Genomic DNA, 144,179 nt, shown 5'->3' on the forward strand with positions numbered 1-144,179 from the left:
TCTGAAGAATGCTTCATGTTCTTGTTACTTCCCATGTTTAATGTTTCTATTTCTTAAGAGAAAAACACCCCAAACCATGTGTGCAGTAGCTCCATGTCCATTTCTTTTCCCAGATGAAAATTTTCCCAGATTTTCCCATTATCCCTTCACAGGTTAATGAAACTTGGCCTGAGAAACAAAATATCCCAAGGCTTCCCTGTCATGACACCAAAGGGCTGAGATTAAGAAAGACTGTACCTATTCACAAAAGAAAAATGTGATGTGCTGGATCTATGAAAAAGAGCTGGGCAAAATTATAATAAATGGCAAAATATTCCTGAGATCCTGTGATACTAAAGTTATTCACTTTTTCTTTCATTTAATAATAACTCATAATAATCTATTATATATAAGGTACTGTATTAATATTACGTTGGTTCAAAAGTAACTGTGGGTTTTGCCATTACTTTTAATTGGCATTTAATGGCATTTGCCATTACTTTTAATTGGCATTTAATGGCATTTGCCATTACTTTTAATTGGTATTTCATATTGGCAATATCTTAATTGACATTAATATTACTTTGGTGCAAAAGTAATTGTGGATTTTGCCATTACTTTTAATGGCGTTGCGGGTCTTGCCATTACTTTTAATTGGCATTTAATGGCATTTGCTAGTACTTTTAATGGCAAAACCCACAATTACTTTTGCACCAACCTAATATAATTAACTAGTATTTGTTGAGCACTTACTGTGTGTGAAGCACTACACTATATATTTTACACACATTATATCAAAGATATTATGAATAATAATTATAGGTATTATTATTATTATTGTCCCCATCTTACAGAAGAAAAATAGGAAGCTGAAGAGGTTAAATAACTTGTCATATGTGGCAGTGCCGGGATTTGAATTTACATCTGACTTTATTTTTTTCTATTATACCACAAGAACCACCTAAAAGCATTTCAAGATTGAAGGAATACAGATATTGAGAGTGCCAAACAAAGCATAAATCAATAATCTGTTAAGGTAAATATAAATCATTTTTCAGTTAGCCATTTAAATTTCATTTGAGGTCAAAAGCATAAATATTAAAGTACTTTTGCTGTTGACAGCGATGTTTCCCAATCTCATCTGTAGCCCCTGCCAACAGCCAACGTCATGATAAATTTTACAGGGGGTAACAGGAAAACTATCATTGTTTTGGTCAGTGTGGAAATTTTCCTGCTGGCTCTTCAGTTGCAGCCTTTGGCAGTGAAGTTACCTCTCAAGTCTAAAAAGCCTGCAGTCTGTAAAATATCCCAAACTTGGATTTTTCCTGTGTTTGACAAACAATAGCTAAGAGTTGCAGCTACTCAGTTCTATTTTAACTTCCATGGTAGTGAACTTAACTGTGATCATTTCATAAAAACATTTGATTATTGATTTACTTATACAATAAACTCTTACTGAGTACTTATTCATGTAATCGACATGACAGGGAATTTTGTTCATTTCTTTAAATATAGTTTCATATAACCAAAGAAAATATAACCAATAGTAGTTTGCATATTTACCTGGGGCAACTATAGCATGTTTAGGACCATTTCTATGGCTCAGTTTGCATATGCTCTAAGGAAGACATGCAAAGAGTATCTGTAACTATTCCCAGGTCCTCTAGATACCTCGGACATTACCAAAATGCCTTTTTCACTATTTTTAACTCTAGTCCCATGTATATGCTTCATATATAGTTTGTGTTAAAAGAATAATAATAAATCTGTTGGATAAATGAGCTTTATATCACTTCAAACTTCTATAGGACATCTTTAATAAAAGAACAGTATTCTGTGGATCAGAGATTCTAATTCTACTACTGACAATATACCAACCCCTGCCCCCCATCTGTCTATTTAAATAAGCCATAGTAACTGACTGCTTCCATGAGGGTCAGTGGAACTGAATGGATGGTAAGAGTGTTAAGGGATAGTACCCGAAGTTCCTTAGTATAGCCCCAGTGACTTTCAGCTCATTTCTGAAAATAGAATGAACAAATAGACCGGGCCTTTCACCAGATAGCCCATGACGAAGAAGTAGGCTTTTAGAGACAGTGCTGGGAAGTGTTGGTGAATGATCCAACCCCTGTAGACCCAGGAACTATGGAGAAGATAAATAAAACTTTGGGACCCTGCTGTCAGAATGGGTTCAGAAGTTCCAGCAGGGATGACAGAGTCCAGGGACTAGATGGCCCCATCTAATGAGCAGACTGAGAGATAAAACTGACTTTGGTCAGCAAAAGAAAGTACAATAATCACAATGTACCTGGGATCCTGGGAGAATAAAGATAGATGGGCTGGATGGAGGCTTCCAAAAGAAGTAAACAGTTAAGGCCCCCCGCTTCATGAGCAGTTGAAGTGTTCTTAGAGGGAGTCTGACAGCAGTGCACTTCATAGACCTGTGCAGGCAAATAAAGTATTAGTCTGGGCTTGGGAGGAAAATGCCAGACTTTAGAGGCATAACTACAAATAGCATACAAGGTCAGGGCAGGACACAGCAAGGATAGACTAATGTTGAGTCTGATAGTCACGAAATTTCCCAAGAAGAGCTCTTAAAATCACCCTGCTGCTCACTCCTTATACCAGTCCTCAGAGTCTGTGAAACTGATGACTGCCTTTTGCTCAGAGAAAATCCATTTATTTGATTCTATTTTTAACACTTTCCTTCAACTCCTAAGCTATCTTTAGCCAATATTTTTCAAATGGTTCTACATATGAATCCTTTGAATAAGACTCAATGAACAAAATGTAAAATGGTGACAAGATCACTTAAGCCTTACCTTAGCGGTCTAGTGCTGGCACAGATCCCAATATCATCTGGCTCCCTCCTCTCATTTTACATGCAAAACACTAAGGAACAGGGAGGTTGAATGACTTCTTTGACATGGCACAACTAGTTAACATTTGGACTAGAATCTATGAGAGGAACTCATGCCTAGTAAGTACTTTCTTTTTCCCTGCACAGTGATTCCCTCATTTTGCTCTCCTTACTTACTATTTCCTATGTTGCTCAAGACTTCATGAAACAATATTCTTACAAGAGTGTGTTTCTCAAATAGCTTGCTTACTAGTTCTCTCTTACTGAAATCAATATCTTACTTGTTGGACTTCTGAATCTTGCTTGTTATTGCTAAAAACAAAACACAACACAAATGTAATATCCAGTGGGTTTATACATTTATGAGCCTATATGACTCAAAAATTGTCAAATATGATTTATGTGTGATAGACACTATTAATGACCAATGACATTCAAAAATCTTTAAGTGACTTTATCAATAAGGGATATGAAATTTGATAGGATACAGAAAAGTCAAGAAATTCAAATTAAAAGAAAGGTAGAGATGTAAAAATACAGTGAAAATGATCCAAGTAGGCATTCCAGCTCAGCCACTAATTAATTCTGGGACCTCTGTCAACTCACTTAACTTCCCTATGGCCTAGATTACACATCTGTCAAAAACAATTTTTTCAACAAGTTGAAATCATTGAATTGAATAGCCTAAAAAATTCCTGAATTTAAATGAAGCCTCCAGAACTCCATATAGACTGTACTCCAATTATTAGCAATAATAGGGTCTAAGACATAAGAATGGCTTATGGACAGAAAAGTCTGTGTGATAACAGCTAACTTAGAGAACAATAACCATATGCCACACTGTTGAAGAGCTATATGTAAACTCATACAATAACTGCCACACAAACTAAATGAGGCAAGCACCATTGTTTTCATCCCCACTTTCCAGATTAGTATACTGAGTCACAGACAGGTTAGTAACTTGTTAATGTTACACATATAGTAAATGGCAGAGCTAGGATTTGAAACCAGTCTGACTCCAGAGCTATGACCCTCTGGTGATGGGTAACCTGACAGATTTAGGTAGCTGGTCATGACAGAGATTAAGAGACCCTGCTGGTCTTTTGAGGTAAAGTGGATAACTTCTGATAACAGCATCTTTCCTAAGGCTTGTTTCCCAGTTTATAGTAGTAAGTTGCCAATATTCACCCAGGTGCTCAAGCTAAAAATCAAAGAATCATTATTGATGTTTGCCTTTCTTTCACCCCATAGCCCATTAGCAGGTCTTATTAGGTTTGCCATCAAAATAAATCCAGAATCCAACCATTTCTCACCACTCTACTGCTACCACTTAGTGCATGTCCATTTTCATCATCACCAGGAATATTGCAATTGCCTCCCTATTGGCTTTCCTGCCTTTCTACTTACTCTTCTATAGTCTCATCTCCTTATAGCATACTGAGTAATTGTTTCTAAAACATGGAGTAGATCACATCACCCCTCGCCCTACTCAAAACCTTCAGTGACTTCCCATCAAATTTGGAATAAAATACTACATGATGTAGCCTGACTACCTCTCTCATCTCATCCTTACCCACCCTTCCTAACTTACTCCACTCTCTTTCTGGCTGTTCTTCAAATATGTGAACTCACCCCCACTTCAGGTCCCGTGAACTGGCATTTCTATTTGCCTGGAATGTTCTTCCCAAAGACATTTATACATTTCACACCTTCATATCATTCAGGCCCCTGACTAAGTGTCTCTTCCACAAACAGCAATTCCTGACTACCCTCACTAAAACAACTCAGCCCTTCACTCACAATCCCCACACCTCGGACTTCATTTCTCTTCATAGCATTTGCAGTTACCTGAAATTACATTCAAAATTTATTTGATAATAACCTTAAGGATACAGGCCTAGGGTACCTTTTTAACTGCTTTACCTTCAGTGCTTGTATAGTGGCAGCTATAATAGTAAATGCTCAATAACTATTAACCAAATGAATTAATTCCTCCAATTCCAAGCTCCATCATTTTTTGATACCATGATATTTACAGGACCTGGCCCTGTCAAGATTCTGAATAGACTTCACCACTCATCTATGTTAGGGTAGATTGCCTGGAATTAGTGGCCCATAACAGCACCTTTATTATGGAGGTAAATGCCGCACCTGCAGTAGCACTCCTCTCTCGTTTTCTCTTTTCCTGGTGATGGTGTGAGGAGGCTTTGCTGTTTTCTCTTTCCTTTGAGGTAGACACATTTTTTCATTTCTCATTATTCAGTTTGTTTTTGTCATGGAATATATTTTGCTATCTAAATAAAACTTCCTGAAGTCTTTGAACTTCTGTGGTGATGTTCTGTATTCTTTTCTACCAAAATATAACTGCTATATATCTGTTAGATGAGAGTTAACTCATTAGCATTAAACACTAAGATAATTACTGCATTAAAATCCCCTGCCATGTGGAGATGTAGAAATGAAGGCTGCCCCCTGCTTCTTCTGCTCATCACAACCTCTGAAAACTTTCTAGGATTCCCTGAGAATTTCCGTTAAGTAACAAACACAACCTGTGCAGCAGTCTTTTATATTCTGTAGGTATTGACTATTCATCATTAAAAGTGAGAAGCTGCTGGCTAAGACTGAAGTTTGTTAGCTCAGATGGAAACTTTGGAATAATTACTGATACTGTGTATTGTTAAAACCTGTGCCAAATTAGGTGGCGTGCATACATAATGTATGGAAAGGTAAGGCTGCTGCTTCCACAAACCTGACTTCTTCATAAAGAAAAATCAAATAGATTAAACACAGCTAACACAGAGAAACTGAAAAACAAGCCCTTATTTCCAGTGATCATTCAGGAAAGGGCTTTAGAAGATTCTGTTCACATGCTAAAAGCATCCATTCCTCACTTAGACGTCTACAGAAATAAGGAAAATTTAGTGAGTTAAAGGACAATATAGTGGATGTAACCCATTTTTCTTTTTATTAAATATCCCACTGCAACATCTAGGATTTGACATCCATATGTACAGACAATAATAAAACTAAAATTTTCTACACTGGCTGATATCTCAGTTCAACCACAACAGTTAGCTCTCAATTTTCAAAGCAGTATGAAAAGCAATAGTCTTCTTCTTTGCTAACCAGAACTGTGAATTTAATCCTCTAGAAATAGATTGGAATTTGTGCTCTCTTGCTTACCTTCTACTGTGATTAAATCTACACATTTTAAACTGTATTTGAAGGATAGAGTAAAATTTCTGTGACTCTGTCATTAAAATAAGTAACACAAAAGTAAAATATAATCACAATGAACCAAGGAATGAAAGTGAGACACTTAGTAATTCATGCAAAGGGCAAGATAGTTTCTCTGCTGTTAGCTTCAAAGGTTATAGATAATAAACTAAAAACTATAAGCAAATTTAAAAAATTAAAGGACGAGCAAATAACTCTTGAGACTGATTTAGGTAGGTAATTTATCACTTCTTCATACCTCTCCCAGGAGATGAAATAGAGAAACTGTGGATATTGTATCAATGAGTGACATTCGAAATATTTCACAACTAACATGGCACCAGCACCAATCTAGCAGAGCAGACTCCAGCCTGAATGAGGAATTAGGTCCCCAAGAGCCTCTTCTGCAGCAGGCATCAACCATTTAGTTGCTGATTATGGGGAGCTCTGCTGGGTTCTGGGAAAGGGTCTAGGGCAGCCAAGGCGGAGGGAAGACTAGGGAGGACCCACTCAAAGATTTTGCTGCAGAAACTCTTTACCAACCAGTAATGAAAGATTTTTAGTATTTTTAACACCTGGAAGAGACATACAGTGCATTACCCTTGGTGCTGTCATGAGCTTTGAGGAACTGAGGAAGGAGGAAAGGAAGAGAAAGAAGGAGCAATGAACATGTCATTTCCTCTAGAATAACTTACCTTTCACTTCTCTTCCCTTAGTGAGATCCCACTCATCTTATGGATCTCAACTCACATGTCATATATGAAGTCAAATTCCCCACTACCAACAGAAACCTCTACCCTACTTCTTCTCACTCTCCTCTCTCTGTAAGTACACATGTATGTGTGTGGTCATTTGCTTTCTCTCTCTTTTTCACACTAGACTCTAAGGCCCTGAACACAGGGACCTTCTCTTTTTGCTCAACATTTTCTTCCTGGCAACTAGAAAAATATTTGACGCCAGCACTTTGGGAGGCTGAGGCAGGTGTATCACAAGGACAGGAGTTCAAGACCAGCCTGACCAACATGGTCAAACCCCATCTCTACTAAAAATACAAAAAAGAATTAGCTGGGTGTGGTGGCGTGTGCCTGTAATCGCAGCTACTCAGGAGGCTGAGGCAGGAGAATCGTTTGAACTCGGGAGGCAGAGGTTGCAGCAAGCCAAGATCGTGCCACTGCACTCCAACCTGGGTGACAGAGCAAGACTCCGTGAAAGAAAAGAAAAGAAAAGAAAAGAAAAGAAAAGAAAAGAAAAGAAAAGAAAAGAAAGAAAGAAGGAAAGAAGGAAAGAAGGAAAGAAAAGAAAGAAAGAAAAGAAAGAAAGAAAGAAAGAAAGAAGAAAGAAAGAAAGAAAGAAAGAAAGAAAGAAAGAAAGAAAGAAAGAAAGAAAGAAAGAAAGAAAGAAAGAAAGAAAGGGAGGGAGGGAGGGAGGGAAGGAGGGAAGGAGGGAAGGGAAGGGAAGAAAGAAAGATATTTGATGCACAATAAGTATTCTTAATAAACAAATGAATGGAAAACTTAGTTTGATTTTTTAAATTTACATGCTACATAAGGCAAAATAAAAGATCAATTAAACTGACTTCATTATTATCATTAGTCCACTCACAGTAAGGGAGAAAGTTCTGCAAGTAAAAAAAAGATACCAATAAAAATATCTAGCATTTATTGAGTTTTCCTATAGGTTCGTCACTGTGCTAAGTGTTTCAAATACTGTCTGTCAAAGAGCAGAGGCTGAGCTCTTAATCTCTACCTATTTTTCTTCTCATGTTTAATCCATTTTATGTGGGTAAGCTGGCAGATATTTTGTGCTTCTGTACAGGATTGGATTAGGTATGCATAAGAACCAAAGTAATGCATTATAAGAAAAGAGATAACTTAAGAAAAACTGCGTCAGACTTTTTCAGGTTATCTATTCCATGAGCAGATGGTGTACTTCTGAGGAAATATCAGGATATATTAAAGAAAACGTTTAGGCAACTGATGTTTATGTGGGTGCCGATTTCTGGCTACAGCAGATGCCTGTTGCTTCCTGACATCTGCCATATTCCACTCTAAGTACCAAAAAAACATACAGCTGACAAAATTGCATAGATAGTGGCTTTGCATATCAATAAGTTGTGCTAGCTAGTCCTATAAGGCATTATCTAACCAGGAACTCAAAAGCTGAAGCTGATCTCTCAGATACTGTATAACAATAGAAAGAACACAGACATTGGATTTAAACAAGCCTGAGCTCACTATCTTGGGCCTCCCACTTACATGCTATGTAATTTTGAAAAATATTTTTAACCTCACAGAACTTAAGTTTCTTTATTGGTAAAATAATTTAGTAATGTTTAACCTGCTGGTTGCCGTAAGATTCAAATAAAAATAAAGTGCCTGAAAAATCCTAGGCACTTAATAAGTGCTAGCTAATGTCTAAACTACACCAAAATTTGATGTTGTAGAAATGTGCCTTGATGGTCTGATGAAACAGAATAAAATAAATTTTAAACCTGGAGGTTTTGAGGGTAGGACTGGGCCTATGGGTGGGTGCGGCTTGAAACCGAAGGAGGAACAGAAAGAGTTGGCATCTGTTCTTGGGTCGAGATATCCATAGACCTAACGGCAATCTCACTTTGCAGCACTCCCTTGGAAAGGACTCAGAGGAGATGAACAGTAGAGTGAGAAGTGGGGCTGCCAAGAGAAAAAGCTGAAAAGGGAATTCCAGAGGATGGGCTATGAAGCTAGTTGGATTGCTGCTTCTTTTGTGGCATAAAACTTCAAAATACAAATTGTAGTATTATAATTAAGGCTCACAGGAGAAAGTGGATGCACTGAGACAATGGCCCATCCATTAAGTGGTAAAACCAAAGGAATTCTCTAAGAGGCCTCTAGTCAGAAAGGATGGAAGCTCCTCTTAGAGGTCAACCCTCAGAGACAGTATGGAAGCTCAAGTAGATTTCCTCCCCACACCGAATCCCCAGGCTCATGTGGCCAATAACCAGAGGTCTGGGAGCATCTAGAAGAAAGCAGCAAGTCCCTACTTTTGCTAGATGGACAAAGTCTGAGGTTACACCTCCTGAAGCCTGGAGGAAAGCTCGTTTTCTCCTTGTCTTCTGATCGTCAAGGAAAAAATCTCTAAGGAAATTCAGATCACTGAGTTAACGCCTCTGCTAAAATCTCTGCTTGGTTCAGAACCATATTGTTTGCTGCAACTGATTGACGGTATATGCAGCCAAGTTTTCTCTTTTATGAATTAGCATACCATGTTTTAAAAAAAAAAAATCCTTAACTAATTTTGCCCCACACCAATTGATTATTGTTGGGCTCACTGTCTTCATCCATCCCAATCATTAGACACTTATAAATAAGAGTTTTGTTTAATACTCTGGGGATCATATTTCTAGTATCTGTTAAGAAAATGTGATGGTTAATTTTGTCTGTTAACTTGGTTAGGCCATGGTACTCAGATATTTGGTCAAACACCACTCTAGATGTTGCTGTAAAGGTATTTTTTTAGATAAGATTAACATTTAAATAAGTAAAGCAGATTACCCTCCGTAATGTGAGTGTACCTCATCCAACCATTTAAAGGCCTCAAGAGGAAAAAAAGACTCATATCTCACAAGGAAGAGGGAACTCAGCCTCCCTACTGCCTTTGGACTTGAGTTGAAACATCAACTCGTCCCTGGGTGTCTCCATCTTGCCAATCTGCCCTTCAGACTTTGGACTTGCCAGCCTCCACAATCATGTGAGCCAATTCCTTAAAATAAACCTCTGTCTCCCTACACACACACACACACACACACACACACACACACACACCCTATTAGTTCTGTTTCTCTGGAAAACTCTAATACAGAAAGCTTTTAAAGTTGGGGACTGGTAGTGTTGCAAAAAGGGGGTCTTTTAAAGTGCTATAATCCAGGTCAGGGGTCAGTCAACTTTTTCTGTAAAGGGCCAGATAGTAAATATTTAAGGCTTTGCAGATCATAAGATCTTTGTAGCAACCACAAAGCTCTGCTATTGTAGCACAAAAGCAGCATAGCTAACACACAAACAAATGGGTATGGCTGTGTTACAATAAACTTTTACTTATGGACACTGAAATTTGAATTTCATATGTTTCACATGTCACAAAAAAAGCTTTCTTTTTATTTATTTTTTGACGTTTTAAAATGTGAGAATTATTCTTATCTCACAAGCCATACAGTAACAGCCCAGGGGCCTGTTATTGCTTGCTCATACAGGTCATCCTTGGTCTAAGGTGACAACTCTTAAACTATAATATTTGGCCTCCTGAGAGCTGCAAGGTTCCCTGTGGTAGGATCTGATTCAAAATTGTGAATTATTTCTTTGGTCATTAAGGATTCAATAAATGAGCCAAGTGCTATATACTTATCTTTATGTACTATAAACTACTTATTAGTAATCTAATAATGCTTAATAAAACTAAATGGTTTACTAAGCACTACTTAAATTTGACTATAACAAACTAAAACCAATTTAAAATTAGGATTTTTCTCCACCTCTGAGCCTGTTTAAACAGTACAAAGATTACATATTATATTCCCTACATTACTTCAAAGACATTATATACCATCATAACCATAACATACTATACTTTTATTCCACATCACTTACCATAGTTGTAATTAATTAACTTGTTTAAAGTCTGTTGGTCTCAGTAGACTACGCTTCATAAGGTCAGTAACCATGTCTGTTTTTTCACTAATATGGACCCAGCCCATAGCATGTCTTGTACATTATGCAAATGTATATATGTCTGTGTGCATATATATATATACATATACACGTCTATACTTGTGGGCTAAAAGAATGAATGAATGAATTACTTCTGGTGTTGACTGCTGCAATTCTTACTATTTAATTACATAGAAGTTATTATATAGAAGTTTTCATGGCTGGGCACTGTGGCTCACGCCTGTAATCCCAGCACTTTGGGAGGCCGAGGTGGGTGGATCATTTGAGGTCAGGAGTTCAAGACTGCCCTGGCCATCATGGTGAAACCCCACCTCTACTAAAAATATAAAATTAGCCAGGCGTGATGGCAGGTGCCTGTAGTCCCAGCTACTTGGGAGGCTGAGGCAGGAGAATCACTTGAGCCCGGGAGGTTGTAGTGAGCCAAGATCACACCACTGCACTCAAGCCTGGGGCACAGAGTGAGACTCTGTCTCAAAAACAAACAAACAGGCTGGGCGCGGTGGCTCACGCCTGTAATCCCAGCACTTTGGGAGGTCGAGGCAGGTGGATCGTGAGATCAGGAGATTGAGACCATCCTGGCTAACACGGTGAAACCCCATCTCTATTAAAAATACAAAAAAATTAGCCGGGCGTGGTGGTGGGTGCCTGTAATCCTAGCTCCTCAGGAGGCTGAGGCAGGAGAATCGCGTGAACCTGGGAGGTGGAGCTTGCAGTGAGCTGAGATCACACCACTTTACTCCAGCCTGGGCGAGACTGCGAGATCCCATCTCAAAAAAAATAAAATAAAATAAAAAATAAAAACAAAACAAAAATAATTTAAAAATAAAAAATAACAAAACAATTTTAAAAAGAGGTTTTCACTTAGGTTCAATATTATCAATCTAGTTTATTGGTAATTATTTGATTATCCTATTGCTTATAATGATGAATGTTTGTACCAGCAGTATTTGGGGTCTATAATTCTACACTGGTCTTTAAGAAAAGTATGAAATATGTTTCTGAGTTATTCATATTTCCATTGCTAAAACAGCCAGATAAAATTTACTCCTGGGATGTGGGAGGAGTAGGAGCAGTTAACAGAGATCTTTATTGTTACCTCCAAGTTCTTATTCCACTGGAAAATAGGCAGAAGTTTGACAGCCATTGAATTTGCAAGAAATGGTGATGACAGAGGCATATCTCACTTAGTTGATACCCTTTGATTCAGGGGTCCATGGACATTTGGTTTTTATAAATTGGTTCTTCTTTACCACAAGGCTATACTTTTGCAACATTTCTGCTAAGCCTTACCTCAGCTCACATAAGGTGATGCAACTTGTGTAGCCGTTTCTAAGGCAAAATGTGAGAAGACAGGAGTCCCAAGATAATGCTTCCAAATCATTAGGTCTCTGTGTATTTTGTTTTTACAGACATGCATGTACAAAAGGGAGCTCCAGGGGTAATGGTGCAGAACTTTGTGTCTTAAAATCTGGGCCTACTGTGAGATAGGAGAAAGGCTTCCGTGGAAAACGTCAGGACCACTGATCTGTACTCAACAGCTCCAGATACAGATTTGATCTAATTAACCTCAGTATTTCTAGCACTTAATCAAGAAAGATCCAATTCCAGCAACTCTAATTTTAAACTGTTTCACTAAGGGCAGCATTAAGGTAATTTAGGTAAAAACAAAATTTAAACAAAACAAGGAAAGGGAATGTTAATTACTTCAGGGAAATGTATTAACTCCCTGTTCATTGAATGTTCAATGGTTATTTGTTCTAATTGCTCTTTAGTGACTATTTATTGTGCACATTACACAAGCTGCTTTTTAGAACTGCTGATTTGGAGATAAGAGGAAAACTGCAAAACTACCCACAAGTTCATCAGACATAAAGATTCCTGAAACCCTTTATGTTCTTTAGTCTTTTGGCATCTTCTGCACAAAGTTATCAATGAATCTAATGACCCAGTTCTGCCAAACCCCAATCTGCTACTCTGATATGTACTCAGAATTTAATCTGCAAGTTTTGCATAGGTTGGCCCAATGTGCAGAGTAGAAAGAGGTGGCTAAATTGTTCCTGAGTCTGTAATAACTCTTTGAAAAGAGATAATCTTGTCAAGCTGTGATGTCTAGTTATTGCAAGAAAAAAACTTAAGGAAGCTTGTGTATGTGTGTGTTATAAGTGTGCAAGTGTTTGGAAAAGGAAGTGCTGCTTGAATTAAAACTGTTTTTGTATTTTCCTTATTTTAGAGGAACATTCTAGTATATCCCTTCCATCCCCCACACACCCACCCCACCACACACACACACAAAAAGCCTGCTCAAGTCTTGCCTTCTGTCTTTAGCGTAGCTTCTACAACATAACATCTCTCAGAGAAGCTTTCCGCCTCTCCACTGATCCGGAGCCTGTCTGTTTTTTCAATTCCAGATCAAACCCTCCCCCACCCAACTTCTTCCTGAGTTGCCTTCCAAATGTATCAGTCTGTATCAATTCCCCTTTTCTCTAAAGCATCATTGTCTCTGTCTCTCATATATCTTATTTCTTGGTTGTTTGCTTTTACTGAGCTGTTTCACTTCTCTACTTCTCCATAACCAGAGTATAAATTCCAGGAAGACCAGAAGAGTGCTTCCTTTCCTTTCAAACTAAGGAGAGAAGTGTTATAGGAGCTATTCATAGGGTCTTCTCAGTACACTAACACAAATGGGGGAAGTCAGGAAAACCTCCATGGGAGACACTCCAAAGCAACATTCTCTCATACATAGCTAGGCCTCTCTGTTCAACCCAATGATCTAGCAAAGGCTCTGGCTCTTTTTGTCTTCTTTCTGCCTATACTTACCTCTTTTTTTGAAAACACATTCACCTAATAATCATTTTGCTTTGCATCACTGATGAAACTTCCTTCCTTTCTTTCTTGCAAGAGCAGAAAGAACTGAGCTAAAAACAAGTCTGCTATAGGTTTAATGATCTCTGCTGTATTTTTATTTTTCTCTTATATGTCTGTATTATATGCTGTGGTACTATTACATATGGATTGGTTCCAGGTCACTGGCTGGCAAAACTGAACTCCGATTTTCAAGTGGTATTTTACTTGCAGACTTCACCGTCTGTTGAGCAAGTATGTTATTTGTGTCAGAACAGATAAATAAATAATAATGCAGCAGACCTACAACCTAGGGATTTGTGTGTTCTGCAAGCAAGCTGTAGCATTATACCTACTTTATGAGTAGGTGGCTGAGGATGTAGAAATTTTATGTATCTAAAAAGCACAGAAATGACCTTTTAGGGTTTTTTTTCTAAATTAGAAAAGGGGCTTTCTCACTCGAATAGTACATCAATGTTCACAGCATCATTATTCACAGTAGTGAAAGAGGGATGCAACCCAAGTGTCCATCAATAGATGGATAAACAAAATATTGTGCACACCTACAATGATATATTATTAGCCAGCCTTAAAAAAGAAGGAAATTCCAACACACACAACCGAGATGAACCTTGAAGACATTTTGTGAAGTGAAAATAAGTCAGCAACAAAAGGACAGATACTGTATGATTTCATTTATATGAGGTACCTAATGTTGTCAAATTCACAGAGACAGAAAGTAGACTGGTAGTTGCCAGGGGCTGGGAAAAGGGAGGAATGGGGAGTTAGTGTTTAATGGGTCTAGGGTTTCAGTTGGAGGAGATGAAAAAGTTCTGCAAATGATGGTTGTACAGCCATGTCAATATACTCAAGGCCATAAACTGTATACTTAAAATGGTTAAAATGGTAAATTTTGTTATGCACATTTTACCACAATAAAAAGGGGGGCCTTTCTTGATCAATGTCAGTAATACTTTTTTTTCCTCAAAAATAATGGAAAAATGAATGAGCAAGTAAACATAGGATCCTGCCCATCTCTTCACTTGGCTCATCCTAGCCTCGCTGTTTCACTGATTGGTTATATAAATAATTTCTACTTAAGGCATTTAATAAAAAAAAAATCCATCTAGAGAAAATGGATTTCAACACCATTTTAATACTTTAAACTTTTGTTTAAATTGGCATCACCTTCACATACCACATAGGCTTCTACTTACTCTGTTCCTCAATATTTCCCACACCATTTGTCATCTGAAATTCTATGTGCAGGGACATAAAACTCGTGTTCCAAAATGAAAAACAGGAAATAATATGCACACAATAACTTAGGAATTAGAAGAAATTTTCTCAAATTTACTATACCTGTGTTGTTCACAGTATGATCTTGCAGCATACTGCATCACAATAACTAGAGAACCTAGTAAAAAATCCTCTCCCAGACCTACTGAATTGGCATCTGTAGAACTAGGGACTTGTAACCTGCATTTTACATTAGCTCCTCCAGTTACACTTATGCATACACAAGTTTGAGGGTCAGTAAACTAAAACATAAGTGAATGATACAAGTATAAGGAATATTTCCCCTTAAAAATGCATGAAAAGATGAAAAACCATAAGAGTAATGGGAGTCTGATTGGAGGGCAGAAACATGAGACTGGGTACATCAAAATAAAAATGGTAACACATCCTTGCCCAAGCCCAGTTTTGTACTCACTGATTCTTTAACTAAGATAAATAACATCAGAATGATGTCAGAGACTTACACAACAAAGAAGCAAAAGTTTTTATTGGGAGATACACTAAAAATAACAATCTGTCTTAAGGGTTTTTGGAGAACGTGAAGGACCTGCATACTGTGTCATGCATCACTAGTATGCCATGGTAGGAACAAAAACAGGGCACACAGTCTCTTTGCATTGTCATCTCTGACCAGCCTGCCCAAACTCAAATACAACTTTGTATTATACAGTGTTTTCATTTCATTTGAATTGCCTAAGTAACTTCTATCTAAGGCTACCCAAAGACCCTTACACTTTGCTTTTTTGCAGTTTTCTGTCTCATATCTTTGAGAATTATAGAGTGCCTTGTGGCCATAACATATGAAAGGTGTCAAGCAATTAAAGAATGCATGGAGTGGTTTTTGTCTCTTCAGGAACCACTTTTCCATTAAAAAAAAAAGAAAGAAAGAAGGGAGGGAAGAGAGTTCAAAAGCCAAAGCAACAAAATAGGTAAAAATGTTGTCAGTGCCGCAAAAGCCCCAGTGGTCACATAGCCTTTCTGACAATCTCAATATGTATCCTACAATAAGAATTTCAGAATATTATGACTTCAATATGTTTCAAAGTCAATCTGGTTTGCATGATAAGGCTCATTTCTCTTCAGCTCTTCTAATGTACATACTGTGCTTTCATGCTGTTTTTTTTTTTCCTGCCTGTATATCTACATTTAACTCTTTACCTCCAAATAAAGAATGTCATCTCTGACCATAACTATATAAGAACAGCTCTTTTTTAAATCACTAGTTTCATTTATGTTCTGTCAGCAACTTCAAAATGTACTGCGAATAAATCACTTTGGAGCATTTATCTAAGGAATTGCCATTCTCACTCCCCACCCCATACCTTGGTGTTTCTTATCCATTCATATTCCCAGGTACCCTGAGTTCAGAAAGCAGCAGCTGACTATGTAGCATGTGAGGATACCTATCCATGGGACCAGAGAAAGGGAATGGATACAAGGGACATTAGGAGGGAAGAGCCTACAGGTTTTCATGACTGGAGGAATGGGAGAGGCTAGGGAGAAAGGTAAGAGTTCAACTTAAATCAGAGATTTCAAGCTGGGTGATAAAGAGAATCATGATACCACAAGCAGAGACAGAAAAGAAAAAAAAACTGGTTTTGAGAGCAAGATGATGCATTTCATTTTAGATATAGAATTTCCAAACTGATGACAGGATGTCCAAATAGAAACATCTGGCAGAAAACTGCAGATGCAATAGTGCAGCTAAAAAGAAGGGTTGAGACTGGAGATGGTAATGTGATCATTTTCATTTATGCAATGGTTATGTCATTATAATAGATGAGATATCTGAAGAGGAGGGAAGGGAAACAAAGGAGAGCATGTGGCTAGATCTCTAAGGTATGAAGAAGAAGAGAAGCCAGTGAAAGAAAGGAGAGGAAAGGTAATCAGAGAAACTGGATAGGAACTGTAGTAGCTCAGAGTTACAGAAGTCAAAGGAGGAAGATAATCAAGAAAGTAGAGATTCAGTTGCATGAAGCAGTAGGAAAAAAAGACCAGTGAAAATGAGGATCACAAAAAAATTAGGTGCTTGCTTTGTCAGCACATATACTAAAATTGGAATGATACAGAGAAGATTAGCATGGTCCCTGTGCAAGGAGAACATGCAAATTCATGAAGTGTTCCATATTTATTAGGAGGCTATTGGTATGTTTTAGTAGAGCCAGATTTTAGGGTAATGAGGCAATGGGAAGATAGGTTATGACACCACCAGCAGAAATAGAAAAGAGAAGAATTGGTTTGAGAGCAAAATGAAACATTTCATTTTAGACATGGAATTTTCAAACTGATGACAGGATATCCAAATAGAAACTGACGAATAGAAATATAATGTGAACACATATGTAATTTCAAATTTTCTATTAGCCACGTTGTTATTTTTTAAATCACTCTTCCCTTTAAAATCCTTCCACAGCTCTCCATTTATCCAGAATAAATCTAAACTCTTTAGTATACAAAGTCCTTCTAGGATAGTCTCTTATGCCTCCTCTAGCCCAGCCCCAACCTGCATTATGAAACAGCCATATTGGGTTTCTGCAGTGCCTTACATGTGCCATGCTGTCTCACATCTCTGTATTCTTTCTCCTCTACCTATAGTCCACTGTTCCCCTGACCCCTGCCCTAGTATACCTTTCTACTCCTACTAATCCTTCAAGACTCAGCTTGTGTCACCTTCTCTGTGAAGCCTCCTCTAAATGCTAAACTCATTCTTCATTTTAACACCCTGCATATCTTTCTTACAGCACTCATCACTCAGCACTGTGCTTTCTGGAAGCAACCAAGATATCCTTCAATAAGTGAATGGATAAACACACTGTGGCACATCATACAATATACTATTACTCAGTGATTTTTAAAAAGATAAATGAGCTATCAAGCCACAAAAGACATGGGGGAAACTTAACTGTATATTGCTAAGTGAAAGAAGGCAGTCTATAAAAGCTACATACTATTTGATTCCAACTATATGACATCCTGGAAAAGGTAAAACTATGAGGACAGGAAAAAGATGAGTGGTTTCCAGGCTTAGGGGAGGAATGGAGGGATGGTGAGACATTGGAGATTTGGGGGGTGATGAAACTATTTTGTATGATACCGTAATGGTGAACACATGATATTATACATTTCTCTAAACTCAGAACTTTATAATATAAAGAGTGAATCCTAATGTAAACTACAGACTTTTGTTAATAATAATGTGTCAATATTGGTTCATCAAGTGTAATCTAATTTAAGAGAAGTGAACTATTAACACAAGGCAGTATAAGAAGCCATAACATTTCAGAGGGCTGGATTACTAGAGGACTTGTGTTAATAGTTCATTTCACTGTCCTTAAAAGCAGGAATCATATTTCTTTGTGCTCTTGAATCAACAAAGGTGCCTAGCAGAATTCTACACTATAAGAATCATCTATCTATCTATTCACTGACTTATGACTCTGGAGAAAATAAAAACCCTACCATGTTTGTAAAGTTTGAGCTTTTCCTTTATTTGGAAGATGAAAATATGCTACTTATTACCACCTTTTGACTTGCATAAACTGAATCTCTAATTCCTATTACAGAACTCTTATGTAATGTTAATTATAACACTTATATTCTTAGCTGTTTTATCTATTATATTTCCCTGAAGACTGGCACATATTTTTTAAGCTTGTTGTTGAAATGGATTGAAAGGAAGCATGCTACACATATGACAGGATACACCTAGCAACATTATGGCCTAAATTTTTTTTCTTAGGTTGGGGCAATCCAAATATTTTCTTTGATTAGCAACATTAGTAGATATTGTGGTTCAGAAGAATATGGCAATCATATATTTATTACTAGTTTGAACTGTTGTCCAATATAAAATAGTACTGCAAGTGAAGAACCAGGGAAAGCCAGATGAGAAGGTTTCTTGACTGGTTTAGTAAAGTATTCTCCATTCAAAGCATAAATAATATTTTGCTTCATGTTGACTATTGAATATACTCCATAGCCTCAAGCTAATATTGAATAGACACTGCTATTAATCCATTACATATGTTCAATGTAGTTAATCTTTTAAATAGTATATCACTAAAAAAGCTCATCAGGACTCATCAATTTAGACTAATTGAAGAAAAGCCTAGCATGGTAAACAGAGTGATAAATCATCTTAAATTAATCTTAATACCTAAAATACACAGGGTAATTACATGATACCTAGTTGACTTCTTCAAAACTTGCTTCAGTGAATAAATTTGAAATTAACATACTTGTTGCTGTGTCCTTCTGAACTATAAAAGACCTATGGAAAGTTTGTTCTAATAAATCATGAGATGTAAATTCACTGAGCGTAGATTTCAGTGTGCATCTTAAAATTATTTCCTTTATTCATTTATTCACAAAAAAATCAAGCAGTCCTCTTTCTAAGACCTGGAGAAGTGAAAATATAAATTTATAAGAGCACAGTGATGCTTACCTAGAGATACTACGGATAAGAAAAATGCAGGGTTCCACCGTGGTTGCACTAAAAGGTAGTTTCTGTGAGTGGTAGTCTAGAAAATAATCTAAAATCTTAGAATAAGTCCCCACTCATGTAGATGGCAACAGCCTTCAGTTCCCTGCACCACAGACTTCCTAAAATTCCATGTATTGCAAAAATTCTAAAATCTTATCATGATACTAAATTGGGTATTCACTATCAAGCAATAAATTGTTCAAATGGCTAATATGATTTTGTCTTTTAAAAATACTGCATTTTCCATTTATTTTGAATACCAAAATGAATGGAGTATGTATCACTCTGGCTCCTGGTACAAAGAGACAGCTCACTCAAACTGTATAATTGAGAAGAATTTAATAGAGGCACTATTTGCAGAAATATGGAAGGGCTAAGGGAAACCAGTTAGGGATACTGTTTTATTCCAGAGCTTGCAACTGTGAGAAGGTATAACTCCCCTGGATCTGATGTGTACAGGGAGAAGATGGCTACTAAACTTGGAGAGGAAAGGGCAATTGACAGGATCAATAGCCTTTAAAAGAGGAACCATTCACCCTATTGTGATATAGCAGGGAGAGCCCCTAGAGTATATATGTTCTGACCTCCCTCTCTAGGGAGATTCCCACTGGCTGAACACAATCAGAAGCCAGAGGGCAAATGTGTTCTTTGATACAATCCTTATAGGTAAGTCCCCGGGCACAGAGAAGGTTGGGAAAAAAAAAAGTAGAGAGTGAATCTGGAGAGCAAGTGGGAAATATTCAAGGTAGTAGTACTCTTGCTACAGGTAACAGAAAATAAAATCAAGCTAATCCAAGCAAACAAGGGAATTCATTGACTTATGTACCTTAAAAGTACAGGAGTAGCTCTATCTTCAAGCCCAGCTCAGCTGATCCAGCATCTCAAAGGATGTTGCTGGGATTCAGTATCTTTCCATCTGTCAGCTCTGTTCTCCTCCATGTAGACTTCACTCAAAGCCTCCATGTGGTGGCAAGATATCTGATAGTAATTTCAGCTTGACATTCCAAAAAAATAATAAATAATAATTTAAATTAAACTAATAAAATTTTAAAAGGTCCTTTCAACACTTTAATCAGAGATCCTGGGCTTGACTACTGTTGTCCTAAATCAAGTCACCTGCCCATTCCTAAGCCAATCAATTTAATCGTAAGTATTAAGCAAGATGATTGGCCTGTCTTTAGATTCAGTGCTACAGGCCAACCACAGCCCAATGACAGAGAGTGGAGAAAGGGTGAGCCCTTGGGTACTATTACCAAAACTAGGAAAAATAGATACTAGGCAACCAAAAAACAACAAATAACCACTAAAGCCCCAGTACCGTATTTGGAATCTGATTCTCTTCTTAGCTGTCAAGTGTCATGATGTTCAGGAATATAAGAACCTACCAGTTTAGGCTAAGTAGCATTTAAAAATATGGTGACGACGTCTACCTTCTAATTTCCACATTTTATGCCAATAAAGACATGAAACAAATGTTTATATATATACATTTATAATATATATATATAAAAAACTTGCCATATGCAATAATTTGATTTGTGTTATTAAATATTTCTATTGCCTTTCTTGATTTCATAAGCACTTTCCACAACATAAGCATTCTGTTTAGCCTGCTAATCCCTGAAAAAAGAAAGCCATTTATATTTTTGTTGTTAGTTATATTTTCTTCCCAAACTCCTTCTATTGGCACAGGAGGGTGAATTAATGAGTCAATTTGATGTTAGTTATAAAATAAATGACAATTTGGGCTATATTACTCTGAAAAGGAAGTGTAACTTCTTTCCCAAAACAAAAGGTTATGAAAACTAAAGATCACATAGTCACAGAAATTTAAAGCTGGAAATGTACAAGTTATTTTAGGCATTAAGAACCAATGAAACCCATGGCCAGGCACTGTGGCTCACGCCTGTAATCCCAGTACTTTGGGAGGCCAAGGCAGGCGGATCACGAGGTTAGGAGCTCGAGACCAACCTGGACTGTATGGTGAAACCCCATCTCTACTAAAAATATAAAACGTTAGCCAGGTGTGGTGGCGCAGGCCTGTAGTCCCAGCTACTCAGAAGGCTGAGGCTGGAGAATCACTTGAACTCGGGAGGCAGAGGTTGCAGTGAGCCAAGATCATGCCACTGCACTCAAGCCTGGGCAACAGAGTGAGACTCTGTCAAAAAAAAAAAAAATCGAAGTGACCCTAAATTAGATAGCATTTTATAATAAAATATTGTATAAATGTAAGTTCATGTCCCAAAGAAATTATAGTATGATGAGGTAACAATGGTAGAGCTGCTATATTTTAACCAGGTATACTACTACATGAACTTGCAACTCACAGTGAATTTTTCCAAGTGAGTGGCAAGGAATTACTAGAACTGAGCTTAGATGTGTATTTTCCTTAAATCATCCTGATGTTTAGAGAAGAAAAGCTTTAACCAAGTAGACATAGTATTCTGTTCTCTCAGATCACACTGATAGGGTAGATGGAGATTTTTAATGTAGCTGCATATGTGCTGATAAGACAAAGTGAAGTATGCAAGTATTTAATCATCACGTCTTTAAAATGATAGAGAAGATCATTTCTTTTTAGCTGTCTATGATGCTTTTATTTATTTATTTATTTACTTTTCCTTTCAATAACATACCTACATATTACTTTGTAAATTGCTTACCTACACAAAGTGCATTAGCTTCGCACAAATTTGTTGACTGGTTTCATGTTTCTCTACAGAAATGAGTACATTTCTAAACTTATTCAGGAATGAATCTAAAGCTACATGTTTAGAAGAGCAATTGGGGAGCAGGATATCATTTTATTTTAGCCTGTTTAACAAGAAACAAACTGAGATGTACCAAAATGAAACAAACTGAGACGTACCAAAATAAATAGTGCACTTAGCACTATTTAAGATTGCTTTCTTTTTGCCCTCTTCCTCTTCCCTAGTTGTTGCTGAGCTGGGAGTCTTAATAAATGCCACCATGCCATCCTGATAGAAGAGTTGTGTACTTTGAATTTTAACCAGTCTCATTCTTAGGAGCTGGTGTCCTGGAGATCATGTCTCCCCACTGTGTTGATAATCTACTGAGACATGACAGCATTTTCTTCTGATCTTCTCGCATCTTCCCCAGGGGTTTCCTCATCCTGGCTAAGGAAGCGAATAAGTCTCCCCCAAGTCTGTTTAGTTCCACTTTCTCACCTATAGTCTATGCCCTTTCTTTCTTGTGGACACAGAGAAACATTCACTGCTTTTTTCCATGCCTCTTGGACTCCACAGAGTCCCAGGGTTGTCCAGCAGGTATTCACTGTTCTAAAGCATCACTTATGCATTTACTGATTCATTTTTTTCAAGTTGCCACAGCATGGTAAACCTCGGCAAGCCTACTAGAGCTCCAGGGAGAAAGTGTAAGACACAGAGACTAGACTCATCAGAGGAAGACGGGGAGAAGAAATTTACCTCTACTCTCTTCCTTCATTGTACTTGCACCAGAATTTATTCCAAGGCAGAAACCGACAGGAAAAATATAAATAAATAAATACCTAAGTTATTTTTCCTTTCTTCCATCTCCATTCCTACTCTGCTTTTTTTTTTTTAGTTTGTTTGTTTGTTTGTTTGAGACGGAGTCTTGCTCTGCTGCCAAGCTGGAGTGCAGTGGCGTGATCTCAGCTCACTGCAACCTCCCTCTCCCAGGTTCAAGTGATTCTCCTGCCTCAGCCTCCCAATTAGCTGGAACTACAGGTGTGCGCCACCACGCCCAGCTAATTTTTGTATTTTTAGTAGAGACGGGGTTTCACCATGTTAGCCAGGATGGTCTCGATGTCTTGACTTCATGATCTGCCAGCCTTGGCCTCCCAAAGTGCTGGGATTACAAGCGTGAGCCACCGTGCCCGGCCTCAATTTGCATGCATATTTAGAATAGGTCTTTAAAAGTCCAAGTCCATTAATTTTGCCTGTTTCTAGAACTGTTTTCTATCAATGGATTTTTCAAACCTGGTTATGGGTCACATTTTCATGGGTTTTTTTTTTTTTTTTTTGCATGTCTAGTAACTTTTGATATCTATATATATATATAGGACATGTTGAATTGCATTGTTTATTTTGAAACTTCCTTTTCAACCTTGTTAAGAAGGGTCTAGAATAGATTTTACTAGAAGACTAGTTTTAGCCCTTCTTCTTAGGACTAAAACCAAAAAGCGGTATGGCCTTTTGGCAATCTCTAATGAATTGTCTGAGTGTTCCACAGGGTCTTTCCACCCTAGTTGTTCAGTCCTGTGAAATTCTGATACTTGTTCAGCTTATAGCTTCCCAGTAATTATTCTTTCCCTGGTAATTGTTCTTTGGTTTTGTGGAGTCTCACCCTATATTTGTGCAGATTAGTAATCAAATACTCAAAAGGAACCTATGCAGATTTCTGGAGTTCTTTCCCTGCTTAGCTCTCTCCTCTTTGGTCTCCTGCCCACAAATTTCAGCTGTTTGAGCCTCTCCAAACTCTAATATCTGTCTCATCATCTCATCAAGGCTGCCATGCTCTGTCTGCGTTTCACCTCTCTGCACCTTGCCCAGTAATTGCCTCTAACCAGAAAACCTAGCACTAATAACAGTTATCTAGTGTATTTTTCTTCTCTCAGACAGTGCAGTCCTTCATGGCCTGTTGTCCAATATCTAAAAGCAGTTGTTTCATATAATTTTGTTGTTTCCTTTCTGTGGCAGGGGATTTGTTATGGCAGAAGGGTTAGTCTTGTACCAGTTCCTCAGTCATAGCTGCAATCAGGAGTCAAGGCTTTTGACTTTCTTCATGTATACTATTATTGACAGTCTGTGAAACAATAGTTACCCTTCTATGGTAAGTGCCCCACTGAGAAAAGCATCACCATTTAATCATGTAGACCAGGAAAAAACATCAATAATTCCTAAGTCATGCTGCCATACCTTAACCCCAGTTGCCATAGGTCTGCAAACTAGATTTATTGTCAAATTCTATTACTACTGCAATGACTATAATCCAGGTATGTGACATAGTAAGATAGGGCTAGAAGTCTGATTGACAATACAGGACAAAAGATAATTTACTGGAACAGAGGAAGAAGATGGGTACAGGAGCTAGAAATTACTTCCAGAAGAACAGTAAAGGAACTGAGTACTGTTCTTTTCTAATTAAACTGAAAAAAGTTCCTTGGGGAGCTGGTATTTCATCACTTCATGGTCTCTGGGAAAATAAAACATAGTATGTGGAAGAGAGTAAATGGATGCTAAAGTGAGGAAGAACTAAGACAATTTTCATAACTCCCTCCAAGACCTAAGATGTGACATGGTAAGGCTAGCCTTACAGAAGAAGTGTGTCATATGCCCCAAGTGAACATGGGTCTTGCATGGATCTTAGAGAAACTGAAATGAACATCCATGATAGAGTTTTAGGAAAACTGAAAGTTACATACAACCTAAATGGACAAGCATGCCAAAAATATCACATATGAGTTCTCAGAACAGATAAGGCATCAATGTTTGAAAAAGACAAAGAGGTTTGTAAAAGACAGACTTCCCAGAGATATCTCAGCAGCAATATCCTGTCAATCCACTCAGTATTACCTATACAAAACATATTTTTAAATAATTTTAATAGACTCTATCATAAGAAAATCTGTCTCCTAGTTCAACTCTCTTGCTCCATGAGAACTGGGAAAAGAGTTTATGTAAACCAAGACTGTTCCACAAAACAAATATCCTAGTAAATGATACAGAAATTTCACTGATACAGTTTGCACAACACTAGCTCCAAGGGTCCTACAGAGACTATTTTGTCATGCAATTCAGAAAATGAGTTATCTTTAATTTAGCCTGAAATAAAAGGCAATGACAATGGCTTAAAAATATCTTAATTATACAGAGATAGTCAAGGTGACGGTATTTATTATTGTCAAATTATACTATTTCATTGTGAATTTTTTTCTTCCCTATATCTTTAAATTATAAAAGACTACTAGTTATTTTATTCTGTGGAGCTGATGGAAGCTACAACAAACAGTATACTTTTCCTTTCATATCCAAGTCCATAGGTTTAGAATTAAGGAAAAGATTCCTCAAGATGAAAGTAAAACATCAGCAATAACCACTCACACGATCTTTTTTCAACTGGGATTTTCCTATGATTTGTTCATTACTGAATTCCCAGCACCTACAGCTGTTTGGAACAAAGAGATAGTCAAATAAATGTTAGGCGAATTTCTGAGTTACAATTCTCACATTCGTGCTAGTCACCACGATGCCAATGAAAATGAATACAATAAATTCTGGACTGTTGGCTAATGAAAAGTCTCCGAAAAAATAAAAATAAAAACATAGCCAAACAACTTTCCTAAGATAATGGTGTTTCTTTTGTTTGTTAGAGGTGAAATGTGGCCACAGAAACAGACATGAAATGGTTAACAGCAAAATTCTAGGCTGCTACAATTAGGAATGGCTTTGATCACTCAGAAAAGGAAGTCACCTGGAGTCAATGACCCATGCAAAATCGGTCATCACATGACCCAAAATTTTTTACTCAATGCTCGACACATAAATTATTGTTCAGAAACCACCATGGAGGAGGAGTATCTTTAAGTTCTAGACCTTGAAAGGGGCAAAATAAAAAAGCTTTATAAGCTTAGAAATTTTGTTGATAAAGGCCTTTAAATCAACTTAAATCAATTTTAGACCAAAAGACTATGAAATCTCTACCATTCATATTATAACTCTGATATGAGTAAGAAATGATGATGCAACTCAGATTGATATTGGCTGTAAGTGTGGAACCCAGTAGATTAAATGAGGCAGAATTTCTATACATTCCTAGCGACTTCAGCTGTTCCTCAAATCATGTGATTTCCAGCTGCTTCACCATCGTGGGGCTGTAATGCTTTAAATAGGCTTCATTGTCTTAAAATATGACATTGAAGTAGGACATAATTGCGATGGTTAATTATGTCAACTTGCCTGGGCCATGGTGCCCAGATAGGTAGTCGCACATTATTCAAAATGTTTCTGTGAGGGTGTTTGGGGTGAGGTTAACATTTAAATTGATGAACTCTGAGTAAAGCAGATTGCCCTCTATCATCCGAGTAAGGCCTTATCCAGCTAGCTAAAGATCTGAATAGAACAAAAGACTGACCTCCATCAAGAAAGAGGGCCATCTACCAGCAGATAGCCTTCAGACTTAAACTGCAGCATTAGCTTTTCCTTGGTCTCCAGCTTGCCAGTCTACCCTGTATACTTTCATTTGCCAGCCACCTAAATCACATGAGCCAATTCCTTAAAATAAATTTCCTTCTAAAGATACATATACCCATCTTATTGGTTCCGCTTCCCTGAAAAACCATAATATGAGAAATATGCAGATATTTGTCCCATAAGCTTGGACTACCACAGAGAGACTATCCCTAGTCTCAGATACAATGAAATAAACAATTATTAACACAAGATAAAAGACAAAATCCAAATGTAAACCTGGAGTGGCAGATAAAGGAACAAAACCAGAGGATTACATTTGTTTTTAGCCGGCACATCATTCAACTCATATTTGAGCTTATTTTAAAACAAACAAACAAAAACCTTCCATGAAGTCAAGTTAAAAAAAAAAAAAAAATCCACCTCTCTGCTTCTGAAGTATCTAATCACCATGCTGCCTGAACCTGTCTAGAAAGCACTTTTATTTCAGGTTTGACCTGCAACATGGGCTACTTTTTTGTTATATTACCCTTTGCCAGTTGCTATAATACCCAATGACATGTTTTGTTTACCATAAATACCTCCAAGCCAACAGATGGTCCCATTGCCCAGAACTGAAGTTTATTTCCAGTCCCCCACTTCCATCCAACCTGGTTAACTAAGTCTTTCTCACCCACATATATGACATACTATGACCCATCCATTACTCTGAGTGTGATTTTTACACATAAATATTTGTACATAGTCATTCATTCATTCAAACGCATTTATTTAGTATCTGCTATGTGCCAGGCACTGAGCACAGAGCCATGATGTATGGAGTACAGAGCCATGAACAAGACTGATATGGCCCTGCCTTCATGAATCTTATATTTTAGTGGGGAATACAGACAATCAATAAAGAAATAAATTATGATAAATGTATGCTAGAAATAAATGGAGTGCTGTGAGAAAGAAGAAGTACCCTTAAGTTGAGAACTGAAGATAAAGAGAAATTAAAGTGAGGGAAGAGTGTTTTAAAAAACAAGTACAAAAAATAAAATAAAATAAAATAAAAAGAGAAAAAACAAGTACAAAAGCTATGAGGTGGGGAAAATTTGGTGTATTTAGAAAATACCAGAAAATCTATGTGGTTGAATTCTGATGATTGATGAAAAGGGTTGAAAATGAAAATGAGTTAGGAAACATAGACAGAGACAAGATCATGGAGGGCTTTATAATGAGTTTACTTGGGCAAAGAATGGAGCCCTCCTGAACTTAGAAATAAAATTACTTTCTGAGAAAGTAAAACCATGAAAGATCAAAGTATAATGAATAAGAAACACCATCTGTGGAAATGACTACAGTCAGAAAAGAAAGTGTATGTGTGTAGAATTTGAGAAGTGTACAGTTCTTTTTTCTATGTCTAGGACTGCCATCTAGACATAGAGAATACTTTAGTGACTAAAGTATAGCCATAGAAAACATTGATTAGTATATTATTATAACTTAAGCTGAAACCTAATCAATTATATAGAATCCTGCCAGAAGAACTAACCTGTTAAAAAGTCTGAGATATTCCTTAAAGCAGGAGTCTCCAGCCCCGAGACCACAGACAGGTACCAGTCGATGGCCTGTTAGGAATCAGGCCACACAGCAGGGGGTAAGCAGCAGGCAAGAGAGCGAAGCTTCATATATTTTTACAGCCACTCCCCATCGCTCACATTAGCGCCTGAACTCCACCTCCTGTCAGATGAGCCGCAGCAATAGATTCTTACAGGAGTGAATACCCTACTGTGAACTGCACATGCAAGGGATCTAGGTTGCACACTCCTTATGAGTATCTAATGCTTGATAATCTGTCACTGTCTCCCATCATCCCCAGATGGGACCATCTAGCTGCAGGAAAATAAGCTCAGGGCTCCTATTGATTCCACATTATGGTGAGTTGTATAATTATTTCATCGTATATTACAATGTAATAGTAACAGAAAAAAGAGCACAATAAATGCAACGCACTTGAATCATCCCAAAACCATCCCCACTGCCCCAGTCCATAGAAAAATTGTCTTCAATGAAATCGGTCCCTGGTGCCAAAAAGGTTGGGGATCGAGGATCGCTGACTTAAAGGTAACCTCTCCAGCCATCATTTGCTGTGTGTGAGGGAGAGGGGGTTGGAGACAAAAAGGAAAATATATTACTCGGCTGAGTTCTCAGTATCTTACTGTCTATTTTATATATTGGGCTTCCATTTTAAGAAAGTTAAAACAAAATTGAAAGCAGTTTTCAAATATAGACATAGTAGCAGTCATATTCCCAATATATTTGCTATTAATCAGTTATATATATAGCATATGTATACATTTATATTTTATATATTATATACAAGTGTGTGTGTGTGTGTGTGTGTGTGTAAAAGATTAAAGAGAGAAAGAAAAGGATGCCAGGCAACCACAGTTTTTGATTGTCTTAGAAGAAATACACATGCAGAGGAAACGAATGCATAAGATTACATAGTTTGATGAAATCAGTCATTAAAAACACCCAACAGGCTGCTTTTGTTCTTATTTTGGGCTCACAAACAAGCTTCTGACTGAAGTTGGCTTTCCACAGGAGAATATATTGATACTCAATATGAGTTTCTGATTCACGTAACATTTATAGTTCACCCTTAATACATTGTCAATGTGATTTGTAAGTCAGTGTTTAGTTTGGTTAGTGTGTATCAGTATGTCGAGCCTTACTTGAATTTCTGCACTTGAAAAACTTATGATCAGTATCCAAAACTCAATCTACCTCATGGAACTGCCACACTGAGACTTCCAAACAGTGATTAGCCAGTCTCTGCCTGTGACTTCCGTGGCTGGTCCCTTTTCTAACTACAACTAAAGGAACTGTAAAGAATTTGATTCATTTAAAGAGACCAGCCACAGTAGGAATCCACACTTACCAGTACTGCAATACAATAGGAAAATAACTTCATACTGATTTCATAGAAAAAGAAGCACACTGGCTTAAAGGGAGACATGCAGTTTTAGCACCTGAACTGTTTTCATCATAGAACAGTGAATGTTAAGGGTTAGATCTCAAAGTTCATCTCATCCAACCCCTTAGTTTTAAAGGTGGCAAGAGAGGCATGGAAGATTAGATTATTTACCCAAAATACAGCTGGGACTTCTGGGCTAAGCTCTTTCCACTGTGATAACTCCCTATTTCACAATAGTTGCTCACACTCTTTATTTATTTATTTATTTTTTGAGACAGAGTCTCACTGTGGTTTCCCAGGCTGGAGTGCAACGGTGCCATCTTGGCTCACTGAAATCTCCACCTCCTGGGTTCAAGCGATTCTTCCTGCGTTCAAGCGATTCTCCTGCCTCAGCTTTCTGAGTAGCTGGGATTACACGCATGCGCCATCATGCCCAGCTAATTTTGCATTTTTATTAGTGACGGGGTTTCTTCATGTTGGTCAGTCTGGTCTCAAACTCCTGATCTCAAGTGATCCGCCCACTTCAGCCTCCCAAAGTGCTGGGATGACAGGCATGAGCCAATGTGCCCGGCCCTAAACTCTTAATCTTCTTGTAGCTTTTAAAGCTTCATATTCTTATTCTATGCATTGACAGGTAAATTTTAAAATGAAATTATGTTTCCTAAGAAATAAAAAGACATCCTATAAAACTTTCTCCATTTTATTATGAGCAATAGGTATTTAATCAATTCCTGCCTAGATAACAGCCAAAGTGATACTCTTATAATGAAAGGCATAATACGCCCTCCTCCTTAAAACCCTGAAGCTGCTCCCAACCACTAGCAGTAAAAGCCAAGTTCTTGCAATGGCCTACAATGCCCCACACCTCCATCCTCCATGCTCATTCTGTTCCTGCCACATTGTCTTCCTTGCTCTTTCTCAAATACATCAAATACCTTCCTGTCTCACGACACTTGCATTGGCTGTTCCCTCTGCCTGGAACTCTTTTCCCTCAAACAAGTTGAATGACTGACTCCTCATCTACTTCAAATCTTTGCTCAAATGTCACCTTCTTAATTAGATCTGCTATAACTAATCAAAACTACTACACCCATCCCCCTGTACTTCCAATGCCCCTTACCCTGACTTACTTCTTTCTCTATAGGATCTATCACCTTCTAATACATGCACTATATCATTTACTTACTTATTATGTTTGTTACTCATTATATGTCTCCCTCCAGAATATAAACTCCAGAGAGGAAGCAAGGTTGGTATATTTTTTTCACTATTATATCCCTAACATCTAAAATACAGCCTAAGCCTCAAATATTTATTAAATGAATAAATTAATGCATTTGGCAATTTGACCATTATGTCTACAGATAATCAAAGGCTATATCTAAATGTGGCCCAGATTAAGGTTAAATCATTGCCCTGATATCCTGGATCTTCCAATGAATTCCATTAAGAAGGGCAATATACTAAGCCAGTAATATATCTCTACTCCCTGAAATTCTCCTTTAGTGCTGCCATCAATAAAATAAAAAAGAATTAGTATTTAAAAATTAGAAGATGACCAATTGCTTTCATTTAAAGGAATATCTAAATTGCATTTTAAAAATCAAAGCAATCCAGAATGTATTGACAAAGAATACTATTTATTTAGCATTAAACTTTCAATTCTTTTGATGATAATCCTGACATGTTCTCTGACATAGCATTCTGAGAAATTGCTACAAGAATCTAAGAATCTAAGAGGGGTGTGTGTGTGTGTGTGTATGTGTGTGTGTCTTTAGGAGCAGTCATGACCAAGAACCTGATGATAAGCATCTTAACCTATTCCTTATCAGTATTACATACATCTTTCGACTTTTTTTCTAACAATCATGATAGATTTAATCTGAAATACCTTCATTCTATTTCCTCATCCTTTTTGTAAACAAAGACAAACATGAAAGAAATGCTAGCTGAGACTAGCACTGCAGATGGTCACTACAGCTGGTCTAAAGTTGCACATCTCCAGGAATGCCCCATACATTGAACATGGATTATAATGTAACTGTATCACTACTCTGGCCCCTTGTCCGGGATTTGTGCAATATTCACCTCTGGGTCTGTTTAGAACCATGTTGAATTGAAATTGAAATCAGTAATCTTTCTTCTTAGAAAAAAATAACTCAAGATTACTAAGTTAATCAATTCTAATGAGATATGAACTGATTTAAATTAAAATAATATCCTCAAAACATTTATCAGTCACTAAAAGGTGGAGACAGTGTTAGAGATACAATTATCTCAAAATGACTGTATATAATAGGGTCACAGTTCCCCATCCCTAAATCCTTGTTTAGTTAGCAGGTTTTCTGGTGGAGGATATAAAACTGGATACCATGATGATCTTATAGCACCCTCAAGTGGATTAGACTGACAATGTTTTTCTTCTTGAAGAAAGGTGTTGGCCTGTGATATGAAAAAGAAATAAAAGCTGGGAGAATCTTTTCAAGCATAAACTACTGGAATGAATGAAGATGTACCAACATTTATCAGAAGGGCTTGCAGTTTGAATTATTCCTCTAACAATGGGGATAGATATTTGGCTGAGTTAGCCATATCTTCCATTTAGTATTCCTCATTCTTTCTTGAGTCACTTAAGGACAGCTTTGAATAGTGTTGAACATAGATAGCTACCTTATATGGTAGCAAATCTGTAATCTAAACCTTTTACACCATGTGCTTAGAAATGAAATCAAGTGGCCCCATCATGGAAATGAAAGAGTTCATGGTGATCTTTAGATAATAACATAACGATGGATATTTGTATTAGAGTTCACCAGAGAAACAGACAACAGGAGATACACACACACACACACACAATGAAGACTTAGCTCATACAATTATAGAGGATTATGGAGGCTGAGAAGTCTTGTGATCAGTCATCTGCAAGCTGGAGACCCAGGAAGACTGCTGGCATAATTTAGTCTGAGTCCAAAGGTCAACGAGAACCAATGATATAAATCCTACTCTGAGGGCAAAAGAAGATGAAATGAGATGTCCCAGCTCAAACAGTGAGGCCAAAAAGGGGCAAGTTTTCCCTACTTTTGCCTTTTGTTCTACTCAGGCCCTGAATTTTTTTTTTTTTTTTTTTTTTTTTTTTTTTTTTTTTTTTTTTTTTTGAGACACTCTCACTCTGTCGCCCAGGCTGGGAAAGGTTCAGTGCAGCCTCAACTTCCCAGGCTCAGATGATCCTCCCACCTCAGCCTCCTGGGTAGCTGGAACTACAGGCATGTGACACCGCACCTGGCTAATTTTTGTATTTTTGGTGGAGGCAGGGTTTTGCCATGTTGCCAAGGCTGGTCTCAAACTCCTGGGTTCAAGCAATCTGCCCTCCTGGCCCTCCCGAAGTGCTGGGATTACAGGATGAGCCACTGATCCTAGCCCCTCAATGGATATGCTGATGACCAACTACACTGCAGAGGACAATCTACATTACTGAGTCCACCAATTCAAATGCTAATGTCATCTAAAAACACTGTCACAGACACACCCAAAAACAGTCTTTAACCAACTATCTGGACATCCCCTGATTCCGTGAAGATGACACATAAAATTAACTACAGGTTGAGCATCCCTACTCCAAAAATCCAAAATGCTCCACAGTTGGAAACTTTTTGAGCACTCACATGATGCCACAAGCGGAAAATTCCACACCTGACCTTATGTGGTAGATCCCAGTCAAAATGTAGGAACACGACACCATGTTTACTCAGCGTCCCAAGGGGAAAATAAAATTACCTTCAAGTTATGGGTATAAGGTGCATATAAAACATAAACGAATTTTTTGTCTAGACTTGAGTCCCCAAGGTATCTCATTATATATATGCAATTATTCTAAAATCTCAAATTCAAAACACTCTGGTCCCAACCAGTTCAGATAAGGGATACCTGACCTATGTCATAATTTTTTTTAATAAAATAAGTTCCATACAATATTTTAAAGCTACATCCTTAAAGAGCATGGTTTCACTGACCTTCTAAATGGCATGGTATGGTAGAAAGAGTACTAGAAACACAGCTAGACAACATGTATTCTAAAGTTAGTTTTTGAAAAATGAAAGCATTTATTAACCTCTCCATATTTGTTTCTTCATTTTTAAAATGGCAGAGTAGAAAAAGCAAAGGCTACTAGTTGGTCGTTTCTTAGTGTATTAGTCAACAAACTTGGTTCCAAACTACAAATTTCCTCATCTTGCTTAAGCAACAAAAAGGGACTATTTTCAGGAAAATAAAGAGAGTAATTGGAGAAGAACAAAGTTGGAGAACTGGCACCACTTGACTTCAAGACTTACTATAAAGCTATAGTACTTAAGACAGTATGGTATTGGCAAAAGAATAGATAAATAGATCAATGGAACGGAATAAAGAGCCCAGAAATAGACCTACATAATACATAAGTACCGTCAACTGATCTTTAACAAAAGTAAAAAGGCACTACAATGGAGAAAAGAGATACTCTTTTCAGCCAGTAGTGCTGGAACAACTGGACATCCATATGCAAAAAATGAATCTATAAACAGGTCTTACATCCTTCACAAAATTAAATCAAAATGGATTATAGATCTAAATGTAAAATGCAAAACTGTAAAACTCTTAGAAGATAACATAGAAGAAAATCTAGATGACTTTGGATTTGGTGATGACTTTTTAGATACAATACCAAAGTCATGATCCATAAAAGAAAAAAAAAACTGATAAGCTGGATTTCACTAAAATTAAAACTTTCTACTCTGCAAAAGATACCACTGGGAGAATATAAAGACAATTCACAGGCCAAGAGAAAATATTTTCAAATATATATATATATACACACACACATACAAAAAATCTCTTAAAACTCAACAATAAGAAAACATACAACCCAATTAAAAAATGGGCCAAAGACCTTAACAGACACCACACCAAAGAAGATATACAGATGGCAAATAAGCATATAAAAAGATGTTCCACATCATATATCATCAGGGGAATGCAAATGGAAATAACAATGAGATACCACTACACATCTATTAGAATGGCCAAATTTCAGCATCCTGACATCAAACACCAGTGATGATGTGGAGCAACAGGAACTCTTATTAATTGCTGATGGGAATATAAAACGGTACAGCCACTTTGGAAGACAGTTTGGTGCTTTATCACAAAATTGAACATACTCTTACTACACAACCCAGAAACTGTACTCCTTGCTATTTATGCAAAAGAGTTGAAAACTTATGTTCACCAACAACATGCACATGTATGTTTATAGCAGCTTTGTTCATAATTGCCAAAACTTGGAAGAAACCAGTATGTCCTTCAATAGGACAATGGATAAATTGTTTTATAAATCCAGCAAATTGAATACTATTCAGCACTAAAGATAAATGAGCTATCAAGCCATGAAAAGACATGGAGGAAACTGAAATGCATATTACCAAGAAACCAGTCTGAAAAGGCTATATACTATATGATCTCAAACATATAACATTCTGGAAAAGGCAAAAATACGGACACAGTAAAAAAAAATCAGTGGTTGTCAGGGGTTCCAAGAAGAAAAAGAAAAACAGAGCACAGGGGATTTTTAGGGTGGCGAAACCACTTTATAATACATCATAATGGTATATATGTCATTACACATTTGCCCAAATCCACAGAATGTATGACATCAAGAATGAAACCTAAGATAAACTATGGACTTTGGATGATAAAGAGGTGTCAGTGTAGGTTCATCAGTTTAACAAATGTACCACTCAGGTGGGGGATGTTGATAATGAGGGAGGCTATGCATGTGTGGGGGCAGGGGATACATGGGAAACTTTTTACTTTCTCCCCACTTTTGCTTTTAACCCAAAATTGCTCTAAAAAATAAAGTCCATTTTTTTCTAAAAAGAAGACAGCCTTTAAAAGATACTGAAAAATTAAAGTTAGAAGTATCGTAATAGACTTCTAGGACCTTATTTGGTACCCACCATCCCTGACAGACACACACTCCAACCTTAACCACAGCTAAAGGTGAGGCCTTGTTGAAACTGTTGGCATCAGGATCAAGAACCAGAAACAATCTATCTACAAATATTTCTCATAAAGTCATGGATTATTTGTATATCCTTAACAATTGGTTATAAAAGTTTCTGAGATGTAAAAAAAAAAAAAAAAAAAAAAAAAAAGACTTTATCTTTTGCAGATGATGTCACTAGCTGCACAAGTTATTTGTGGAAACTTGGAAGATCCAAGAAAAGCTAAAATGAGATATGCTGCTTCTCCCACTTCTTTATGTGGCTACCTTGCTTCCCCTAAGTTTCTGTGTTCTTTGCTAAAGAAATCAGGAATTTACTCTGTGTGTGGGGGTGTATGTGTGTGTGTTGTACGCACAGAGAGGCACCAGGGGTTTCTTCCCACCAATCTATAGCCTACCTGAAATGACACACTTACATAACCAAATGTCTATAATTAAAATATCCCTACCTACCTCCATTTCACACTTGCTGTCTCCAGAATGCATCTTGCTTCTTCACACCTCTACTTCTTTAATTATATTGCCCTCTGTGCCTGGACTGCACATAGTTGCCTCCCCCTCTCTCCTCTTACCCCCAGCAACTCCCACTACCTCATTTCACAGAAAAGAGGGATCTATGCAGACACCCTAGTAGGCGTCCACAATAGCACTTACCACTGTGCCATTATGTGTTTCTTCTTATGTCTAATCCTGTGTTGGACTGTGAACCACTCAAGAACCAGAATTGTTTTCTTCACCTTTATATCTCTGGGTCTAGAGTGTTTATTAAAGAATGTACCTATGTGTTTATTTAGAAATGGAATTTAACACTTACAATAAAAATAGGCAAAGGAACCAGACATCAAAGATCTGACTGCTTTAAATGTCCTGTCTTCTTCCCCCAACCCCATCCCACACTTTCCCCTGTCCCTCTCCTCAACATATTCATTTAGTTATTCATATTGCTTAATCTGGAAACATTTCTCGAAAAAGATATTTTTTAAGGTAAAGCAAGAAGTAAAAAAGAAAAACAGTATTTTCTTCCTCACCCACTTGAGAAGGCCCATATGTGGGACTGGTTTTTTTAAAATGAGAAGCAAAGCCAGTCCCATTTCCTTTCCTCACCCCCTCCAGTCCTATGTCAAAGATCCAGTGCTCTGTCCCCTTCTAAGTCAAAGGGGTGTCTGTCTCAAAAGAAAATTCAAATACACCTGTAACTGTAAAAGGCTTTATCCTCTGCGATGGGAGTGATATTCCGGAAGTAAAGAATAAGACTGCCTTTGGCACCCAACTAATGGGGCTACTTTCACATAAGGAACTAACCAAAGACAGAAAATCCCACCCTGAGTTTTGAGTACATTTGCTTAAAGTTCGTTTCTTCTGTCACTACTATACGAAAAATATCACTCCAGATAAATGCTGCGTACCCCCTAAAAGGAGCTGTTTTCTATGTTCATGGCCATTTTAGGTGTTAAAGATATGAGGTGGGGGAGGGTTATCCTAGTGTTGGAATTAGGAAGAAGTATAGACAGATCCCATAGTGATAAAACCATGTGCTACTAAAGAATGGCCTCAGAAGGTGACATTCCCAGGCTAAGTAACACTGTTTGGGATCTGGTTCTCAGACACTGGTTTCTTAGTCCCTCCAAAAAATGAGGTCCTCGATCACAGATTGACTCTAACACAAATCACGTATTTACCAAGCTGTCTATAATCATTTTTAGTGGTCAGCTTTCCTTTTCAGTGACAGCACTCTTTCCTAAAAACAACCATTCTCTAGAGTTACGGCTTAAAACCAGTCTGTACCATTTATTAAAGTTGATATGCCTATAGAAGCTTGAAATTTATTTATTTATTTATTTATTTTGAGATGGAGTCTCCCTCCGGCACCCAGGCTGGACTGCAGTGGTACGATCTCTGTTCATTACAACCTCTGACCGCCGGGTTCAAGCGATTCTCGTGCCTCCGCCTCCCGAGTAGCTGGGACTACAAGCATGAGCCAGCACACCCGGCTAATTGTTGTATTTTTAGTAGAGATGGGGTTTCGCCAGGGTGGCCAGGTTGGTCTCTGAACTCCTGACCTCAAGTGATCTGCCCTCGGCCTCCCAAAGTGCTGGGATTACAGGTGTGAGCCACCGCGCCCAGCCCAAATTTATCTTTTACAGTTGCAATCTTGTTTGTTGCATTTTCTCAAATTTCAATAAACTGTTTACCTATTTGCCTAGGTTTTCCACAAAACAGTGTGTCACTATCGATTATGTTCTGGACTAGATTTCCTATACAAAAGTGGTAACACAGTGAAGGGCAAGTTGATTTCCTCAAAGACACATGGTGGGAAGCGAGGAGACTAACTGCCACCGTTTGTTTCTGCTCAAGAGGACTATACTGCACTATTTGCACTGCACATATTTAAATGGTACAAATTTTTTACTGGAATAAAATGAAGCTACATGATCTCAAAATTAGGGTTGAGGCCTTCTATATGATAAAGTACTCAATCCAGCAACTCTGCCTGAGAAGATCAATTAATACTTCATTTGGAACCCTAACTCTAGCCTCTTACTATCTGTGTGACATTAAGCAATTTACTGAGACTCTCTGAGCATGTTTCCTCGTCTTCTAAAATGAAAAAGTACAATAGCTATCGTAGTGGTTGGGTTCTCAAGTCAATAAGTAAGGGGATGGAGGACCTAAGTTGAAATTCCCTTTGAAAATCACTTCAATTGTCCATAAGTACAGTATATTGACTTTTGCGTACACATCACTATACAGTAGGTCCTACAGACACTAAATTTTGAGCAACCATTGAGATAAACTAAATAAGAAATGAATGTATGCATTACAGTTACTGTAACACTTGAATGGCATATGTACATGTCGAGACATTAAAGCCATCCTGGTTTTAGAACTCACAATCACTAACAGTACATGGGGTATGGATGGAGAATACCACTCCAGGTGCTTAACAAATGTCCGTGTCCTTCCTTCCTTCTGCACGTTAAAAGACCTGGAAACGTTCCCGGAGCAGCCGGCTGAATGCGGTTACGTCAGAAACATAGGTATTGATTTACGCAGAGTACCTCGAGGGAAGAAGCTTGTGCGACTCGTTTGGGGTTCTTACCCTGGCATTGGCACTTAGAAGCACCTTGATGAATACGAAAAGGAATTATTGTTTACCCTAGGTTAGCGCTCGAGCTATTTCGACGCAATAGCGACTCCACGTACATTTGAAAAATCAAACTTCTCACATACATCACTTCCTGGAAGCCCTATTCAGACTTTAGCCCAAGCAATGCTGAGCCCAATCCTTCGGCCTTCCGTAGTCTCGCTCGGTTTCGCGAGACCGAGGCTGAGCTCCGCGCCGCCGCCGTGGGGGGGCCCAAGAACACTTCCGGGTGTAACTGGTTGTGCTCTCTGTGTACTTCCGGCAGCCTCTAGACGGTTTCCTCTGCTTCCCGTACCACCCGGCTCAAGTAGCGGACACGGAACCGGGAACCATCAGCCCGTCAGCCTCCGGGCCCTGCAGTCTCTAGCCATGGACCGGGACCTTCTGCGGCAGTCGCTAAATTGCCATGGGTCTTCTTTGCTCTCTCTACTCCGGAGCGAACAGCAGGATAATCCACACTTCCGGAGCCTCCTGGGGTCGGCCGCCGAGCCAACCCGGGGCCCGCCGCCCCAGCAACCGTTGCAGGGCAGGTAATGCAACGTTGGTGCCACTGCGTCACGGGAGAGGGGACGCAGCTCTGGAAGCCACTACCGCAGCCCCGAGTCTGCGTCTAGAGGAAGTGGAGGCGCGGCCATGAGCACAGGAGGATCGCGCGCTGGTGCCTTGGGCTGGGTGGAGGGAGGGCGCTCTTGAGGTGTGCATTGCGGTTTGCGGGGTGAACTTTTTCTATGGCACTGCTTGCTAGAGGCGCAGATTCCTTAGCTAAAATCCCTTGAGCTTTCGTATCTGGGTTGGAGGCGTCATTTTTTAAGTTTCCCCGTTCTCCACCTCCAGGTTGGTTAATGAGGGAATGCCTAGTTAAAACTTTTTCTCTGAGATTGTATGATCTGGAACTTGGGATGGAGAGGAATGGCCGATGAAAGCCGTAAGCAGAAGGTTAGAGTTTGTAAAAAGGCTTTGCAGATAAACCAATTTTCGTATTTTTTTTTTCTTTTTAAGAAAAGAGAAGAGAGTTGACAACATCGAGATACAGAAATTCATCTCCAAAAAAGCAGATCTGCTTTTTGCACTTTCCTGGAAATCAGATGCACCTGCAACTTCTGAAATTAATGAAGATAGTGAAGGTGAGTTTAGCCTTAAAACCTTTAAGATTGACGTTCTGTTTAACAGTACTTCAGGTGAAACGGAACTCAAAACTATCGTTAGTGATTTCGTTAATTTTTTTTTTTTTTTAGATCATTATGCAGTCATGCCACCTTTAGAGCAATTCATGGAGATACCTAGTATGGATCGAAGAGAGCTGTTTTTCCGAGATATTGAGCGTGGTGATATAGTGATTGGAAGAATTAGTTCTGTTCGGGAATTCGGTTTTTTCATGGTGTTGATCTGTTTAGGAAGTGGTATCATGAGAGATATAGCCCACTTAGAAATCACAGTAAGTTATTTTTGTTATTTGGATTGCTTCTGTTTTTGTTAATTCACCTCAATGCAAGAATTATATCTTTGCATGCAGTTGTGCTCAAGTATACCTGCCAAGATACTTTTGGAAATTAAATGTTAATTGGAGAAAAATCGTTAACAAAAATTAGTGAAAGTTACTTACCCAGTTTGTCCCTCCAATTCTGGTTTTGGGGATTTTTTAGATTTAAACTCTGGTTGGCAGGCACAGTGTCCTTTTTTAGGTGCTCAAAGAGGTATCAGTGGACATAGTGAGGTTGATTGGTATTCAGACTTATTTCTTGTAGTTGAACATATGTATTCTTAATTAATATTTGGCATTGTATATTTTCATGTGGATAATTTAGAAATTTTTGTCATTTATATATTTACAATAATACTTTGCCCAAGATGGATAGTCCTGAATTTGAACTAATGTGTCATGATAAAAGATTGGGTATTTGCTATCTATCCAGGCGGATAAAAAGGAAGAAACGCAGAAGGTATTACAGACTGGATAACAGACAAAAACTTTGGAGAATTCACATTTCATTTTCACTGGAATCCTTATACCTTTTAGACAAATTTTAGTTTGCTTTTGATGCGTGTAGTATACTGTTATAAGCCATCATATTTGGTTCCTAAACTAATGGAAAGTTTCATGAGATTTTAGTTTTTTAACCGAACCAGCAAACATATTTTACTGTGTTTGGACACAAAAATTACTTTTAACTAAATCGTTATTTAAATTTTTACTTTAGGTTGTTCATCTACTAGCTGTTTCATACCAAATAGCAAAGATAAAAGAAGACACTGTTCTTACCAAAGCTTGAAATGTCTAGTGTTTTAAAATACTTCTCATTACAGGCTCTTTGTCCCTTAAGAGATGTGCCGTCTCACAGTAACCATGGGGATCCTTTATCATATTACCAAACTGGTGACATCATCCGAGGTGATTAGTTTCATCATACTAATAAAAAAGTAATGATTGTTGAATTTTTGTTTTTATTAATTTTAAAAAATACAGTCTAAGTGGGTAGTGTTTGGGAAAGTTTATATTTTTTATGTTAGTTTACGTTTTCTTACTAATCAGCTTAGTTCTCTTTTTTTTTCTTAAGCTGGAATCAAGGATATTGACAGATACCATGAAAAGCTGGCAGTATCTCTGTATAGCTCTTCTCTTCCACCACACCTATCTGGTATTAAATTAGGTGTAATTAGCTCTGAAGAGCTTCCTTTGTACTACAGGTAATTTATATTATTTCAACAACAGTTCGTTACGAAAGTCTCTTGCATTGAGGAATACCAAATTTTGTGAAACTTTTGACAACAAAGGGGAATTTTAATTTCTCTTATTGCAAAATGTGTTCATGTTATTTTTATAACAGTTAAACTGCTTCAGACTTGGGAAAAGGTAACCATATCATAATATTGCCACACCATCTTATGCAAAAAATGGTATTAGTATTTAAACCTCAAATGATACTGTTTCTTTATTCTTTACTATTTGTCTGAAATGGAGTGTCAGATTAGTCATTTTACAATTTTTGTGTTTGTATTTTCTTTTTTTAAGGAGAAGTGTTGAACTAAATAGCAATTCTTTGGAGTCCTATGAAAATATCATGCAGAGTTCCTTAGGATTTGTTAATCCAGGAGTAGTTGAATTCCTTCTAGAAAAACTAGGAATAGATGAATCTAATCCACCATCTTTAATGAGAGGCCTACAAAGGTATAGTAAATCAGTATTATTCTCTTAGGTGGTGAGGGGAGTGGTGGTAAGCTCAGAAGCTGCTTATCTGAAGGACATATTTGACCGTCCTAAGCCACCTAGTAGCAGGCATATGCCAAAGGTTGAATGAACCAGGTGATCCCATCTTCTGGACTGGACTGTCTTATCAGTGATTAAGATGTATACCATGTAAACAAGCAGAGAAGGATGCAGAAACTTTTTATAAGAATTTTGTGTGTATGCTAAAGAAAAATACTGTTTTTTTTTGTTTTGTGAGACAGAGTCTCGCTCTGTCACCCAAGCTGGAGTGCAGTGGTGCAATCTTGGCTCACTGCAAGCTCTGCCTCCCGGGTTCACGCCAATCTCCTGCCTCAGCCTCCTGAGTAGCTGTGACTACAGGTGCCCGCCACCATGCCTGGCTAATTTTTTTTTTTAATTTTTAGTAGAGACAGGGTTTCACGGTGTTAGCCAGGATGGTCTCAATCTCCTGACCTCATGATCTGCCCGCCTCGGCCTCCCAGAGTGCTGGGATTACAGGCATGAGCCACTGCACCCAGCCAAGAAAAATACTGTTTAACAATAATAATCATTTCGAAAGTTCAAAGATTTTGGTATGTAAATAGAATGCAAATTTCTTGCTTGGGATTCATACTTTCAGTGTTGAGTGCCTGTCAAGCAGAATTAAGTATAGTTACTTAAAAAATATTTGTGGTTTAACGTTTTAATTTTTATTTTCTTTAATAGCAAAAATTTCTCTGAAGATGATTTTGCTTCTGCACTGAGAAAAAAACAATCTGCGTCTTGGGCTTTAAAATGGTATGAAGACTGTCTTTCAACAGTTGCATTATATCTAGTCTAAAAGCTTGGGGCAAGGCAAGCATGCTTATGTCATCAATAAGACAAATTTGAGATGAATTAAAGTGATGCCTTTTTGACATGAGCTTTTCTTTTATAGATGTAAGTAGTCTTACATTTTACACTTAACAGGTTTTACACTTAACAGATAAGTTTTATTCAGCATTTCTGTTTTCTCAAAAGGAATTAGTATATTGATATCTGGGTTTCACCAATATTTATTGTGAAAATGTCCAAAGGCAGAAGAATGCTCCTTAGGTATATTGTGAGTATTCTGAAAAATAAATATTTGCCAAGTTTGATGACATTTGCTTTTAAAACTTAGTCACGCTAACATTTTATTTAGATAGTGTTTGAAGTGTTTGTGATGCTTTACAAATGTCTGTCTTAGTGTGAAGATTGGAGTTGATTATTTTAAAGTTGGACGCCATGTGGATGCTATGAATGAATACAATAAAGCTTTGGAAATAGACAAACAAAACGTGGAAGCTTTGGTAGCTCGTGGAGCACTGTAAGTGAATCATACGTGGATTTTAAGGAATGTTTACCAGGTAAATGCAAACAAGATTTATGAAGAGCTTGTGAGATACAGCCCTCTAATTTTGTTTCATGTCTCTAGATATGCGACAAAAGGAAGTTTGAACAAAGCAATAGAAGATTTTGAGCTTGCATTAGAAAACTGTCCAACTCACAGAAATGCAAGAAAATACCTCTGCCAGACACTTGTAGAGAGAGGAGGACAGTAAGTGTCAGATTTTGTTTAATAGTAGAGGTCTTATGTTCAACCAACTACTAAAAAATTTTGAACTTAACATAAGGCAATAGTTTCTTAAGCACTTAATTTAGAACACTCTTGGTTTCAATAAATAAATAGAAAAGTACAAGAGATTAGGCAAATACTCCTTCCCTGGATAATATACTCAGATTTTTTGGTTTAATGGCTGTACTATTTGTATAGTCATTCCTGTTTGTGATCACAAATTCCAAGTTAGTTAAATTTTGCAATATTCGTTGATAATTCATAGGAACTTCTATTTAATGATTGGAGCAACTTTTTACATTCTTACTAGGTAGATAACTAGTACCTATTTGTATGTGGTTGTCTTATAGCCTTGTATTGGTGTCTTTTAGCTGAGTGAATAGCAATACCTTGCAGTTACTTAAGCCAGAGATATTGCTCATCTTTGACTTGTCCTTTGTTTCCCATATCCAGTCTACTGACACAAAAGTGATCCCCTTGTATTTGTTTTACAGTAATTTCTTTTTCCTTCTAAGAACCAAAAGCACTTTGCAACGTCCTTTGACTGCTCTGTGTCTAAACTTTCTCATTCTGGTGTTTCACAACCTACACTTGTGAGCTTCATTTAATGATTATGCTATTTACAGGCTCGTTGTGATATATGTGTATGTTGGTATTTCCAAAGATTTCCAAAATTTTCTATAGATAATTTTTCATAAACTGCTAGGGAAAAGGAGCCTGCTGCTATAATTACGTGCTACAGTTCAAGATTATACTAAATTTGTGGACACCTATTTATCATGGGTTTTCATGTATTACTGCCAAAATGTGCCAATATTGGATATTAGTTACTAGTAATGGATTTCTGTTTATGTGGTCTTTGAAATAAATTACAGTAAAAAGCATATTATTTTGGTATTTTATTTTGGAAAATAATTTACTAAATGTGGCTTTTCCCTAGTAAGCTCTCTCTTATAAGCCTCTGACCTGTATGCATATTTGGATAGTTTTGTTGTTTTTACAAAAAAGCTAAATCTTTCTTTTAAATTTAGATTAGAAGAAGAAGACAAGTTTTTAAATGCTGAAAGTTACTATAAGAAAGCTTTGGCTTTGGATGAGACTTTTAAAGATGCAGAGGATGCTTTGCAGAAACTTCATAAATATATGCAGGTGATTCCTTATTTCCTCTTAGAAAAATTTAGTGATATTTGAAATAATGCCCAAACTTAATTTTCTTCTAAGGGAAACTTCTAGATTACTTAAGTAAGGCATTATGAAAAGTTTCTTTTTAGGTACGGTTCTTCCTAATTGGGTTTGACATTGCTTCGTAGTGCCTCTGTATTTGTCCGTAATTGAAAGTAAAAATAGCTATGAGAAAACTATTACCTAAATTTCGTATGATGTTTTGAGAAATGTCTTTGTAGTGAGCTTACCTGGTGGTTTTTAAATTACCATTGTTGCTACTATAATTGAGTTAATTATAAAAACCTTTATGAGACATATTTTAAATTGTCTTTTCCTGTAATACTGATGATGATGTTTTCTCATGCATTTTCTTCTGAATTGGACCATTGCTGCTGTGTCTGTGACATCTGGTGCTGCTCATCCCCATCCACAAACTGGAAAATGATTTCCTATGTAATCATGCATCCAACTGGGCTGTGCTATTTTTTTAAATGGTTTGTATTTGAACATGGTGATTCCTCCTTCAATTCACCTTAATGGAATGTCTTTATTTGAATTTGTAAATATGTGTTTACACATTTATTTGTAAAATGTGTCCTGTTTAAATTTTTCAATTTTTAAAAATAATTTTTATGTACTTTTTTTTTTTTTAACCTTTCTTGCACTCTGGGTCATGGGTACCACTGCAATGGCTTCCCCTTTTTTTATGGGATACCAACTGCAATATGGTCCTCAATGCTGTCCTGGCCATTTCAATGACTAATGCCAAACATCTGTATGACTAATTTTTTTATGTTAAAAAAATACTGTTTAATGCTGGCTCTATGGTGATTTGGTTTTACTAAATTGGGTTTCTGGCTGGGGGTGGTCTTTTGAATACTGGGTTTTATATATGCTGCTATTTTTAACGTGTGGTTTTTTTCGATATCTGGGTTCTAAAAGAAATCTTTGGAATTAAGAGAAAAACAAGCTGAAAAGGAAGAAAAGCAGAAAACAAAGAAAATAGAAACAAGTGCAGAAAAGTTGCGTAAGCTCTTAAAAGAAGAGAAGAGGTAAACTATAATATTCAGTATTTTTAAACTTAAGGCAACTACTGAATTGAACCCAAAGTGCCATACTGGAGGTAAAGTAAATAAAAATATAGAAGTATTTTAAGTGATAATCAATGACTGTTAAGAATCTTTAGCAAATATGTGTTCCATGTATTTTCCTATTAAAGAGATGAAGTGGAATTTGAGGCTAGAATTCTACCAAAAAAATGTATCTTAGAATTAAAATATAGAATAAGTTACTTTAATTATATTTTAGGAAGAAATATTTTAGAACTAGAGCAGTGGTTCTGAACTAGGGGGGGGATTTATTCCCCCGGGGACATTTGACAAGATCTGGAGACGTTTTTGATTGCCATAACTGAGGGTGCTACTGCATCTAGTGTATAATGGTCAGGGATGCTATTAAACTTTCTGTAATGCACAAGTCAGCTCCCACCCCCACCCCCAACAAAGAATTATTTGGCTGAATATACCAGTAATCAGGTGAAGAAACCATGAACTAGAGGTAGCCAAATAAAAAACTTGAGTTCTCCTTTATGTGTTCAGTAGTCTTAAGTTTTTAAGGTAGTGTTGAAAAAGTCTGTCTTTCAGAAATGATGGATTTGCTTACAATGATACCTGTCTGCAAGCATTTTTCCCCCAAAAGTGCTTAATAGTAAAATCAGATCTTGTAATAGCTGAGATTATTGTATCATTTATCTGAACCACAGCTTTTATAAAATCTTGAAAGGAAACAAATCGGGCCCACATCTTTATGAATCATTTAGAAACATTTTTGTACATATATGACAGGTTAACTGTTTTTTTTAGGCTAAAGAAGAAAAGAAGAAAATCAACTTCTTCCTCTTCAAGTGTTTCTTCTGCTGATGAATCAGTGTCTTCATCATCATCCTCTTCCTCTTCTGGTCACAAAAGGCATAAGAAACATAAGAGGAACCGTTCAGAGTCGTCTCGCAGTTCCAGAAGGCATTCATCTAGGGCATCCTCAAGTCAGATAGATCAGAATAGGAAAGATGAGTGCTACCCAGTTCCAGCTAATACTTCAGCGTCTTTTCTTAACCATAAACAAGAAGTGGAGAAACTACTGGGGAAGCAGGATAGGTTACAGTATGAAAAGACACAGATAAAAGAGAAAGATAGATGCCCTCTCTCTTCATCTTCACTTGAAATACCGGATGATTTTGGAGGTAGGTCTGAAGATCCAAGAGATTTTTATAATAGCTATAGAACCCAAGCAGGTAGTAGCAAAACAGAAAAGCCATATAAATCAGAAAGACATTTTTCCAGTAGAAGAAATTCCTCAGATTCCTTCTGTAGGAATTCAGAGGACAAGATTTATGGTTATAGGAGATTTGAAAAGGATATAGAGGGAAGAAAAGAGCACTATAGAAGGTGGGAACCAGGTTCTGTGAGGCATTCTACCTCGCCAGCAAGCTCAGACTACTCGTGGAAGTCAGTTGAGAAATACAAAAAATATACTCACTCTGGATCACGTGATTTCAGTAGACATGAGCAAAGATACCGATTAAATACAAATCAAGGAGAATATGAAAGAGAGGACAATTATGGGGAGGATATCAAAACAGAGGTTCCAGAAGAAGATGCACTAAGTAGCAAAGAACACTCAGAAAGGAGTGTTAAAAAAAATTTACCTCAGAATTTACTGAATATATTTAATCAGATAGCTGAATTTGAAAAAGAAAAAGGAAATAAGTCAAAAAATTAATACACCAAGGATATCAGCACCATTACACAAAATGCCATTAAGTTTTTGGGTGTTTTAGTCATAACAGTTCAGTGCAGAAATCTCTGCTCCTAAAATTATTTGTAGAGATTACAGGAAACAAATGCTTTTAAGCTTTTCTCAAATTTTGTTTCAGTTGTAGGTCCCTTGTCACAGCCTGGTTTTTAGAGTTTTTATGTATATGTTTATGTACAGTATATTACTCTGACAATTTGAATTTCTTCACTTAAAGATAATTCTCTGAAAGTACTGTTTCTTCATTCGATTACGGTATATGAGAATTCCTGGGTCCATCTTATCCTGCTGTTTGAGAGAAAAATTTGTGCATTGAACACTTGGATCATTTTTATAAAAATTGATTTTTCTGTTAAATTAAAAATCGTCAGCTTTTGAAAGATTATATGTTCGAATGTTTCTTGAACACTTTTATATTTATCAGTTTAAATATTACATTTTTTGCCCAATTTTTTTTTAATTTTTAAATGGTAGATTATGTCTTAATTTTCCTCTAAAGCCTGATTTGATTAAAAGTGGTTTGTGAACAGTCATTGGCTTCCCCCCAGCATAAGTGCCTTAGGAATAAGATCATAAAAGTTGAATAGAAGCCCATTTTGCTTATTTCTCCGTTATTATTTTTTACCTCATTGCTAGCATAGCCATAAAACGCTTTTTAACTTTAAATATTTGCAAGGCCCTTACGGCCTGTATTCCACGCAAGGGTAAATCAGAAAAGAAAAAGAATCCTTTTAGCAAAAACATAGCAGTAGCAGACAAGCACATTGTAAATCTGGCTTTTTTGTAGTGAAAGAAAATTGGGAAACTGTCCTCGTATTGCAGATGTTCAGTCCAGAGGGCATTAGGCATGTTTTTAAATCTGACCTGCATTTCTCCTTACCGCCTCCTGTGCCTTGATGCTTCTCTGATGACCCCTTTCTCAGAGTCTGAATAAATAAATAGACAAACTAGAGCCTGGTTTTACTCAGAATAAATTCCAGCAGCTACAGCTGACGAACAAAGAGACTTGGATTATAAAGATCCTCCTGAAATTGTGAAAATAGGGTAGTATATTCTTTGGGAGATAGAGATAGGAATCATAAGTACTGGGTTTATGATGTCATTGGAGTCTTTGCAGTTTAAGATTCTCAAGGCTGTAAATTATAATGAGCTTTAGATACTGTCACAGTGACACTAGATAAGTGGATGGGTAGCTGGGTATCTGCAGAGGTCTAAGTGAGGGAGAATAATAGAGGAAGAAGAGACTTATTCCTTGTTCTGTCTTGCAGTTCTTGCCAACAGTAAAATGTCTAGGCCTTAAGTACTGAGTGTGTATTATTTGTGTCTACCAAACTCCAGTGATGAGAGCCTAGTGAGAAATCTGAAATTTGTTTTGCAAATGGAACAGTGAAAAGAAACCCTGCTCAAGAGCAATAGATAATGGTGGTAGAAATCGGCTAGTCACTCAAAGCATTAGTCTTTGCACCAAGAAGAAGATTCTTTAAGAAATTCGTCTTAAATGAGTCCTTAATTCTATGTATTAATAGCTCCAGTATCATCTTTACATAGTGTCCTACATTGTGGTGTTTATAATGAGTGAAAACTACCTCTTGGCATAGCCTTTGACATTTTGGAATCCCTAGTACAGCCTAAAATTTTAAACACAACATTTAAAAACATTTTTTTTCCTTAATTCATATAAATTTAAGGGATACAAGTACATTTTTGTTACATGGATATATCGTATAGTGGTGAAGTCTAGGTTTCTAGTGTAACCATCACCCAAATGATGTACATTGTAAACCCATTTCGTAATTTCTCATCCCTCACCCCCTGCCAACCTACCAACATTGATATAGGCACATTCATGATTCAGACCTCAAAAGTGCAAGCAAGAGGGGCTGAGTACAGTGACTCATGCCTGTAATCCCAGCACTTGAGGCTGAGGGAGGAGGACTGCTGGAGGCTAGAAGTTTGAGACTGGCCTGGGCAACGCAGCATGACTCCATCTCTACAAAAAATTTACAAATAAGTTGGGTGTGGTGGTGCATGCCTATAGTCCCAGCTATGCGGGAGGATCACTTGAGCCCAGGAGTTCAAGGCTGCAGTGAGCTCTGATTGTGCCACTGCACTCCAGCTTGGGTGACAGCCAGACTGGTTTCTTAAACACAACAAAAACAAAATGGGACTTAAGTAACCTACGAAGTTCTTGCACAGCAAAAGAACACAAGTGAACAGACAACCTGCAGAATGGGACAAAATATGCAAACTATGCATCAGGCAGGGGACTCATCCAGAATTTACAAGGAATTCAACAACCAAAAAACCCTATCCAAAAGTGAGCAGAAAACATGAATAGATATTTTTCAAAAGAAGACATAAAAATGGCCAAGAAGCATATAAAATAATGCTCAGCATCACTAATTAGAGAAATGCAAGTTAAAACCAAATGAGATATCGCGCATCAGTCTGAATGGCTATTACACCCCATTCAGTGTAAGAGAATAGTACCTTATCCTGTACGCTACCTGAATTTATTAGGTAGGTGCAAAAGTAATTGCAGTTTTTGCCATGTTAAGCAGAGTAGACAAACCAATTTCTAAGGAAGCTCATCACAGCAAAAATTACTGGGGATTTACATTGTCAAGAATCCCTAGCGACATCTTCAGTAATTTTTCTCAAGATCCTATCTTGGTCTCCATAAGCAAATGAAGCGTGACTTTTGGATATGAGGATAAGTGTCCAGATTTGGAGATAGGTTGATCCCCTGTTGCACCATTTATCATTAGTACACTGAAGTTAGAACTGTTATTTAAGGATTAAATGTAGATTTGTATGCTGGCCTAAGAACCAAACCATTCCACAAATACTGTGCTAAGCTCCAGGTGGCAACTCGGTAAGTAGAGGTTGTTAGTGCAATTTCTGTGTGTCAAGCCCTGTGCATTTTTTTTAATATCCAATTCAATAAACTTGTAGGTAACTTTCTGTGTCTATAGTACAAATGAGGAAAACAGGGAAGTAACTATCCAAGGTTACAGAGGCAGTAAGATACAACCTCTGCCTTCATAGAACAGTGTTTAATATTATTTCAAGTTTTAAGTAATTCCCAAACTAGCATAGGGCTGAGAATAAGAACTTTGATGAGCAAAGTGACTTTAATCAGTTTTTAGGTCTTATAAATCTCATGCATTAGAGCAGTAGTTTAGCCAGAAATTTTATTACCTAGTGTTTTTTTCTGCCCACCTTATTCTTTGGACTTTGCTATGCCTTTTCCTATTTCTAAAACAAAACAAAAAATAATCAGGAGAACTATTCACTACCACTACTGCTTTTCAGAAAGAAATACAACAGTTCTAAAATAATGACAGTTGTAATGAGTATTTTTTCCCCAGGTTTGAAGGAGACATTTACATTCATGAATTCTAATACATTTATTTAAAATCCAGTTTTCTAATATTCCACACCATTCCAAGAGTACAAAGTGTTGGGCACATGTTATAATAAAGTATTAACTGGAAAAACTACTATATTTGGCAGTCTACCTCAAACTAAATGAAAACTCTATTGCAAATCATGTCCTATCTAGCTTTCATTAAATTGTTTATTAAGAAAATTTCAAAATTATATTCTTTATACTTGGTTGGCAAATCTTTAATGCGTATGATTTCTTTCAAGGTCAGAAGTGATTTTTATAAATTTAAGCTGCATTTTAAAATTGATATACAGTGTTTCTCTTATCAGTTGGTTTTTTTGGGGGGGGTGTGGGGGGTTGATGCTATTTTTTGGTTAAAAATTACAGCAAAAGAAGAAACTGCCTTTAACAATTTTCCTCCCCCAAAAGTCTGAGAAATAGTTACTTTGAATAAAGAAAACCTAATTTTGGTGTCTTGTAGGGTAATTGAGATTTTCACATTGTAATAAGCTCATAATAGTACAGTAAATTTTTAGACATTTCTTCTTGAAAGATTGTTACATTAGAAATGAGTGTAGTTTCGTGAAATAATGAAGCAAACTATTTTCTAACACTACGAACATCAAAATTAAAGTGAAATACAGCATTTTTTCTATGCTTGTATAATATGTAGCCTTGTCAAGAATCTGCTATTAATGTTTTTCTTCAGTATGGAGAAAATGAGAACGTTCCTTTTTTTTTTTAAACAAGTTTTACATTTACCACTAAGTTTTTACACTTTCCACTAGATAAAATGTGTTGGGTCGTTTTGTATTTTAAAGTATACTTTTGTTTTTGTGTTTACAACTTTTTCAGAAGAGATTAAAATGTTTATTTGCTGCTCTTTTTGCTCTTACCATTACTAGAGCTACTTCTAGCACTAGTTGGCCTAGAAGGGCTGCCTATTAGTGAAGAGGAGGCCGGGAAGTTAAGCTCCAGTACTTTAATTGAAGACTGAGAAGTAGATGTACTTGTACTCCTAGATGACCTAGAAGAAAAACCAGAATTATAAATTTAATGCAAAGTTTGTATTTCAGTATAGACTCTATCATTATTGGCAAAATAATGATTCCATAAGTAAAGAGATCAAAAAAGTGCATATTAGTAGTGTTAATACATTTTTAAATGACCATCAATAGATAAAAAGTTTAAAGAGGAAAAGAAAGATGAACATACATGAGTTTCAAACCAGTAGAAAAGTAGTTCAGTAAGTATGTTCCTACATGGTAAAAATGCTTTGAACTATAATCAGTTTTTTAGAGTTGGAATCATTAAGCATTGAAAGTTTCCAAGACAGAGGAAAGAGGGCCAAGAGGATTTGGTGCTGGCAAAAATTATAAAATGATACCTTTTGTAATTTAAGCTGAAGAGAAGAGTGAGAGGCATATTGATGAATAAAATGGTGGGGTCATTTGAAAAACAACTAGCTATATAATTCTGAAATAAGTTTTAAATATGTATTTTATGAAAGTACAGGGATGTTCAATTATATAGAAACAGTTTTTTTACTTAAATGAAACACTGTTTTTTAGGGGCCTCTTCATGAAATTTTTACCTGGACTAAGGAATAGTAATTTAATAAGTAGCTGCTGAATGCAGGAGATTGTGAATTCTAAAATCAGGATCATTATTAATAAACTTTTGTCAGCAAAGCACAAGAATGTTGCTTTAAGCATCTGGTGATAGAACTGTGGATAACAACTGCAGAAGAAAAAAAAAGTTTCCTTTTTAGCAAAATAAAGCTTCATAAAGTCAAATCCTGATTATGTAAAATACCACAATGTGGTTTTAATCACAAAAATCGTGTTTTATATGTTTTTACATCTAAGCTGCCCTTATATGTTTTTTAAAAATTTCCCCCAACTTGGGGTTCACCCCCAAATGCTAGATGTAGCCCTCAAATTTATTTGTTTTATCCTACTGAAATAACTGATAGTCACAGAGCACTTGGGCTATACTAGAAATAGTGACACCAGCAAAAGTCAGAAGGAAATTCTTGTTCTGTTGGCTGTTTCTGCATCTAATCTATCTGATGCTGACTAGTGAGATGTCTGAGGGTGAAAAGAGCACTGGCCTTGAGTCCATGGGCCTGTCCAACAGCTGCGGTAATGTAGAAGTGGCTGGGATCACTTAGTGTACAGCTGTGAGAGTTAAGCAGATATTTTTTAACCTTCCACTTACCTTGCTGATAGTAGTGAAGTATGTGAAGGAGATCTAGAACTCTGATGACTGCCTTTAATACTAGCCGTAGGTAGTTCTAACTCACTCTGGAGGAATATTCAATAGCAATCATTAGTACTACTTACTGTTTTTTAGAAGAGAAATATTTTTAATTAGCTTTCACTTCATGATGAATGTCATAAAAGTTTTTATTTTCATGAAGTGTTTAAGAAATATATTTAATAGAAGGTGCTGTATTACCTGTTGAAAGTATGTTTGAAGGATAATACGGATCTCAGCATTTTCTTCTATGATATCAACTAACATTTCATCAATAACCTTGTGAAACTGTTTGACCTCACGAAGTCTGATGTCTTGTTCTTCCAGTGTTTCATCTTTTGTGTCTTTCAAAAGACGGATTTCCTTTGTGAGTTTTGCACACTGTTGGTAAATAATAGTCAATTATTCTATAAACCTGTTTTCCAGAATTTAATATTTTTAATAGATGAAGGAGGATTTGGGACTTCAAAAATGTAAATATGAAAGGTCAGTTTTTAAAAGATGTCAATACCTGCTTGGTCACTCTTTCTAATTTTGGCTTCTGCTCCTCCGTTTCTTTACTTAGTTGAAATGAATAAGCCTGCTTCTCTGATAACTTTTCTTTGACATTATTTGCTAAATGTTCTATAACATTTAATGTATTTTCCATGCTCTGTAGAAAAAGTATTAACATGTATTTTTTAGAATCAGAAATTGACTTTTATATAACGTCATTTATCAAGTATTTGTTTAATTTTAATTCATTTATTCTTGTACATAATATACATTATTTCTGTTGGTGAGTAATAAGTACAGTGATGTATCTCTTAATGACATCTCGGTCAATGATGGACTGCATGTATGATGGTGGTCCCATAAGATTATAATGGAGCTGAAAAATTCCTGTTACCTAGCGACGTTGTAATGTTGTGGCACAATACATTACTCATGAGTTTGTGGTGATGCCTGGTGTAAACAAACCTGCATTGCCAGTCATATAAAAGTCTAGCACATACAATTATGTTCAGTGCATAATACTTGATAGTGATAATAAAACATATTACTGATTTATGTATTTACTATACAATATACTTTCATTATTTTACAGTGTACTCCTATTTATTTAAAAAATTAACTATAAAACAGCCTCAGGCAGGTCCTTCAGGAGGTATTCCAGAAGAGGGCGTTGTTATCATAGATGACAGCTCCATTCATGTTACTGACCCTGAAGACCTTCAAGTGGGACAAGATATGGAGGTGGAAGACAGTAGTATTGATGATCCTGACCACGGGTAGGCTTAGGTTTATGTGTGTGTATGTGTCTTAGTTTTTAACAAAACAAGTTAAAAAGTAAAAAAAAAATAGAAAAATGCTTAGAGAATAAGGATATAAAGAAAGTTTTTGTGCAGTTGAACAATGTATGCTTAAGCTAAGTGTTACCACAAAAGAGTCAAAAAATTTTACAAAATTAAAAATGTTTAAAGTTAAAAAGCTCTAGTAAGCTAAGGTCAGTTTATTATTGGAGAACTAAAATTATTTTATGAATTTACTGTAGCCTAAGTGTATATGGTTTATCATGTCTACAGTAGTGTACAGCAATTAGGTCTTCACATTCTCTCACCACTCACTCACTGACTCACCCAGAGCAGCTCCCAGTCCTGCAAGCTCCATTTATGGTAAGTGCCCTGTACAGGTGTACTGTTTTTTTAATCCATTATACCATATTTTTTTTTTTTTTTTTTTTTATCTTTTTTTTTTTTTTTTTTTTTTTTTTTTTTTTTTTTTTTTTTTTTTTTTTGAGACGGAGTCTTGTTGCCCAGGCTGGAGTGCAGTGGCGCGATCTCGGCTCACTGCAAGCTCCGCCTCCCGGGTTCCCGCCATTCTCCTGCCTCAGCCTCCTGAGTAGCTGGGTACAGGCGCCCGCCAGTGCCCGGCTAATTTTTTTTTTGTATTTTTAGTAGAGACGGGGTTTCACTGTGGTGTACTGTGATCCGCCCGCCTTTTTTAATCCATTATACCATATTTTTATTGTACCTTTTCTCTGTTTAGATTTGTTTAGATACACAAGTACCATTGTGTTACAGTTGCCTGTAGTACTCAGTACAGTAACACACTTTACAAGCTTACAGCCTAGCAACAATAGGCTATACCATCTATGTTTGTGTAAGTACACTCTTAACGAAGTTCACACAGTGACAAAATCACCCAAGGATGCATTCATCAGAACGCATTCCCATTGCAGTGCATGACTGTATAATGGTTTTGTGGATTAAATTTTGTATGTAATTTAACTGGAAAGTATTTTTATAGTATTTTGGAAAAAATAAAACAATCACAACTGAAATCATGGAATTTGCAAAGATTCACAGTATCTCTTCTTCAGCTTTATTAGTAAAGTCAATGTTTAGCGCCTGCTTACAAGGCACATTCTTTTATCTTTCAGTGGTTTGCTTTAGTAACTACTTTCTACTATATTATTATTTTTTCTTTCAAACTTTTTTGTTTTAAGGAGCAATCTTAATGTGATCCTTAAGAAATTAAAATTCATTAAAGGGTTAATGGGTAGATCATAATAACCATTATCTACCAACTAATAACAAGTAATTGTCAGGGCTTAGCACTGGGATTTTAACTAACTTACCTCAGACTTTGAGCACTTGTTTTTGTCTCCTTTAAATAGAGACTGTTATCTCTTACTATCTGCTTCCCTAAAAGAGATTCTAAATAACTGTCTTCTTGGTGGAAGAGCAAGAGAATAGAAGTAGCAGTAATGATAGTTGACTTTTATTGAAGGCATATTACTAAAATGTCTGTAGAATTTACCTGGATGTCTTCTTGAAGTTCCCTGATTTGTCTTTGTTTGTATCTGTATTTTTCATCAACAGCTCTTTTTTGTTCTTCTAGTTGAATTTTTAGCTCATACTCATCACCTGAAATGTAGAACATTTTTAGTTTAAAATTTCAACATGCTATGTAGAAATCAAATTTTAAAGTGTTATGTAAATTGCACCAATATTTTTGTTAAGAAAGGTTAAATCTTTTATATCCAATTGTAGAAAAACACTATGGGCATGTAGTAGCCATTTCTTGTTTTGTCAACATAGAGGAGCAATATGCTGCCATTTTTTTCAGTTTTTGAATTAATTACCCTAGAGAGGTGATATGCCATACAGAACCTGAACTAATAATGGAAGTAACACCCTAGAAAACCACATAGCAAAAAAACGGCATGGGGGGAGCAAAGAAAAGGGATTCGTTTTTCTGACCCAATCAAACGTAGTATACTTTTGTTCTTCATGTCTCACAGTATTCCTTTTAACTATGCACTTGTCACTGTATATATGTATAAAAAATTTTAACTCCTACATACTAGATGGAGTCACTTTTTTAAAAGATTGCTTGTAATTGTTGTTACAGCTGTTCAGCACTTGCAGGGTATTTTCTAGAGCGTAGATTTCTTTTTCTGCTTTGTTGATCTTAGCATCCAAACAGTCACCTTCCCTTTGAAGTTCTTCTTTTTCTTGAGCAGCCTATGAAGTACAGAATAGAACTGGTTGAATAAAAGCATTTACTAGGGGAAGAAATGCCTAATGGCTGTCTTTGGGGCAGAAAATAGTTAACTTGTGACAATAACAGTTTATCTTGTGGCCTACATACAGCACCAAGCATTTATTTCTTGCACTTGATTTACAGTGGAAGCCCAAATTATCAGGCCTTCAAAATATGGCACATAGGATACAGAATTCAAAACCATCATGTAAATGTAGTAACTAACCAAGACTTACATAAAATTTTCCAGCAAAAATTGCCAAAGAGTTAATCAAATATAAATATTACTGGGAAGAGAGGGAGAGAGGTTTGATACTAGATATTAAACCAGAGGAATGTTTCTGGCCTGAAGGAGGTTCAGGAACACTTTATTTCAAAATTTAGGAGTAAAAGATATTTTGCCACAATTTTAAAAATAATTTTTAAAAAAAAGATCATTGTAATAAATGTGGCTGAAAAAGATGAAGTCTATGAATTGCTAAAGACCGAAATTATTTCCTCTAAGAGTGGACATACTCGGTGACTTTCTACCAGGTTAGGGTAATGCTGTCACTGGGCTAGGTTCTGTAGAGCTGTACCTAAACAGTTCCAAAGAACGTCCTAAAGGCTGACATAGATAGTATGCATATATATACATATATGTGTGTATATATATGCAAGAAAAATTTTAGTCAAAATCACTAATAATTTTATTTTAATTTATTCAGTTCTGAGATGTATGTATTTAAACTCGAATGTAGTCAATTAAAAATATAAAGTTTTCTCCGATTATTTTTATTTGTAAAAAATTATGGAGTACAAGTATATTTTGTTACATGGATATATTGTGTAGTGTTGACTAGTGTACTACCCATCATTGGAATACTGTACATCATATACATTAAGTAATTTCTCATTATCCATGTCCCTCTGATACCCCCACCATGCTTCTGAGTCTTCCATGTCTATCACTCCACACTCTACCTCCATGTGTGCGCGTTATTTAGCTCCCACATATAAGTGAGAACATATGGTATTTGTTTTTCTGTGTCTGAGTTGTTTCTCTTAAGATAATGGCCTCCAGTTACATTGTGTTGCCGCAAAAGACAGGATTTCATTCGTTTTTCTGTTTGGATAGTATTTCATTGTGCATATATACCACCTTTTCTTGATCCAATCATCCATCAATGGACACTTCCGTTGAATCCACATCTTTGCTATTGTAAACAGTGCTGCAATAAACATAGAGTGGAGGTATCTTTTTGATTTAATGATTTCTGTTCTTTTGTGTAGATACCAGGTAGTGGGACTGCTGGATCAAAGGGTAGTTCTATTTTTAGTTACCTGAGAAATCTTCATTCTGTTTTCCGTAGAGGTTGTGTTAATTTACATTCCCACCAACCGTATATAACCATTTCTTTTTCTCCATATCCACACCAACATCTGTTATTTTCTGTCTTTTAATGGCCATTCTGATTGTTGGCTTTAATTTACATTTCTGTAATGATTAGTGATGATGAGAAACAACTCAGACACAGAAAGACAAATACCAGAATTCTATTATGTTGCCAGTGATTCCTTTCTCTCCCTCTTTTGTTTGTTTGTTTTATAAGACCTTTGAGTCCTATACTTTTGTGTGTTTTCATGATGGTGAATACTGACATTTTGTTTCCATTTTAAAACTCCTTTGAGCATTTCTTAGAGGACTGGTCTAGTGGTGAAGAATTCCCTTAGTGTTTGCTTGGTAGGGTATTTCTTCTTCCTTTACGAAGCTTATTCTTGCTGGATATAAAATTGGGGGCTGACAGATGTGTTTTTGTTTTGTTTTGTTTTGTTTTTGTTTTTGTTTTCCTTTTAGTGCTTTGAAAATTCTGTCCCATTCTTTTCTGTCCTGTAAGATTTCTGCTGAGAAGTCTGCTGTTACTCTGATGGGGTTTCCTTTATAGGTGACTAGATGCTTTTCTCTTGCGAATTTTAACTTCCCTCTTGCAGTTTCACTTTGACTTTAGACATTCTGATTACAATACACCACGATGAGGTATTATTTTGAAATGTATTTTCCTGGGGATTGCTGGGCCTCTTGTATCTGGATGTCTAACTCTCTCACTAGACTTGAGATGTTTTCATCAATTATTTCCTTAAATGGGCTTTCTAAGCTTTTTTCTCTCTCTTACCCCTTAGGCATAACTGATAATTTGTAAGTTCAGTCACTTTACTAGTTTGAAATATCTTGAAGGCCTTGTTCATTCTTTTTTATTCTTTTTTTTTTTAATTTGTCTGACTGGATTATTTTAAAAGACCTGTCTTCAAGGTCTGATATTCTTTCTGTTTCTTGTCTTATCTATTATTGACTCTTTCTTTTGCTTGTGTAGTCTATTATTGAAGTGTCCAGTGTGTACTGTAGTTCTTTCAGTTTTTCAGTTCTACTTTGTTTTTTTGTTTTGTTTTTTTTTTTTAGATATCTCCCTGGTAAATTTTTTGCTCATACCCTGAATTGATTTCTGATTTCTTTGTGTTGGTTTTCAGATTTCTTTTGCATCTAATTGAGTTTCTATTAATATTTTGAATTTTTCATCTGGCATTTCAAGGATTTCTTTTTGAGTGGGATCTATTGCTGAACAGTTGTCATATGGTGGTTCACATTTCCTTGCTTTTTCATGGTTCCTGTGTCCTTCCATTGATAGATAGATGCATATCTCATGTAACAGTTGCTTCTGCTCATTTTTTTGAAATTGCTTTCCTAGGGGAGGATTTTCTCCTGAAGATGTACATATGTAGTTGATGCTTTGATATGGGGTGCCTGTGGTAGTGTGGTCTTTGTATGATTTCTTAGGCAGTACACAACGTCAGTGGTATCTGTGATTTCCTCAGTGACTTAAGGTATGGTTATTAGTTGACCTTTGTTGAAGTTTTGCTGCAGTCTAGGATGCCAGGTAAGCCTGTCTTTGGGCCCCATTGATGGCAGTGGTGGGCTGAGTGTATCTATTCTTAGGCCCGAGAGTAGCTTGTGCTGTCACTGGTGTTAGTGGGTCCTGGAAGGCTGATTCTTGGGCCTCTGGGTAGCTTGCTCAGATGTTGGTAGTGGGAATGATGGGCCAGACATGTAGGCGGGTTTTCAGGCCCCTGGGCAGCTGGTGTGATGCAGTTAATGGCAGTAGTGGTGGTAAAGCAACTCACTGGAACCCAGAAGGTCCACACTGGTGTTGCTGGTAGCTGCAATGGGTTGGACATGCTGGTCCTCTGGCCTGTTGGTAGTGCACGTGAGTGGGTGTCAGCTGTGGTGGTATTGGTAGGTTAAGTTGCCCCAACAGACTATAGCAGGACTGATCATGTGCCAGCAGTGATGCACTGGGCTGGTAACTATCTGGGCCCCTGGATGGCATACTTGAGGACTTGGGGGATGGGTTTGGGCCAGCAGACTAGTCCTCAGGCCCCTTTGTAGTACCTTTAGGTGCTGGCTGTGACAGTCAGAGATGGGGTGGTTCCCGAGACACTGGCAGAATACTCAGGTATGGGCTGTGGTGGCTGTGCTGTAGGCCTGCCACCAGGGAGGGTGCAACCTTTCTCAAAGGTGCAACAGCATGAGTAAGAAGCTGTAGGAAGTCCCACAGCAGCCATCGTGGAGTGGCAGGAATTGTCACCAGAGTACATGGGCGTGCCTGGTCTCTTTTCTCCCTCCTTGGATCGGAGACAGCTGCAGCAAGTCAGCCTGCACTTGGCCCAAATGTGGGGCACAGTGTAGCATTAAACGCTCCAAATGGTGCTGGCTGTGGCCTTGCAACCAGAGAGTGCAGGGTCCCTCTTAGGTGAGGTGTGCAGGTGGGTAAGAAGTTGTGAGGAGTGCAGTCTTCTCACATCTCCGTCTCACAACAGCCAGTAGCAAGGTCGTGGGAATTGTCTTAGGGGTGCACTGGAGTGCCTGGTCACCCCTCTCCCACCTTGGACAGGTGGTAGCTGCAGTAGTGTTTTAAGGCACAGCCCAGCATTAAATTCTCAAAATGGCACCAGCTATGGGCCCAGGGCCAGAGAGGTTGTGGTTCCTCAGGTGATTTACCTGGGTAGGAAGCTGTGGGGAGTGCCGTCTGCTTATATGTCAGTTTCACAGCAGCCTGCAGCAGGGCAGGGGGAATTGTAAAGGTAAGTTTTATTAGTAATATTTCCATTCTTAACATTTTCACTGGCATTTGTTTTATTGTGCTTCAGATCATTAGTTACACATACTTTGTGATAAGTATTACATAATTTTAAAAAGTTTAGCAAAAAAAATTATAGAAATTATATCTAATTTTTGTGAGTCTCAAATTGGTAACCCCATTTCATTTGAAATATAATAGTATAGTGGGAGACCGAGCTGGAATGAGCCAAACAGATTTTAGTTGTGGACTACTGGGTCAGTTTCTTCATTTTTCAAATGAAGGAGTTGAATTTGTTCATTTTATGCCAATTCCTGATATAATTCCATGTATAGCTTGAAGTTCTAAAATTCTGATTCCATTCACTTCTAAATCAGAGATGATATGTCTTTCAAAAGTTTCTGTCCAACATTTTCAAGTAACTTTAATTGGACAGTTTAATTAAATTGTGGTCAGAACTAGACTGTTTCCTTGCAAAGACTAAGAGAAACTTGGAAATGAGGTTTGAAAAATACTAGTCCTTCATTGGTTACTAATTATATTTTTCAGTTTGGCCCTTAAGGGTCAGATATAAGAAGATACTAGAGTTGATGAAAAAGCCATGTATGCCCCATAGGACAAAGACCAAAGACAGGAGCTTACTACAAGACCAAAGACAGGAGCTATGGGTTGAGCTGTGTCCCTTATAAGAAGTTATGTTGATGTCCCAACCTGTGGTACCCCAGAAGGTGACCTTATTTGGAAATAGGGTCTTTGCAGATATAGTCAAGTTAAAATGAGGTCATTAGGTTGGTCCTAATTTGATATAACTGGTGTCCTTATTAAAATGGGAAATTTGGACAGAGGGAAAACTATGTGAAGAGACACAGGAAGGAACACCATGTAAACATGAAGGCAGATTTCAGGGTGATGCATTTACAAACTAAGGAACACCAAAGATTGTCAGCAGACCACCAGAAGCTAGGAGAGAGGCATAGAACGGGTTATTCTTCATAGCATTCAGAAGAAACCAACCTTATCAACGCCTTCATCTTTTTTTGTTTTTGAGACAGAGTCTTGCTCTGTTGCCCAGGCTGGAGTGCAGTGGCGCGATCTCGGCTCACTGCAAGCTCTGCCTCCCAGGTTCACGCCATTCTCCTGCCTCAGCCTCTCAAGTAGCTGGGACTACAGGTGCCTGCCACCACGCCTGGCTAATTTTTTGTATTTTTAGCAGAGACCGGGTTTCACCGTGTTAGCCAGGATGGTCTCAATCTCCTGACCTCGTGATCCACCCGCCTTGGCCTCCCAAAGTGCTGAGATTACAGGCGTGAGCCACTGTGCCCTGCCCGAGACATATATTTCTGTTGTTTAAACCATCTAGTTTATTGTATTTTGTAACAGCAGCCCTCAGAAACTAATAAAAAGGCTTGACAAGCTTTGTCTGTAAAGGGCCAGATAGTAATTAGACTTTATGGGCCATTCTACTTCATTCTGTCATTGTAGCATGTAAGCAGCCATAACAATGTATAAATGAATAAGTGTATTTTGTCTCCCAGTACTTATTTACAAGACAAGTGGTGGGCAGCATTTGGCTGTAGTGCATAGTTTTGCTGAGGCCTAATCCACAACATTCAGAAAAGACAACAGTGGTTAGCATTGTAATCAAATTTCTATTACAGTCATAAACAATATGTGTTTGTAAACAATATATGTATCCATCAGGAGAGATCCCTTTGTAGGTAACATAAGAAGGATAGGGAAGGGAAAAAATTTTGAATTGACTATATTTAAATCCTAAATCTACTACATCAAGAAACAGAATCCACTACATTGAAAAACAGATTTACATTGAAAAAACAAAAATTAACTTCTAATTGGCAAGGTTTTTCCCAGCAGTGAAAATGCCAAGATACTATTTTCAAATAGTTAAAAATTCTCATACAAATATGAAATGAACATTTATTAAAGGTTTTATTTAACTTGTTAATGAAGAGCCAGTAAGATGTTTAGACTATTTCAAAGAAGAATATGAAGAACAGATTTTATATTATAGACATGTAGAATCAGAAATGCTGAAGTGAATTTGCTGGTAGATGCAAAACATATTAATATATTTTAGTGTAATAAACTTTAATGCTTGGGTTATCTTTTCTACAGAGCAGAGTTGTATTTCTGCTGGCCAAAATTCATTTACATTGTTAGCAGCAAGAATCACTTGTGTTACTATCAGTTGTCTACAAGTTATCTATACTTACAGAGTTGTAAAATAAGTTAGTCAGTAGAGAGTCGAAGGTGTGCACTCCTGTAGAATCAGATAATACCTGGAGGGCCCACTAGAAAATGCCAGCACTTTGGTTTCACCCTGCACTGGCATCATTGCACCCATGGTTTGCTTTTCTCTATTTTTCAGGCCATAATTTTTCCTGATACGAGCTAGACTGAGTTTAGTTATTAAGTTTCATTTTTACACATCTGAGACCTGTGAAGTGTTATCAGTAAAAAGTGTAAATATGCTATACAACAAAAAAAAAAAGGGAATAACTGTGTGCCAAGCTGTGGATCCCAGATAAGATGGAAGATAAGAAATACGGCATCAGGACATTGAGGAAGTCACTGATAGCCTCAGTTCATTTAACATAACCATTATTCTGATATTTATCCAGCACTTTCACTGTAAACAGAAGGAATATTCTTCATATAAAATGTGGCTGCTTTCCTTTGAGTTAGGTTAATCAGCATCATCACAGTAATAACAATAATAACTAACATTGAGGACTCATTCTGTGCCAGACACCATCCCAAGGGCTTTACATGTATTTTCTCATTTCTCCCAACAAGAGTAACAGTATTACCTGTTTCATTTTCCAAGTGAGGAAACTTAGGCCTCACACGGTTAAGTAGCTTACTCCTGGACACCTGTCTAAGCAGTGGTAGGATATGGACAAAGGCACACTTAACACCAGTACTTTTAGGTAACCCATCACACCACTTGGTAGAGAAACTTAATTGGAATTGCAACATCTCCCTATTTCCCAACACCTAAAAAGAGCCTACCCTTTATCCTTCAGGAACTTTTAAAACCTGAGAGGAGAAAAGTCGTGTTTGGGCAGAAGCCTGAGGTATTACAGACTGACAAGTAATAAGAACGTTTTGAGAGCTGGGACTGATTTCTCATAGGAAAGGCAGAATTTTAAACAAAGTGACAGGCATACTATACTTGCTGTATTTGTTAGGGGCAGATTTGAAGAAGAGCTACAGGAGAAAATTTGGCTAATTAAGTTGGTAGAAGTCAAATGGAGATAGCATCCACAAGAGCCATTCTCTGAAGGTATGAACTGGAAGATCATCTCACCCCTATTTGTGTAGGGTACAGGGAAATGAGTCAAAGTTACAAGTTCCATCCCTTGTTTGTAGCATTTTGAGAAATATCCTAGACCTTCCTATAAAGGAAATTACTCCTGTTCAGGGTATTTTCTACATGGGAAAAATGACTATAGCAGTGCTTAGAAAGGGAATAGCATTCAATTCCACATCACTTAATGAATTTCCCTTTATGGGTTAGAGATAACCATGGGATGACAGACTACTGTCAAACATCGGAAAAAAAAAAACAGATTCACCTGGTCTGTCTCCCTATAATATGAGGGCAGGGAAGTGCCCTCTTCTTCTCTGAACAGCTGCCTTACCAGGACTATAATGGTAAACTGGAGTTTAAAATTCAGAAGTGGTGTAGCTCCAAGAAATGCTAAGGTCCAGCCAGGGTGTGGCATAAGAGTGGGTGGCTATAGTGAAGTCAAGGAAAGCTTTAAGCCTCAAGTGTTGAACAGGTTGTCACATGCATACCAAAGACCCTTAGAGTGGTAATAGGTCTTAAAAAGATTACGAATCTTGACTAGGGGAAATGACATGCCACAAATAATAGAAAAAAGAAAAAAGTGTCAAAGAATGGTCAAGTAGAATGACCTGAACTCAAAAGAGGAAGAGTTCTGGAGCAAGTTCGCAGTAAGTTTTGGGAATCAGAGGGCAGTGCTTGACCTCACAGACTGGAGGTATATAGAATGAATAGCGCTTTCAGTATCTCCATTTAGGAATGAATGTTTTGGCCTTTGTTAAGTGTAACAGTGGCCCTAACTAAGTGAAATAGTTGCTAGATTTCATGGAGGGAAAGTTGCAATTTTGTTTTTTTGTTTTTTATTTTGTTTAATTTAGAGGATTACAATGAATGAGTTAACAAAGAAAACATACCATTATAACTGTGAATCAATTAAAATTACCTTTATTACATAATAGGCCTGTGTTTTCTCCTCTTCTCCTTCAGGAGGCAGCATAACGACAGTCAGAATTTCATATCTATTCTTCAGCTTCTCAATTTTACTTAGCCGCTCATGAAACTCAGTGCTAATAAGAAAAAAAAAAAAAACACTGAGAAATGAATAACATACTTTTAAATTTTTAAAGGACTATCAGGTGTTCTTATTGAAGACATTTGGATTTGTGTTACTACAAAACAGGTTAAATTTGTTCTCGCATTTTAATAATTCGGTGTGAAGGATCTGATATTTACCCTACTTGAAAGCTGACAAGTTAGCCTGCCACAGTTTCACTGTGTCTTTTGCTGGCAAAAGACACGATTCCTGTTTCAGAGACAAAGGACTTTATTTCTCATGACATAGCCATTGGTTCCCCTGGCTCCCTACATCCCATGGAGGCAAGAAGGGGCTCAAGTGGATGCTGCACATGGTAGATTTGCATCACAGCTGAGGAATCTCAAGCCTAGGTAACCCAAATATTTTATAGTGGGGAATAAGCAAACATGCCTAATTTTTGCTCCAGAAGGAGATATTACCTCTAGTTTCTGAGGCTGTTGGCTACTCAAATGTCTTTAAAAAGATAGTGCAAACAGGGCGGTTGAGAATTGTCTTCCAGCATTCAGATTCAGATTCTTAAATCTATTGGTTAATTTCTCCTTTTATTTTAGTAAATTTATATTTTTGAGCTATTTTTAAGAACTTAGTAATCTTAACATATGCATGGCAATATGGAGAGTGACACAATTGCCTGCCACAAACTCATGAAAGTAAGCTATCATGATGAAAAAAATCCTCAACCTACCCGTTTTTCTACTGCTAGAGAAAACTCATGGTAAAATATGTTTAAATAGTGTCAGAAGTTACAGTTTTTCTTATTTTAAATTATCACTCATTTCCTCAGAAAATATTTACTCATCCTGTATGTGATCATAAAACCTTGCTGGACTTCAAGATTGTGGACCAATCACAGTATATTGCTCTTCCTTTCTAAAATAAAAAAAAGATTTAAAAAAAAAAAAAACAGCAACATAGCAGTTCTGAGAACCAGAAAGGTACAATATTTTTTCATGAATTCATGGAAAACAGATGGGGTAAGATTAGTGGAAAAAAAAAAAATAGATACAAACATGGAAGACCACTGCAGAAGCAGAAGCCATTTTCCACCAAAGAAGTCTGAAAAAAATCAAACTCAGAAATAAGAAAAAGAACAAGAGTGATCTGTGAGGCTATAATCAACACCTCTGGGCCATTCCCCTCAACCCCTCAAAGCATACAGAAATGCCAGGAATGCTTTCTGCTCCCGTGATAACCAGAAAGTTACCACAGTTCCTAGCATACATGTTGAAGCTAGAGAAAGAGGTAAAAACATGAAGTAAGTCTAGGCTTCCCCAACAGTGGAAGTAAATGAAAAAGAAAGGCAGTTCTACTTAGGAATGAGAGGAAGTGTTCATCACTCAAACACTTCCTAACTTTTTGTAACCATGAAATCCTAACCCTGTTTAATAGCTATCATGCTCTTTACAGGACAAACTAGCTCAGAGCCTACAATCAGCCCTCCCATTTAGAGGAGGAATCTGTTGGAGAAAACCAGAAATCCGCTTAATTGCAGAGGAAACCCTTACCAGTAAGCTGCCAATATCCACCAATTAATAAGAATTTATTAATAAATATTAACAAAACAAAGGACCATCAAACATTTATGGAAAGCAAACAGCATAAATGAACAAAATGAACAAAGAAGAGACCCGAGATTAACACATAATGCATAGAAGACAATGTTCAGTGTTCTAATTAGTACCCTCTAAAAGAGAAGAGGCTATTGATTCCAAAAACACCCATAAAACAAGATGGGCTGCTATGAAAATAAAGGACTAATGAAAGAACAACAGTGCTTGCAAATAAGTTTTCGTTTTCAATGTAAGAGCAGTGAAGAATATAAAGATTTAATGAGCAATCTGGAGAGAGAGGCAAGGGGGGAGATGAGGCAGAGGAGAGGGAAATAGGGAGAGAGAAAGAATATCTGAGAAAGTAAAATACAAGTAGAAAAAATAAACCTGGAGGACAGACCTAAAAGGGCCAACATCTACTAAAAGTGAGCAACAAATGGAGAAAACAGAAACTATGATGGTAAGAAAAAAATTAAATAGAAAAATATTCTGACCTGAAGAAAAACTTGAATGAAATAACTAAAAGAAACCACACAGAAAGGAGTTCAGCCTCTCTTCCCTGGGAACCCCCATCCCGACTCTTCACCAGACAGGGACCCCAGCCCGTGACCACAGCTCCACCCATGGCTGAGCATACCCACTGGTAGTGGACTGGAGTTTGCTGGAAACTCCCTAAGGCATATGATAGCCCCTCTGCCACAACCACAGCAGCAGTTCTATCCCTGCTGCCCTTGATTTGGGGAAAAAACAACCTGAGGACTATGCCTGAGCTTACAGCACACTAAAGGCACCATGCAGAAAAGACACCACTGTCTTATCCCGACTCCCTTAACTCCGTGCTCGCTCCCCAGCAAGCCACAAGCTCACACCAGCACTACAGCCTCCTACCCCACCAGCTGAACACTACCAGTAACAGCAGCTAAATGCTTCTCAGAGGTAGAACCGCCAGGGGCAACCAAAAGCCTCTGCCACTGGCTCTGCAGTGGTACTACCCCAGCTATCCTCAGATTAACCAAGGAGCAAAGACCCTAAGTACCTCATCTGTATTTGCAACAAGCTGTAAGCCACCCAAGCAGAGGAAGCCAGTCCATCTCCCATGGATCACATAAACCGCTACTGCTCATCACCAGGCAGGGTGTCCCCAGCTTGGGCCCATAGCACAGACCACCTCATCCTGGCTTTATTGCACTCAGTGATTGCTGACCTGCACCTCTCTGGGATGAAGCCCTCAGGAGACAACCAAAAGACCCTCAGCCACAACCATTACTAAGGTACCTTCCTCTGCTGCCTCCAAGTTGGGAAAGAAACATAAACCCTGAGATCACCCCAGAGCTGTGGTGGGCAGCCCAGTAGTACCAAGCCATGATCTACAGCCAGCACTCAGGTGAGAGAGGAGCCCACACTTACAGAGCATTGAGAAAGAGCATGATGCAACTGTGAGGAAATATAGAGGAGCCACACAGCCAAGCAAGAGCCTACCTACTGACCACTACACCTAAGCACCACCTATTGGATCACACCCCAAAGCTTCAGTACCAAAAATAACTTCCTAACATATCCTCCTGTGAAACCAAAGATAAGAAGTCAGCTACAAATAAAGACCCCACACAAAGCCTTGGCCCTGTGAAAACATCCAGAAAAGAAGTCTGTTGACTGTACTCTGTCTACACCACAGTTAAAGGAATAACCATTGTATTAGTCCATTTTCAAACTGCTATAAATATACTACCTGAGACTGGATAATTTACAACAAAAGAGATTTAATTGACTCACAGTTCCACATGTCTGGGGAGGTCTCAGGAAACATAATCATGAATCATGATGGAAGGCAAGAGGGAAGCAGCAGCATCTTTACCAGGCAGCAGGAGAAAGCAAGAGAGGGAAACTTCCAAACATTTTTAAACCATCAGATCTCGTGAGAACTCGCTGTCATGAGAACAGCACTGGGGAAACCACCACCAATATCCAATTACTTCCCACCACGTCCCTCCCTCGACATAGGATTACAGTTGGAGATGAGACTTGGGTGGGGACACAGAGTCAAACCATATTCTGCCCCTGGTGCCTCCCAAATCTCATGTCCTCACATTTCAAAACCAATCATACTTTCCCAACAATCCCCCAAAGTCTTACTCCAGCATTAACTCAAAAGTCCAAGTCCAAAGTCTCATCTGAGACAAAGCAAGTCCCTTCCATCTATGAGCCTGTAAAATAAACAAGTGAGTTGCTTCCAAGATACAATGGGGGTACAGGCATTGAGTAAATGTTCCTGTTCCAAATTGGAGAAGTTGGCCAAAACAGAGGGGCCACAAGCCCCATGCAAGTCCAAAACCTGGCAGGGCACTCATTAAAGCTCCAGAATAATCTCCTTTGACTCCATGTCTCATATCCAGGGCACACTGATACATGGGGTGGGCTCCCAAGGCCTTGGGTAGCTCTGCTTCTGTGGCTTTTCAGGGTACAGCCCCTGTGGCTGCTTTCATGGGCTGACATTGAGTGCCTGTGGCTTTTCAAGGTGCATGGGGCAAGCTGTCAGTGGTTCAACATACACAAATCAATAAATTTGATTCATCACATAAACAGAACTAAAGACCAAAATGACATGATTATCTTAATAGATGTAGAAAAGGCTTTTGATAAAATTCAATACCTCTTCATGTTAAAAAGTCTCAATAAATTAGGTACTGAAGGAACATAGCTCAAAATAATAAGAGCCATCTATGACAAACCTACACGATAGTAAAGGGAGAAAAGCTGGAAGCATTCCTCTTGAAAACCAGCATAAGGATGCCCTCTCTCACCACTCTTACTCAACATAGTATCAGAAGTCCTGGACAGAGCAGTCAGGAAAGAGAATGAAAGAGCATCTAAATCCTTGTTTGCAGATGACATGATTCTATATCTAGAAAACCCCATAGTCTCAGCCCAAAAGCTGCTTCAGCTGATAGAAAACTTCAGCAAAGTTTCAGGATACAAAATCAACATATAAAAATTACCAGCATTCCTATACACCAACAACAGCCAAGCCAATAGCCAAATCAGGAACGCCATCCCATTACACAACACAAAAGGAATAAAATACCTATGAATGCAGCTAACTAGGGAGGTGAAAGATCTCTACAATGAGAATTACAAAACACTGCTCAAGGAAATCAGCAGAAAGCTGATTTCTCATGGATAGGAAGAATCAATATTAAAATGGCCATACTGCCCAAAGCAACTTACAGATTCAATGCTATTTCTGTCAAACTACCAGTGACATTTTTGTAGAACTAGGAAAAAAACATTTTAAAATTCATATGGAACCAAAAAAGAGTCTGAGTAGCCAAGGCAGTCCTAAACAAAAATAAAGCTTGAGGCATCACGTTACCCAACTTCAAAGTACACTACAGGGCTACAGTAACCAAAACAACATGGTACTGGTACAAAAACAGACATACAGACCAATGCAGCAGGAGAGCCCAGAAATCAGGCTGCATCCCTACCACCATCTCATCTTCAACAAAACTGAGAAAAACTATCAATGGGGAATGGATTTGCTATTCAATACGTGGTGCTGGGATAACTGGCTAGCCATATGCAGAAGATTGAAACTGGACCCCTTTCTTACACCACATACAAAAATCAAGATGGATAAAATATTTAAACGTAATACCCAAAACTATAAAAACCCTGGAAGACAACCTAGGCAATATTATTCTGGACAGAGAAAAAGGCAGAGATTTCATGATGAAGATGCCAAAAGCAATCACAAAAAAAAAAAAAAAAAGTGACAAATAGATATAATTAAAACTGAAAAGCTTCTGCACAGCAAAATAAACTATCAACAGAGAAAACAGACAACCTACAAAATGGGAGAAAATTTTTGCAAGCTCTGCATCTGATAAAGGTCTAATATCCAACATCTATAAGGAACTTAAACAAATTTACAAGAAAAAAATACAGCCATATTAAAAAGTGAGCAAAAGACATGAACACTTTTCAAAAGGCGACCTACATGTGCCAAAAAGCATATGAAGAAAAGCTCAATAGACATTAGAAAAATGCAAATCAAAACCACAGATACCATCTCACACAAGTCACAATGGCTACCATTAAAAAGTCAAAAAAAAAAAATAACAGATGCTGGTGAGGTTGCAGAGAAAAAGGAATGCTTATACAATATTGTTGGGAATGTAAATTAGTTCAGCCACTGTGGAAAGCTATGTGTGGTGATTCCTTAAAAAACTAAAAGCAGAAGTATCATTCAACGCAGGAATCCCATTACTGGGTATATACCCAAAGGAATATAAGTCATTCTACCATAAAGACACATGTGCACAAATGTTCATTGTAGCACTATTCACAGTAGCAAAGGCATGGAATCAAGTAAATACCCATCAGTGACAGATTAGATTTTAAAAACGTGGCACATATACACCATGAAATAGAATGCAACATAAAAAAGAATAAGATACTGTGTTTCACGGGAACATGGATAGAGCTGGAGGCCATTATCCTTAGCAAACTAATGCAGGAACAGAAAACCAAACACGGCACATTCTCACTTATAAGTGGGAGTTAAATGATAACTCATGGACACAAAGAGGAAAACAATGGGCATTGGGACCTGTTGGTGGGTGGAGAGTGAAAGGAGGGATAGAAACAAAAAAAAAATAACTATTGGGTACTAGGATTAGTACCTGGGTAATGAAATAATCTGTATAACCAACCCCCATGACAAGTTTACCTATATAACAAACCTGCACGTGTACCCCTGAACCTAAGATTTTTTTTTTTTTAAATCACTGAAAGAGTTCACCCAGGAAGGGTAAAGCAAGAGAAACTTTAAAATGACAAAACACCCAGAAACATACAAGAAAATTATGAAACACCAAGGATAGAGTGTCCCAAAGCTTCCAGAAAGAAAACAAAGCCCAGTTTCCCTACAAAATAAATGTCATTAATCTATAATCAGACTTCTCATAAACAACACTGTAGTCAATGCTTTACAATGTTCTGACATTCAAGTTTAAGGGAGAATAAATATATATTAAACATACAAGGACTGCAAAGTTTCAGAAAACATCAGTTTGAAAAAACATTCAAAATCATACTCCAGAAAATGAAATCCAAGAAAATAGAATGATGACAAGGGATACATGAAAAAAAATTAAGAAACAAAACACATAGGTAATTTTAAATTATTGCTGACATTTGTATCTACAGCTTAGTGCACATTAAGGAGTTTTTTAAAAAGTAAAGACATAATATTAAAAACAATGGCAAGAGACTATCATCAGTATTTCAACAATATGTGAAAGATGGGAAGAGGAAAAGAAGAGGTAAAAGATGCTAAAAGTAGTATTTTTAGGAAGGGGAAAATAATAGAAACTAATCAATTTTCAATATTCATACAAAAATGATTAAAGTTTCTTTTAAATCTAAGAATAACCAACAAAATAATTAAAATTAGAATGTTTACTTTCCAAATAAAAGGCAAAACAAAATTCAGTAAAAATAATGAAAAGCTGGAAAGACAGAAATAATGAATACATGGCAATTTCTTAATGTTTCCTGAAAAGTTATATACCTACCACATGATCCAGCAATTTTACTCCTAAGTATTTATCCAAGAGAAAAGAAAGCATATATTCATACCAAGAACATGTATGTTCATAGCACCTTTGTTTATAATAGCTAAGAATTTTAAAGAACTCAAATGTCCATCAGCAGGTAAATGTATAAACAAACTGGAGGAAACACGTGCAATGGAATACTGCTATTTAACCAGAGAAAGCCAGGGTCAGCAAAGCATCTTGCCTGCCACCTGTTTTTGGATAGCCCACAAGCAAAGAATGACTTTTAAATTTTTAAGTGATTAGAAAAATAAAAGAATTATATTTCATGAAAATTTAAAATTACAATATTCATAAAGTTTTATTGGAAAATAGCCATGCTCATTTTTTGACATATTGTCATGGCTGCTTTCAGTCCACAATGACAGAGTTGAGTAAGTTGAGTTATTAAAACAATGACTGGAAGCAGCCTAAATGCCAATCAACCAACAAGTGGATAAAGAAAATACACTATGGAATACTACTCAGCCACAAAAAGAAACAAAATCATGTCATTTGCAGCAACTTGGATGGAGTTGGACTCCATTATTCTAAGTGAAGTAACTCAGGAATGGAAAACCAAATATTGTTATGTTCTCGCTTATAAACGGGAGCTAAGCTATGAGGATGGAAGAGCATAAAAATGATAAAATGGACTTTGGGGACCTGTAGGGGGTGGAATGTGAGAGGGACCTGAGGGATAAAGGACTTTGAGTACAGTGTACACTGCTTGGGTTCATATACACCAAAATCTCAGATTACTGCTACAGAACTTATCTGTGTAGCTAAAATCCACCTGTTTTCCAAAAATTATTGAAATAAAATTTTAGGAAAAAATTAAAAAATAAAGACCATATGGCCTGCAAGGAACTGTAAGTTACTCACCTAGCTCTTAGAGAAAAAGTGTGTCAACCCCTGATAAAAAGGAATGTATATTGATATACACAACATGGGTGAATTTCAAAATAATTATGCTGAATGAAAAAAGCCAGACAAAAGGCAGACCTACTATTGGATTCCATTTACATAAAACTCTTGAAAATGCAATCCGAACTATATGGATGAAAAGCAGATCGTTGTCTGGAGAGAGAAACACTGGGGAAGGACTGAAGGGAGGAATTACAATGGGGTACAAGGAAACTTGTAGGGGTGACGGATACCTTATCTTGATGGTGGTGATAGTTTCTCTGGTATATTACATATGTTAAAACCTATCGAATGTACACTTTAAATATGTGCAACTTATATATCTCAAGTATACCTCAATAAAGTTTAAAAAGTAAAGTCTATGACAATTGAAAGACAGGAAAGGCGAAAAAGAAAAAAATGGCAGTATTATTTTTTTGTGGGATGCAGCTAATATAATACTCAGAGGGTTTTTTTTCAGACTTCAAAGCTGAAAATTAATAAGCTAAGCATCTGAAGAATTTAGGAAAAGAACATTAAAAACCCATATAAAAGAAAGAAAAAGTAGTAAAGGCAAGATCAGAAACTAATGAAATAATGGACAGTAGAAGATACCAATAAGATTCTTTCCAAATAATGTTAAAACTGATTAACTTGTGAGAATTATCCTACCCCAAAAGAATGCACAAATAACCAATGTCAGGAATATAAAAGAAGTCATCTCTAAAAATACTACAACTATTAAATAATAAAATTATAAACAACTGTTTATAATTTATACATTATAAATAACTGGCAATAAATTTGAAAATTTGAATATAGAAAATTTTTCCTAGAGAAAAAATATAATTTGCCAAAACAGAATCAATAATAAATACAAAATCTGCATTGTCCTATAACCAGTATATAAGCCAATAGTTGAAAATGTTCCCCCATAGAAAACTTCGGGCTCCCAGTGTCTTTTTTTTCCAGTGAGGTCTTTGAAAGACAAAAAAAGATATAATTCCACTCTCTTAGAAACATATTCCATGTACAGAAAAATAAGAAAATACACAAAAGTCATTTTATGAAGGCAGACATAACCTTAATAGCCTGATAACCTGACAAGGACAGTAGAGCAAGGAGAATTATGGGTCATGAACATAGATGCAAAAATTGTATTAAAATATTCCCTAACAAAATCTAGATGTATGCAAAGACAATATGAAACAGACAAGTTGGGTTTATTCTAGAATGTAAGGTTGGTTTGACTGAAAAATTGATCAATATGATTAAACACATTAACAGATTGAAGAAGCTACATCTTGTCAATAAGTGCTAAGAAAGCATATAATAAAAGTCAACATCCATTCTTGATTAAACAAAATAACCTCTTAGTAAAGGATAAAAATAGATAGGAGCTCACTTAATATGGTAAAAGGTATCTAAAAAATAGAAATAAACAACAGTAAACCTTATACTTAATGCAAAAACAACGAAAGCTTTCCCTTTGAGATCAGGTAACAAGACAAGTATACCTCTAATCAACACTGCTCTTCAGTATTGAACTAGGGAAAAAAGAAAAGTTATAAAGATTGGGAAGCAAGAAATAAAACATTATTATTTGAAAATAATATAAATGAAATACAGTTTATAGAAAATTAGAATCTACTGATTGTTAGAACAAGATTGATTGTTAAGCAAGGTTGCTGAATACTTAATATGCAGAAATTAACTGCATTTCTACTTTCCAGCAACAATCCAAAAATGAAATTGACAGTAACATTAAAGAAAAAACATGTAGCCAGAAATAATCTTATAAAAGATGTACAAAATCTCTATGGTAAAATCACTTCAATAGATGCAGCTACTGAATATCTATTTTTAAAAAGACATGTTATTGGACTTTATCAAAAACCATACATAAAAAGTAATTCCAAGTAGATTAGTGATCTTAATGTAAAAGGGACAGCCTAAAGAATGAAGAATTAACCAAAAGAAGAGCCTAGATTTATGGCTATAACATGCCCTATGTCTTTCTTATATGAAAAGCCATTTCAAATGAATATGAAAAAGATGCACAGCCAGTTCTCCTGACATCACCCTCACTTTTTTTTTAATTCCTCAGCAGTTTTAAAACTAAAAATTACCTTATGTTTTCCCGTTCTTGATCAATATATCTTATTTGTGATGCAAGCATTGTTTTATGAACCTTAATTTCTTCAGTTCGCTCTTCCATTGCTGTGTATAATTGCTGTTTTCTTTTTTCTAGGGAAAGAACTTCTTCTGCCTTACTGTGAAGCATTTCTCGAGTACGCTTAACTTCAAGTTTTAAAAGACTGTCCTCTATCATCAAATCCTATCAACATAACAAAATGGTCAAATATTGAAATTATTTTTTATTGCAAAACCAAAATATTTTTCCTTTTATGGCTATATAAGTAAAACTTGAAAATATATATTTTTCTAATTTAACCATTGACTAAAATATTAACTAGGGCTAAAATTAAATTGATCAGAGTCATAGCCTTTTTTTTTTTAAGAAAAGGGTTTATAGTTATTCCAAATCTTTTTTATAATTCAATTTTAAAGTCAAGCTTTGCTATTATAAAAAACAAAGGGAAGAAGTTATTCCTGAAATTAAACTTACACTATCCAAAAAACATAAAGCCCTATGAATGGCCATTTTTATACTCTGAATCTCACAAAATAATGTGGAAATATATTTTTATTTTAAGACATAAGAGTACACAGATCAATCAATTTTCAGAATAGAAACCCCAGAAGAAAAACACTCCAGAATATAAGATTTTATTGTTTTATAAACATAGCTTTTCATTTGGAGAGATTAGATACTTACATCTCACGTGCACCAAAAATATATTCTAGATGAATGAAAAATCTTAAGAGATGAAATCAATGTAACTACTAGAAATAGTAAACATTTGTCTGATTTGTAGTGTAACCAAGAAGTTTCTAAGCATAAAAATTAAAAAGAAAATAAAACTAAAAGATTTTGATGTTTAAAAAAACTTTTATGTCACAAACACTGAATAAAAACGTAAAGGTAAATGGTGAAAATATTTACAATATTTATGACAGATAATATTTTTACATATGACAAATTTTTATAATTTACATATGTAAACCTCCCAGTGGAAAAATGGGCCAAGAATACAAACTAGAGCTCCAAAGAAAAAAAATATGGAACATGACATAACAGAGAAAAGTGTTTTAAACATTTTTATTTAAACATAAATGTTTGAAAATTTATCATTAAAATATTTTTAAACCACCAATTTTAAAAATGCAGACTAAAACAAAGAGATACCATGTTTGACTATCAAATTGGCAACAATTTTCTAAATTAGGACATCCAGCCTCAGTGGTAGTGAATAAAATAGAATGCTTACACACTACTGATAGGAGTATTAATGGTAGGTACCCTCTAGTAGAGAATTGGGCTTAAAAATAGTTTTGAGACACTAAAAATATTCATTTCTTTCTGAACCATAATTATATAGCTAGGAATTTATCCAAAGGAACTAACTGAATAGAACTATACAATGAACAACTAATTGAACAACTGCATTATACATGTAATACTATTACAATAGCCAAGCATTGGAAAGAAACAAAAATCTAAAAAATAGGGGATGGTTAAATATACTATGGTAACTTCATGCAATGGACTTATAGAAAGCCTTCAAATATGTTTTTGAATAATGTTTTAGGATACATATGATATATAGAAGTTTTTTAAATACAACATAAAAAGCCAAATTTCTTAAAAGACTGGAGGGAAATAACAGACTTTAACACTGTTTATATTGGGTATAATGATTATAGTGACATTTTCTTTTTCATAATTTGCTATATTTTTTCATTTGTCTATGATTAACATGGAAACATGGTTTTCAATACTATATATGCATACAATTTTACTGCACCTGCTTAAAAGCTTTGGCTTTATCAAGTTCTTTCTCTGATCTGTCAATGAAAAGGTTTAGTTCATTTATTTTGGTCATAAGACACTGTTTTTCTTCACTGTTTTTACTATATGACTTCTTGATAAAATAAAGATCATTCTGCAAAAAGAAAAAAGATATATAAATGTATGTTTAAAATATTAACAAAAGTATTAAATACATACTGTATCATATGTATCTTACATAAATTATATACTCAGATATTTATAATAATCCTATGTTTTATTATCTCTCTTCCTGCTATGTCTCTAATATAATATACATGGATAGTCACATAGGAACATTTTCGTTTTTATCAATTGATGTTTTGGATTTAGTATGAGTTCAGTAATTCTAGGAAATATATACTTCCAGTTCAACCTAATGAATCACAGTCATCCCTCAGTATTCTCTGGGGATTGGTTGCAGGACAACAGCACAACCACCACCAAAAGGTATGGATGTTCAAGTCCCTTATATAAAATAGCAGTGTTTGCATGTTATCTACACGCATCCTCCTGTATAATTTAAATTATCTTTATGTTACTTATGTAATAAAATGTAAATGTTATATAAATAGTTGTTATACTGTATCATTTAGGGAATAATGACAAGAAAAAGGTCTGTACATTTTCAGTACAGACGCAAATCACCCATTTTTTTTTTAGTATTTTCAGTCTGCAGTTGGATGAATCTGCAGATGTGGAGCTTGTGGATACAGAGGGCTGACTGTGTTAGGGGACTGCCATTTATGAGGAGATGGGAGCATACACTGGCTCATTACATGGTTCACCACTCCCATACTGGAGTTCATTGTTTGATTCTATGCAAGTCCCAGATAGTAAGGACATCAACAGTCTGAGAAAGCATAGGGTGCTGTTTAAGAGTACCAGCTCTTAGAATCAGATGGCCTTAATCACATACTAGCTATCTGACCCTAGTATGATGTACTCTTCCTCAGTTTCCTCATCTCTAAAATGGAGATGAGGACAGTTCCTACCTTCCTGCATTATTGTGAAGATTAAAGATGTTACTGTCAAAGCGTGTGTATAACAGTGCTTGACACATAGAACTTCCCTGTAAATGTCAGCTATTATTAAATTACATACAAAACTGCATATTGCTAAAGAGAAAAATGTTTGGTTAGATCCAATTCCATCATATGCATAAATAGATCATACATACGCAGATACCAGTTTTCTAGTTTTATACCTATTTATATCTCTCTTTCCACCCAGAACCCAGAATAAGGTTTATGCTCTTATTCCCTTGTTTCCTGAATCTGAACTTTCCAGTTCCAAGATCTCTTTCTCTCTCTTCCTCCCTCCATCAGTTCCTCCTCTCCTGTCTTTTTAATTGCCTGTATTTCTCTGAAGTATTGGGACCTAAGATTTCAGCAAGATAGTAAGAAGGAAATTTGTTGCATAAAAATGTGATTTTATGAAATTAAATTTGAGAAAAAGAGTTAAAACAATGTGATTTTCAACTTGAAGAAACTAGTTTCTGTATGTAAAATTAGATGGAGTGGCATGTGAGAGGGCATACAGGATGACTTTACAATCTGTTGCTACTATTGAAAAGAGCAGCTCTTCATAATGACCAAAGGCTAACTAGCTTTAATATAATTTATTAATTCACTTACATTTCTATTAATTTACGTATCTCTCTGTTAAAACCAGAGTTGGAATAGGCATAAGCACTTGACAGTGGTATGATAGAGGGAGCAGTCAGAGTAGTTCAAAGGGGGAAGAACTATAACCATCCCCACACAGCAAAACAGACACACTCCAGGCCCGGGGCAAGGAACAAAGTCATACCTCTAACATTGTTTAGCATTAATATTCTCATATTCTAAATAATCAAAACAATACCACATACTGAATACCTACTAAAGTATTGTGCTAAGATACAAATTGCTTCTAGTTCTCCCAAATGTCCTAAAATAATAATTTTCCCCCATTTAATAGACGAGTAAACTAGAGCTCAGAAAAGTTAAAATAGTAGTAGTGGTATAGCCTTGAAATTTAAAACTAGTTCTATCTGATCCAAAAACCAGTGTTTTTCCCCACTAAGCAAAGATAACCGTTTTAAAATATTTCCTCAGACTACAAACTACTCCAAACCAAAATTTTGTCTTCTTAAAATAAGAGAAAAAAATAAGTAATACCTCTCCACCTTTTGCAGCCCTCAAGGATAGGGCAATTCTTTTTATAACCACCAGAGGATACATCAATAGTCTTTCCAGTGGTAAATAACATTTAGACCCTGCTAAGTTCTCACCCCATTCAGGTCCATGCTCAGTTTCTCACTTTTACTCTCTAGTCAAACTTTAACACAGTTTTTATATTACAATAAACATAATAAAATTCCTAAAGATGAAGACATTCTTACTTTATTAACAGAATCCAATCATTTCAAATATTATAACTAAGTAAAGATTTGAATAATAACTGCTGACTCATTAAAGAGCAGTTTCTTTTTAGATGGTGTTTTAAAGACAAAGGGCAATCAAGTTATTTCTTATGGCAGTTATAAAATAGAAAACTAGAACTTATCAATGTTCTAAACAGTGTACTCTTAAATAAGAGTATTTAGAAGTCAAATGCAGGAGGGGTCAAATCATCGTTCTCTGTGTACTAGCTGTATAACCTGGACAAATTACTTACTCTATAAAACAGATAATAGTATCTTCCTCACATTTGTAAGAATTATATGAAATAAAATACTAGAGGCATGTCATACAATATTTAGCATATACTAAATGCATCATCAATGGTAACATTACACACTAGTAGTACAAAAATAAGAACATTGTTCATACATTTGTTATATATGTGTGTAGACTGGCAATCACCCTATTCAAAGTAGTCTTAGGAACAAGTCTTAAAACAGAATGACTAGGATATTTGAAACATAAAATGTATTTTGGCTAAGTTACATGAAGCTTCTTGATCTGTGTTTCCAAAAGGCCACATGTAGATTTTTTCTCTTCCAAAGACTTCTTAAGTTCAACAATTTTTGCTTCAAGGGCTTGTTTTTCTTCTGAATTAATTTCTCCCTTTAACCGTGACATTCTCCGTTCCACTTGTTGAATGTGAAAATCCTGTTACAGTTAAAAAAAAAAAAAGTTATTACAAAGAAGCAAACAAAAGCATTTCTATAAGTGTAAAAACAAAGTGAATACTTTCTTATGAGTTTGGACTGGGCATTATCATGTAATAAAGTCACTTTAGTTTTTCAGTAATTCAGGATAAAATCCTTTTCACTCTAAGAGGAACAAAAATAAACTGTATCTCAACAATCAAGGTCCATGATAGACACAGAAATAATCTTCTGAAAATATGACAAAGTTGGGGGACGTTTATCATACTACCATGATGGAGTCTCAGTAAATTCACTGGATTTACATGAATTGGGATTCCTGAGGGCACATTATCTAAGGGATACAAAACAGGTAGTCACTAATTGTTAGCCATGAAAAGTTCAAATAACATCTAATTAATTATTCTTAATATTATATTTTAACATCTGTAATTTTTAAAAACTAAGAATATGTATTAGATGAGAAAATTAAGATGTAGGGATGGAGAATAGTAAGACATTAACACAAATATATAAATAGAACAAAATAAGGAAAAACTGAAAAAAAAATGCTTTCACTCTATTAGCATGGGAGTGAGGGTGGTGGTGCATAACTAAGAATCAACATACACTTTTTCTCAGTTTCAGATATCTCAGGCCTTCTTTTGTTTTACTCTGGATGCAAATGTCTCAGGTTCCTTTAAAACAACGTTCTCACTCTAACTAGAGTTCTCTCTCCTCTTGCCTGTTTATTTCAGACTGAGAGGAAAAAAATAACTTTTAAGGCTCCCTCACCCTACTACTGAACTAACATGATGTCTCACCTTCAGCATCTGTCTGTCCTCCACAAGAGTACTTAGAATTCTTTGTTTTATTAGAACATGGTGTATCTTGACCATCACAACTGTAATAAATCAATATGGAAGATATTCATAAAATAATACCTACCTGACTGTACATAATTTCTTGCTGCTTCAAGGTTTCAAAATCCAGTTTTTGTAACTGATGGTTGAGATGTTTCAGAGAGGAACGAGTTCCTTCAATTTCTGATAAAACCGCTTTTTCTTTCATTGTCTCAGTCTGTAACTCCTGAGCTTTCTTAAACAGCACATTTTTTATGAGGTTCAGTTGAATATCTACATCCTGATAATAAGGAAGTGATTAATGAAATTAAATATACTGAAATGTTGTATTTCATATGAACATAATAACTTAGAAACTCAAATAAATTTGAACCCTCCACCATTTTAGCCCCTTAGAAGATAAAGCTCTTCCCACAATTTTAACAAGTCCCTAACATTTCTTATGGTCTACTCTATTCTAGTAGACTAGGGTAGTTTTTATACCTGTGTCATACACCTTGACCTGTCATCTTAATTTCATCCCATGCTCCCCTAGCCTAGCAGTTGGCCATTCCACTGATTTCCTCAAAAAATAAAGTCCACTGGAAACATACAGCCTGTACATTCACAGAGTTTACTAAAGTCTTGAGGGTGCTATGGAGAAGAAATCACGTCATTCAATCTCCCACCTTTCAGGCACTATCCAGTGGTAAGCAGGTAAATGTTTAATCATCATCTCTCCAGGAGATGAGAGGCTAGGGGGAGAATCTGATTTCCATGGTATAAATACTCCCACTATGGCCAATTTCATGCTACTAACATGATTCCACTAAAGGCAGAGTTGGGAAGAAATTCACAGAAGCAGACCATTTTGTGCTATTTCCAACATACAGATAAAACAGACATAAGTAACCTTAAGAGCACAGAGTAATAAAATATTTGGAAGTAATGAGTGCTGAGTATGTATTACTTTTTTTGTAAATGCCATTTATTTAACTGTGATTTTATATATTTTCATTTTTAATCATAGGTGTATTTAGGAAAATTTCTAAAAATTTAACTATTGGCTCTTGTAAGCTGGTAGGAGCTGGCCCCAGCACACTACAGGAGCTACCTGTCACTCACTCTTTGCCTCCAGTTGGCCTCTCTACCATGTGCAGCTCTAGGAAATAGAAATGAGTCCCCCATCCCACTGCTCCTCTCTCAGGAAGCAAACCTATCTTGTCCTGGAAGCCTCACGACCAATGTGTTCTAGGCTTTAAATTGATCTACCATGCCATGATCAATTGAAAATTATCATTCTTAAATGCTGAAATAATTTGCCTCTGTGATCTTATACCCAAATAAGCATATTTTCCTTTAGCAACCAATAAACCGGAATATGACAGAAAACAAGTCTGTGACTGGTACATTTAAATATTCGCATAAACAAGAAATATAATCTGATATTCAATGCATTATTTTACATATAATAGACAATTTTCAATGGATTTAAGATCTTCTCAAAGATTGCCTGGCAAAATTTTAAAGTCAATGCTTAGTAGTGAATAACACAGTATATCTCCAAAAAAGATAGGGTTGGGATTTTTTCAAACAAACAAAAACCAACAGCAATGAAGAAAACCCCAAAACTATGAACACAGCCCTGCTGAAAAAACAATCAGTACACCCTGCTACTAATATTAATTTTTCTAATTTAGCTAGTTCTTCAAAAATGTGTGAAGTTTTTAATTCTCTGTGATGAAAAGGTCTATTTCATATAAATTTCACAATGTTTACAAGTTTCTGATAACTACTAATACATATCATCTGTTACAGGGAATCATGCTCTTAGGAAAAAAACACCAAAACTTTTCAAAAATAATGTGTAATTTGAATACCATTCATGTCAAGACTGCAGCATGATTTTATTACTTAGAAATTTTACAGCACACTGAGGAAGTTGGATCCCATCCAAATATAAGCGGAGCCAGATGAGATATAAGCCTCATATTGGGAGATTTTGCCACCATCTTCAACTACCTCTTTTTCAACCCCCCGAAATGCGTAAAAGCAAGAAGTAGTATCAGGTCACACTTAAAGTTCACACCTATAGTTCACTTTGAAGTTTTCAAAGAGGAAATGGTGCACCAGCCTTTTCCAGTTCCTCGAAAATTGGCTTTAATGCCATCAACATGCCAAAAAGACTGAGGTAGAAGAGGGTGCCAGTAGAGTTAGCAAAGTGATAACATTTCAAAGGCCATTTACCAAGAAAATTTGCCAGATTTTAAGGTGTTAAAGAGATAGTAGATGACAAAGAAGTACAAATCAGAAATGTAGATGATGATGGGAATTTCATTACAAAAAAAACAGTGATAATCATGTAGAAATCAGTTGTAAAACAAAGCCACTTTTCAAGCTATTTATATGCAATAGACTAATAGACATATGGATGATGGCAGGGACACAGATACAGTAGGCTTTGGGAAGGAATGGAATCCAGGGCACAGTGGGGGAGCTACTTTTTTAAAAAGACACCAAGCCAGGCATGGTGGCTCATGTCTGTAATCCCAGCACTTTGGGAGGTAGAGGAGGGTAGATCACTTGAGGTCAGGAGCTTGAGACCAGCCTGGCCAACATGGTGAAACCCCATCTCTACTAAAAATACAAAAATTAGCCAGGTGTGGTGGCGCGTGCCTGTAATGCCAGCTACTCAGGAGGCTGAGGCAGCAGAATCGCTTGAACCTGTGAGGCGGAGGTTGTAGTGAGCTAAGATCATGTCACTGCACTCCAGTCTGGGGGACAGAGTGAGACTCAGTCTCAAAAAAATAATAATAAAATAAAATAAAAACTAAATAAATACAAAGACATCAAAATTAGTAGTTTAAGAAGAGAGGAGGCTGGCCGGGTGCAGTGGCTCACACCTGTAATCCCAGCACTTTGGGAGGCCGAGGCAGGCAGATCAAGACCAGCCTGGCCAACATGGTGAAACCCCATCTCTACTAAAAATACAAAAATTAACCGGGCATGGTTGCAGGCACCTGTAATCCCAACTACTCAGGAGGCTGAGGCAGGAGAATCTCTTGAACTTGGGAGGTGTAGGTTGCAGTGAGCTGAGATTTTGCCATTGCACTTTAGCCTGGGCGACAAGAGCGAGACTTCATCTCAAAAAAAAAAAAAGAAGAAGAAGAAAAGAAGAGAGGAGACTGAGAATAACTTCAGAAACAATGCATCAAAAGTCCAAAACCAGATTATAAATGTGATCATACCAAAAAGCTTCTTACAGGACCTCCTCATCCTCCGATCCTGAGTCTAATTAATTTACTGTTGCTAAATTTTCTATGATTTTTAAAAAATTAAAACTAAACTTTACCTTCACATCTTTTTCCTCCTCCTTTAGCATATCTTCCAAATTAGTAGCTTTCTCTTCTACAGACATGGTTTTCTCAGTTATCTCCTTTAATTTTGTTTGTATTTTCTCATTATGATTTTTAGTTTTTTGTAACCTGAAGAAGGTTTATCACAAGATAGAAAACGTGCCTAAAAAGCATTTAATACAAACAAATAATAGTTTATCCTAATATTTATTTGTATAACTTGAAGGGGTTTTTTGCTGTAAACCTTTTTATTACCACTACATATTTAATAGACCATAAAAATATGGCTACTGAGTCTTTGTGATGAAAATACGAGTAAAATTTTTTTAGGTTTAATAATGTAGTAGCTAGCCAGGTACGGTGGCTCACGCCTCTAATCCCAGCACTTTGGGAGGCCAAGGTGGGCGGATCATGAGGTCAGGAGATCGAGACCATCCTGGCTAACATGGTGAAACCCTGTCTCTACAAAAACTACAAAAAATTAAAAATTAATTGGGTGTGTTGGCAGTCACCTGTAGTCCCAGCTACTCGGGAGGTTGAGGCAGGAGAATGGCATGAACCTGGGAGGCGGAGCTTGCAGTGAGCTGAGATCGCACCACTGTACTCCAGCCTGGGCAACAGGGTGAGATTCCATCTCAAAAAAAAAAAAAAAAAAGTAGTAGCTAAAATCTTGCAGTTATTTAACCAACAAGTAGTCTTAAATATTTAATAATTTTCTAGATATAGTAGAATTAATCATAAGCATATTTAAATAGCTTTTTGCTTACCTTGCTGTTTCTTCATGAATGTCCTTCTTTATCTTGGAAATATTTTTCCTCAGAGCTTCTAAATCACTGGAAGTTCTATTCACAGTGGCTTTTAAAGAATCCAGCTATTTATTAGTTAACAGACAGAAATTATATATTTACTCTGTATCTTATAACTTAATTTCATTTCTGAGTTTTATTCTGCCTACTTTAAGTTTTAACCTACATCACACCCACAAAAATAGTAGCCATTTTCTTATATTTAATATATAAACAGATTTCCATACTGATCTGATACCAAATTGTAACCGGCTTTGTTGTATAATCCTAGAAAATTATAGAGAACATATATGTGTTGAAAGTAAATGCAGAAATGTCTAATATCACTAGACCTGCTCAGAAAGAGCACATCCCCAAAGTCAAGATAAGCTAATATATATGTGCTCATAAGAATTATAAGTTTAATTGGATTTGAAAAATCTCAAAAGATTCTAATACATCAGACTCCTAATAACTACATTTTACTGTTAATCAACAGTAAACTGCATTTTACTATTAATCGAAATTATGAAAACAGAAAATCCAAGATACAAATTTTCTTTTTCATTAAGGACCTTTGCAAAAACCCTAAACTCTCCACCAAATACTCTCAGAACAGACACATTCAGCAAGGTTTCTGGATACAAGATCAATATACAAAACCAGTTGTATTCTATACACTTACAACAAGCAATCCAAAAAAAGAAATCAAGAAAACAATCCCATTTACAATGGCATCAAAAAGAATAAAATATTTAGGAATAAATTTAACAAAGGAAGAAAAACATCTGTACACTAAAAACTATAAAACATTGATGAAAGAAATTGTAGAGGACATAAAGATATCCTGTGTTCATGGGTTGGAAGAATTAATACTGTTAAAATGTTCATACTATTCAAAGCGATCTACAGATTTGTGAAAGTTGTCAAAATCAAAATGGAATCACTTGTGTCAAACCCTGACAAAATTGAGCTAAGGAAGGCCATGAAGACAGAGTTCTCACACATATTTGCCCAATAACAAGAGCTATCCCAAGAGACACTGCCAGAACCACAGGCTTGCATAAAGACCACTGCAACGTTGCACAAAAACCCTTCTACCAAGACACCTGCCCAGTAACTGACTGATCAACCTTGGACTGACACTACCCTTATTGATTCCTATAGCCAAGGGTTATTATTTTTAAAAAACTTAGGTAAACTTACTCATTTTACCTTTAAAAACTTTTGCCTTCCTTTATCTCCCTAGATATGCCTATAATCTATCATAGCCTGTATATACTGGATTTTCAAATGCCCTGCTTATTCCTAATTAAGCTCAATATTTTTAGAGGGCCTCTCTCTGTTATTTAGGTTGACAGATTCAATACAATATCAAAATTCCAATGTCATTCTTCACTGAAATAGAAAAAGAATTCTAAAATTCATATGGAACCATAAAAGATCCCAAATAGCTCAAGTAATCTTAAGCAGAAAGAACAAAGCTGGAGGCAACATACTTTTTTATTTAAAATTGTATTACAAAGCCAAACTAATCAAAACAAAATGATGCAGTCATCCATTGGCATCTACAGGAGATTGGTTCCAGGATCCCTCACAGATACCAAAATCTACCAGATGTGGAGGTCACTTATATAAAACGACATGTATTTGCATATAACCTATGCACATCCTCCTGTATACTTTAAATAATTTCTTGATTATTTATAACACCTAATACAATGTAAATGCTATGTAAACACTTTTCATATTTTTAAAATTTATATCTTTTAAAGTATTGTTATATTATTATTTTTATTGGGTTTCTTTTCTGAATATTTTTCATCAATTGTTGGTTGAATCTGCACATGCAGAATCCATGGATAAGGAAGGCTGACTGTACTGGCAAAAAAAACCAGACACATAGAAAAATGGAACAGAATAGAGAACCCGAAAATAAACTCATGCATATATGATCAACTAATTTCCAGCAAAGGTGTCAAGAATACACAATGGAGAAAGGATAGTCCCTTCAATCAATGGCGTTAAGAAAACAGGATAGCCACACGCAAAAAAAAAAAAAAAGAGAAAGAAATTGGGCTGTTCTCTGGTACCACATACAAAAATTAATTCCAAATGGATTAAAGACTTAACTATAAGACCTGACACTGTAAAACTTCTCAAAGAAAACATAGGAGAAAAACTGCTTGACATTGGTATCTGTAATGATTTTTTGAATTTGACACCAAAATTACAGGCAACAAAAGCAAAAATAAACATGCAGGACTACATCAAACTAAAAAGTTTCTTTAAGGAAAAGGAACCACCAGTAAAATGAAAAGGCAGCCTAGAATGGAAGAAAATATTTGCAAACCATTTACCTGTGATGTGAATGGCACCCCGTGGTGCTTAATTAGGGGCTTAATCAGAGTATCCCAAAAGTTCCACAAACAAAGAGACATTAAAAAAAAAACCCAAAACACTAGAAGCTGTTTCTTCAACATAGGAAAAGCTTTATGCTTATTTTATATTTTATAGTAATTTGTCATGAACATACAAGCCAGTCTTTTTTAGTTGACATACCTCACCCTTCAGCTGAATTCTACTAGTTTCATGGTCTTGATATGCCGTTCTACTTTTTAAAAGTTTACGATCAGCCACAGAAATTCTTTTCTCATATTCTGTGTTATTCCCAATCTCATTTTCCAAAAACTTGATCTTTTCTTTAACCAAATTTTCTTTTTCTCTTGTTTCCTGCTTTATCCTTGCTAATTCCTAGGATTACAACAAATGTATTTACTTAAATATATGTTTAAACTGACAAAACTAAAAGGAATTTAGTTTTTATTTTTCTATTATTACATTTAGTACTTATTTTACCAAAACTTCTTAGAAAACATTTTAAATACTTTTATATTAACAAAAACAAAATATTAGTATGCTACATATTAATGTCTATAAATTCATATTGTTAAATGTCTCTATTTCTTTCATATATCTGGTATTTTGCTAAAGAGATGAGAAAACAGTTATACATGAAAGGTAAAACCTACAAATGTAACAGTGTTGAATATTTTTCAACTGGAAAGCGGGGTTTCAGTGAAGTTTCCCAAATATTTTACAGACTTTTTTTTCATGTTTTGAAAATAGCATTTTAGTTACTGGTTTCAATAGGAATGTCTTCATTCAGGCCTTTCACTGGTCATAGAGACAATAATAAATAGAATACACAAAGCACTGTAACTGAAATGTGGACAAAGTACCATGGGAACAAAGACATGATGAATTATTTCCAAGAGGAGTCATTAGATGACATTACACTTTCCTGGCTTTCCAGGATAGGGAAGAAAAGGAAAAGAAAAAGAAAAAGTAGAAGAAGAAAAAAGACGTGCCCAAGAGGCATCATTTGAATCAGGCTTACAAACATGAATGGGGTTGCATAAATACTCTAATGTAGTTAAAGTGTAGGGTGGGAAGGCAAGGGTGCAAAGGGAATATATTAAGAAGGGTTGGGGTCCAGATGAAAGGTATAAAGCTGGAAAAGTAGGGGTTAGGGCCAAACTGTGAAAAAATTCAAATATCATGTTAAAGATTACCTTTTAAGTAATGTAAAACAAAAAGATTTCAAAACTGGGAAATAAAAAGATTAGATGTTGTGTTTACAAGTGATGCTGATGGCAATAAGTTGGATGAATTAGAAAAAAATTACCCTAATATATATTACTTGCATGTATTCCAAAATGAGGTCCTTCCAAACAACTAATCACAGGAGACTGGGGGAGGAGGTATGTGTTCTGAAATCAGTAGATTTTAGAAATGCTACATGTATACATATTAGCATATTAAATGGCTACACATCTGAGATATAACATATTTTAAAAAGGAAAATTTAAAGTTGTTTAATTTTCAAGTTGTTTAATCCAATTTTTAAGTTGTTTGATTATAGAATTAGCTTTCCATAATAGTAGCATTCTAAATATTTACTGTCATTCACTCAAAAGACACGTCAAAACTTCCTGTTTAAATATTTCAAAATATGAATCCAGAGTTTCTTGCCTTATGATTTTTTCTACCACTTAATCAGATGCTTTAATTCTACTTTAATATCATACTTAATAGTGTTATTCATCATAAATTTTTCATATAGGTAATACTAAGTAATATTTTAAAACTTCTACACTGTAATAAAAGCATAGTAGAAAAATATTTTTCCATTTCTCCACATGGTTTCTTTTAAGAATATAATTTCAGGATTTTATGACCAGACCCCTGACAAGAAAATGCTGAGAAGGCAGGAATGAATTGTTTTGCAGGAAGAGGAACAAAAGAGTTCAGTTAGGAGACAAAATATGCCACCCTCAAATATGCTACTGTCAGAGGCATTTGAACCAGAGCAACTCCATCTTCCTTGAAGAGGAATAGCGTAAAATAAGGCTGTGACCTACAGGGCTGCATTCCTAGACAGGCAATCTAAGTCACAGGATGAGACAGGAGGTTGGCTCAAGATACAGGTCATAAAGAACTTGCTGATAAAAAAGATTGCAGTAAAGAAACCAGCTAAAACCCCCCCTGACCAAGATGGCAAACAGAGTGACCTCTGGTCAACTTCACTGCTTATTATATGCTAATTATGATACATTAGCCTACTAAAAGAAACTCCCACCAGCACCATGGCAGTTTTCAAATGCCCTAGCAATGTCAGGGAGTTACCCTCTGTGGTCTAAAAGGGGGAGGCATGAATAATCTACCCCTTATTTAGCATATAATCAAGAAATAACCATAAAAATGGGCAACCACCAGTCGTCAGGGCTGCTTTGCCTATGGAACAGTCATTCCTTTATTCCTTTGCTTTCTTAATAAACCTGCTTTCACTTTTACTCTGTGGATTTGCCTCAAATTTTTTCTTGCATGAGATCCAAGAACACTCTTTCAGGGTCTGGATCAGGACCCCTTTCTGGTAACAGTATGAAAATAATAAAACCATAGAAATCAGAAATCCTATATATCAGGGGTTTTTTAAAAATGTGTTCTATTTTGTTTTATTCTCAGAGAGCAGTTGTCAAACACTTAGAAGCATCCCGCTGCCAATGGAACCACCTCTTAGCACCCTCCTTAGTCCCTGACAGCACAGTGAGGAGATGTCAACATGTAAGAAAGGAACCTCTGTGAATGTAACTAGGGAGCTATTAGTTGTGTATTCTGCCAAATCAGCTGACTGAGTTACTTTAGCCATGGGGTTGTATGAGAAAACTGATTGTGGATCCATAATTGGCACATGACTTACAGAGAGGAAGCAGTCATGACTTGAGAAAAGAATTTTTATCTGAGAATTTTACATTATCAAGCCCAGAAAGGCATTAAAATCAGACAGAAATAACATCCCACTCAACCCCTTTTATGAGCTGTGTATTCATCTCTTGGTACAGCTTGCGATTGCCACAAGTAGCTGTAAATTAACCTAATAATGCCTCAGCAGATGCTATAACCCACACCCCACAGCTTAACAATGTATAGCCAATCAATAGCTGATGTTATTTCAATGTAAATTCTTGATAAACAAATCAGGAACTTCCTCTTTTTTCCCCCTTTAAAAATCTACTTGTAACTACTGCTAATTGGAGTGTATATCAGGGCAACTTGAATCTATACTCCCAGGCTGCAATCCTCAAGCTTGGCCCAAAGAAACTCTGCTCCATTAATTTTGCTTCAGCTTCTTCCTTGTAAATTGACAGCTTAATGTTTGAAAGCAATGAGAAGTTAAGAAATATTAATAACAGACCGAGTGTGGTGGCTCACGCCTGAAATCCCAGCACTTTGGTAGGCGAGCAGATGGCCTGAGGTCAGGAGTTCAGGACCAGCCTGGCCAACATGATGAAACCCTGTCTCTACTGGGAAAAAAAAAAAAAAATTAGCTGGGCATGGGGGTGGGAGCCTGTAATCCCAGCTACTTGGGAGGATGAGGCAGGAGAATTGCTTGAATCCGGGAGGCAGAGATTGCAGTGAGCTGAGATCACAGCATTGCACTCCAGCCTGGGCCACAAAAGTGAAACTCCGTCTCAAAAAAAAAAAAAAAAGTAGTATCAGCATTAAGAATTAAGAGAACCTGGGCCCGGCGCAGTGGCTCACGTCTGTAATCCCAGCACTTTGGGAGGCCAAGGCAGGCAGATCACGAGGTCAGGAGATCGATATCATCTTGGCTAACACAGTGAAACCCCGTCTCTACTAAAAATACAAAAAAATTAGCCGGGCGTGGTGGCGGGCGCCTGTAGTCCCAGCTACTCGGGAGGCTGAGGCAGGAGAATGGTGTAAACCCGGGAGGCCGAGCTTGCAATGAGCAGAGATCGCGCCTCTGCACTCCAGCCTGGGCGACAGAGCAAGACTCCGTCTCAAAAAAAAAAAAAAAGAATTAAGAGAACCTCATAGTTAAGATTGGTTGTCCTTTGTCCCTCCTAGGGAGGTATAACCCATTTTGTTGACAAAATGTTGGTTACTTACAGAAATTGAAAATATAACAACCAAAAGTAAACCACACCCAGATACCAAAATTTAAACTCCCAGTAGCCTGAGCTGCTTGCCAAATGCCTTTCCGTGGAGTAGATGGAATTTAACCCATCTTCTCACCTGACTCCGAATTCCTTCTCTTTCTCAAATCTTCCCACTTTTACTCCCCATTATTTCACTCCTTGATGATTTTCCAAAAACATTATCCTAAATTACTTCTGAAAATAACAAGAGATAACACTTGGTCTGTGTTATCAGTGCACTATTACCCCCTTCCAAGCCTCTATGTCATTACTGGTGTCTCAGCTTCAAATTGTAGTCTAGGTTTCTTTTCTGACTCTCTCTCCTTGTCCCTTGGTTATTCATGGAGGTTCATTTTCCTATTGTAACTTACTGCCAAATAGCATACACATTAAATCCAAGGGACCTTGGACAGTCATGTGTAAGTCAGGGCGTTGGTTTTATTGCAACAACAGTATCTACTGACTCTCTCTTGTTCCACAATTCTGAGATGACAGGATCCAGTGTTTGGAGTTATAATACTACATGCAAATAATCTTCACCACATTTCCAAATGCATATAGAGTCAGCTTTCAAAAATATTTACCAAAACTACTCAATATTGCTACAAAATTGACTTTCAAATAACAGTGTGATTTACATTTGGAATAATGAGTTAAATACAAAAGAGACAAATACAGCTGAACATTACAAGGACCAAACAACTACTTTACCAAAGCACTGTTATCTATGTCTCCATCCCTCTTCCGCATCTGTTCTATTGTGTTCTCCCACTGTTTAATGAGTTCTTGTCTTTCATTATGAATCTTACAAAAATCTTGTGCCGCTTTATCCAATTCTAACTGTCAAATAGAGAGCAAACAACATTTCTGTAAATTTAAGTGGTTTTGCAAACATCACCTTGAAAATTAAGAAATAAAAATCTTCCTTAAACTAACCTGTGCACTTATAGTCTCTGTAAGTTCATTGTCAAGTATCTTTCTCTTTTGATTACATTCCAAAGTTAGTCTTTCTAATTGCAGAGTCAGTGCCTATAATGTAATTATATACAAAGATACTTATAATTCTCATTCTACTAATTTAAATGTTATTAGTGTATCTAACATTAAATAGTATTACACTATACATATACATTTATTTGATATCTAAAACAACTGTGAAATAATATCTTTCTTATCTTTTTTTTTAATTTATTTATTATTATTATACTTCAAGTTCTAGGGTACATGTGCATAACATGCAGGTTTGTTACATATGTATACTTGTGCCATGTTGGTGTGCTGCACCCATCAACTCGTCAGCACCCATCAACTCGTCATTTACATCAGGTGTAACTCCCAATGCAATCCCTCCCCCCACTCCCCATGATAGGCCCCAGTGTGTGATGTTCCCCTTCCCGAGTCCAAGTGATCTCATTGTTCAGTTCCCACCTATGAGTGAGAACATGCGGTATTTGGTTTTCTGTTCTTGTGATAGTTTGCTAAGAATGATGGTTTCCAGCTGCATCCATGTCCCTACAAAGGACACAAACTCATCCTTTTTTATGGCTGCATAGTATTCCATGGTGTATATGTGCCACATTTTCTTAATCCAATCTGTCACTGATGGACATTTGGGTTGATTCCAAGTCTTTGCTATTGTGAACAGTGCTGCAATAAACATACGTGTGCATGTGTCTTTATAGCAGCATAATTTATAATCCTTTGGGTATATACCCAGTAATGGGATGGCTGGGTCATATGGTACATCTAGTTCTAGATCCTTGAGGAATCGCCATACTGTTTTCCTTAATGGTTGAACTAGTTTACAATCCCACCAACAGTGTAAAAGTGTTCCTATTTCTCCACATCCTCTCCAGCACCTGTTGTTTCCTGACTTTTTAATGATCGCCATTCTAACTGGTGTGAGATGGTATCTCATTGTGGTTTTGATTTGCATTTCTCTGATGGCCAGTGATGATGAGCATTTTTTCATGTGTCTGTTGGCTGTATGAATGTCTTCTTTTGAGAAATGTCTTTTCATATCCTTTGCCCACTTTTTGATGGGGTTGTTTGTTTTTTTCTTGTAAATTTGTTTGAGTTCTTTGTAGGTTCTGGATATTAGCCCTTTGTCAGATGAGTAGATTGCAAAAATTTTCTCCCATTCTGTAGGTTGCCTGTTCACTCTGATGGTAGTTTCTTTTGCTGTGCAGAAGCTCTTTAGTTTAATCAGATCCCATTTGTCAATTTTGGCTTTTGCTGCCGTTGCTTTTGGTGTTTTAGACATGAAGTCTTTTCCCATGCCTATGTCGTGAATGGTACTACCTAGGTTTTCCTCTAGGATTTTTATGGTATTAGGTCTAACATTTAAGTCTCTAATCCATCTTGAATTAATTTTCGTATAAGGAGTAAGGAAAGGATCCAGTTTCAGCTTTCTACTTATGGCTAGCCAATTTTCCCAGCACCATTTATTAAATAGGGAATCCTTTCCCCATTTCTTGTTTCTCTCAGGTTTGTCAAAGATCAGATGGGTGTAGATGTGTGGTATTATTTCTGCGGACTCTGTTCTGTTCCATTGGTCTATATCTCTGTTTTGGTAGCAGTACCATGCTGTTTTGGTTACTGTAGCCTTGTAGTATAGTTTGAAGTCAGGTAGCGTGATGCCTCCAGCTTTGTTCTTTTGACTTAGGATTGTCTTGGAGATGCGGGCTCTTTTTTGGTTCCATATGAACTTTAAAGCAGTTTTTTCCAATTCTGTGAAGAAACTCATTGGTAGCTTGATGGGGATGGCATTGAATCTATAAATTACCTTGGGCAGTATGGCCATTTTCACGATATTGATTCTTCCTATCCATGAGCATGGTATGTTCTTCCATTTGTTTGTGTCCTCTTCTATTTCACTGAGCAGTGGTTTGTAGTTCTCCTTGAAGAGGTCCTTTACATCCCTTGTAAGTTGGATTCCTAGGTATTTTATTCTCTTGGAAGCAATTGTGAATGGAAGTTCATTCCTGATTTGGCTCTCTGTTTGTCTGTTACTGGTGTATAAGAATGCTTGTGATTTTTGCACATTAATTTTGTATCCTGAGACTTTGCTGAAGTTGCTTATCAGCTTAAGGAGATTTTGGGCTGAGACAATGGGGTTTTCTAAATATACAATCATGTCATCTGCAAACAGGGACAATTTGACTCTTCTTTTCCTAACTGAATACCCTTGATTTCTTTCTCTTGCCTGATTGCCCTAGCCAGAACTTCCAACACTATGTTGAATAGGAGTGGTGAGAGAGGGCATCCCTGTCTTGTGCCAGTTTTCAAAGGGAATTTTTCCAGTTTTTGCCCATTCAGTATGATATTGGCTGTGGGTTTGTCAAAAATAGCTCTTATTATTTTGAGGTACGTTCCATCAATACCGAATTTATTGAGCGTTTTTAGCATGAAGGGCTGTTGAATTTTGTCAAAAGCCTTTTCTGCATCTATTGAGATAATCATGTGGTTCTTGTCTTTGGTTCTGTTTATATGCTGGATTATGTTTATTGATTTGCGAATGTTGAACCAGCCTTGCATCCCAGGGATGAAGCCCACTTGATCATGGTGGATAAGCTTTTTGATGTGTTGCTGAATCCGGTTTGCCAGTATTTTATTGAGGATTTTTGCATCGATGTTCATCAGGGATATTGGTCTAAAATTCTCTTTTTTTGTTATGTCTCTGCCAGGCTTTGGTATCAGGATGATGTTGGCCTCATAAAATGAGTTAGGGAGGATTCCCTCTTTTTCTATTGATTGGAATAGTTTCAGAAGGAATGGTACCAACTCCTCCTTGTACCTCTGGTAGAATTCAGCTGTGATTCCATCTGGTCCTGGCCTTTTTTTGGTTGGTAGGCTATTAATTATTGCCTCAATTTCAGAGCCTGCTATTGGTCTATTCAGGGATTCAACTTCTTCCTGGTTTAGTCTTGGAAGAGTGTAAGTGTCCAGGAAATTATCCATTTCTTCTAGATTTTCCAGTTTATTTGCATAGAGGTGTTTATAGTATTCTCTGATGGTAGTTTGTATTTCTGTGGGGTTGGTGGTGATATCCCCTTTATCATTTTTAATTGCGTCGATTTGATTCTTCTCTCTTCTTTATTAGTCTTGCTAGTGGTCTGTCAATTTTGTTGATCTTTTCAAAAAACCAACTCCTGGATTCATTGATGTTTTGGAGGGTTTTTTGTGTCTCTATCTCCTTCAGTTCTGCTCTGATCTTAGTTATTTCTTGCCTTCTGCTAGCTTTTGAATGTGTTTGCTCTTGCTTCTCTAGTTCTTTTAATTGTGATGTTAGAGTGTCAATTTTAGATCTTTCCTGCTTTCTCTTGTGGGCATTTAGTGCTATAAATTTCCCTCTACACACTGCTTTAAATGTGTCCCAGAGATTCTGGTATGTTGTATCTTTGTTCTCATTGGTTTCAAAGAACATCTTTATTTCTGCCTTCATTTCGTTATGTACCCAGTAGTCATTCAGGAGCAGGTTGTTCAGTTTCCATGTAGTTGAGCGGTTTTGATTGAGTTTCTTAGTCCTGAGTTCTAGTTTGATTGCACTGTGGTCTGAGAGACAGTTTGTTATAATTTCTGTTCTTGTACATTTGCTGAGGAGTGCTTTACTTCCAATTACGTGGTCAATTTTGGAGTAAGTACGATGTGGTGCTGAGAAGAATGTATATTCTGTTGATTTGGGGTGGAGAGTTCTATAGATGTCTATTAGGTCTGCTTGCTGCAGAGCTGAGTTCAATTCCTGGATATCCTTGTTAACTTTCTGTCTCATTGATCTGTCTAATGTTGACAGTGGAGTGTTGAAGTCTCCCATTATTATTGTATGGGAGTCTAAGTCTCTTTGTAAGTCTCTAAGGACTTGCTTGATGAATCTGGGTGCTCCTGTATTGGGTGCATATATATTTAGGATAGTTAGTTCTTCCTGTTGAATTGATCCCTTTACCATTATGTAATGGCCTTCTTTGTCTCTTTTGATCTTTGATGGTTTAAAGTCTGTTTCATCAGAGACTAGGATTGCAACCCCTGCTTTTTTTTGTTCTCCATTTGCTTGGTAAATCTTCCTCCATCCCTTTATTTTGAGCCTATGTATGTCTCTGCGTGTGAGATGGGTCTCCTGAATACAGCAGACTGATGGGTCTTGACTCTTTATCCAGTTTGCCAGTCTGTGTCTTTTAATTGGAGCATTTAGTCCATTTACATTTAACGTTAAGATTGTTATGTGTGAACTTGATCCTGCCCTTATATTAACTGGTTATTTTGCTCGTTAGTTGATGCAGTTTCTTCCTAGCCTCGATGGTCTTTACATTTTGGCATGTTTTTGCAATGGCTGGTACCGGTTGTTCCTTTCCATGTTTAGTGCTTCCTTCAGGGTCTCTTGTAAGGCAGGCCTAGTGGTGACAAAATCTCTAAGCATTTGCTTATCTGTAAAGGATTTTATTTCTCCTTCACTTATGAAACTTAGTTTGGCTGGATATGAAATTCTGGGTTTAAAATTCTTTTCTTTAAGAATGTTGAATATTGGCCCCCACTCTCTTCTGGCTTGTAGAGTTTGTGCTGAGAGATCTGCTGTTAGTCTGATGGGCTTCCCTTTGTGGGTAACCCGACCTTTCTCTCTGGCTGCCCTTAACATTTTTTCCTTCATTTCAACTTTGGTGAATCTGGCAATTATGTGTCTTGGAGTTGCTCTTCTCGAGGAGTATCTTTGTGGTGTTCTCTGTATTTCCTGGATTTGAATGTTGGCCTGCCCTACTAGGTTGGGGAAGTTCTCCTGGATGATATCCTGAAGAGTGTTTTCCAACTTGGTTTCATCTTCCCCCTCACTTTCAGGCACCCCAATCAGACGTAGATTTGGTCTTTTTACATAATCCCATACATCTTGCAGGCTTTGTTCATTTCTTTTTCTTCTTTTTTCTTTTGGTTTCTCTTCTCGCTTCATTTCATTCATATGATCCTCAATCGCTGATACTCTCTCTTTCTTCCAGTTGATCGAGTTGGTTACTGAAGCTTGTGCATTTGTCACGTATTTCTCGTGTCATGGTTTTCATCTCTTTCATTTCGTTTATGACCTTCTCTGCATTAATTACTCTAGCCATCAATTCTTCCACTTTTTTTTCAAGATTTTTAGTTTCTTTGCGCTGGGTACGTAATTCCTCCTTTAGCTCTGAGAAGTTTGATGGACTAAAGCCTTCTTCTCTCATCTCGTCAAAGTCATTCTCCGTCCAGCTTTGATCCGTTGCTGGCGATGAGCTGCGCTCCTTTGCCGGGGGAGATGCGCTCTTATTTTTTGAATTTCCAGCTTTTCTGCCCTGCTTTTTCCCCATCTTTGTGGTTTTATCTGCCTCTGGTCTTTGATGATGGTGATGTACTGATGGGGTTTTGGTGTAGGTGTCCTTCCTGTTTGATAGTTTTCCTTCTAACAGTCAGGACCCTCAGCTGTAGGTCTGCTGGAGATTGCTTGAGGTCCACTCCAGACCCTGTTTGCCTGGGTATCAGCAGCAGAGGCTGCAGAAGATAGAATATTTCTGAACAGCGAGTGTACCTGTCTGATTCTTGCTTTGGAAGCTTCCTCTCAGGGGTGTATTCCACCCTGTGAGGTGTGGGGTGTCAGACTGCCCCTAGTGGGGGATATCTCCCAGTTAGGCTACTCAGGGGTCAGGGACCCACTTGAGCAGGGAGTCTGTCCCTTCTCAGATCTCAACCTCCGTGTTGGGAGATCCACTGCTCTCTTTAAAGCTGTCAGACAGAGTCGTTTGCGTCTGCAGAGGTTTCTGCTGTTTTTGTTATTTTTACTGTGCCCTGTCCCCAGAGGTGGAGTCTACAGAGACAGGCAGGTTTCCTTGAGCTGCTGTGAGCTCCACCCAGTTCGAGCTTCCCAGCGGCTTTGTTTACCTACTTAAGCCTCAGCAATGGTGGGCGCCCCTCCCCCAGCCTCGTTGCTGCCTTGCGGTGATATCGCAGACTGCTGTGCTAGCAATAAGGGAGGCTCCGTGGGCGTGGGACCCTCCCGGCCAGGTGTGGGATATGATCTCCTGGTGTGCCTGTTTGCTTAAAGCGCAGTATTGGGGTGGGAGTTACCCGATTTTCCAGGTGTTGTGTGTCTCAGTTCCCCTGGCTAGGAAAAGGGATTCCCTTCCCCCTTGCGCTTCCCAGGTGAGGCGATGCCTCGCCCTGCTTCAGCTCTCGCTGGTCGGGCTGCAGCAGCTGACCAGCACCGATCGTCCAGCACTCCCCAGTGAGATGAACCCAGTACCTCAGTTGAAAATGCAGAAATCACCGGTCTTCTGTGTTGCTCGCGCTGGGAGTTGGAGACTGGAGCTGTTCCTATTCGGCCATCTTGCTCCCCAATACCTATCTTTCTTATCTTTTAATCCCAAAAAGCTAATGTAATGTGTTTGCACATAGCTGCATAAAAACTCAATTGTTTCTAAAATGACTTTTAATATTTTTAAAGTAAATTAGAAAAAACTTAAGTTATAAGTTGCTATTTGAAAGTTTTAAAATAATGCATTTGGTATTAAATCTACTAGAAAATAGCATGTTTTATAATACTAGCTTTATTAGTATCACCAGATATAAGTAGATTTTAAGTGATTTTTATAACATAATCAATAGCACTACAGTCTCAAATCAGCAAAAACTACATGTAATATTCAAACTACATTTTAGGCAAAATAGCTAAAATACATTAAAATACTTCTAGTAGAAAACTTTCTCTTCTGAAATGCTTTTGAGCATCCTTATAAATCAGGATATTCTTAACCTGCGGTCCGTGGATCCTCAAATAATCAAAGGGAATCAGAGAATCTATAAAACAGTCAGTAATATTTTATGGGCATTTGAATATAGTCATTTTTTTCTACAGAGAAGACATTTGGCTTTATTAGCTTCTCCAAGAAGCCTCTGACTTAGAAGTTTCAGAATTGCTCCCTTAAAAATCGTTAAGTATAACTTTAGGTAAATAGGTTGACATACTATAGATTTAGAGAAAACTTAACAGTTACAATTTGTAATTTCTCACCCTGATTTTATTATCATCTTGTTGTGCATACTTCTGAAGAGTGAGAGCATCACTATCTTTATGAGCTGATTCTTCTAACCAGGCCTCCAATGCTTGCTGGTCCCAGTTCATTTGACATTTCAAACCATCCAATTTTTGAGTGGCTTTAAATATGCCATTCTAATTTCCAAAGAGAGAGAGAAAAGGGGACATTAAAAAGCATTATTTATTATACAGACTAAAATAAAACATACCTTTATATACTATGAAGCAAAATTTAAAAAGAAGAAATCCTGTCCATGCCTTCCAGATGTTTATAATATGCCATATTTCAATTATATAACTATTACACTTGTATCTTAACTCTTTGATTGTAAAATAGAGGAGAGATGACCATACAAAGTCAAGAACAGTAGTTGAGCCAAAGGTTGCTTTAAAAGGCTTTAGGCTTTAAGGTAGCTCCCTCACAGCAACTGCATTAATCATTCCACCAAAGCCACCCCAAATATATATGCAATCATAGTTAAAATAATATGTTTGGTATGCTAACTCAAATCCAAGACAAATATCCTTCAGCCCCATTTCCAATCATATTGTTTGCCCCTACGAAGTCTCTTATAGAGAATGTTGGAAACACTTCCAATTGAAGTAAATATAGTAAAAGAGATAAAAACATTTATGTACTAAATTTAGTCACTTAAAAAATCTAGACTCATAAAAAACGGAGAAGACTATATAAACAAATACAAATTAATAAGTATGTAATTATATACAAAGATTACATTATAAAATATGTACGTGTATTTCCATATGTATATGCACATGTAAAGAGAAGATTCAGAATTTGGAAAGAGCTCCCAAATCAAGTAACTATAAACAAAAGAAAAGACAGAAATAGGTTAAAGTAGTTTAGTGTTAGAGTCACAAAACTGATAAATCAATATGAAAGGTCAACATTTTAAATGAAATTCAAAACTAAAAGTGATTTTTTTAAATGTGGCTATTAAAAATATTACACTTACATATAAACCATGCCTGGTATTTTATAACAGGCAGCAAGCATGGTACTTATAGTAAGTCTCAATAAGTAGCTGGTAAATGAATAATGGGAAAAATGTAATATTCCATTATTGTTTCATTCAAATCACAGCTCTATGTGCCTTTCATTGTCCAAAAAATATGTAAGGAAACACTAGAAAACTAATATATGCCTTTCCCATACAGAAAAAAAAAAAATTCAATGCTCATTTGGTGATGGAAGAATGAGCAGTAGCACAGAATTTTAAGTAAATTTCAACATATACTTCTTTATCGCTTTTCTTTTCCAGTATTGAAGCCATCTCATTTTCCAGTCGTTGAATTTCATCTTTCACTCGTCCCAATTCTCTTTGAGCAATGGCCTTAAAATGTTCTTCACTTTCAGTCTCACGCTCCCTTGCTTTGCAAAGAGACTACAGAATAACACACAAGATAAAAAGGCTTTTAAAATTTTAGAAATTTTGAATAAAAATATTTATAATAATCCATTAGATTAAAACAAAGTTCCCATAAATTGCTTACATTAAGTACTATTAATTCCACTAGTCTAAAACCTACATTACATTAGACTGTGATTACAATATAGTTGGTGTTGCTCACTAGTTGTAAGAAAGTCAATGAACTGTGCTAGGAGAAAATACTGTCAATAGTTTTCACATCTACTTTGATCTAGGAAAACTAAAGAAAACCAAAGGTTTGGTTAGACTTAAAACTTATTATCTACAAATAAGAAATATCCATTAAAAAACAATTGAGAAATGAGATGTTTTATATGAATTGATCAAATATTCTAATTAAGATATTATTTTTAAATAATTATTTAAACACCAATGGTTGTAAATATTCCGTAGAATATATTAGCATATAATCACACCTTTGTGTTCAGTTGTATGTAATAAAAGAGTATGTGTTAACTAATTTTACAGTGCTTCAAAGTTATCATTTAGTATTAATTTTACAGTACTAAAGCTACCATTGTTGGAGGCTTATTCTTCTTTTATCTCTATTACTCTATTTATTTGAAGTTCGATGATAGTAAGATACAACTACAGAGTCTCTGCCTCTCAAATCCCCAGCTCAGTAGTTCAATAACTTAAGGAAAAGTGTTGTTCCAAATAGTTAATCAATTACTCAACCACATTGAGATTCAAGAATTCTGAGTTTGTTTTTGAGTTTATTAGATTTGTAACTTTCTAATAAGACTTGTAAGCCATGTAATACTTACTTCTCTATATTGATTATAAATTGCTTTTTAAAATATGGCACTGTTCATTTTTTGAAACTGCATACTATTTCTCAGACAGTAGATGCACTTTTAAAAAAAACTAGTTTGAGATAGAAGTTAGGAAACTTTCCAATGCGGTTTGCTGAGCTGCCTGGTTTGCTGGGCATCATTAGGGAGTGAGTTTCTATACTTGAACAGATTATTTATAAAACAAGCTTACTTAATCACCAGAAGTTTTAATTTTTATTATATTTATGTTAACATTTCTAAGATGCCTAATGTCTTCCCCAGTTATCTTAAATAAAGTCTCTTGAGTATAATTTAACTTTTTAATCTCAGGATTATTACTATGAGTTTCAATTCCTGAACAATGCTAAAATGCCGTATGTGTAGACTACTGGCCTCCACTCAAAATGGCCCCAGTGAGTTGTGCTGATAAATTTAAAAGGAGACAGAAATTTTATTATGTGATATATTAGCTGTTTCTGCTTATAGTCATCATTTCTCACCACCATCATTATACCTTTCTCAAATAACCTGCTGTCTAATACAGATTGTTTGAATAATGATTTCTCCTTTCATATGGATTAATTTTTTGTTTAAAATCGGAGCAGTAGCAGCACTTTGGGAGGCTGAGGCGGGCAGATCACCTGAGGTCAGGAGTTCGAGACCAGCCTGGCCAACATGGTGAAACCCCGTCTCTACTAAAAATACAAAAATTAGCTGGGTATGGTGGCAGGTGCCTGTAATCCCAGCTACTCAGGATGCTGAGGCATGAGAATCACTTGAACTCGGGAGGCAGAGGTTTCAGTGAGCTGAGATCATGCCACTGTATTCCAGCCTGGACAACAGAGCAAGACTCCATCTCAAAAAAAAAAAAAAAAAAATGGGCCAGTAGTTAGTTCCTCTAAGCCTTTTTCTATCTACTTTCATGTTCAAGGTTATGTTCACAGTAGTTTAACTATGCTAAGCCTTCCTATTAGAGCTGTAAAAATTACAGATGTAAATGTACTATGAGATATTCCATGACTATACATGATATAATCAACATAAATTTCAGTTACTGTACCTGTGTAATTGAGAGCTCTTGCTTAACATTTTTGAAGTGAGAAGTCATAGAATTAATACGCTCTTCATACTCACGTAACTCATCTTGCAAGCTTGCTCTTTCATCCTTCAGTTTTGACAACTGTAAATAATAAATACTATGATTATCCAAAGTTCTATTAAGTTTTACCATATGAAGGACTTAAAATCGAAGAAAATTAAATTTTCATTTACTTGTCTCAGTCAATTTGGACTGCTATAACAAAAATATCATAGACTAGGTAGCTTAAATAAAATTTAATTTGATTCATGAGAAATTCCTCACAGTTCTGAAGACTAGGAAGTCCAAGATCAAGGTGCCAACTAATTTGGTTCCTGGTAATGGCCTTCTTTCTGATTTGCAGACAGATGCCTTCTTGCTGTATCTTCACATGGCGAGAAAGAGATCATCTCCCTCTTGTCTTTTCTTAAAAGGGCACCAGCACCATTCATGAGGGCGCTACCTCTATGACCTATTTACTTCTCAAAGGCTTCACCTCCAAATACCATCACATTGAGGACTGAGACCACCATATGAATTTTGGGAGGACACAAACATTAAAAACATAGCATTTTGTTTCTTTAAACGTCCACATGAACTTCTAAAATCTACTAATTCTTTAAATATTATAAAATAGTGTTGTGATTTGGAGATTACTGTGGGAAAATTAGCACCATATTACACGGAATAGAAACCTCTCAGATTTGCAGTAGTAGTAGATCTACTCAAAAACGCATTTTTCATACAGCAATACTATATTTTTATAGGGCAAAAATGAGATTCTATTCCATTATTAAACCACAAGTATCTTTTTTTTTTTTTTTTTTTTTTTTGAGATAGAGTCTTGCTCTTGTCACCCAGGCTGGAGTGCAGTGGTGCGATCTCAGCTCACTGCAACCTCTGCCTCCCGGGTTCAAGCGAGATTCTCCTGTCTCGGCCTCCTGAGTAGCTGGGATTACAGGCGCCCACCACTACACCTGGCTAATTTTTTTTTTTTTTTTTTTTTTTTTTGGTATTTTTAGTAGAGAAGGTGTTTCACCATGTTGGCTAGGCTGGTCTTGAACTCCTGACCTCAGGTGATCTGCCCGCCTCAGCCTCCCAATGTGCTGGGATTACAGGCATGAGCCACCACACCCGGCCTAAACCACAAGGTATCTTAAGTAAACAAGAGCATACTAACAAGATGTAACAAAAACACAGAGCAGGAACCATAAATTTGAATAGTCGCTAGGCACCAAGCATGATTTCTTCTCCAAGAACTCCTTTTCAAACCCCATTGAACTGGGCTAAGCTTAAGAGAACAGAACAACTGACTCTCATGTACCTAGAAACTGTTCTTATTTTGTTTACCTTTGAATTATAACTCTGACTAGAAACAAAACTGCGTAAATGTTAAACAAACAAAATAAATCCTTGGGAAATTGTAAGACAGATTCTCAGGATTATTAGAATATACTATCCCTCAAAGCAGAATATAAGCTCAACAAAATTAAAATATGTTTTCTTAAGATCTGGAGCTACAGTCCCCAAAGTCAGGGATATCTCCTGAGGGTACACAACACAATCCACTGCAGTGTGAAAGGAAATACTAGAATTTCTATTTAAGAAAAAAATACTAATTGACTCATTTGTATGTCCTATACTAATATTACATACATATTTTTTTGCTTGTGTCATCAAACTTTTACTTTTAATTCCCTCTCGTTTCTTGTTCTTTTTTAAAAAAATTATTAAACTGAGTTCTTAGCTTCTTTACTTTTTGTCTTAATGATTGAATTAAAAAGGCATTTAAGGCTATATGTTTTCTTTAAAATTTTTGCTGTTTCCCATGGATCTGGGCATGAAGCAGTCTCTTTTTATTGTTTTCTAAAAGGTGATTTTTCCGTTTCAATTTCTTTTTCATATAAGGGCCACTGAAGAATATTTCTCAGAAACATGCCTAAGTATTTAATATGGAGGATCATTTTAAATTATTTAATACATAATTTTAAAAAATAATTTTAAAATTATTATAAATTATATTGGCTTATTATCAAATAATGTGACCTACAAAATGTTTGTTTGTATAGCATTTTAGGGATTATAATTTTTTAATTTTGGTAAAATATACAACAACATAAAATTTTCCATTTTAACCACTGCTATGTGTACAGTTCAGTGGCATTAAGTACATTCACACTGTTATACAACCATCACCAGCAATCCATCTACAGAACTTTTTCATCTTCCCTGAACCTCTATAAACACTAACTCCCCATTCCCCACTCCTCTCAGCCCCTGACAATCACCATTCCACTTTCCATCTCTATGAATTTGACTACTCTAGGTACCTCACATAAGTGCAATCATGCAATATTTGGCCTTTTGTTTCTGGCTTATTCACTTAGCATAATGCTTTCAAGTTTCATCATTGACTTAATGCATTAAGATTTTTATTTTGGTATAGTATATGATCCACTCTTGTAAATGTTTTATGGGTATGTTTTAAAGTATATATTCTCTATTCAAGAGATAGCTGTCTCTATGTTTTTATTTTTATTGTATTATATCCCTTATATCCTTATTTTTGTCTAGTAGAGTTGTCTAATTCTGAGGTGCTCAATGAAATAGCTCACTGTAACTGTACTTTTGTCAAATTCTACTTGCATTTATAATAGGTCTTGCTTTCATGTAATTAGCTGCTGTGTTTGGTGCATAGAGCTTTATGACTTTTATTTGCTTCATCAGTTATGCCATTTATAATTGCATAATGTCCCCAGAGCAAACTTCTGACTTTTGAATGAAAGCATAATTAACTCTCCACAAGTGGAAAAGCCCTTCCCCATAGAGTTCCCAAACAACATTTTACAGCTTCTTTCTTAAATATAAAGGGACATGTACCAATCACCAGATATTTATTGAAAACTTACATCATGTGCATGATGCCAAAATAAACAAACAAGATCCCAGAAGAAACAAATAATTCAGAACAAAAAAGACAAGAACTGAACACATACACACACACACACACAATCAGATTGGAGAAGATATTTTCCCCCTAAAACAAGACCATAGTGCTACAAAAAAAGCAACAAAGAACTTGAAAATATAGTTCATCTATATAGTTTCCCAAATAAAACATGCAATGGAAAGATAAAACCCTAAATACTTTCAGAGTTTTTTTAAAAAAAGGTAAACTACAAAGAAACAGAAATCAGACTAATAGCAGATTACTAACTGAAACACAGCTGGAAGATAATTGATACATTCCAAATTCTGAAGTAAAATTATTTTCAACTTAGAGTCTTCCACCCAGCCAAACTACCTTCAAATGTGAATGTAAATAAAGATATTTTCAGAGATTCAAATATTCAGAGTGTTTACATCTCATACAGCCTTCTTATGGAGACACAAGAAACTATTCTACCAAAATAAGGGGATAATACAGACATACTTCATTTTATTGCACTTTACTTGATTGTGCTTCTCCAATAGCACATTTTTCACAAAGTGAAGGTTTGTGGCAACCCTGTGTCTAGCAAGTCCATCAGCATCATTTTTCCAACACCATGTGCTTATTTTGCATCTCTACGTCACATGCTGGTACTTCTTGCAATATTTAAAACTTTTTCATTATTATTATATCTATTATGGTGACCAGTGATCAGTGATCTTCAATGTTACTATTGTAATTGTTTTGGGGTGCCACAAACCATGCCTCTATAAGGCAATGAACTTAATCAAAAAATATTGTGTGTGTTCTGACTGAGCCACTGACCAGGCATTCCCTCATCTCTCTCCTTCTTTTGGGGCCTATTCCTTGAAACACAATATTGAAATTAGGCCAATTAATAACCTTACAATGGCCTCTATGTATAAAAATCAAAAGCTAGAAATGATGAAGTCTCAAAGTTGACATAGGCCAAAAACTCAGCTTCCTGCACCAAACAATTAACCAAGTTGTGAATGCAAAGGAAATGTTCTTGAAGGAAACTATAAGTGCTACTCCCTTGAACACACAAATGTTAAGAAAGCAAAATAGCCTTATTGCTGATATGGAGAAAGTGAGGTAGGAGGTGGGTCTAGACTCCAAAGGCAGGACTCAGACACCAGACCAAATTGAGGACTAGCTAAAACAGGGACAGGTGGAGGCAGGTTTCTATAAGACATGCTCAGCAGTGTGCCTTGTGAGTTCACCTTTGCCATGGCAACATCCAGAAGTTATTACCCCTTTGAACCAGGCACAATGGCTCACGTCTGTAATCCCAGCATGTTGGGAGGCCAAGGCGGGCAGATCACTTGAGACCAGGAGTTCCAGACCAGCCTTGCCAACATGGCAAAACCCATCTCTACCAAAAATAAAAAAAAAATTAGCTGGGCATGGTGGCACACAATGGTAGTCCCAGCTACTTGGGAAGGTAAAGTAGGGGGATCACTTGAGCCTGGGAGGCAGAGGTTGCAGTGAGCTGAGATCACGCCACTGCACTCCAACCTGCCAACAAAATGAGACCCTGTCTCAAAAAACAAAACAAATGAAAAAACCAAGGTGTCTTGGTTTTTATCTGAAGACTTTGGGTCTTCAGATAAGCTGGCCTCTCTTCCTAGAACATTTTCCTTCCCTAATGGCTAGTTCTATATTATTATTCAGGGCCTCATATTCTTCAGTTTGTATATAAAATTAGAGAGGCTGTCCCTGCCCATTTAATTCAATACAGTTTTTCCCAGTTATTTTCTCTCATGGCAACCTTTTCACATTTAGTAATTACCTTCAAACAACTTACCACAATTAGTAACTATGTTTCTATTTGCTTGTTTATTTTCTATCTTTGCCACTAGATTATAAGATGAATGACAACAGGAACCATATGCATTCTTAAAAATTTTGTGCTTAAGCTTAATGGCAAGAAGCATATGCATTTTGTTCACCCTACATTCAGAATCTAGAGTAATGCCTAGAACATAATAGCACTCAATAAAAATCCACAGAGAGAACAGATATAGGAATTACAAGAGTTTTAGATTTGTATGTAGTTATATCTGTCAGTCTTTTCTTTGGTGATTTTTATGTTTTGTGCTACACTGAAGAAGGCCTTTCCCAGAAGATTATTTTAAAAGTCTCCAATAAATTCACGTAGTACTTTTATACATACTCTACAGCAAAATTTGTAACACATATGAAATGTATGTTCATGTGTGAGAGGAAGCAGATTCATAACTCTTTTTTCAAAACAAATAGCAATAGACCATTTATTAAATAGTATATCCCTCTCCTTTGGTTGGAAATGCATCTTTTTTATACTAAATTCTCATACATGCAAAGATGTGCTTCTAGATGCCGGGTGTTTCATTGATTTATCTTTACAAAAGTGCCACACTGTTTTGAGTAGCACAGCTTTTTAGTATGGTAGGGCAAAACACACTATCACCACCATCACAACTATTTTGTCTAGTATCAAACACTTTCACTTCCAAATGAACTTTGGAATTGACTTGTCAAGTTTTGTTTTAAAAGGGCCCTAGGCATTTTCATTGAAATTTTCTTAAATATACAGAATAATTTAAGAACTGAAACTTTTATCATATTGTCTTCCTACCCAGAAATATGTAAATGTCTGTTTGTTCAGATCTTCTTTTACGTAATTAATTCTCAATATACTTGCACATGACCAGATTCAAAGCATTTCTGTAACCCCAGAATTAGAAGAAATCTCCAAGACTGCCCTGACTACAAAATGTACATCAGCAACATGCAGTGCTTTTACACTTCCTGAGGTACTTACTACCTCCTGAGGAAATGCATTTTATCACAATAGATAATGAAATAGATAATGACTTGGATAATCAAATAAGTCTCATAGGGAAAATGCTAGAGGGGTCCTCTAATTGTCCTGTTTCACAATTTGCTTATCTACACAAAATGCTTTTTTAGTGATGATTATCTTGACCAGTATCTATAAAAATTTTTAAACATGTACACTTCACAAGGCTGTATCAGATTGACTGTTCTGTTGAGCACTGTTAATGAAAGAGATGGATATAAAGTCTTTATAAAGGGGCACTGACTTCACAGCCAAATATTTCAGAAATCACTGTTACTTTTTTCAGTGTTTTTATCATTGTTCCTGGCACATAGTAATCTCTTGATTAATACTCACTGAATTAATGAATGGATCATTCTTATGGATTTATTTCTCCTCATAACAGGGGGACATAACTACGTTAAAAAAATGTTATAATGCAGAGAAACAGTAAAGACCTCTCTAACTACAGACTTTCAATATCCTTTTCTGGGAAATACACATTCACAATTTGTTTTTGCCCATGACAACCACTGCCTCGTAAAAAATATATATATATGTAATTTATTTAATATTTTTAAGGACATGTACAAGTATTATCATGTAATTAAGTTGGGTACAGTGGTGTGTGTGGAAGGGGTGTGTATGTGTGTGTCTAATTAATTCCTGAAAATGAGTGACATTAAACAAAAGCTAACAACTTTCTATGACTATTTCCTAGAACTCAAGACAAAGAAGAAAAGGAAGGTCTTTATATCAAAGTATTCTCACCTATAAGTAAAATGGTCCTAAAAATCAAAAGAATTGGTTAAACCAATACTTTAAGAAGCTTTGATATTCAGAGGTCCACACTTTTACTAGTGGAAAAATAGACTTTACTGATTGTATTCATTTACTCTGATCCCACAGATGGTACTTCATGTCTGTATTTGTAAAGTATCACAGTGCCTTTTTTTTTTTTTTTTTTTTTTTTTTTTTTTTTGCTTTACTTTTTTCTCTTTATTTAATTTCTAAAAATAAATCAAAAGTGCTACTCCCTTGAACATATAAATGATAAGAAAGCAAAAAAGCCTTATTGCTGATATGGAGAAAGTGAGATACGAGGTGGGTCTAGACTCAAAGGCAGGGCTTCGACACCAGACCAAATTGAGGACTAGCTAAAGCAGGGATGAAGGGGAAGCAGCTTTCCATAAGACGTGCTCACCAGTGTCCCATGTCAGTTTACCACTGCCATGGCAATACCCAGAAGTGATCATCCCTTTGGGCTGGACGCGGTGGCTCACATCTGTAATCCCAACATACTGGGAGGCCAAGGCTGGCGGATCACTTCAGGCCTGGAGTTCAAGACCAGCCTGACCCACATGGCAAAACCCTATGTCTACTAAAAATACAAAAACTAGCTAGGTGTGGTGGCATGCACTTGTAATCCCAGCTACTTGCAGGGCTGAGGCACAAGAATGCTTGAGCCTGGGAGGCGGAGGTTGCAGTGAGCCAAGATGGTGTCACTGCACTCTAGGCTGGCTGACTGAGCAAGACTCTGTCTCAAAAAAAAAAAAAAAAAATGTTTCCATGGCAACAACCCAATGACTCAGAAATTACCACCCTTGTTTTAGAAATTGCTGCATAATCTGACCCTAAGTATATGTATAATTAAAAGTGGGTATAAATATGACTACAGAACTGCCTCTGAGCTGCTACTCTGGGCACCTGTTTTCAAGCATCCCTGCTCCACAAGGAGCAGTACCTCTGCTGCTGCATCCTGACACTTCAAGAAAAGTTGCTGTCTAACACCACTGACTCACCCTTGAAATCTTTCCTGAATGGAGCCAAGAACCCTCCAGGGCTAAGCCTCAATTTTGGAGTTCACCTTCCCTGCATCAAAAGATTTAGTGGTCCAGATAGAAGATTAAATCAGCCACAATCGGCTTACAGATGCAGTGGTGTGATCTCAGTTCACTGCAACCTCCACCTCCTGGGTTCAAGCAATTGTCCTTCCTCAGCCTCCTGAGTAGTGGGGATTACAGGCATGCACCACTATTTCTGTAAGCCAAAGCCTAATCCAGAGCAAGGCCCTTAACTTTCTTCAATTCTATGAAGGCTGAGAAAGGTGAGGAAGCGGCAGAAGAAAAGTTTAAAACTAGCAGAGCTGGGTTCGTGATGTTTAAGGAAAGAAACCATCTCCGCAACACAAAAGTACAAAGTGAGATAGCAAGTTCTGATGCAGAGGCTGCAGTAAGTTATCTAGAAGATCTAACAAAGATCATTGATAAAGGTGGCTACACCAAACAACAGATTTTAAACATAGATGAAACAGCCATATATTAAAAGAAGATGCCATCTATGACTTTTATAGCTCAGTAGGAGAAGTCATTGCCTGGCTTCATAGCTTCAAAGGACAGGTTGACTCTTTATTAGGGGCTAATGCAGCCAGTGACTTTAAGTTGAAGCCAATGCTCATTTACTATTCTGAAAATCCTGAGGCCCTTCAGAATTATGCTAAATCTACTCTGCCCGTGCTCTATAAATAGAACAAAAAAGCCTGGATGACACATCTGTTTACAACTTGGTTTACTGAACATTTTAAGCCCACTCTTGATTCCAGCGGCTCAGAAAAAAAGGAATTCCTCTCAAAATATTACTGCTCATTGGTTGAGTGTGGTGGCTCATACCTGTAATCCCAGCACTTTGGGAGGCCAAGGCAGGTGATCACTTGAGGTCAGGAGTTCAAGAGCAGCCTGGCCAACATGGTGAAACTCCATCTCTACTAAAAATACAAAAATTAGCCAGTCATGGTGGCGCATGCCTGCAATTCCTGCTACTCAGAAGGCTGAGGAAGGGGAATCGCTTGAACCCAGGAGGTAGAGGTTGCAGTGAGCCAAGATCACACCACTGTATCTCATCCTGGATAATAACAGAGTAAGGCTCCCTCTCAAACAAACAAACAAAAAAATTAATGCTAATTGACAATGCACCTGGTCACCCGAGAGCTATGATGGAGACGTACAAAGAGATCAATGTTTTCATGCGTGTTAACACAATATCCATTCTGCAGCCCATGGATCAAGAAGAAATTTTGACTTTCAAGACTTATTTCAGAAATACATTTTGTTGGGCTATAGCTGCCATAGATAGTGATTCCTATGATGGATCTGAGCAAGGTAAACTGGAAACCTTCTGAAAAGGATTTATCATTCTAGGTGCCATTAAGAACATTCATGATTCATGAGAGACGATCAAAATATCGGTATTAATGGGAGTTTAGAAGAATATTTCAGCCCTCCTGGATGACTTTGAGAGGTTCAAGTCTTCAATGGAGAAAGTAACTGCAGATAAGGTAGAAATAGCTAGAGAACTAGAATTAAAAGGGGAGCCTGAAAATGTGACTGAATTGCTGCAATCTTAATAACAAACTTGAACAGATGAGGAGTTGTTTCTTATGGATGAGCAAAGAAAGTGGTTCCTTGAGATAGAATCTACTCCTAGTGAAGATGCTGTGAACACTGTTGAAATTACAAGGATTTAGAATATTACATAAACTTATTTGATAAAGCAGCAGCAGGGTATGAGAGAATTGACTCCACCTTTGAAAGTTTTACTGTGCATACAATGTTATCAAATATTATTGCACGCTACAGAAAAATCTTTCATGAAAGGAAGAATCCATTGATGCAGCAAACTTCATTGTTCTCTTATTTTAAAAAATTGGCACAGCCACTTGAACCTTCAACAACCACCTTGATCAGTCAGCAAACATCAACATCAAAGCAAGACTCTCCACCAGCAAAATGGTTACAACTCCTTGAAGGCTCAGATACCTGTTAGTATATTTTTTAACAATAAAGTATTTTTAATTAAGGTATTTTTTATTGAACACCTAATAGACTGAAGTAAAAGTAAACATAACTTTTACATGCACTGTGTGACTTGCTTTATTGCAACGTTCACTTTATTGCAGTGGTCTGGAACTGAACTCACAGTATCTTGAAGGTATGCCTATACAAGAAAAATGAAGGTATGTGATCTAGGAAATACAGCCTCAACTCAGCAGAATAATAAAGAGAATTTCTAAGGTAACAGTTGTAAAACAGGTCTGTGGGGAAATCTGTACATATTGTAAAATAGGGTACTCCAGAAGGAAGTGGGTGGGAAGTAGGGGGCAGAAGGAATAGAAGAGTACCTTGAAGATCTGATACTTTGATTTAAGATGTATAAACTCAAAGCAGGCAATGCAAGTAGACTGGCAATCTAGGATGCAAGAAATTAAAATCACAGTACTACAGGCCCTTCTTGCAACAATCATTTGAGGATAAAATCCAGCCAGCCAAAAGACAAATCAAAAGAAAAGTTCAAGAAAGATAAACTGAATAAAAGTGACTGCAGTAAGGACCATTAGAGCAAATCAAGTATAAAACTAACACTAAACACTTGTGATAAATTAAGGGCATTGAATCAAATGCAAATAAAACTTGATAATATTAAAAATGATAAAAACCATTATTTTTAATAGGGGAAGAGGACATGGGAAAATGTGTAAGAGTGCTAACTTATTCTTTAAAATCAGAGACATTCAGTCATCTATAATTGAAATATAGAGTTCTTAAAAACTATTTTTTCTTAAGTAGTTTTTCTTAACTTAGGGGAATTTTTTAGCAATCAGCACCTCTTGTGATCAAGTAATATTTACCTGAAATTCAACAACTGCTTTTTCTTCTCTCAAATACTAAAATTAATATTGTGTTAAAAACAGCATATATATAACAGAATTCCATTATAATACTCCTCATTTTTCTCTTCTTTCTGTATATCTGTATACCAAGATGTCTGAAATGTGTGTTTAATGCCACGATAGTCATTTCTACAGTACAGCGGACACTTTGGGGAGGGAATACCTTATGTTTTTATCTCATACCCTTCTATTCTGTTTGAATATCTTAAATTTACAGGAGTTGCTTTTTAAATGTCAGAGTTTATTTATATAATGCAATTGTGGTCCTCTTTTTTCTTCTCTATATGGCTCTGTAATTTTTAAAAATAGCTAATATAGGTAATATGTACATAAAAAATTCTGTGAGACACAATAAGCAATAATACTAAAACCTAAAATTTGGATGGAGCTTTAACCCATATTATGTTCCTAGAGCCCGCGAAGTAATTAGTTTGTTTATCTCCATCTCCACTTTACAGAAAAAGAAGCAGGATTAGGGTTGGTAAGTAGGATCTGAACCCAGGGCTGGATACTTAGTATTAATTCCTCAGTACTCAGTGCTAGATTTCTTCTATTTCTTAATATTGCCCTTCTTTGGGGAAAAATTGCAGTCTTCTAAATTACACATGAGTAAATAGGTCAGAACGTTTTAAAAAGTATTTCCATTCTTTTCAAAAGGTAGAGTCACGGGATTTTCATTTTCCTTTTTTAGAGCTGAGAAAACTTTCTGTTCCGTTTTGTAAAGTTGTGTAAGCATCATCTGTTATTCTTGGACCTTCTTCTACACAAATCACCACCACAGTTTTTCAAAATTTGCTGACCCGGCTGCAACTTTTTATTTTTTTATTTTTATTTTTTCGTAGAGATGAGGTGGGAGGGGTTTGTGGGGGGTCTCGCTTTGTTGTTCAAGCTGGTTTACTTCTGGCTTTTAGGGACCCTCCGCCTCAGCCTCCCAACGTGCTGGGATTACAGGCGTGAGCCACTGTGCCCGGCCTGCAATTTTTTTTTTTTAAACAACTGCTATGAATTGTAGTGAGTATAAGTTCGTCCTTACAACGTAAAATTTCTTATGTCAATCTGTGACAACTCAATCTTCTCTTTGAAAAATTGTAAACTGCACATTTCACATTCTTACTGGGCTGTTCCTGTTGAAAACATCTCAAGTCACTTTCAGCTTTAAACATTATAGACGGAAACTCACAAAGAAACATGAACCTTCTAGTGTTTAATTTATAAACGTGCGCAAATAACCGTTGCTATGCAAACCTCAGAAGTTCTTTTCCAAGCAGCTCTTTAATTTTTGAGCAAGCAAAAAGCGGGCGTCAGAACCAGCCTTTCCTCTCCCGCCAGGAGGAATGAAATAAGAGGAACGGGCATGAGGGAGTAATAATTCGAGCTTTATAACCCTAAATGTCAATTATGGTTTTAATAACATTTTTAAATGCTTAACAATTACTGAAATAGACAGGGTAAGGGCGGAGGGCGATGGTGGGAGGAGTTTTAGAGGAAGCACAGGATTAGGAAAGGAGAGAAATAAAAGGGCTGGGGTAGTACTGCCAACCAGAAAACGCCCCCCAGCAGGCCCTCTCTGCTTCCTCCCGCCTTCTTCAACTGATCTCACCTGATCTTCCAGTAGCTTGTTCTCCTCGTTCGCCACCGGGATGGCGAACCCATCCTCCCAGTGCAGCTCAGCCAGGAATTCGCTACTCATGACTGCAAACGGATAGAGAAGGTACAGAACAAAGATCCGCCTTCTTGTACATCGGGTGAACAGCACCCGCGTCAAGCCCAGGCACCTGCACAGCGCCGCGGTAATTGCGGCGGGAGCCCTACCAACCTTCCCGCGTCCTTAGTTACCAAACAGGAAGCGCTCCAGACCAAAGGCGAAACTTCCGGTTGAGAAATCCCTGCCTCCAGGCCGAATAACCTTTTTTTTCACCTTGAGCACTGAGGGAAGAGCAGCAACTTACCCCTCCCGAGGTTCCCGAGCTTGCCAGGCGGCAGCATAACTTTCCACGAAAAGGCGGCTCTCGGATCGCTCCCGGAGCGTGTGAAACCTGTGGCCCCCGGAGCGGGCTGGAGGACCACCCGGCAGGTGACTGGAAGTAAACCACAGGATCCTCCGATTGCCTGGGGGAAGACGGAAGCCAACAGAGATAATAAACTACGTTTCATTTCAAGTTGTGTTTGCTGTGTTGTGTAGATTTCATCAGCTACTACAGTAGGTGAAAGTAGACCGGGGTGAACTGGTGTTTGGAAACAGAACTCTCTCTCTCTGGCATCACTGGGATGTTGTGATCGTCGCCTCTTTCAGTCGGCCAGCCTTCCTCACCGCGCTTACTCACCCCGTCGCGGTTGACCGCAGACGCGGTCCGCTGGGAGGCCGCACACTTGTAGCGCGGTATGGTGACCCCTCTGGCACCACTCCCATACTTGCATTTTCGTTTGCTAACATTTAAAGTGTGGAATTTCGCATGAATTTCTGTATTTCCTCCGCTTAGAAAGAGGGTAGGTGACACAATCCCCATTATCAAAAGGTAATGTTCCGCTAGAGAGCCGCCCCCTTTAGACCGACAAGCACTTTACCAATTCACTAATTTGAATTACCTGCTTGGCATGGGTAGGCATTTGAGTTATAGTCTGTCTTGTATAGTATCTCAGAACTGGAAAGGACAAAACAATCAACTAATCTAATCCTTTCATTTTCTGGGTAAATTAAACTGAGGCTTCTTTAGGCAAAGAAGGGATGTTGTGCATGAATTAATTTTACGTATCCAATAGCCACCTGTAACCTTTTTTTTGCTCTTTCGAATTTTATTTTACCTAGACATTATTAAACTTTTATTATAAATATTTTAAATGTATATGGGAATAGAAAGCAAAGTATAAATAACTGCTATATACGCATCACCTTCATTTAGCATTCATATTTTGCCATATTAGCATCATCTGTATCTTTTGCTCAAGTAAAAGATAATCATAGACATCATGACATTACATCCCTAAATACTTGAGGATGTATTGGTAGAAGAATGGTTAATGTTATCTAACAAGCACAATATCATTATCACATCTTTAAAAAACGATTCTTCAATATCATCTAATAACCATTTCAGATTCATATTTTAACTGTCTTAAAAATGTATTTTTACAGTCGATTTGTTACTATAGTTCTGAAATCCTCCTGTAGGAGCTTTGTCTCTTTGTGCCTACATTGTTTTCTATAAACTTAATCTCGTGGACTTTGTGCCTGTAAAGACTAGAATTAGCAAAGCATTTTATTCCCCCTTTCTACAATGATTAAAGGCTGGGGAGAAAGGCTCAACTTGTAGAAGAAATTTTGACCTGTATGGAATAGTGGAATTTTAGATATAATGATATTTAATCCTTTATAAATGATCATTGCTTATTTTATAATAGTGTAGTCATTCCAACTAATGAAAATGTTAGTATTCAGCTTATGTTAAGATGGTACATAGTTATTTATACTTGAGATTTGTTGTGGCAATGCGGCTTCCTAAAATTATTGGTGTTGGGTCAAAGGTGGGGAGGAAAATGGCAGAACAAAAGACTTCCAGCAATCAGCCCTCACAGAAACATCATTTGAACAACTCTGCACCTATGAAAATACCTTCACAAGAGCTAAGGAAACCAGTCACATTTAATTACATTTTAATAAAGCAAAAAATAAAAATAAAATAAAATAATTGGTATTATTACCACCCATGTATCTTAAAATTACCTAGTTTACCATCCCAGTTTTTAATATGAATACTGAGCTGCCTTGACCTGTGCCAATGAGTTGAAGCACCCCTCTCAGTGTCAGCTGTAGCTGCCAAATGCATGACTGTGGAGTCTTTTTCATCTTTCCATTAATTTTACTTCTAGGAATATGTCCTGCAGAAACAGTTACATAGGTAAGTTCCATGCGTTTACACCATATGGGCATAAGAAGTCTAGCAACTGAAGCTCTGAGAGTCCCATGTCTCATTTCTCAAAGATTCCATTTCCTGAATTTGAGGATAACAATTATGTGATATTTACTTCTAGATGAAATGCCCATGCTTTCTCCAAATTCTACAATTCTGCCTTAAAATGGTATCCCTGCTTCTCTACCTCATCATCACGACATCTCATATCACCTAGTTCTCACTCGAATTCTACAAGTTCTAGACCATAACTCTATTTGTATTCATCCAGATCTAGCTTTGGAAATAAAACCCATAGTTTTATAAGCTTTGTTGCTGAAATGCTCAATTTATTTCCAACATGCTAAAGGTGTTTTACTATCTTATTCCCTTAAATTTACCAGATCAAGTTGCTAAGGCTAAAACATAAAGTTTATTTGTTCTGCAAAAATAATGTTATCTTTGTTTAAAAAGATAGAAAAAAATACTTCTATTTATGAAGTAAAAGAAAAAGATATATTTCACCTCCATGCCAATCCTCCTTGTAAGAGAGTACCACTGTTTAGTGTTTACCTAACCAGCATTTTTAAATGAAGCTTTAAATATTTACATATGTCAATTTTGTCCTACATAAATATAATCATATAGTAAACATTCTTCTGCAAATCCATTCTTTTCACTTAACAATAGTGGCCATGTTTCCATGTCAGTACATTTGAATCTACCTTAGTCTTTTTATAGAAATTTAAAATTCAGCATTATCCATTATAACTTTTAAAGAATGCTGCAATGCACATCTTGGTAATACTGCATTTCATCAATTCTGGTTATACTTATTTTCACATTTTAATATCTCTGAAATTGAGATGCATCTTTTTAATCAATGAAGTTAGATTTGGTGAAATAAGATATAATCTTGCATACCTATGTAAATGTCTCTGCAGGAAAAATTCTTAGAAGTAAAATTAATGGAAAACAGATACAAGCAATATTATTTTGATGGGTAACACTAAATTATTCTTCAAAAAGGCTTTACATATTCTCCAAAAATAGGAGAGTATCTTTGCATACCTGGATATTACAAAATATTAAATATTTTACAATATAAATAACAAAATGCGGTATCTCGTAGTTAATGGACATTTCCCTAATAAGTGAGACCAAGCATCAAATTTCTTCTAAGAATTTCTTTATCATATTCTTTGCCCAGTTTTTCCCTATTCAGTGATCTTATTGAATTATAGCAGTGCTTTCTGTGTTACGGATAGTATTCTCTCTCTCTCTCTCTCTCTCTCTCTCTCTCTTTCTCTCTCTCTCTTTCTGTGTGGTGTGGTGTGTGTGTGTGTGTGTAAATAGTTTTCTCCCAGTCTGTTTTTGGAGGCTTCTGTTTGACTTTGTTTTTAGTGTATTTTGCCATGCATGGCTCAGAAACTACCCTTGTTGCCATCAGCATGCTTCCTATACAGCGAACTCTTTCATCATCAACTTACCCAATCTAGCAGCAGCATTAAACTCAGCTGTTCCTTCCCTGTTAAAACATTTTCCTCTTTTGGCTTTTATAACTTTTTTTTCCTCTCAGTTTCCCATTAACTTTATTAATCTCCTTTGCTGCTTTATCTTGGCTCATTTGGCCACTCAACATTGGTATTCCTCAAGACTCAAAGCTGATCCCTCTACTCTTCTTACACTTGCTTCCTAGGTGATGATATCCATTTTCATGTCTTTAAATGCCATGATAGGTGTATTAGTTTGTTAGGAGTGCCATAATAAAATATCATACACTAGGTGGCTTAACAGAAATTTATTTTCTCACAGTTCTGGGGGCTAGCAATTCAAGAGCAAGGGATGGTTTCTGGTGAGGCCTCTCTCCTTGGCTTGCAGATGGCCGTGTCCTCACATGGTCTTTTCTCTGTGCACATGCATTGCTGGTGTCTCTTTCTCTTCTTATAAGGATACCACCAGTCCTGTTGGATGAGGGTTCCGCAGTCATGACCTCTTTAAACCTTAGTTCCCTCGGTAAAGGCCCTGTTTCCAAATACAGTCAAATTGGGAGTGGCTTCAACATATGAATTTGGGCAGGGGAGGGACCCAACTCAGTCCAAAACTGCTGATATTTTCTTGATTTTACTCTTAACATTTCTCTAGCCCAGATCTCTCTTCTGTTCTCCAAACGTACATCCAGCTGCTTACTAGACAATTCCGTCAAGATGTCTTATAGATATCTTAAACCTGATTCACAGGTCTAAGATAGAATTCTTGATTTTAACTGCACATATTTCAAACCTGTTTCTCTGTCTTCTCTACACAGCCAACACACCACCATCTACTGAACTGTATAAAATCAAATCCTGACTGTGATTACTGATTCCTTCCTTTTCCTCACCTCCCATCTTCAAACCATCACTATTACATCTCACTTTCAGCCCCCAAAGCTGTACTGATCCTACTGCTCTCCATCTCCACTACCACTACTCTAATTTAGGCTTTCATCACCTGTCATTACGTTACCAAAATTGTCTCCCCATCAATCTGCCCACTTCTGCTCTTGTTCTCCTAAAATCCATCCTCCCCTCAGCAATTAAGGTAATCTTTTCTTTCTGACATCAAATTCCAAAATGTTTTTAACATAAAAAAGGCTGAAATAATTTTACCATGAGCACCAATGACCTCTAGATCTAGTTGGTACCTAGATCCTGCCATTAATATTTGCCTCTTCTTGTGTTATCATACGTTTATCTCTCTATTCATCCATCAATCCATATTATTTCTTCATGCATTTCAAAATAAATTGTAAGAATTAATATACCTCCTTCTTAAATACTTTACCATGCATATGTTTACTTTTGTTTACATTTTTCTTCTACAGTGAAATTTACACACAAAGAAATACAAAAATCTCGCATTTTGACAAATGCATGACTTGGTTAACCTAAACTTCTCTCAAGATATAGAATATTACCACTACCATAAAACATTCCCTCATGCCTCTTTCTAGTCAGTCCCTGCTCTCACCTCCCCAAATCCCCAGAGACAACTATTTTTCCAGGTTTTTATTTTTCTATTGTAAGTTTTCTTTCTTTTAAAATTCCAAATAAACAGAAAGGTACCATATTGTACCAGTTAATAATTTATTGCCTTTCAGCTCCAAATTCACCCATTTTGCCTGTTCTGTTAAAACTGTATGGGCTCTTTACAGAGTTCTCTTTTGGCTGTTGGCATAAAAATAAGCTTTATCAACAGAGGGTACAGGAGATACTTTGCAGAAGGAAAATAGTTTGGGTTTTTTTGTTTTTTTTTTTTTTTTTTTCCTTTGTTTTTCTTTCTGGTTTCCATGAGCTCACCTGGCAGGCTCCCGTAGCACACACAGCTTCTCCAGCCCCTGGCTCCTGTGTTGCACACAGCTTCTCCAGTGTCCAGCCCCTGCATCACAGGCATTTTCTCCAGCATTAGGCTCCTGCAGTGCTTGTGACTTCTCCAGTTCCCAGCTCCTGCAAAGTGTAGCAGGTAGCAGCATCCAGAAGCTTTCCTTAGCACCCCACCCCACTCTGAACTCTTCACTTGGGCAGTTCCGTAGCAGAGTGCCTCTGGTGAGACATCTTCCAATTAACAGATTTCCTAGCATCATAAAGAATAGATTTTCAGTCAGTTCCACTGCACCAAAACAACTCGGCCATTCTCTGAACGCTGCGGTGGGAGAGGGAAGGTCTCCTCCTTGGGTACTGTATTTCAGCTTTAGGGATACTGGCTGCTCCTTATAGCTGCTATTTTTATATTCCTTAGAGTTCTTTACATCTTAATAGTCAATCATTGTGACTCTTATTCTCTGTTATAATGAACAATTTTTATATTAAACTTTCTCTATTAAGTTACTGTGTGGTTTCTTTCTCCTCACTGGACCCAGACTCATACAAGGACAGTTTGTACTTTTGGAAATAACACACTTCTTTTCACTCTGCATAATGTTTTTGATATTTATCCATAATTGTGGTACATAGCAATAGTTTGTGTTTCTTTTTATTGCTGTATTGTTTCCAGGTTTGGACAACTATGAATAAAGCTATTATAAACATCCTTGTACCAGTCTTTTTAACACGCTTTTTATTTTAGAATAGTTTTGGATTTACATAAAATTTACAAAGATAGTAAACAGAGTTTCCAGATACCCCTCACCAAGTTTTAGTTTCCACAATGCTATTATTTCACATTATCATGGTACATTTGTCAAAATGAAGAAGCCAGCTGTGCTACATTACTAGCTACACTTGAATTTTTGTTTTGTTTTATTTTAGATGGAGTCTCACTCTGTCGCCCAGGCTGGAGTGAAGTGGCATGATCTCGGCTCACTGCAACTTCTGCCTCCTAGGTTCAAGTGATTCTCCTGCCTCAGCTTCCAGAATAGCTGGGATTACAGGCGCCCGCCACCACACCTGGCTAATTTTTGTATTTTTAGTAGAGATGAAGCTCGTCTCAAACTCCTGACCTTGTGATCTGCCCGCCTCAGCGTCCCAAAGTGCTGGGATTACAGATGTGAGCCACTGCGCCCAACCCAGACTTTCTAGTTCTTCCATTAATGTTCATTTTCTGTTCCCGAATCCAATCCAGCATATCACACTGCATTTTATTGTTTTATCTCGTTAATCTCCCTCGTGTCTGTAATAAGTTCTCAATTTTTTTCTTTTTCATTACCTTGACAGTATTCAGGAGCACTGACTCATCCAATATTGTGTAAAATATCCCTCAGTTTGATTTTGTCTGATGGTTGTCACATGGTTAGGCTGGAGTTAGGGGTTTTTGGAAAGAAAACCACAGAGGTGAAGTGTCCTCATCACATGAGATCAGAGGTATATGATGTCTCCATGACATCACTTGTGATTTTACCTTCAGTCATTCTGTTATGATAATGTTTGCCAGGTTTCTTCACTGTGAAGTTACTATTTTTTCCCATCCATACCCAATTACTTGGAAGCAATTTACTAAGTTCAGCCTGGTCTCAAAAGAGGGAGATTAAGCTCTATCTCCTAAAAGAATAGAATCTACATATATTATTTAAAATTTTTCTGTAAATAACACTATTTCTTCTTTATTTATTTGCTCAATCTTTTTATGTTACTATGGACAAATGTATATTTTATATTTGGGGTTATAATCCAAACAATGTTATTCGTTTTGTGGCTCAATTTGTTCCAGCCTTGGCCATTGGTCCCTGTGTGTCTTTGACATGCCTTCATCCTTTTGTTTTTGTTTCATTTGGTTTGTTTTTGAGCACCTCCTTACTTTCTGGTACACGCATGACTTTTCAGGTTCATCTTGTATTTCTCCTAACCCAACTCAAGAATCAGCCATTTCTCCAAGGAGCCCTGGTTCCTTTTATGGGAGAATGGTGTGTAGAAACCAATATCTAGAATCTGGGTATGTTTGTTTTTGTGGTGGTGTCATTGCTTTCAGGTCCCCTCAGAGTCAGAGCTAAATAATATACGTATGTACATTATTAACCCATGAATTCATACATATCTATCATTGTTTTTGCCTCTGTATGCATAAGCTAAACACTAGCACATATTGCTATCTCTGACTCTCACCCAGTACCATAAAACTTGTACTAGCCTTCCCTTTTTACCTATTTATAACTTCCCTGCTGGTCCTGAGAAATCTTGCTCCTACAATCCATTATTCATGTACTTATTTTTTTCAGCCCCAGTATACATTTAAAGTAGTTTCAGAATTATTAACCTGTACTTCCAGCACAAGTGTTTTCGTGGACGTATGCTTTTATTTCTCTTGAATAAATTCCAAGAAGTGCAATTGCTGATGAAAGATAGGTGTTTGGGCCAGCATGGGGCACACACCTATAATCCTAGCTACTCAGGAGGCTGATGCAGGAGCATTGCTTCAGCTCAGGAGTTTGAGACCAGCTGGGCAACGTACCAAGACCCTGTTTCTTAAATAAAATTGTTATTAAAAAGATAAATGCATGATTAGTTTTATAAAAACACACCAGACCTTTTTCCAAAGTAATTGTGCCATTTTAAGGGTTGTCTTTTGTTAAATCAAATTTTTCCCAGGTTAAAACTCTTCAATGGACTCCTAGTTTAGTTAGAATTAAATCCAAACTCCTTAACTGGTCTGCAAAGTCCTATGTGATCTGACCTCTGCCTATTTTTCTCATCCCATCTCTTGCCAACTCTTCCTTCACTAACTACGTTTCAGCCACACCGACTTTCCAAAATTGTTTCTCCAGAGCCTCAAAAAACTGACCGGGCATGGTGATCCATGCCTGTAATCCCAACACTTTGGAAGGCTGGGGTGGGCAGATCACTTGAAGCCAGAAGTTTAAGACCACCCTGGGCAACATGGCAAAACTCTGTCTCTACTAAAAATAAAACAAATAGCCAGGCATGGTGGCATATGCCTATAGTTCCAGCTACTCGGGAGGTTGAAGTGGGAGGATTGCTTGAGCCCGGGAGGCAGAGGTAGCAGTGAGATCACACCACTGTACTCCAGCCTGGGCAACAGAGTGAGACCCTGTTTCAAAACAAACAAACAAACAAACAAACAAAAGGAGTGTCTTCAGATATGCTCGTCTCTCTTCCCACAACATTTTCCTTCCCTAATGGCTAGTTCCTTATTATTCACCAGGGCCCCATATTCTTCAGTTTATATATAAATTTAAACTGCCCATTTAATTTGATACAGTTTTTTCTAGTTATGTTCTCTCCTGGCAACCTTTCCACATTTAGTAATTACCTTCAAACAACTTACCACAATTAATAATTACATTTCTATTTGCTTATTTTCTATATTTTCCCCTAGACTACAAGATGCATGACAATAGGAACCATATGCATTTAAAAAAAATTGCTTAAGCTTAGTGGCAAGAAGCATGTGCATTTTGTTCACCCTATATTCAGAATCTAGAGTAATGCCTGGAACATAACAGTGCTCAATAAAAATCCGTAGAAAGAATAGGCATGACAAGAGAATGACAAGAGTTTTAGATTTGTATGTAGTTACATCTGTCAGTCTTTTCTTTGGTGATTTTTATTTTTTGTGCTACACTGAGGAAGGCCTTTCCCAGATTATTTTAAAAGTCTCCAATAATTTCTTCTCATATTTATGTAATTACATATTCTACAGCAAAATTTGTAATGCACATGAAATGTATGTTTGTGTGTGAGAGGAAGCAGATTCATAACTCTTTTTTCAAAACAAATAGCAATAGACGAATTATTAAATAGTTTATCTCTCTCCTTTGATTTGAAATGCATCCTTTTTATATTAAATTCTCATACATGGAAAGATATGCTTCTGGATGTCTAGTGTTTCATTGATTTATTTATCTTTACAAAAGTGCCACACTATTTTGAGTAGCATAGCTTTTTAGTATGGTAGTGCAAAACATATTATCACCACCGTCACAATTACTCTGTCTAGTATCACACACTTACACCTCCAAACAAACTTTGGAATTGACTTGTCAAGTTTTTTTTAAGAGTCCTAGGCATTTTCACTGAAATTTTCTTGAATATGCAGAATAATTGAAGAACTGAAATTTTATCATATTGTCTTCCTACGCAGAAATATGTAAATGTCTCTGTTTGTTCAGATCTTCTTTTATGTAATTAATTCTTAATATAGTTGCACATGACCAGATTCACAGCATTTCTATAACCCCAGAATTAGAAGAAACCTCCAAGATTGCCCCTACTACAAAATGTACATCAGCAACATGCAGTGCTTTTACACTTCCACTGATTAGGTACTCACTACCTCCTGAGGAAATGCATTTTATAACAATGGATAATGAAATAGATAATGACTTGGGTAATGAAATAAGGCACACAGGGAAAATGTCAGAGGGGTCCTGTAATTGTCCTATTTCATAATTTCCTTATCTATACAAAGTGCTTTTTTAGTGATGATTATCTTGACCAGTAAGTATAAAAATCTTTAAACATGTCCACTTCACAAGGCTGTATCAGATTGTTGGCTGTTCTGTTGGGCACTGTTAATGAAAGAGATGGATGTAAGTCTTTACAAAGGGACATTAAACTCACAGCCAAATATTATGCAATATTTCTGAAATCATTGTTACTTTTTTCAGTGTTTTAATCATTGTTCCTGGCACATAGTAATCTCTTCATTAATACTCACTGAATTAATAATGAATTAATGAATGGATCATTCTTATGGATTTATTTATCCTAATAACAGAGAGACATAACTACATTAAACAAAATTTCTAATGCAGAGGTACAGTAAAGACCTCTCTAATTACAGATTTTCAATATCTTTTTCTGGGAAATACACATTCACAATTTGTTTTTGCCCATGATAACCATTGCCTTGTAAAAAAATTATGTAATTTACTTAATATTTTTAAGGATGTGTATGTCTATTATGTAATTAACCTGGATACAGGGGTGTGTGTGCGTGTGTATGTGTGTGTGTGTGTAATTAATTTCTGTAGATGAGTAACTTGAAATAAAAGCTAACAATTCTCTGTGACTATTTCCTACAACCCAAGACAAAGAAGAAAAGAAGGCTCTTTATATCAAAGTATTTTCACATACAAGTAAAATAGTCCTAAAAATCAAAGGAATTGGCTAAACGAATACTCTAAGAAGCTTTGATATTCAGAGGTCCACATTTTTACTAGTGGAAAAAAACACACTTTACGGATTTTATTCGTTTACTCTAATCCAGTAGATGGTGCTACATGTCTGTATATGTAAAGTACCACAGTGCTTTTTTCTCTCTCTCTCTTTTCTTTCTTTCTTTCTTTCTTTTTTCTTTTAAGCCAGAACTCTCATCAAGGTCTACTATTATAATGAAGATCATTATTCTTGACATCTGAGTCAAATCTTTGGGTGCAGCTTTAAAGATGTACTTAAGAAGAAAACCCCCTAGAAATAATTTTGGACCAGATACCAACCTAACAATTTATTAAGATTTTTCCCCTCAGTGCATTTTTACTTTAAAATGACAAATCGTTGACCCCACACAGAACTCTGTGCCGATCCATGAAAAATCCAAAAAAAATCATAGTCCCTCTTATTCTTCTAAAAACTGCTAGTTGCTATTGTTTTAAAGCAATCATAATAATGATAATAATTAGCAATAGAAGTTTAAATTCAGGATCATAATGGATAAATCAGCTTGTTACTCAAGTTATAAACTTAGATATATAAAAATTTATAAACATGAAGTTTTTTGTTGAATCAGTGATTAATCTAGTCACATAAGTTAATGTTTCTTTATGGATCATAAAAAACAGAAAGCTTTAGAAAAGCAGTGATGATATTTAAGTGTCAGCACAAATAATCCATATCACTCTGCAACCTACAAACAATTAATTTATGTTTCTTATTTACTCTAAATACAACTAAACTTGACATATAATCTGAATCAGAAGTTATCCCTTTTTTGCCTCTTTTGAGTTTGCAAATTTATAATATGTTATCCCACACACTCAAAATGCTTTGAAAAGTGTCATTGCATTGTAAATCAAGGATAAGGGAGACATCAACTATTAAAATAAAAATTAGAATATTTTCATTGCTGTATTAGTTTACCATATTACATTTTGATTTAGTTCATTATGATGCAATTTCATGAAATTCTTTCAAATTTTTTGAAAATTCTTTTGCTCTTTTCATTGACTCAAAAGAAAAATGAGAGCTATGGTCACTAATCAGTGTTATAGATAATACAGGTATTCATAATCTGCTGACACAAGGCTTAATAAAATGGCTTTAGTTGATGAACTATACCCGTTTAAGGGTTAAATTCTGGTACGAATATAGGAAAATCAGAAGTAACCTTTCAGATGACTTATCATTTATTCTTTCCTTCATTCATATCTCCTTCAACTCTTTTACCTATCTTTGAACAAACTCAAGGAAACAGGATATAATCGGTTACTCCTAGGTACGTTACACAAAATAGAAAAGCACATGATCTTCATCAAGAGAATGACAACTTAATGAAAAAGACCAAAAATATATATAATTAAAATGATCAATTATAATATAGGCAAAGTGGATAACATAAATCAACTTAAATATCTCTTGGTAGATGAGGTCAGAGTAGGGTGCTGCTAACACCTCCTTTGTGTAACTAGCCTAACTAGAGGTGGTAACATTGATCCAATGACTAGATGGGTTGTAAAGGGATAGAACTTCCCAAGTGAAGTAGCTTTTAAATTCTTACTTTTTTGAGATATGATAATTGTTATAAGTAAAGTTCTTCATTTATAAAAGAAACGTTGCATTCATTCAGACAGTGATCTAAGCCCTTAAGTTACAACACTGAAAAAAATGATTATCCTTTCCCTTGAGTTTACCATCAAGTGGAGAACTGACCACAGAAGCGGCCTCCTATCTGAACTCCTGACCTCCATAACTGAACTCTCTAATATCATCTCCATACCTCTGTCAAAGTGATTTTTCCAAACCTCAAATCTGAGTACATCACCCCTTCCCCATGAAAACTCCTCCATGGCTCTCTGTGACCCCGCTAGCATGGCATATAAGGCCTTCCTGAACTGAACTGGGCCCTGTTTCTTCCCCAGCCTTATCTTTCACTCACCTTCACCTTAACACTACAATTTTTAGCCTGACTAAATTTTTTTTTTCCTCAAGTTCTCTCTCACTTCAGTCTTTCACACATCTGTTCCCTCTGCTTGGGTACTCTTCTCTCATTTGCCCAGCGAATGCCAACCTTCTCTAACCTATATGTGCCCCCTAATACATTATTTTTGATATCATGGTACAGTCCTGCCTCCTTGAGTTTGTTATACTTTTTATTTCTCCTGGTCTTCTATTACTCTAAAAGCAACATAAGTCAGACAGCATCCACCTTATTTAGCACCGGCTCCCTAGCACTAGGTACCCAATAGACATCCATGCGTTCATTGTATTAACAGTCATTGAGCACCTAATACGTGACATGCTCTCAGTAGAGGGTGATGGGGACATGTATCTGTGAACAAAAAAGACTAGAATGTTGCCTTCCAGAACTTTTGTTAAATTAACAAGAGCAGACCAAGTGCACACAGTATATAGCAAGGCTGTCAGGACTCATCAAGGCAAGCATTTCATTTTTTTTTTTTTTTTTTTTTTTTGAGACGTAGTCTCGCTCTGTCGCCCAGGCTGGAGTGCGGAGTGCAGTGGCCGGATCTCAGCTCATTGCAAGCTCCGCCTCCCGGGTTCACGCCATTCTCCTGCCTCAGCCTCCCGAGTAGCTGGGACTACAGGCGCCCGCCACCGCGCCCGGCTAATTTTTTGTATTTTTTTGGTAGAGACGGGGTTTCACCGTGTTAGCCAGGATGGTCTTGATCTCCTGACCTCGTGATCCGCCCGTCTCGGCCTCCCAAAGTGCTGGGATTACAGTCTTGAGCCACCGCGCCTGGCCAACGCAAGCATTTCTATGTCTCCAGGTGGGAGGGCAGCAGAGGCAGAGGAGCCACCCAGGAAGAAAAGCCTCTTACCTGAAGCTTTTAAGATGGGAATACAAAGGTTCCCATAAAAAGTTGGGTGAAAGTGCATTCCAGGTGGTGGGAATAACAATAAAAAGACAATAATGTAGAAACTCCTGAGCTTCGCTGGGGGAGTCCAAGGAACTACTTGTAATTAGTGGAGAAATACAAGTAGTTTAACACTGCTGGTCACAGGGTGACTTTTGTGGGGTAATATTTGCCTGGGAGAATAACATGACGTAAGACAGGAAAAGCTGAAAGATACCAGATCACAAAAATATTTTCTTGTAGACAATGGGCATAAATTGAATAATTTTAAATGGGAAAGATGAGAGGAAAGGAGAATGTGAAATAGGAGAAAAGAGGCAGAAAGCAAGACTTTGTGACTATTTTAAAGTGGGGCCAACCAAGAGGATGCTCTTCTCATTGTGTGGGAAATATCAGGGACCAGGGGATTTGGGGTGAAAAAACCCCCAAATCTGCCAGCAATATTGTGCCACAAGTAGCAAAGTTTTCAAAATCTCTTTACGATCACCTTATAAAGTGTAAACATGGTTTTGCCTAACTTTTCAAATGCTTATATATCTCCAATGTTCCTAACAACCACACTCTTTAAGGCATCAGAGTATCTGTTAACACCTACGAGTAACTGTATGTTTGTAAACATCAGCTAATTCTCCGGGGTCCACGGGAAGACCAGGCCTCAGCACAGGAAATAAAGAAAAAAGGGGCAGGAATTCTATGCCCCGTATGCTGCACTAGTTGTTAGTAAAAGAAATATTGGCAATGGCTTTCTTTGACTTTCAGTGTTGCTCTTCGAAATTACACTATCTTTCATTTCCTTCCTTGCTCTTTCTTGAACTTTTTTCATGTTCTTTACAATGAGCATGAACTACTCCTATAATTAAAAGAAAAATACTTTCTAACAACAATAATACGCAAAAAAAAAAAAAAAAAAAAAAAAAAAAAAAATCCTTGGAGCAACAAGAAGTAGTGAAAACAGCAAACAAAAAACATACCCACCATGTAACCACTATATAGAAAAATGCAGGGTAAAGATACGAGGAAATGTGTGTTTGTCATGATACTGTACACATCACATCACCCATGTGAGCACAGCACAAAAACAAGGCTGGTATGAGGCTTCAGCTTGAACTTCCATGCTGCTATATGGAAAAAGCAGCCCTCCACTGGGCTAAGACACTTGGCTTTCTCATAGCTAAGGCTTTAATTTAAGAGACACTGCAGAGAGGTGGCTTGCTTTTATTCTATGAGCTATAGCTCTCCACATAATATATGGGTAAGTTTACTCAAAGCACTTTTTATCAGCTGTCAATCTGTTTCTTAGCTTGTATTTGGCTACATTTCAGGTAGCAAAGGAGAAAACAGGGATTATTCCATGGCTCTTGCCCTGGGGGAATTAATTGTTGCTTGTTACTTTAGTGAATTGTATGTGGAAGTAATTGCTGTTCTTCTGCCATATTCTATGGTTTTATTCACATAAATCCTATGTAAAGCTCAAGTTGAGTACAATCTAGTCAGTATATTCAAAAGCAGATGAACTGCCTGTATTCATGTACCTAGATAGTTGGAAGCAGTTATTTGAAAAACTGTCTTACAAATGCCATCACATGTTGACACACCTGTGAAGTTACATTGACTCCATCCTGGAATCCGGTCAGTGTGTCTACCATGTCCTACCATAAGCTAAGAATTTTACACTATCAAATTTTTTTCTTCTCTCCACACTCAACACCAATTTCTTATTATTCCCATATCATTATCTTACTCCAAACTCCTTTATGAGTGAGTTTCTTTAAGCTTCAATGAGGATTTCTGAAGATACAAACTATTCTACCCTTTCTTATTTTCTTTTAACCCTGACTCTCACTAAGGTTCATTGAAGGGTAGCTAGTAATGGTAGGGGAGAGACAGAGAAAGAGGAAAAGAAAGAAAGAGAAAGAGAGAGAGATGCACACATTAACCAACAGTTTTCTTTAATGAACAAGAAAATTGGCCATTTTCCTATTAGCATATGAGGAACCTAAGAATGTCTCTTGTTGTCAAGGCAACAGCTATTCCTTGGGTAGCTGCAATAGAAAAGAAACCAGAGCAATCTTTATAGGATCAAGTTTTTTTTATCGTCAAATCATAGAAAGGAACCTTGGGCATCTACCTAGCCTATTCTCCTGCCTTTAGTTAAGACCCACAAAAATAATGTGAAACAAACACAAAAACAGTCCTATTTTATATGCTTGTGAAGATCTTGCATAGCTTTCCTTGTTAATCATTTGCAGTGTTTCTCAGGGCATATTGCAAATAAAATTTTTTCAATCATTCTAACTTAAATCTTTCACGCTGCAGTTTGAAATTTGCTTCCTACAGTTCCACTCTCAGTAGAAATAAACCATTGTACACTTTCCTTTCTAAGAATCTTGGCCAAACTTGAGAAAAATAACAAAATTATCTGTCTTAAACTCCCCAAAGTGAATAATGCTAGATCCTTTATCTTTCAAGCCATCAGAATTGTAGGTCTCCTCTGATGAGTCTTATACTCTACAAGACCATCTCTAATCAGGGAATCCAGTCCTGCCTCTTAACTTTCATAAAAAGCTGGCCAGTGGCACCCAAAAAGAACAGAACACCACCTAGTTTCAATCTGTCTACTCAAGTATCATTGGTAAATTTTATCTGTAGAGTTATGTTCATTGTCAGATGGTTTTAGTTGTTGTTTTGCACAGAATAGCTAATACAACTTTTGCTCACTGGTTTGAGCACAATCACTAGTTCCACATCTGATACTTGGAAAACTGATTTTATTCAAAGGACTCTGATACATAGACTATTATTTTTCCTTGTAAAATCATATTTTCTTGATTCTTTCTTTCAAGATGAAATTCCCCCCTTTCTGAACGCACAGTGACAAGTTTAGTAACCATCCTTTCGGTTCCCCTGTACATGTCTCTGACAAATACATGCTGAGCGCTAGGCACAGGAAGGCATCCTGACATTTTTTAAAAGATATCCATATTGGCCAGTCAAGCAGAAAATATTTATCATCCAGAACCAAATATTTCTTTTTTCCCACTTGATTTCTTGCATCATTTTGACCTATTACCTTAATGCTTCAGCCATAGATGCCATATTTTCTGGTCCTAATTTTCCTCATCTTTGAAATGAAGAGACAGCAAACATAGACTAACAGCATTTATTGATCCCTTACTCTATACTAGGCATTTTTAAAAACATAGACTACCAGCATGTATTGATCCCTTACTACTAGGCACCATTTTTTTGTTTGGTTGTTTTTTGTTTTTTGTTTTCTTTTTTTGAGGCGGAGTTTCACTCTTTTGTCCAGGCTGGAGTGCAGTGGTGTAATCTCTGCTCACTACAACCTCCGTCCCCCAGGTTCAAGAGATTCTCCTGCCTCAGCCTCCCAAGTAGCTGGGATTACAGGTGCCCACCACCATACCTGGCTAATTTTTGTACTTTTAGTAGAGACGGGGTTTCAGCATGTTGGCCAGGGTGGTCTCAAACTCTTGACCTCAGGAGATCCATCTGCCTTGGCCTCCCAAAGTGCTGGGATTACAGGCATGAGCCGCCTAGCCTGGCCTACCCTAGGCACTTTTTAAAGCACTTTATATTGTCTCAGTTTGGTTTCCTATGAGGTAGATATTTATTGTCATCACCATTTTACAAAAAAAGAAAACTGAAGCTTAGCGTGTTCAAATAGCTTTCCCAAGATAACACAGATACTGGGTGGTTGGGCCAGATTTTGAAATAAGGTGATCTGATCTCTCATACTCTTAACCACTATTCCATGGGGACAGGAAAATGAGTACTCCACTTACATGCTGCTGTAAGGAATAAAGATTGGAGGAATCTTTCTGGAAGGTAATTTGGTAATATGTTATTAAAGTCTTTTAAAAGATGCATATCCTTTGCTCCAGTACTTTTTTTATTTTACAAACATCTACGTTGTATTTGCAGTGTGCCAGTCACTGCTCTAAGTGTTTTTCATATACTAAAAAACAAAATAATGACCACACAATCAGGTAGGTACTAATATCTTCATTTTGTAGAAAACCAAATGGAAGCACTTAGAAGCTAAGTGATTTTCCCAAAATCTCACAGTTAAGGTGTGAAGCTGAGTTACAGCTACAGAATCTAAGTGTCCTTAATCACTGCACTATCCAGTAGTTTTAATTTTAGAAATAAATTCTTGAGAAGTAATTATGTATATACACAAGAAGTTATCATTATAGCTCTGTTTCTACAATAAAAAAGTGGAAAGAAATGGTTGTAAATTCATATGGCACTCTGTAACAAATAAATACTTTGTTGTAGAGGAAGCAAGTACTATATTAATAACATCATGCATATATTGATAATAAAAGACAATAAATGAAATAATATTATGACATATCTAGTTTTTATTTTAAAAGTAGGCATATATAGGCACAGAAATAAACTAGAAGAATATACAAACAAACTAGAAGAACAACAAAAAGTAAACAGTGGTCTTTGGGTGATGAGGTGATAGGTGTTTTTTTATTGAATATATATTTTTTTCAAATAATGAAAGTATATTTCTAAATAGCAAATCTTAATTTTAAAGTAATTTAAGGAGGTTGTAATGGAGCATGTCTGGGGTCTTTTAGACAGTGGAGTGGTGCTTACATTGTATATTTATAGGAACAGCCATGCTTTAACAAACATTAACTGGAAATCTAATCTCCCTGGTCAATCCTTTGTTGATATCATGCTGGCAAAAAAGAAGGATTACTTGGCTTGTTTTAATGCTGATTTTATGTAATCTGAGTAACTCCTAATGACAATTTGGAAACTCTTGCCCCAGATCTATCAAGATGACAAGCCATTTAACTCCTTTTGCTATGTCTCTGCATTCTGTTGGTGTTAGTGACTGTAAGATCGAGTGATGGTTAAGTGCCAAGTTCCAGGCATCAGTCCTCTTTGGTTGCATTCCTAAATCCAACACTTAGTTTAGCCATATGACCTTGAAGTCTATAGGCTTTATTTTCCTCATCAGTATATAGGGTTTTTGAGATAATTAACTGAGAAAACATATGTAAAACACCACTATGTAGGGCAAATAGTAGTTACTCAGTAGATGGTAGCTATTTTTATTAATAGCCTTTGTTATTGTTCAATGCTCATTTTTAAAAGTGCATGTGAAGCATAGTTGCTCACATCTGTAATCCCAGCACTTTGGGAGGCCGAAGTGGGAGGATAGTTGGAGGCCAGGTGTTCAAAACCAGCGTGAGCAACATGGCTCGACCCTGTCTCTACAAAAATCAATAAATAAATAAAAATAAGAAATTGAGCTTGTCATAGTGGCACACAACTGTAGTTCTAGCTTCTTGGGAGGCTGAGGTGGGAGGATCCCTTGAGCCCAGGAGTTTGAGGCCACAGTGAAATATGATTGTGCCATTGCACTCCAGCCTGGGTGACAGAGAGAGACTTTGTCTCTTAAAAAAAATGTGCATGTGAGATTCTCTAGTAAAAGCTACTATGCACTTTTTAGTTGGTGTTCTCAACTGAAGAATTTAAATTTTTCTTTGGCAGAGAGATGAGGAAAAGCAGGGTATCATCTATGAGTGGATCTATTTAAATTTGTTAAACTCTGCATGTTTTAAATGATCCCTGTGGTTTTCTAAGGCCAGTTTTCATGATCAATGTGATTAGCATATCTATTTCAGTTAAAAAATAATGATTTTTATGAAACTATTTCAAATTCATAGTCAATATATACTGATTGTTTTAACTATGCTATAGACTATTTGCTTTTACATGTAGATAAACTCTTAAATCAAGATGTGGACCCTCACACACCCTAATTATCATCAGAAACCAATGCTATATTGTTTGATGCCTGCCACTTTCCATGGGAAAGGATTATCAGGTTAAATTATGCATCTTATGTGCAAGAAGAATATCAATGAAATACCTTTATCCCATAGCACTCTATGGCTATTTCCAAAAAAGACTTCCATGTTTATATGCCAACATAAGGAAGGATGAATGCACACAGACACACACACACACACACACACACACACACACACCTTTTTTTCAATAAATGAAATTAAGAGAGTGGTATTCACCTCCTAACACTGTTTCCTCTGAGCTCAAAAGAAACAGCTTTAGAAAAACTTTAGCTGTCTTTTGCCGATAGAGTTGTCCACCAAAACCTGAACCGGCTTTTCAACTGGGTCTGGTTGTGTGAGGCAAAGCAGGGCTTGTGTTATTAGACATCTCTCTACCTCTCCCCATGCTCCACATTAGCTGAGCCTCACTGCCCTTCACCATAATCCTCCCAGGCCTGCTCTCCACGTTGGTTGAGCCTCACTGCTCCAACAAGTAATGCACTTCCCACACAATGGAGGCATGGCAGGAGCAGTGTGAAGGAAACCAGATAATGCAGTCACAAGCTTGACAGACTTGCTCCCTTTTGAGTGGTACATTATGAACTGGCCAAGTGAAACATGAAGGTATTATCCTGTCTTATCTGCTGGTTGAATGGGGTGCAGCCTCCTTCATGGTAAGGTTTTTGGCTTGTTGCCAGAGGATTCTCACTTTAGCTGCTTCACATATTTACCCAGAGTGCCGCCTCTTCACCTCTGTTAACTATTTTGGCTGTGACTTGCTCCAAAATGAGAAATGAGGACATGTTGGGTCCAGGTGATGACTCTGTCAAACAGGTTTTATGAATCACAGGTCAATTCTGGAGATGATTTAGAAACATCTGCCACTGGAGAGTGAGTTTAGGGAACCAGGTTACATTAAAGAGAACTTGGGTTTCCTACACTTATCTGCCTCCACAGAACTGGCTTTAGTCTTTTCCCAGAGAAATATATCATTTTGGGTCATAATTTCCTACCTGAGAAAGGAGATTGTAAACACACACACACACACACACACACACACACACACACTCTCTTCAGAGTCTACATGAAATGGATTCAGGGTTGGATTTTTCAGCAAGATTCCAAAGTGAATATTATGCCGAATCTGTAGCTTGAGAATGACTACCCATAGAATTCCTAGTCCCAACTAGAGACAAACTCAAGGGCTAAATTTCTAAGTTTATGAGCCATTCTGATAAAGCAAAAACACCCTTAAAGCCTAAAGTTCCTTTTATAGTTGGCAATAATTAACAATAAAATATATAGCACTGCTTTTGATAAGACACCCATAATGGTTGCCTAGTTTTTATTAAACGTTTTAAGTAAACAGCTGAGTCTGCCAGAACCAAAAGCATAGCCCTTTTTACAGAATAATTAATTATACAAAAGACCAGCACACAGACCATCATCCAGTTGTTCCTTGCGTGATCCTAAAGAAAATTACTTGACGTAGCTAAGGTTTAGTTTCATTATGGGTAAAATGTTATCTCTTTCTCATAAAAATTTGCTAAGGATTAAAGGTAGGTAAATAGCCAAGCCCAACACCAACTGGTGTAACTTACGTACCCAGTTCAGGTCAGCTTCCTTCTCTTCCCTTTACCTTTGACTTATTTGCCAACAAGTAGATTGTGTATCACTGTATCAAGAGATCTTAATCACAGCAGACAGCAATCAGCATAATAAAAAAGGTCTATAAGAGCACAGTCCAATTTACTTATTGGTTCATAATGCTGAAATAGCCGCTGGATTTGAAGGCTCAGGAAAGTAATTAATGCACACAATCCTAGGATTTCAAAGGTGTTTATAGGTACTATTTCATTCAACTCTATAAAGGTCTGAAGTTGAAGGCAGCACAGATTCTCATCTTCATTTTACAGGCACTTGAATTTTTTGAGATTGTGTGCTTCCAAGAAAACAACCAATCTGTTACCAAGATGTAATTAAGACCCATAATTTCTAATTCCCAGGCTTTGACTCCAACCTCTGAAAATGCTTCAATTCAATGAAACTAATGGCACTTTGGTCTCTGGAATTAGATCCTGTTATCAATGACTTCCACATGGAAAGATCATTCCAAAATGTGTAATTAACCAAGAAAATGCAAATAAACCAATTTGTACCTGCTATTTAGAGGTAAGACACAGAAATGGCTTGAGTTTATAATTTGAAAACCTAACCTTTTTCCACTTTGAATGTAGCTCATGTTCTCCAGTTCACGTATTTTTTTGCAAAATTTACATTTTCAGTGAAATATTTTAATCATTTGTGATTCTGTTATCAGTGCAGAGTTTAGAACGGAGAGAGAAATACATGTCATTTGGCACAATGTGAAGACACAAAGGTCTTTCAATGACCTTTCACAATTCAATTCAATAAATATTTTTCAAAATTCGACTCTTTACCAGGCTTTATGCCAAGTAGGGTAGGAGTCAAGCTTTCAGCCTAGCACAGTCAGAAATATGGTAACATTTGGCCAGCATTACTGAATGAATGAACCTAGTGGAATGATTAAATACGTATGTATACCTTCTAAAAAGCAACCGGTAATCAGTATAATAAAAGAGGTCTATAAGAACACAGTCCAGAAAGGCATCCTAGTGAAATAAATATTTAAGCAGGACCTGGAAGACAATTTCTTTCAAGTGACAGAGGTTCAATTCAAAATAGTTTATGAGAAAAAACAAAACAGAGATTATGGTTTGGCACTGTCAGAACATGGCCTGGAACACATAGCCTCTCCTAGTCTCTTTGACTCCTTAGTCTATCTCTCTGATTCTCCTGAGTCATGAAGCATGGTGGCCTCATTTTCTCCTACTGTATGTGAGCTTTCTCCTTGTGTTGAAGAACATGATTGCTGGCAGCTTTAGGCTAACGTAATTCCGAATTAATGATTCAGAAGGAAAGAGTAACTCTTGCCTAACTTCAATCTAGGAAGGACTCCATTTGGCACATTTGGTTACTTCTTTATCCTTGGACCAACATTGTGGTTGCAAAACTGATGACTTGCCTGGTCTGGGTCATGTCACCAGAATTGAGTCGCTGCTGTGATGACAAGGCTTCCAAAAACACATTGTTGCAGTGAGAATAAAACCGGTTCTTAAAGGAAGAGGGGTTCCGGATAAACAAAAAGAATGAATTCCAGTGCAGCCTAGAAGACAGACTGGCCACTGTTAAACTGACATGGAGAAAAAGATCACTCTAAGCAGGGAAGAGAGTCTGAGTAAACAATAAGAGGGAAAAAGTGTGCATTAAAGGAATAGATGGTATTGGTTAAACACAGCAGGAAAGGATAGAGGGTTGGTTGGGGTCAGCTAGATGTGCATATTTGACCTCTGTAAAGAAATTTGCCCCGTGTTCTCTGAGCAGTATTAGGGTTTTAAGGTTTTGAGAGTCACATGATATAGTTTATATTTTATAAAGGTAACTCTGATGATATTGTGGAGTATACACTGGACAGAAATGATGAAGACCAGGAGTTGAGTAGGAAAGGTATGTCAGGCATGGGGTTTCTTTGTCTTGTTTTGTTTTGTTTTGTTTTTTGTCTGAAAGCGTTAATTTCCTGAAAGAACTTCTCCTCTGCTTTGTCACAGCGTCCCACATAACCACAAGGCAGGGCTAATGTTGTGCTGTATTTCCTGGGACACAGTAATTAGTTCACGGGTAAGCACATAACTCAAGCAGGACCAATCTGTGTCCCTTCTAAGGTTTAATACCTGAATCCTTTCAGACAGCATTCTCCAAGAATGTAGACTTAAGTTTCCAGCACCCATCTTGCCATTACATTGAGGCCAACACATGAGAAAAATCGAGGTGAAAGGAAAAAAAGAGGCAGAACTCTATTGACATTGCTTCAGCCCTGTCTTGAAATTATCAATTACATGTGTCAATATTATCCTCCTTTTGTTCAAGCTCATTTGAACTGCATCTCTTTCATTCAGTGACTAAAAAAAGTCCTGACTTAAAAGGCACTTGCCACTTATTGAACACTTATTGTATACAAGGCATGGTGTTGGGTACTTTATGCACATTATCATACCAAATATTTTTAATAACCTTGAAATGTAGATATTATGATTTCCCATTTTACAGAGGGAAAATCCATGAGTCAAATAAGAAACTCCCCAAAATTTAGTTAGTTGTTAAAAGTTGGAAATGACGTTCTAAATATTTGTTCAACTCCAAAGTTTATGCTCTTTCCACTTTACTGTCTCTATGCTACATTGCTTCAGTATCATTAGAAATCAATATTCCAGGTGAGAAGTAATAAAAGCCTGAACTAAGGCATGGCAGTGAAGACAAGAAGAAAAGACAAAATCAAGAGGTATTTAAGAGAGAGTCTAGTGATTCTAGATTCCTGGTGAGTTTATCAATGAATTTTAAATGTTGAGGAACAGTTCAAAATCTAAGAAGATTCTGAAATCAGGTTAACTTAAGTAAGTATAGGAAGAAAATCTGGCTGGAAGGAACAAATCATGTTTCATTTGAAGTGCTTGTTGAATATCCAAGTGGAACCGTCCAGTTGGGGGTTATTGTTTATTTGTTTGTTTTTCAGAGAAAAGGTCTCATTCTGTCGCCCAGGTGAGAGTGTAGTGGCTTGATCATAGCTCACTGCAGCCTCATATTTTTGGGCTTAAGTGATACTCCTGTCTCAGCCCACCAAATAACTGGGATTACAGGCACACGGCATCATGCCTGGCTAATTCTTGGGGGTTTTCTTTGCATAGATGGGGTCTCACTGTGTTGCCCAGGCTGGTCTCAAACTCCTGGCCTCTAGTGATTCTCCCTCTTCAGTATCCCGAAGAACTGGGATTACAGAAATAAGTCAACATACCTGAGAAGTGGGTTGTTAAGAACACAGTTCATTTTGCAGGGTTGCTTTGGGGGATTAAAAAAAAGAAAAATTAAAAAATAAAAAAAAATACAGTTCTGCTGATCTGTAGGAGGGTCACAATAAAGACATAGGCTTGAAAGTAATATATCTACACCAGTGTTTATAGTCTCCAGAATGGATGAGATTGTTCACAGACAGCCCATGAAGTGAGAAGTAAAAGATGGTGGAAAATGGACTCTCTATAGTCTAAAATATCAGCATTTAAAGAATAAGCCTTTGTTCATGATAATCCCTCAACCTGGAGTGGTCTTTTTCCTTTGCCTATCTTATGAATATATATTCATCTGAGATGATAACACGCAATCATAATATCTCCATGAGGTTTTTTGGATCTTCAGTTTTTCATCCTCTAGTAGAATTTCAACCTTTGTCCCAGGTCCCTGGGGCTTTGTACAGTAATATTCTTTTTATACTTCTTGTAATGTTCTTATCCTATAGCACTGAGACAAGAAAACAGACTTCAGATTTTGTACAGATCTGAGTTGGATTTCTACTCCACAATTCACTGGTCATGTGGCCTTGGGAAAATTACCCAAGTCATGGTTTTCTCCTATGTAAAAAAGAAAAAAGAAAAAAGAAAAAAAGGCAAGGATGTGGGGTTCTGCTTGGGGAAAGTGAGGTTGAGAAAAATACCTCCTTCACAAGGTTGTTTTGAGAATAAAGAAGATAATTGTGAATCTTTTAATAATATACTGAGTAGCACATAGAAAACACTAGACTAATAGTAGATATTATTGGTTGATGAGCCTGCTTCTACCTACCAGACTTCTTGAATGCAGGTTCTGTGCCATTCATCTTTGTATCTCAGTTCTCTAACAAAGTATCTGGCACCTGACGGTCACTCAGGAAATGTGTGCTGAATTAATACCTGAGTAGATACGAAGTCAGAATGCTTGATTATGTATTGTCTTATTTGTTCTCCACTGACTGTGTCACAAATTGATGAGCTCCTCACTAGGTCTCTTTCACCATCCCCACTCTATTGGGCTGTGATAGGTGCTATATGCTCAGTTGGTGTGAAGAGACATCAGGCAATTGTTTATTATGACAGGTACACCTATGGCTCTATTTGAAATGACTAAAAAAACAAACAGTCACATTTTCTCTTTTTTCAATAACTGGTATGTATCCCTGATTTCAGGGCATTTTTGAAACGTTTCTGTTTTCTGAGAACACTCATAGTTTTCTGGGAACACAGGGAACACTCGAAATATTCATATAAAACATCAGGTCAATTTGGCATCATCTATTAAGAGACTTACAGATGTGAATAATTTGATTTAGCAATTCCACTTCTAGGAATTTATTCTAAGGAAACAAACGCTAATGCTACATAAAAACATGTTCATTGCTACAGTATTTATTATAGCAAAAAAAGAAAAAATAACCTAAATATTCTTCAATCGGGAAATGGTTTACAGATTATAGTACAGGGGATGATTATCCAGTCAGTACAATCATGTTTCTAAAGATTATATTATGACATAGGGAAATGTATAAATATAATATTAAATAGAAAATCAGAGCACAATCACACATTTGACTTGTAGCCAATTTTGTGAAATGTCTACATTAAAAGATTGGAAGGAAATACAAATATTTCATGCTATCCAAACTCATATCAGTTTCCGAATTCAGATAACAAGAATTTGGACAGTTAGAAATACCTGTATATTAAAACATTTTAAAAGTACCTGTCTGTGAATGGAGGAATGGGAGATTACTTTCATTTTCTTCTCTCTACTTTTGCAAATTATACACATTTGCTAAATTAAAATACGCTAAATGCACTGCTAAATTAAAAGTTACTTTTCCTTCTTTGCTGTCAAGTGATTAGAGAAAAACATGAACAAAAGATAACTAAGTAGTTAATTAACCTACCAATGACCCAACCACATGTACCATTTAGGGTCTTCTCTCTTCTTGGGCCACACAAGTCATCCAACTCTTCCATGTTCCCTTCTTGAAAATCTTTGAATCTGTCTGCTTCTTTTCATTGCCACCACTGCTATGCTAGCTCAGTTCACCACCACCTTTTTCCTGGACTTGTCTGCATGCTTTCAGCCTCCCTGCCCACTGCCCCTTTGATAACTCTGCAGGAAGCAGAGTTATCATCCTAAAGTGTAAATCACACAAAGCAAACACCTTCACAGGCTTCCCATTCCCCTGTTCAGTGGTTAACTCCTTAACAAGGTTCATGAAAGCCTCACCTTCTGGGGTCTGCTTACTTCTTCAGCCGTATATCTTCTACTTTTCACACATGGATACTCTTGCACCAGAACCCCTAGAACATGCCATGTCTTCCCTCGCCTCTTGCTGAGTTTCTATGTCAACAATGCATCTACAGTGCTTTTTCTTTCTCCCCTTCCCTCTGTGCCTAACAATAGCTGGCATCTGGTTGTCCTATGGGCCTTAGCGTGGATATATTTTTCTCCAGGAAGCTTTCCTTGACTGCCTGGTCTGTGTAATACTTCCTGCTCCTATGGCATCCTGTTATAGGCACTCATGCATATTATGATATCATAAAGTATGCTATGATAATATATGGTGTGGAATATATGGTAATAGCATTTTATCATAACTATTTTTTCTTGATATGTTTATCTGTTTACATTTTGTTTGCTATTTTTTGTTTTTTGTTTGTTTTTTTTTTTTTGGTCTCTTAATGCGCAGTGCAGTGCCTGATTTCTAGCAGAGGCTTGATCATATCATGGAATGATTGCGTGGACAAATGAAAGAGGCATCTCAAATACAAACACAAATGGCTAGTCCCTGGGTTAGCACAAGTAGAGAACAGCCACTGTTCCACCACTAGCACAGACACAGCCCCTATTTCACTATCAATATGGAGGAAAAGCACACTGGTTTATACAAAGCATACTATATAACCTATAAATCAGAGGCTTATTTAAGAAATGAAATAAAAAAGGCTGGGCGCGGTGGCTCATGCCTGTAATCCCAGCAGTCTGAGAGCCCGAGGAGGGTGGATCACCTGAGGCCGGGAGCTTGAGACCAGCCTGACCAACATGGAGAAACCCCATCTCTACTAAAAATACAAAATTAGCCAGGTGTGGTAGTGCATGCCTGTAAACCCAGCTACTCAGAAGGCTGAAGCAGGAGAATCGCTTGAACTCAGGAGGCAGAGGTTGCGGTGAGCAGAGATCATGCCATTGCATTCCAGACAGGGCAACAAGAGCAAAACTCCATCTCAAAAAAAAAGAAAGAAATGAAATAAATAAATAAATGTTTAGTTAATAAAATAGTTTCTAGCAAACTTTAAAAATACCACTCAGTTTTAACTGCAACTAAGTGCCCTTATTTTATCTATACCAGAATTTGAAGTCATCCATGTTTTTTTTTCCTTTGATTTCCTTAATTTTGTTCATTGTCTTTTCATTGTAGGAGGCATGGCACTTCACCGCTATCCTCAAAAGGACATTCTACAAAACAAGTGGCCTTTGGTATGTATTATGGAAAAAGGAGGTATAGGCAAAGTAAATTGGGATTGTGTGGCTTATTATTTTCTGGCTGAGAAAAATTTGTTAAATTTTTTTGAAGCCTGAATTATCAAACCTGTTTGATCTTGAAGCACAGGTAAAATGTTACAGAAAATACTGATATATGGGTACAGGACTGGATTCAAGGTCAGGAGACCAGGCTCCACTCTTGACTACGCTATCCTTCACAAGTCACATTAGTTCCTGAGCCTCAGTTTCCTGATTTGTAGAATGAGAAAGTTAATCTAGTGTCAAAGATTTCTTTAGACCTAAAATTCTATTTAATCATGTCAAATCATATGTTGATCTACTCTGCATGAGAGATACTTAAGAAAAATATATGTCAAAGATTATTTAATACAATCATGGAGAAATGAATTTTATTACACTTACATTCTGCATTTTAATTTTATAACATCATCATCTACATCTCCAGATAGATATTGAGACACCTGAAACCTATTTGATCCTCATTCATGAAAATAAAAAATAGTTAATTTAGCCCTCCATGCAATGGTCCTCTTAACTGCATAGTGCCATTTTTTTCTTTTCCCTCCTGATAAGTAACTGAAATAAAACTAATGGATATACAAGTACAAAGATATCATAAGGTTGGGACCTCTGAGTCTGACAAACAAAAAGCCGATTCTGCGTCTGCAGCATGCTGTAGACACATCTGGCTTACTTTAGCTCACAATGGGGTAATATGAATTGTGCTAAAAAGCACTATTTGTGCAAATGCAAATAATATTCCATCTGCTCAGGATTTTTTTTTCCTTATATAGCTTTTGTTCCAGTGTGGTAAAAGCCTGTTTCTTTACCCTGAAGTGCTCCTGCTGATGAAGAGTGAAGTACATGACAATGAACTAAAATCCATTATCAAACAAATACAGTGAGCTTTTCAGCAAGTCATCACCG

At 36.8% G+C, this 144,179-nt stretch overlaps 2 protein-coding genes and 1 non-coding gene across 5 annotated transcripts; 2 read left to right on the plus strand and 1 right to left on the minus strand.

The window, feature by feature from the left end:
• Positions 1-16,923: 16,923 nt before the first annotated feature.
• Positions 16,924-17,030, plus strand: LOC126949395 (U6 spliceosomal RNA). The gene has a single exon (XR_007723701.1). It is a non-coding gene; the product is annotated as a U6 spliceosomal RNA (small nuclear RNA).
• A 21,913-nt stretch (positions 17,031-38,943) lies between these two features.
• TTC14 (tetratricopeptide repeat domain 14) lies at positions 38,944-54,649 on the plus strand. 3 transcript variants are annotated; one of them, XM_050780131.1, is made up of 13 exons: positions 38,980-39,245; positions 39,715-39,839; positions 39,951-40,150; positions 41,020-41,104; positions 41,271-41,400; positions 41,726-41,881; positions 42,626-42,697; positions 43,128-43,247; positions 43,356-43,478; positions 44,528-44,645; positions 45,603-45,712; positions 46,523-46,899; positions 54,209-54,649. In XM_050780131.1, exons 1-13 carry the CDS (start codon positions 39,085-39,087, stop codon positions 54,394-54,396), a joined length of 1,965 nt encoding a protein of 654 aa, XP_050636088.1. In that variant the 5' UTR covers positions 38,980-39,084; the 3' UTR covers positions 54,397-54,649. The 3 variants fall into 3 exon arrangements, with proteins under 3 accessions (XP_050636087.1, XP_050636088.1, XP_050636086.1); XM_050780130.1 differs by lacking the exon at positions 54,209-54,649 and having other exon boundaries at positions 38,944-39,245; positions 46,523-47,856; XM_050780129.1 differs by lacking the exons at positions 38,980-39,245; positions 54,209-54,649 and adding an exon at positions 39,447-39,549 and having other exon boundaries at positions 46,523-47,856.
• Positions 50,783-115,396, minus strand: CCDC39 (coiled-coil domain containing 39). Its single transcript, XM_050780107.1, has 20 exons — positions 115,184-115,396; positions 103,063-103,182; positions 101,035-101,181; positions 99,752-99,910; positions 92,671-92,763; positions 92,446-92,574; positions 87,794-87,985; positions 85,214-85,317; positions 84,443-84,575; positions 81,197-81,391; positions 80,106-80,270; positions 77,150-77,287; positions 75,350-75,558; positions 65,015-65,138; positions 56,471-56,630; positions 55,924-56,030; positions 53,633-53,773; positions 53,323-53,502; positions 53,083-53,168; positions 50,783-51,889 (listed from the first exon to the last, which is right to left on the minus strand). The coding sequence occupies exons 1-20, from the start codon at positions 115,271-115,273 to the stop codon at positions 51,733-51,735; spliced, it is 2,829 nt and encodes a 942-aa protein (XP_050636064.1). The 5' UTR covers positions 115,274-115,396; the 3' UTR covers positions 50,783-51,732.
• Between the last annotated feature and the right edge of the window lie 28,783 nt (positions 115,397-144,179).

This window comes from Macaca thibetana, chromosome 2 (assembly GCF_024542745.1).
Source record: "Macaca thibetana thibetana isolate TM-01 chromosome 2, ASM2454274v1, whole genome shotgun sequence".
Taxonomy (NCBI): Eukaryota; Metazoa; Chordata; class Mammalia; order Primates; family Cercopithecidae; genus Macaca; species Macaca thibetana.

Excerpts from the sequence above, each read along its gene's own strand:
- TTC14 (XM_050780130.1), top strand. The coding sequence starts at position 39,085 with ATGGACCGGGACCTTCTGCGGCAGTCGCTAAATTGCCATGGGTCTTCT. Across the intron at positions 41,882-42,625 it reads TTAATGAGAGGCCTACAAAG|CAAAAATTTCTCTGAAGATG; the intron begins GTATAGTAAATC and ends TTTCTTTAATAG. Across the intron at positions 44,646-45,602 it reads AACTTCATAAATATATGCAG|AAATCTTTGGAATTAAGAGA; the intron begins GTGATTCCTTAT and ends GGGTTCTAAAAG.
- CCDC39 (XM_050780107.1), bottom strand. The coding sequence starts at position 115,273 with ATGAGTAGCGAATTCCTGGCTGAGCTGCACTGGGAGGATGGGTTCGCC. Across the intron at positions 84,576-85,213 it reads ATTCATGAAGAAACAGCAAG|GTTACAAAAAACTAAAAATC; the intron begins GTAAGCAAAAAG and ends AACCTTCTTCAG. Across the intron at positions 77,288-80,105 it reads CACAGATCAAGAAGCTTCAT|AATGATCTTTATTTTATCAA; the intron begins GTAACTTAGCCA and ends TTCTTTTTGCAG.